The sequence below is a fragment of the Acomys minous genome (assembly GCF_964271855.1).
Source record: "Acomys minous genome assembly, chromosome: 13".
NCBI classification, from domain to species: Eukaryota; Metazoa; Chordata; class Mammalia; order Rodentia; family Muridae; genus Acomys; species Acomys minous.
In genome coordinates this window covers 48,016,287-48,160,465 of record NC_140495.1, presented here as the reverse complement: position 1 = coordinate 48,160,465, position 144,179 = coordinate 48,016,287, and the positions used below count along the sequence as shown (strand labels likewise).

Here is a 144,179-nt window from a genome sequence, read left to right as displayed (position 1 = left end):
AGAAATCCTGTGGCTCACACCCCGAGAATCGTTCCTCGGAACTGATATCCTTAAGGTTTTGTTATTGTGTCCATTAATCCTCATTTCCTATTGTTTTGGTTAGTCGGGTTGTAAGTGATGTATGCTCAGTCACTAAGTTGTTAATAAAATATATTGGTTAAGAAAACTGAGCCTACAATTGTCCTAGTGGGTCACTAGAAGTGATAGTGGGTAGAACAACTCCCTTTCCATCCTTGATTCCTAGACCCTTGAATCCTGGCTATGAGAGAAATTGTATCATATACTGACCACCAATGCAAAGTGTATATACTGCTTTCTGGTCAGCCCACTGCAGCCCTTCCAGGTTATGGCTACCTAATTAGCACTGTAACTGCTGTCAAAAGGCCATTCCATCGTTTTATCAGGCCCACTGCTTCAGGATTGAAGGGAACATGATAAGACCAATGGAGTGTCCTGGAAAGGTTAATATATAAAATTAAGCATTACAATTAGGTGTGTGTTTATGCAGCTAATTTTTTTCATACCGGTTTAGCTCTAATCAGAGAGAATGCTGTTCTCAGGCAAGCTTTGTACTTCACATCCTGAAGTTTTCTTTATGAAAAAAATATAAATGCTTACTGTATATTTAGGAAAACATAAAAAATAAATAAAACAAAAGTTACCTGTCCTTACCATTTTCAGTTACCTTTTCAGTTAAACTTAAAAAAAAAAAAGATTTATTTATTATTATGTATACAGTGCTCTATCTGCATGTATATCTGCAGACCAGAAGAGGGCATCAGATCACATTATAGATGGTTGTGAGCCACCATGTGGTTGCTGGGAATTGAACTCAGGACCCATGGAAGAGTGAGTAGTCAGTGCCCATGACCTCTGAGCCATCTCTCCAGCCCAGTTAAGCTTTCACCAGAAATGACTTCTATAAATGATAAAAACCATTCTGCCATAGTTTGATTATGAAATGTGCCCATATGCTCACCTGTTTGTATAGACTGTGGAACCCATGTGGGCAGAGCTTTTCTAGAGAAAGCAGGTCACTAGGAAGAAGCCGGAAGCTGCTTAGCCCAGTCCGACCTCCCACTCACTCACTATCTGGTTCCCAACATGTTACTGTTTGTACATACATGCTCGGAAGCTGCCTTGGTGATTGTCACCCCTTCACCCTTAAATTCAAGGTGCACATGTAAAGATTCAAGGATAAACTACCTTGACTTATTTCAAGGATTAAAAAAATAAAAACAATTGAGATATGATTTACATACCCCACATTCCCCCCATTTATGTTTCTTGGGGCAAATTCAGTTATGGGTCCATCACTTTAGAAAATCATCATCATCTCTGTGTCAGTTACTTTTCTCCTTGCTGACACAAAAAAGCTGTAAACGTAATTTACGGAAGGTTTACTTTCAGCTCACAGTTCATGGAACTGCCCCCGTGGTGGGGCACGTAAGGAGGCTGCTCATACTGTGTCTGTGGTCAGGAAGCAAAAAGGGAGGATGGCTGGGCTCAGCTCACTTTCTCCTTTGTGTTCAGTCCAGGCCTCCAGCCCAGTCCACGGCTGGGTCTTCCCTCTTTAGTTAAGCCTTTCTGGAAACACCCTCTTGGACGCATCCAAAAGAACATTTCCATAGTGACTCTAGATCTAGTCAGGCTGACTGTCTTCAAAAGAAATCCTGTATCCTGTATTTACAGTTAGCCCTCTTTTTTTTTTTTTTTTACACATATTTGTCTTTATTTTATGCGTATGGGTGTTTTGCTTGCATGCCTGTGTGCTACTTGTGTGTAGTGCCTGCAGAGGCCAGAAGAGGGAGTCGAACTTCAGGTGGTTGTTAGCCACCTTGTGGATGCTAGATACTGAGCCCAAGTTCTTCAGAGGAGCAGCCAGTGCTCTTAACCTCTGAGCAACTTCTTCAGCCTCAACTATCTTTTCTCCATCCTTCCAGCTCTCTGGAACTGATGCTTATTTTCGCCTTTCTGGGCTTGTCTGCTCTAGATATTTCATATAAATGGAATCATAAGACAGGTGGTTTTCTGTGATTGGATCCTTTCACAATAACATTTTTAAGGTTCATCCACATTGTAGCATGTATTAGTACTTTGTTTCCTTTTGTTGCCAAGTGATAGTCCACGATATGACTATACTTCAGTTTCTATTGTTCACCAGGTGATAGTCATTACATCCTTCTGGCTTTGGCTATGTAAATAATGCTGCTGGAAACACAGTGATGGTATAGACATCCTCCCTCCCTCCCTCCCTCCCTCCCTCTCTCTCTCTCTCTCTCTCTCTCTCTCTCTCTCTCTCTCTCTCTGTGTGTGTGTGTTTTGTTTTGAGACAGAGTTTCTCTGTGTACCCTTCGTAGTCCTAGAACTCACTCTGTTGACCACAACGCCCTCGAACTCAGAGATCCATGTTTTTGGAGAGAATGGTTTTACATGCTGTATTCAGATGCTGATTTCTGTGCCCAGAGATCGGGTTGCAGTCCAGATATGGGCATTGTCATAATTATTGAAGAATCTCCTGTTTCAATGTTGTATAAAAACTGTTCTCCATCATCTCTGATTGCTTAATAAAAACCTGAACAACGTATAGCTGGATAGGAGAGTTGAAGAAGCATTCAAAATCCAAGGAGATGGGTCCCAGGTGGAGGAGAGAGAGAAAAGAAGGCTGCCAAGAGAGAGGAGAGAAGGTCATCATGAGGACACAGATGGAGCAGGAGCAACCAGGGCAAGATTAGTTGTCAGGTAATGGGGAACATGGCTGGGAAGTAGGTCAGGCCAGTGTAAACTGGTTAGAATAGCTTAATATCTGCCCAGTTATAGTGCTTAAAGCTTATTAATAAATGTAATAGGTTCCATGTTATTATTTGGGAGCTAGAGCAGGCATAGGAAAGCCCTTAATATTTTTTTTATAGATTTGCCTGCCTCTGTATCCTGAGTGCTGGGTTTAAAGGCATGTGCCACCACCACCTGGTTATTTCATTTTTTTTTTTGCATATGTAGCCAGTTGTAGGGGTCCCTGAAAACTCTACTACTGTCAGGGATATGATCTATGTGAAGTAAGAAGGAAAACTCAGTTCAGCCTGACTTAGATGGTGTTGGGTCAAAATCTTCTGGAGTCTAACACTAGGTGGTTTATTGTAAGCATATTTAAACATGGTACAATTTTGGAATCAAGCTTCTTAATGTAATATAATTCCCAGTGCATAAGGAGGCATAATTACACTGAAACTCAACTCAAAGTACATATGACCATGAAGATGGGTTCTGTAGCTTAAGGGCCTAGGGTCTGCCATGATCTCTGACTGAAACAGTTTTGTTTTGGTTTTTGGTTTTTGGTTTTGTTTTGTTTTGTTTTGTTTTAATAGCCCAACATTCCATTTTACTAATAAAGACTCAGGAACCAGATGCTGTTGTGAAAACTCTTTGTAGCTCAGAGAGTTCAGAGAAAGTACCTAGCTGTTCTTCCTACTCAGCTGACATTCCAGAAGGAAAAAAGCCCCTTCTCCTTTACACTGTGCTAAATACCCTTCATCTCAATGTCCCTCCTTCCTGTGTTTTCCTATGCTCACTCCTTGTCAACTGGTTGCTTGGTCTGCCTCTTGACCAATGGCTCCTTTATTTAGATCTTGTTTAATGAAAGCTCTTTGGTTAGATGTGTGTGCTCGGGCTGAGCCACACTACAACTATTGTTTAAAATAGACAGAAAGTTCTTGTGTTAAATGTGTGTGCCTGGGCTGAGCCACACCTCAACAAGAAACAGGTTTTCCCAGTTCACAATGTGATCAAATATCCTGCAACAAGATAGTGCAGAAGTCAACAGGCTATAAAGTACATATGAAATCTCCCCCAAGGACAGACTCCATTGACTGAAAAACAAAGCTAAAGATAAAGGCCTAATCAAGAAAAATTTAGGATAAACATGGCAGATTTGGATGAGGTCTGGCTATACATATATCCAAAGTCACCAGGTCATTAACAAAATCCACTCTCAGATTTCTGGGTGGAAAACAAATATTTATATTCTACTTTGAGGAGACAAACCTGCATAATAAAAAATTCCTGGTTTCTCCAATGTTTATCCATGAGCACTTGTGTCTACTACAGTCAGTAGTGAAATTAATTAATTTTATGGCAATTCAATGTTTAAACTTTGAATAATACCAGATCATTTTCTTTGTCTGCTTTTTAAAAATTCATTTAGTATGTGTGCACACTGTGGTGAACATATGGAGATTAGAGGATAACCTGAAGAAAGTAATTCTTTCCTTCCAACATGTAGATTCCAAAAATTGAATTCAGACCTTAATGGCAAGTGCCTTTACCTGCTGGGCCATCTCACCTGCCCTTCTCTTACTTTTCTGAGTCAAGGCCTCTTATAGCTCAGGCTAGCGTTGAAGTCCCCCACTCCTCTAAGCACTGGAACTTCAGGCCTGTTCCATCCCACCTAACCTAAGAATTATATCTGTAGCCTTAATTCTAGTCCATTGATCTCTTTGTCTGTTCTCCAACCAGTACGCTGATCCTTTTAGTCAATGTCTATTTAGACGTATTTTAGTCTTAATTTCACAAGCTCATATTTTACCTCAATGCCATTTCGTCCGCATGTTTTCATTCTAAAACTGACAAAAATATACTCAGTTTCTCCATTTTTTTTTAATGAGGGAGGAGTGAATGAAAAAATCTTCTTACTACAAAAAGAAGGACCTGGATGGTTTCAGCCAGAGGAAAGGGAATATTTAAATTATGGCTGCTTTGTATGGACCCCAGATCTCCTGTGAGGGAGGGAACATGGGAAAGGTAGACAAAGAGAGTAGGGCAGAGGGAGGAGGTAACAGACGCAATATAACTGAAATATTGATAGACATATTACTTGGCAATATCAATGGAAGGTTTCAATGCTGTGGTGAGGATCCAGCCTACCCGTCTTCCTGCCTTTCCTACAGAACACTTCCTCCTAGAGATTGTAGTGCCCCGTCTCACCAACACTTCTCATATCTAAGCTCCTATAGTAGCCCCAACAAACAATGTATGGTGATGGAAAAAAATTGCTTTCTCTTTTGTCCAAAGAACATGATTAGTCCTACGCCCCTTTGAAATGGGAAAGCCAAAAATATCATCGGATGCAGCTTAGGACACCATCCTAAAGCAGTTTCACCCAAACAAAGTCAATCTCAAGGCAGCTCAACAGATAGATAGTCCTCTGCCATCTACATGGACCCAATCCTTCAGGGAGTGCCACTTCAGTCCTCTGACTCAGTCGTACACAGGAGATATTTCTTTTCCCTGCTACATTCTCAGTTTTCAAAACCATGTGTTATTTACAGAAAACAGAATTCATGTGTTTTTGATTCATTTACACTTAACTCATTAAAAAATTCCTGCTAAACCATTTGGTATTCAAGGATGTTTCAGTTTTCTAAATAAGTTTCCAAAAGGATTCTTAAAGATATGAAATGGTGTTAAATAAATATGTACATGAGTTTCCAAATCATGTTCGTAATTTTTCTTTAGAATTCTGTGCCTTTAATTAGTAAGATGCGTATTTTTCCTAGCCAGAAGAAGATTAACGTGTGAAAATTAGCATTTGTCATGCAAGAACAACCTAAATTTATATACAAGAAAATTTAAATATCAATAATTTTATTTATGTATTTGATACAAATTAAATGACTGATAAACATCACAATTTTTTAAAAGATAATGTTTTATTTTTATGTGCATGTGCAGCTGATAGTGTGTGAGCATGTGCATGAGCATGCTGGTGCCTGTGGAGGCCACAAGAGGGCATTAAGTGCCCCAGAACTGGAGTTACACCTGTTTGACAGCCACCGAACACGGCTCTGGAACCAAACCCATGTCTTCTAGAAGAGCAGAAAATGCTCTTAACTGCTGAACAGTTCCACCAGCCCCACCACACAAATTATTTTAGGAAGAAAGTACGTTCATTTACTGAGCGTATTTTGGGCATTATGTACTGGGCTTACCTCTCCATATATGTAGAATTCACTATTAGGGTATTTTTTTTTAACCACATTTTCATAGAAGAGAAATTGAGGCTCAGACAAGTTAAATGAGTTTTTAAAAGCCACACAGCTTACTTATAGACAGATCTTTATGGTTCTTAAATTCAAGTTATTTCTCCCTTCCACTGGATTTGAAGTGAAAATACGTACTTTAAAATTGTTTGTTACATAATACTTGTGACCACAGAGGTGAGCTTTTGATTCCTTAAGTATATGATAGAGACAGCAATGCCGCTGTATAAGGCTTCTGCCAGAGGGAATAAGGTGTGGACAAGCAGCGCATGATGGCGCACGCCTTTAATCCCAGCACTCCTAAGACAGAGGCAGGTGGATCACTGTGAGTTCGAGGCCAGCCTGGTCTACAAAGTGAATCCAGGACAGCCGAGGCTACACAGAGAAACCCTGTCTCAAAACAACAACAACAGAATGTGGACAAGGACTCCCAGGTTGAGCTGCGCTGCTCCCCAGCTTCCAGACTATTCCCACTTCAACAACTTTGAACAGGACTATTTAGTTCTTTGAAATTACATGCTTCATTTGTATTTCACTTTGCAAACTTTAAGTGATTCTCCAAGAATATAACATCTTTTTCATTTTGTTTTAAATTACACAGTCAGCACCTTCTCCTAATAAAGCTTTAGCTTTAGTCAGATTAATTTAATTCCACACCCACAAATAAACATGTACAATATCTCGCTTTCTATTAAAGTAAAATATAAATGTTGTACTTTAACTATTTTTGGCTTACAATTCAGTGACATTACCTAATAATATGCTCACATCTCTGTGTGACCATCATCCCACTTTTCCAAGCAGCATTTTGCAACAACACAGTGCTGAAATTTTCTTACAACTTCTGCTTATGACTCTTGGTATTGTTCTAGGTCTGACTCAAGCTTCCTATTCTGGGTTTATCTGACTAGTATTATGATTGGAAAGGCAGTTTCACAGCGGGCAAGTGTTGGAGTAAAGTTTCTGGGCATTGTGTATTTATTTATTTTTTTGTTGATTTATTCATATTACATCTCAATTATTATCCCATCACTTGTATCCTCCTGTTCCTCCCTTCCTCCCACTTTCCCCTTACTCCCATCTCCTATGTCTGTGACTGAGAGGGACTTTCTCCCCCTCTATATGCTCATAGGGTAGCAAGTCTCTTCTTGGTAGCCTGCTATCCTTCCTCTGAGTGCCACCAGGCCTCCCTATCAAGGGGACGTAGTCAAATATGGGGCACCAGAGTTCATGTGAAAGTCAGTCCCCACTCTCCACTCAACTGTGGAGAATGTCCTGTCCATTGGCTAGATCTGGGAAGCAGCTCAATGTTTACTGCATGTATTGTCCTTGGTTGGTGCCGTAGTCTGAGCAGAACCCCTGGGCCCAGATCTACCCGTCATAATGTTCTTGTAGGTTTCTAGGACCCTCTGGATCCTTCTGTTTCCCCATTCTCCCATGCTTCTCTCACCTAGAGTCCCAATTGGATATCCTCACATCTATCCCAATTTCCTGGTAAATGAAGACTTTCATGGGAAATGCCCCTTGGGCTAGTGTCCGATTATAAGTGAGTATATACCATTTGACTCTTTCTGCTTCTGAGTTAACTCATTCATTATGATCCTTTCTAGTTCCATCCATTTGTCCACAAATTTCTAGAATTCCTTGTTTTTAATAGCTTAGTAGTATTCCATAGTGTAAATGTACCACAGTTTCTTATCCATTCTTCTACTGAGGGACACTTAGGCTGTTTCCATGTTCTGGCTATTATGAATAAGGTCGCTATGAACATGGTTGAGCAAATGTCTTTGTTGTGTGCTGCAGCATCTTCTGGGTATATTCCAAGGAGTGAATAGTTGGGTCTTGAGGAAGCTGTATTCCAAGTTTTCTGAGAAGGCACCAGATAGATTTCCAAAGTTATTGTACTAGTTTGCATTCCCACCAGCAATGAAGGAGTGTTCCTTTCTCTCCACATCCTCACCAGCATGTGGTCACTTGAGTTTTAGATCTTAGCCATTCTGATGGGTGTAAGATGGAATCTCAGACTTGTTTTGATTTGCATTTCCCTGATGATTAAAGATGTTGAGCATTTCTTTAAGTGTTTCTCAGCCATTCAATATTCCTTTGTTGCAAATTCTCTGTTTAATTCTGAGTCCCATTTCTCAATTGGTTTATTTGGTTTGGTGGTGTTTAATTTCTTGAGTTCTTTATATATTTTGAATATTAGACCTTTGTCAGATGTAGGGATAGTGAAGATCTTTTCCTAGTCTGTAGGCTGTCACTTTGCTCTGTTGACAGTGTCTCCTGCCTTACAGAAGCTTCTCAGCCTCATGAGGTTCCATTTTTTAATTGTTGACCTTAAGGCCTGTGAGAATGTGTTCCAGGCTCTTCCTCACTTTTTCTTCTAACTGATTTAGTGTCTCTGGTTTTATGTTGAGGTCTTTAATCCACTTGGACTTGAATTTTGTGCATGGTGACAAATATGGGCCTAATTGAAATTTTTTTATATGTAGACATCCAGTTAGACCAGCACCATTTGTTGAAGATGCTATCCTTCTTCCATTGTATAGATTTGGCTTCTTTGTCAAAAATCAAGTGACCATATCTGTGTGGATTCATTTCTAGGTCTTTGATTTGATTCCATTGATCAACCAGCCTATTGCTGTGCCAGCACCATGCTGTTTTAATTACTGTTGCTCTATAGTACAGCTTGCGATCTGGTATGGAGATTCCTCTGGAGGATCTTTTATTGTACAGGATTGTTTTAACTATTCTGGGTTGTTTGTTTTTCCATATGAAGTTGAGAATTGAACTTTCTTTTTAAAATTGTGTAGATATTTTGATAGGGATTGCATTGAATCTGTAAATTGCTTTATGTAAGATGGCCATTTTTACTATGTTATTCTCCCGATCCACAAACAAGGGAGATTTTTCCATCTTCTGTTGTCATCTTCAATCTCTTTCTTCAGAGATTTGAAATTTTTTTCAAACAAGTCCTTCATCTGCTACAAGTTACTCATAGATATTTTCTATTACTTGAGGCTATCATGAAGGGTATAGTTTCCCTAATTTCTTCCTCTCCAGAGATGTCCTTTGTATATAGGAAGGCTACTTGACTTTTTTGAGTAATTTTGTATCCAGGCAATTTGCTGAAAGTGTTTATCAGCGGTAGGAGTTCTCTGGTGGAATTTTGAGGGTCACTTATGTACACTATCAAATCATCTGCAAATAGGGATAATTTGACTTCCTCCTTTCCCATTTGGATCCCCTTGATCTCCCTTTCTTTTTCGTATTGCTTTGGCTAGAACTTCCAGTACTATATAGAAGAGATAGAGAGACAGTGGGCAGCCTTACCTGGCCCCCAAATTTAGAAGAATTTCCTTGAGTATCTCTCCATATAATTTGATTTTGGCTATTGGCTTGCTGTATATAGCCTTTATTATGTTGAGGTATGTGTCTTGTATCCCTGATATCTCCAAAACTTTAAACATGAATGGGTGTTGGATTTTATCAAACATTTTCTCTACATCTAAGGAGTTGATCATGTGGTGTTTTTTTTTTACTTTCAATTTGTTTATATGGTGGATTACATTGATGGCTTTCCATATATTAAACCATCCTTGCATGCCTGGATGAAGCCTATCTGGTCATGGTGAATGATATCTTTGATGTGTTCTTGTATTTGTTTTGAGAGTATTTTATTGAGTATTTTTCCATCAATGTTCATAAGAGAAATTGGTCTGAAATTCTCTTTCTTTGTTGGGTCTTTCTGAGGTTTAGGTATCAATGTGACTATGGCCTCATAGAATGAATTTGGTAATGTTCCATTCATTTCTATCTTTTGGAGTAGCTTGAAGAGTACTGGTATTAGCTCATCCTTGAAGGTCTGGTAGAATTCTTCACTGAAACCATCTGGCCCTGGGCTTTTTGTTGTTGTTGTTGTTGTTGTTGTTGTTGTTGTGAGACTATCAATGATTGCTTCTATTTCTATAGGGGAAATGGGACTATTTAGCTTGTTTATCTGTTCTTGACTCAATTTTGGCAAGTGGAATTGATCAAGAAAATTGTCCATTTCCCTTAGATTTTCAAATTTTGTGGCATATATGCCTTTGGAATAGGATCTTATGATTCTTTGTATTTCTTCAGTGTCAGTTGTTATGTCTCCCTTTTCATTTCTGATTTTGTTGATTTGGATAGTGTCTCTCTGCTTTTTAGTTAGTTTGGCTAACAGTTTGTCTATCTTGTTGATTTTCTCAAAGAACCAGCTCTTGGTTTTGTTGATTCTTTGAATTGTTCTCTTTGTTTCTAATTTATTGATTTCAATCCTAAGTTTGATTATTTCCAGATGTCTACTCCTCTTGGGTGTTTCTGCTCCTTTTTTTTTTGTCTAGGGCTTCCAGCTGTGTCATTAAGTTGCTTATGTGAAATGTTTCCAATTTCTTTATAAAGGCACTTAGTGCTATGAGTTTTCCTCTTAGGACTGCTTTCAATATGTCCCATAAATTTGGGTATGTTGTTCCTTCATTTTCATTGAATTTCAAGAAGTCTTCAATTTCTTTTTTTTATTTCTTCCCTGACCTAGGTGTCAATAAGTAGAGAGCTGTTTAGTTTCTATGTGTGTGTGGGCTTTTTATTATTTCTGTTGTTGTTTAAGTGCAGCCTAAGACCATGGTAATCTGATATAATACAAGGTATTATTTCAATCTTCTTGTATCTGTTGAGGCTTGCTTTGTGACCTACTATGTGATCAATTTTGGAGAAGGTTCCATGGGGTGCTGAGAAGAAGGTATATTCCTTTTTGTTTGGGTAAAAAGGTCTGTAGATATTGTTGGATCCATTTGATTCATGACGTTGATTAATGATGTTATTTCTCTGCTTAGTTTCTGTTTCAATGACCTATCCTTCAGTGAAAGTGGGGTGTTGAAGTCTCCCACTATTATTGTGTGGGGATCTATGTGTGGTTTAACCTTCATTAATAGATCTTTTACAAATGTGGGTGCCCTTGTATTGTGAGCATAGATGTTTAGAATTGTGATGTCATCTTGGTTGACTTTACCTTTGATGAGTATGAAGTGTCCTTCCTTGTCCCTTTTGATTAATTTTGGTTGAAAGTCTATTTTATTATATATTAAAATGGCTACACCAGAATGCTTCTTGTGACCATTTGCTTGGAACATTTTTTTCAGCCTTTTACCCTGAAGTAATGTCTATCCTTATGGGTGAGTTGTGTTTCTTGAATGCAGAAGAATATTGGATCTTGTTTATGTATCCATTCAGTTAGTCTGTGTCTTCTTATTGAAGAATTGAGACCATTGATGTTGAGAGATATTAATGACCAGTAACTGTTAAGACCATTCATTTTGATGTTGGTTCCAGCAGAGAGTTTGTGTGGTTGTGTTTTTGCTATTGTGTAGTTATTGATTTCCTGTGTAGTTTTGGTTGTAGCTTGTCCCTTTGTGGTAGAGTTTTCCTTCTAGTTACTCCTGTAAAGCCATATTTGTGGATAGGTACTACTTGAATTTGTTTTTGTCATGGAATATATTGTTTTCTCCGTCAATGGTTATTGATAGTTTTGCTGGGTATAGTAGTCTGGCCTGGCATCTGTGGTCTCTTGGGGTTTGCAGGACCTCTGCCCAGGCCCTTCTGGCTTTTATGGTATCTGCTGAGAAGTCAGGTATAATTCTGACAGGTTTGCCATTAAATGTTACTTAGCCTTTTCCCTTGCAGCTTTCAATAGTTTGTTGTTGTTGTTGTTGTTGTTCTGTATATTTTGTGTTTTGATTATTATGTGACAGGAAGTTTTTCTTTTCTGGTCTATTCTATTTGGTGTTCTGTAGGCCTCTTGTATGTTTATAGGCATCTTCTTTAACTTGGGGAAGTCATCTTCTATGATTTTGTTGAAAATATTTTCTAGGCCTTGGAGTCTGGCGTCTTCTCTTTCCTCAAAGCCTATTATCTTCAGGTTTCTTCTTTTTAGGATGTCCTTGATTTCTTGGATGCTTTGTGTCAGGAATTTTCTAGATTTAGCATTTTCTTTAATGGTTGCTTCACAGTCTATGATTATATCTTCTAGCCCTGAGATTCGTTCCTCCATCTCTTGGATTCTGTTAGAAAAGCTCACTTCTGTGTTCCTCGCCTTCCTTTCTGAGCTCTCACATTCCCTTTTTTCTTTTGTCTGTGTCTTTATCATTGTATCCATTTTCATCTTCAATTCTTAAACTATTTTATTGATTTCCTTAGTCTGATTGTCTGTATTTTCCTGAAATTTTTCCAGTGCCTCTCTATAGGCCTCTTTTATGTCTTCCACCTGTTTGGCTGTGTCTTCCTGCATTTGATTGCGAATTGCATTTGTCTCCTCCGTTATCAACCTCATTACTAAGGTCTGAGGTCATTTTCATGTATTTCAGTTGTTCTTGAGTTCTCTGGATTGCTTTCTTTGGGATAGCTGGCATCTGGAGACACCATATTGTTTTGGTTTTTTGTGTGTGTATGATTTTTACTCTGGCCTTTAGTCATCTTGCTGTCTCTGTTTTGGTAGGTAGCTTCTGGAGTCGAGTGGAGGGAGTCTGAAGATAGATTCATCCATTTTCTCACTATTTCCCTCATTGGTCTGGGTGGTAGGAGGCCAGCCGCGAAGTGCCCTAGGCAAGAAGCTCTGATGCTTCACTGGTCTGGATGGCCAGCCCGAAGTGTGGGTCTCTCACAGCCAGTGATCCCCAGCTCCCCTGTACCGTGGTTCCAGATTCATCCTGGGTCTCTGAATGCGCACTGAGTCAGGCCAAACTGTCCACAGCCTTTTGGGCCCCCTCGTGGCACCTGGGCTCTCCAGGGACTGACGCAGATCGGGTGGAGGGGGTCTGACGGCTGCTCTACTCCCTGTCTCCCCAAGATTTCCCTAGTCCCAGAGCTCTAATGCTCCACTGGTCTGTGGTTCCTGGTAGCGTTTTGGGACCTAGACCATTCACAGAGTCCAGTTAGCGTCATGGGGCCCAACCTGAGGGTTTAGTCGAGTTCGTCTCTCTAGACCCAAACGGCTCTCGGGGCCCAATCCACACACTTAGTCCAGTTAGTGCTGAATCCAACCAAGGTCACAGGCCCAAACCTCACGCTGAGTTTAGTCCGGGTCTCAGAACCCAAACCATTTGCCAAGCTCAGCTAGTGTCTCAGGGTCCAAACCCCGTGCTGTGCTCAGTTTGAGTCTCATGGCCCAAATCTTACACCGAGTCTCCTCTCCTACAGAAATTCCCATTGGTCACCATGCCAATCGCCTCTGCTGATGGGTTCCCTGTCAGCTGTTCCTAGCTGCCAACCTCAGCTGCTGCCGCTACCGCGATGGTCCGCTCTCTAGAGGATTTGCACTCCTCCCGTGTTCCGAGGTGCACAAATGTTCTGTATTTTGTTCCTTTCTAACTGTGGAGTACTCCTGCTGTAGTGGGGTGAGGAGCTTGGTGTTCCTGGTTAACCATTCCGTGCAATTCCCTGACTCATTTACTGGAGCTTCTAAACAGTCTGCACCACTTGCAGCCATCTTGGAGTCCCCCTATAGGCATTGTGTATTTAAATGCTGACTTCTGGGCCATCAGAGATCTGGTTGTAGGCCGGACTCTGGTATTATGATCATTGTGAAGCACCTCCTGTCAGTATTCTGTAAACATTGTTCTCTATCTCCTTCTGATTGGTTAAATAAAGAGCTGAGCAGCCAATAAGCTGGGCAGGACAGGATAAGGCGGGACTTCTGAGCCTAGTGAGAGGATCTCAGGTGGGGATCAGTGGGAGGGATGAAGAAGCAGGTGCCAGGATGAGACTAGGAAGGACAGGTAATGGGCCACGTGGCTAGGACTCAGGCCAGGCCAGTATTGCTGGGCTAAAATAACGCAGAACCTGCTCAGATTAGTGCCATAAGTTAATAATTAGTATAGTAAGTCTCCATGTCATTATTCAGAGATAGGACAGGCATAGAAAAACTTTACTGTTACGTTTTATAGGTAAGTGTACAGAGTCTTGGGCAGGTGGTTTGAGTTTGCATTCTATCTAAATTATTTCCTGGTTATATCACCTTGGTCAAGTGACTCAAACTTAAAAAGACATAGGTATTTCTACAAGTGGTTTTAAAATATGTGTCCACACACAAACATGCACATGAATGGGTATAGCAATTTTCTTTACAACTACCCCAGACTATAATAAGCAAACAATATGTCTTCAATCAGTAAATAAGAAAAGTGGTACAATCATATAATAAAATACTACTCAGTGATTAAAACAAATGATCTTTATTTTTTAAAATTATGTATTTATTTATTTATTTATTATGCACACAGTGCTCTGCCTACGTATACACTGGCAGGACAGAAGAGGGCACCACATCACATTATAGATGCTTGTGAGCTACCATGTGGTTGCTGGGAATGGAACTGAGGACCTCTGGAAGAACAGTCAGTGCTCGTAACCGCTGAGCCATCTTTCCAGCCCAACAAATGATCTTTCAAGTTATGGAAAAACATGGAGGAAACTCAAATGCATATTGCTAAGAGTATTAGTTACTTTTCAGTTGTTGTGATAAAATATGGTTGACCAAAAACAACTTAAAAAACAAAGGGTTTATTTCAGCTTACCATTGCATAGGATGAGTCCGTGATGGCAGCAGGAGCAGGATGCTGGTCCAGCACATTTCCATTTGTACACAGGAAACAGAGAGCTGGAACAGAAAAATCAAATGAAGCTCCATGCTCTCAAAGCATACCTGCAGTGAGGCAGTCTATGAGCAAGGCTCTGCCTCCTAAAGCTTCCATGACCTCCTCAATCAGTGCACAGACTGGTGACCCAGGGATCAATGCACTATAGGGGCATTTCCCAACCAAACTACCCCGCTAAGAGCAGGGCATTAGCCTGAAAAGTCTATAGTGCACATGATCCTAATAGATAACACTCTAACAAGAAGATCAGTGGGTCCCAGAAGTTTCACTGGTAGGAGGGAGGGAGGGATGAGTAGGCAGAGTAGAGGGAGGTTTTAGTGTAAACCATGCTTTCTGACACTATAACGTTACATACAGATGGGACATCGTCAAACCGATAGACCCTAATGGAAACTATAGACAACTGTCACAAATGCACTATACCAAAGCAAAACATTAATGATAAAAGAATTAAGAGAAATGTGAGGGAGTTATCTGTATTTTCTGCTCAACTTTTTGGTGGATGAACAAACAGCCAATTAGAAGACACATTATAAAAATTATGCAGAGCATAACACAGACACACACACACACACCAAAAAACCTCCGCATTAAAAAAACAGAGTTGTTGGGCTGGAGAGATGGCTCAGTGGTTAAGAGCACTGCCTGCTCTTCCAAAGGACCCGGGTTCAAATCCCAGCACCCACATGGCAGCTCACAACTGTCTGTAACGCCAAGATCTGACACCCTCATAACAATGTACATAAGTTAAAAAAAAAAAAGCAGAGTTGTTTTTGTTTTGTTTTGTTTTTTGAGACAGGGTTTTCTGTGTAACCTGGAAGTCCTGGAACTTACTCTTTAGACCAGGCTGCCCTCTAACTTATAGAGATCCACCTGCTTCTGCCTCCCAAGAGCTGGGATTAAAAGTGTGCACCACCATGCCCAGCAAGTCCATGGAACCTTATACATATATAATCAAAATGGTAAAAGAAAAAGTAAAAGGGCAGAAGCAATATTATAAGGAAAATAGCTAAGAATATTCCAGAACTGAAGACCGGTTTGGCCATTCATGACCATGCTTAAATATTTACAACACAGGCATATAAATGTGTGTGTGTTTAAAGATTTTCTTTGTGTTTTAGTTACACGTTTGTGTCTGTGCTTGGGTGCCCTCAGAGGCTAGAGGAACTCTTGGGGTTCGAGCTATAGGTGGTTTGTGAACTCCAGGGTGTGGGTGCTGGGAATGGACTCCAGGTTCTCTGCAACTTTATACATGCTGCTAATTACTAAGCCATCTCTCAGGCCCAGGCTATTACATATTTAAAACACTACTACCATCATGCTCTGAAAATAAGCTTTATTTATGTGTCAGTATCTGCAATTAAAAAAAATGTCACTTTAGGTGCAGACATATAGTGCAGAAAGGTCACATGAGCTTAACTCTGAGCATAGGGCTTAACTCTCAGCTCAAAACGAGAGCGTGTGTGTGTGTGTGTGTGTGTGTGTGTGTGTGTGTGTGTGTGTGTGTGTCTGTCTGTCTGTCTGTCTGTCTGTCTATCTGTTGGGGGTGTGCTTTAATACTTGATAAATTGTATTCCTAGCTGTCATGGGTTTTAGGTGGGCCATTTCAAAATAGGAAACTAACATCTTATTGCTCCATGGACATTTTGGCATGCAGATTTTAAGGGAAGATGTGACGATGATATTTAGTATTTTCTAGACTAAATAATTGCTACTGTGGTTTATGGTGTTAAACTCCACAACATCAGCAGCCTATATGTAGTTTACAGTGGAATAGAAACTACTCTGGCATGACGCCAGACACCAGGTGGAGTGACTCTCCAGTTAGCTTTTTGCATGTTTTAGTGTTCAGTAGAAAATGTCAGCACTACCTCTAGATCTGTTGATTATTATAATATAGGGCACTGGACTCAATTAACAACAACCAATCTTTCTCTTTAAAATTAATTTTTTTTTAAAATTTTATGTGCACTGGTGCTTTGCCAGGTCCCCTCAAAGTGGAGTTACAGACAGGTGTGAGCTGCCGTGTGGGTGCTGGGAATTGAACCCAAGTCTTCTAGAGGAGCAGCCAGTGCTTTTAACTACTGAGCCATCTCTCCAACCCCAACAACAATGAATCTTTCTTTTGTAGATTTTTCTTGGTGTGTGTGTGTGTGTGTGTGTGTCTGTGTGTGTGGTTTTGAAAGTTTGAAAGTAACACAAAGGAGAAACCCTGCAGGACCGCAGTCATCCATTTCTGGGATACACTAAAAATACTCTATGTGAAGAATCTTACCCAGAAACACCCACATTCAAATAGCTTTTCTCTCCTAAGAAATAGACAATAGGTCTATATTTATGATCTAGGGCCTGTAACTGTTTCAGAGTGATCTCTTAGTCAGAGAAGCAAGATACAGGCATAGCTTTAATTCTGTTTTTAAAAGATTTGTTGGGGCTGGAGAGATGGCTCTGAGGTTAAGAGCACTGGCTGCTCTTTCAGAGGTCCTGAGTTCAATTCCCAGCAACCACATGGTGGCTCACAACCATCTGTAATGTGATCTAGCCGGCAGGTGTACATACAGGCAGAGCACTGTATACATAATAAAATGTTTGTTTATTTTTATTTTATGTTTGCATGTTTTGCCAGTGTGTCTGTGCACCACATGCATGCAGCATGTGTGGAGGCCAGAAGGCGGTGTTTAATCCCCTGGAGCTAGAGTTAAAGCTGGTTGTGAGATATCATGTGTGGTGTCCTCTGGCCCCCAGACATGGACACACACACACAAACACATACAAGTCCCCCAACCCTGCCAAAGAAATAAATACATTTTCAAAGAATATGGAATGCTTCACAAGTCTGGTTTTCGCCCTTATACAAGGGCTAGGCTAGGCTTCTATGTTTCATTTCAATTTTAATATATGTGCAGTTGTACAGAACACCGACATCTGCTATTATGTGTTTTTCCCTTGGAGTTGTACTTTATCAAGATGGGTGTCTGTCTTCTGATGTAATGTAAGTAAACGTTTAGCCACTGCTTAGTATCAGTCTTGATTGGCCAGCTTGCTACATCTGCTCTGTAATCATCAGACTGCTGTGCCATGTTTATGGTGTGTGTGTGTGTGTGTGTGTGTGTGTGTGTGTGTGTGTGTGTGTGTGTGTCTTAGAGTACCACTTTTATTATTTACCAGGAATGGTAATTGTAGCTTTTGTAACTAAAATTCTTTAATCTCAGCAAATAAGAGATTTTTGTTGTTGTTGTTCTACTCAGTCCAATAAGGTGTAATCATTCAGAGACCTAATGTCCTTGCACTTAGTGTTGCTGCAATCTCCCTAGCTTCCTAGGCTGTTTATTCTGTATTGGGTGATCCCTACATTTCACTACTCACAGAGGGGCAGGGACTGTGAGCTTCATGGATGGAAGGTGTTGGGTAGGCATCTCCAGCTGAATCTCTTAATAATATAACTGGACTCTCAATATTCAGGAGTTGTTTTGCATATAGAAACTACTGAATTTACTCCTGATAACTCAAAATTGACTTTGTTACTTATGGAATTACAATAGGTCATCAGAAATAGAAGCTATGCATTGTATATTACTCATATTTGGTCTCATACAGGTTTATCAGGTCCATTGACACAAAGAAATGAGGAAATTGACCAAGTACTAATAGTAAATGTGTTAGAAGCCTCAATATTTCATGAAAAGCATCCTGTTAACAATAAAGGTTTAAAGAAAAAATCTCTATCATTTGTTAACAAGCCAAAGAAATAATTAAAAGTGTCCTACATATTTTCTGTATAACCAAATCCCATTGCCTGCTGGCAGTAACCCTAGGGGTACCAAAAGGAATGAAATCTGGCAGATGGATGTGTTTTATTTTGCAGTATTTGGAAAACAAGGGTATGTACATCATACCATTGATATACTCAGGGTTTCAATGGGCAACTCCTTTAAGTTCTGAAAAGGCTGATTATGTAATTATACACTTATTGGAAATAATGGCAGTTATGGAGATATCTGCACAAATTAAGATTGACAATGCTCTGCATATGTATCCAATAAGATGAAATATTTTTTGCATATTATAATATAAAGCACATTACTGATATACCGCACAATCCTACAGGACAAGCAGTTGCGGAAAGAGCTAATCATACCTTAAAAGAACACGATTCCCCAATTCCTAATAGGTGGGTGTTTTTGGTGGGTTACCAATGTTTGTTATTATTTAGAGAGATTGGTTATAAGTTAATAAAGGTTAGATTTAGGGATTTCTTTCTTTCTCCCCTCTATCCTTCTTTCTGTCTTTTTTTTTAAATCCTATCTAGTGCTGTGGAAAAGGGAGTGATAAAAGGGGGGATATAGAATTATAGGATAAAAGGTATATTATTGGGACCGGGTGGTGGTGGCGCACGCCTTTAATCCCAGCATTCAGGAGGCAGAGGCAGGTGCATTGCTGTGAGTTCAAGGCCAGCCTGGTCTACAAAGTGACTCTAGGATAGCCAAGGCTACCTAGAGAAACCCTGTCTCGAAAAACATAAATAAATAAATAAATAAATAAATGGGGGCTGGAGAGATGGCTCAGTGGTTAAGAGCACTGACTGCTCTTCTAGGGGTCCTGAGTTCAATTCCCAGCAACCACATGGTGGCTCGCAACCATCTATAATGTGATATAATGTGCACTGTATACATAATAAAGAAATAAAATTTAAAATAAATAAATAAATAAATGGTATATTATTGAATCTACTAGCCTCAAATATTTTACATTGGTATGCATATTGATAGAAATTTTGTTTAACTTTTGCTTAATGTATTGTACATATTGTATAGATAAAAAGGTAAAATTATTTTGTTCAACTTTTGCTTAATATATTATACATATGCAACTCATTTGAAAATCTGATGTAGATCTGGAGAGATGATTCAAAGGTTAAGAGCACTGTTTGCTCCTCCAAGGGTCCTGAGTTCAACTCCCAGCAAGCACATGGTGGCTCACAACCACCTATAATGAGATCTGGTGCCCTCTTCTGGTGTGCAGGCATACATGCAGGCAAAACACTGTGTTTTTGTTTTGTTTTGGTTTTGGTTTTTTGTTTGTTTGTTTGTTTGTTTGTTTTGGTTTTTTGAGACAGGATTTCTCTGTATAGCCTTGAGCTGTCCTGGACTCGCTTTGTAGACCAGGCTGTCCTCGAACTCACAGCGATCCGCCTGCCTCTGCCTCCCGAGTGCTGGGATTAAAGGCCTGCGCCACCACGCCCGGCAAAACACTGTATACTTAGTAAATAAATAGATCTTAAAAAGAAAAGAAATTGTGATATAAAGTTCTAGTCATTAGAATTGTATGAAGAATTGTAAGAAGTCGTTACAATACTTGGAAGGATCCAATTAGTTCTTTTTATAAACTGTATACATTTGCTTTTCAGGTATTTGTTATTAATGTCTCCCAAATAATTACTACAAGCCTTTTGCCAATCTTCATTAATTACCCATATGTGGGGAGCCATGCTAAATTCAGCCATGTTAGAAATCCTGTGCTCAGGCTGCACGCTGTGACCTTCAAGTTGTTGACCTTGGCTGAAGGAGGTCTTGTGTTTGGGCTGTTTTTGGATTGTTTACCTTTGAAAAGAACTAAGGAAGTTCTTACAGGGAACTACCCAGAGGAATAAAGAAGCTCTTACAGGAACTACTCAGAGGATTGTATTCTTGCCTGGGGACTAGGCAAGTGACTAGGGGACCAGGGGAAGTGAGACTGTAATAGAGCCTGTGGCGTCCTTGATATATAAACTGTACTCGCTTTTTAATAAAGTGGGCCTTGATCAGAATCCGTCTTGGCCTCATACCCCACGTGTCTCTGTCTCTTCCAATTTGCACCCCCTCTTTCAGGTGAACCCTGGTTTGATATGTCCCACAGACCGGGACACCCATAATGACAAAATCTCAGAATTAGTAAGAGGCACTACAATCTCTGCTGGGTCTGTTCCTGACAGTTGACACAATCTTATTCTTCTCTTTGTAATGAATTCAGAAATTTTTTCTGTGTATGTCTTCAAATTTTTACTTTATTTGTTAAGAATATCCATTCCATGATCCTGTCTCCCCTTTGCATAAAGAGCCCAATAGAAGAATGCTTTGAAGGCATAATAACCAGAATGCAACCAAGTTATGGATCAGCTCTATCCACATATACGTTTTGCAGTTTTTTCTCTACAAAATTTAACTTTTTTTCTGCTTCAGCTGTTAGACACCTTGGACTGTTTTAATATGAATTCCCTTGCAATGTTTGAAATAAGTTACTTAACTCATAGGTAGCTAGTCCAATTGTAGGCCTTAACCAGTTAATGTCTCCCATTAATTTTTGAAAGTCATCTAGTATTTGCAATTCATCTCTATGGATCTATATCTTTTGTGGTCTTATTTTTGTTCAGTTATCTTATATCCTAAATAGGTAATTGAATTTCCTTTTTGTATTTTTTTCTACAGCAATCTGTAACCCCCAGCGTGGCAGAATTCTTTGTATTTCTTTAAACATTTTTCCTAAAGTCTCCAAATCAGAATCAGCCAACAGAATGTCACCCATGTAATGACAAATGATAGATTGAGGAAACTGCCTATGAATTATTTCTAATAGTCATTGCACAAAATTTTGTCATAAAGTGGGTCTATTCAACATCTCTGTGGGAGTATCTTTCAATGGCATCTTTTCATTGGACCACTACTGTTCAGCGTAGGTCCTGAAAAAGCAAACCTTTCCCTGTCCTTCTCAAGCAGAGGTATCATTTTAAAAAACCAACAATCTTTTAAGTGGATTACTATTATAGGCCAAGACTTAGGTAACAGGGAAGGTAAAGGAATTCCAGGCTGTAAATGACCCATTGGTTGGATTACCTTATTTACTGCTCTCAAATCTGTTATCATCCTCCAGCTGCCTGACTTTTTTTTTTTTTTAACCACAAACACAGGGGAATTCCAAGGGCTAGTAGACAATTCTATATGCTGAGCATCCAGTTGCTCTTGTACTAAATGATGAAGCACCTGCAATTTTCCTTTGTTAAGGGCCACTGCTCTTGCCACACAGGGCTGTTAGAAATCCATTATAGGGGCAAGGATGTTCGTACATCAGCAGTGGCCCACCTTATAAATTTGGAAACTCAATACCTGTCAGAATTTTGACAGTGGGCATAGCTTACGGTTGCTCCTGATTATTCATCTTAATATCTCCCTCAGAAGCATGTGCCCTTTCAGCCCTAGCTTCATCATTGTTTATCTCTGTAATAGCAGGAATCTTAATCTAAGCACCCCACTGTTGTAAGAGATCCCTTCCCCATAAATTTATGGGTGTGTCAGCCACATAGGGTCTCAGCTTCCCTGTCTGCCCTTCTAATTCCATATATTTAAACCACCATATTTTGTTGTATTTGTTGTATTTGAGATAATTTGCCAATTCCTATAATTTCCGTATTAATCTCTGAAGTGGCCAATTTGGTTTCCAATACTTGTTTGAAATTATCATGATGTCAGCTCTAGTATTGACCAGACCTTGTAATTCAACATCGTTCATTTGTATTATTAATTTCGGTCTCTGATCATTAACCATTGTTTGCCAGAACACACGTTTCCCTGTCCTTCTGAATGCACCTGTTCATTCTACCGGAGTGGCTTTGCCCTTAACGTAAGGAAACAGTAACAACTGAGCAATTCTATGTCCTGCATTAATTTGCATCTCCTTTTTTACACATGCTATGATTTTTATTTTCTCTTTACAATCCCCATCTATAATATTGGGATGCACAGTAAGACCTTGGGAAGTCAACCCACTTCTTTCCAGAATTATTCCCACTGTCCCTGAAGGCAAAGGCCTGTAACCACCAGTACTTAATTTGTAACATTCAACCTGTGGAGATAATGTAACAGATATATTCGAGGCCAGATCCAAGGCTGTGCTGCCTTCAGTGGCCTGCATTAGATCACTAATATCTAATTCCCATTTTCCTATGAGTCTGTTACTTCTGGATGGCCAGGGAAATCCGGTTGGTATTGTTGGTGGGGCCCCAAGCTGATGCGCCCTTCCTACCGTTTCCTGCCAGCAAGGCACATCACTTTTAGATCGACAATCTGTAGCCCATCGTTTTCCTTCCCCACATCAGCTACAGTACCCTAGAAGTCTTGGCACCTCATAGACATCATGGCCAGATGCTCCTTGTTCTGCCCTGCGAGTACCATTTACTCCAAATTGAGTGCACCTATTATTTTGAGGTCTGGAACTGTTAACGTTACAGTTTCTTTGTCCACGGCCAATTCTGCAGCAATTAAAGCATCGGGTGTTATGACATCTGGGACCTCTGGCTGTAGCTTGTCCTATAACATTGTTCTGGAAAGCTAATATTACTGTTTCTCTTACCCGTTCATCTAATGGGGCGCCTCTTTCCTTTTGGTTCTCTCTAGTAGCAGAAGAGTAAACCAAAATTACAATGCTTCCTGTATTCAAGTCTAATATTACACTCCCCAGAGGAAGGGGAAACTCTCTCTTCCCTGCATTCAGACAAGTGTCCCGAGCTTTATATTGATACATCTTTTTCGTCAGGTCCAAAGGAAACCCCAGTCCCCCAAACTGCACAAGGCAGTCCGTGGACTGTAGAAGGATTTATGGTGGTTACATAAACGCCAACATTCTTCAGGAACTTGTGAAACCAGTTCTCATCTACCAAAAGGAGACATTTCCCTTACCTCTGGCAGAAGGGACAAATGCTACCTGTGGTGCCTACTAACACGTCAAAGTTCATGCTAGCCTCGAGGGTCCTTCAGTATCACAGGTGTCTGTGATACACCTCAAAGCCCACTCCTCCCCCGCCCCCCTTCCCGCAGCCCCACAGCTAAGCATCCTCCCTGCCATTCTCTCCATGCTCTCTCCCTCTGCTCCTGCTTCTGTCACTGTGCTTTCTCTATCCCCTGTCATGTTTCCCTCTCTCTAAGACAGCCCTGGCCAGGGCCCATCTGTTGGTCCCGGTCCGTCCGCTTTTCTCTCGTTGCTCCAAATGCCTCTGGATATTCTGTCTCTTATGTCTACAGTAAAAATTCCTACCCCTAACCACACCACGGAGTGGGCATGTCGTCAGCTTACACACCCTGAAAGAAGAACTGTGATTGGCAAAGTGTTAGTAAATCTGGCTGAAACTGTTAGCATTCTGCTTCAGTCCACCTATTAGTGATGTCATCGCTTCCCTGGCACGGCGGCATGAGCCTGCCCAGGGCCAAATAAAAGGACAAACCCTCCACCTCTCTCTCTCTCTCTCTCTCTCTCTCTCTCTCTCTCTCTCTCTCTCTCTCTCTCTCTCTCCCGCTCTCTCTCCCTCACCTCCCTCTTACTTTCTTTCTCTTTCCTTTCTCTCTCTTTCCTCTCTCTCTCTCCCTCTTCCTCTCTCTCTTTGGGGTACCCCCTCCCCCCTTTTCCCTCTCCCACCATGCTCATTTAATAAACTGCTCTACAATATAATAGCTGCTGCCTGGTACCTTATTATGCCTTATCTTACTGCCTTTAATTTTTAAATATAAAATTGGTGCCACATGACTCGGATACAAAACCCAGAGGACCATTCTGTTTGCTCTCCCACTTCCTGTGCTTGCCTAAAGCCAGCTGTGACCAAGCCTTCCAGACAGCTTCTCAAGACTACCACCTTTACCGCAATTCTAAGCCGAGACAAATATCTGCTGCTTTGCTCTCTCCAAGGACCCGGAGGGTAGGTATCTCCCCGCCTCTGTCTGCATGGCTGCACCTCCCTCCCACTGGCACTGTTTGCCTGCCTCCTATATCTTTGGTAAGCTACCTGTAAATCTCAACCCCCACCCATCCGCTCCATTGGCTGTGTCTTCCTGGGTGGCAGAGCCACTGCACAGCCTGCTAGGGAACCCTGCCCGTGCACTGACAGCCTACTAACATTTTAAATCTGCCTGCCCTTACAGTTGCCAGTTGAGGAACAAGTCTACTCTGTGTGGCCCACCTGTTTAACCTATGTTTAATGAAGGCAGAGTGCATACCATATTTGATGATGGATTCCTTAAAATGTTTTAAATCCATCATGTCTACAGGACGCCATGCTATTTCATCATAACTCTCAGCACCAGTTTTCAGCGGGAACATGTCTTATAGTAACTGGAAAAGCTGAAGGTGTCTGGACGACTCTGGAGATGTCTTCCACTGGGACATTTTGGCTTTCCTGACAGAGAAAGACATCCACTCCTGGCTGCATCTCTGTGTACATCATTGGCGATGAGGGCATCAAGAGACAAGGGTGACAGAAGAGTCATTGGACTGAAGAACTGCTCTTACCTCTACTACTGACGACAAGCTGACTGTCCACTATGATCAACAGTGATGCTGAGAAGTTGACTGTCCAGCTTTGCAGAGACTAGGTGGATCAGACAGTCAGAATTCATGCTTCACAAAGCAATTTGTTGGATGTTTTGGGCTGATAAGGCTGAAGACTGATTGCCCCAACAATGGAGAGAATCTGGTGACTGTCCAAGGGATCAGCTCTCTCTGTCCTGTCCACACATGGAAGTTGCCTGCCAGCACTTCCTTTACATTAGATAGAATTTCCTTCTTGGATCTCTGATGAGATTGAAGACTAGATAGCCACAGTGTTAATATAAGCTTTAGTTTAAGAATTAAAAACACATTTATAGACTGATAATTGCAATTTCTTGTTTGTTTGTTTTTTTGTTTTGTTTTGTTTTGTTTTCCAGACAGGGTTTCTCTGTGTAGCCTTGGCTGTCCTGGACTCGCTTTGTAGACCAGGCTGGCCTCGAACTCACAGCGATCTGCCTGCCTCTGCCACCCGAGTGCTAGAATTAAAGGCGTGCACCACCACGCCTGGCAGATAATTGCAATTTCTAATGAAGAAAATTTAGAAAACCTTAGACAATAGGAAAGTACTCTCTTTGATACGATAGTGGAATACTTTCTCCAAGGTTAACAAATATAAAAGGACTGGGTTATGTATTTGATACCTGATGATTCTGTACATATGTATATTTGTGTATATAGTTCTAAATTATCTTTTTAAGAGAAAAGGGGGATGTGTGGAAGGACTGCAGGCTTTGTCCCAGGTAAAAGCAGTCTTGGCGGGCTTTACCCCTTGGAAACACCACGGATACCCCACTGAGATTGACATTGTGATATACTGAGTGGAGCCATCCTGGGTTGGGAATTCAGGAAACAGACCTGGGACTCAGGCTGGGCTATTGTGTTTCTAATAGAACATCAATGGGAGCAGGGATCCAGAGAGGAGATCAGCCATTGAGCCCTAGACACAGGCAGAGAGGAGAGGAGACAGACCACTGCGCCCTAGAGAGAGACAGGCCTGGAGGAGAAGGCTGCTGGTTTGGATAAACTCGCAGGTCAGAGACACCTGGGGATCCGTCTACCTGAAGGTTTACTCTTGTTTCCCTTTAACCTTTTTTCCCTCTTGAACAGGATAGTTGGGTTGTATAACAAAGTCTAATTGTTAAGAAACGGGGCCTTTAATCCCAGCACTCGGGAAGCAGAGGCAGATGGATTGCTGTGAGTTTGAGGCCAGCCTGGTCTACAAAGCAAGTCCAGGACAGCCAAGGCTAACAACATAGAGAAACCCTGTCTCAAAACAAAACAAAGCAAAACAAAAACAAAGAAACAGAGCCAACCCCTTGCCACAGTTCTTCCTCTATTTAAGAGTTTAAAGCTCATTTCGGTACTACAACAATAGACTTTGGGAGGGGTATCACTAGACATCTTTATCTATTCCTCTTTCCAATGTGGCCACTTATCTCTTTGGTTGGCACACTAGGGCGGGTGGCTCAGCCTACTTTGTTGGGGCTGCGGGAGCCCATGTTTTCATCCTAAAAACAGCAGGTCAGGACCAGTGTGGACCTGTTTTAGGAGAATAGCATCAATTCTGCCCCAAAACTGCATCGGTGAAGACAAAAGAATTGTGAGATGAAAACTGGAAAATTATGTGTGTGGGGGTGGGGGGTGGGGGTTGCTGTTGTTTTTGTTTGTTTGTTTTTCAAGACAGGGTTTCTCTGTGTGGCCTTGGCTGTACAGGACATGCTTTGTAGACCAAGATGGCCTCAAACCCACAGAAATCTACCTGCTTCTGCTTCCCCAAGTGCTGGGGCCACAGGTGTGCACCCCAGCAACCAGCTGAAAGCTGGAAAATTGGGTCCGTTGGAATCAGTAAGGGAAAGGTATCCAGCATGACACATGAGGAGAGTGAGTATTATGTGGATACTCAGAGGTGAACATACATGTTGGAAGAAGCCTGCTGTTTGAGGTTGCAGTCCTCCCGGTTCAGATAGCCACTCTGAGCTCAACAGCCATTCTAAGCTCAGTGTTAGGTGCAGTACTCAGTCTCCCCAGCAGGGCCTCTGGCTCTCTGCCTGACTCCACCTGGAGAGTGTCTTTAGACATAGATGCCCCTAACCACATTTGATATATGGCCCTTGACACAGCGCCCTGCTAGCTCGCCCCTCTCTTTGCCTATAGGATAATTAGATACTATGTTGCCCTTGATTCATATGATAGGAGCCTGCTGCCAAAGGAGAAATAAGCATTCTAAAAGTACCTGGTTTCAACCACTTATGAACAGCTATCCTGGAAGCCCGCCCACCTATTCCCCAAGGGCTACGTAGCCTTTGTTCTCCTTGATTAAAGTTGAACTATGGAGCTTCTGAAGTGGTTCCCGGAGTGTTTGGTCTCTGTTGTACTTACAGCCTTCCAGGCCCTGTTTCTCAGCTTCTGCTTTTCTTGCCTCAGTGGGCTGGTGGCCATCAGCCCTGCAGGGAAGAGGAGAACCACACATACAGCGTGTAAGAGAGGTGTGAAAATGTTAGTGGTGAGTGAAAGCCAAGCTCTGAGAAGAATAGGGTGGTATGGGAAGCGAGTCAAGAGAGCCAAGAAGGTGTATTCCAGGGAAGCAAGAGACTGGGCGTGGGAGGAAAAGTAACTCCAGAGTCTGGTGAAGTTCCTCGCCAACTGAGAATCAGGAATTCCACAAATCAACAAAATTTTCTGTGAAGGCTGTCAACATAAATACAACATTCCTCTTCTATGACCACATACTCAGGTTAGTGTAGAGGAATTTTAGTCTAGCAACATGGCTGCTCTGATCGCATTCAAAGAGCTTCTAGGTCTGTGTTATCTGGCTGGCATGCAGATACACCCTTAGTATACACCTTTAATTCCAAACAGTGACGGTAAAGTTAGTTTTGTAGAAGGAAGCATCCAAGTTTTCAAAATGCTCTCTAAACTGGGTGTGGTGACACACGCCTATAATACTAGCATTCCAGGAGGCAGAGGCAGGTGGATCACTGTGAGTTGGAGGCCAGCCTGGTCTACAAATCAAATCTAGGACAGCCAAGGCTACACAGAGAAACCCTGTCTCAAAAACAAAAACCAAAAAAAGGGAAGTGATGTCTAATTGAAAGGCAGACAAAGTGACAAATAAGAGAAAGATCTGACAGAATAGGATATGCTCAGATCTCATGAGAAGAGAGAAGAAAAAGGACTTGAGAGAGACCAGAACAGAGAGAGAAAAAGAGAGGAGCCAGTTTTTTGGGGAGAGTTTTAGAGAAAAGTTGAAGAGAGAGCAAAATGGACAAAGGTAAAGACAGAATGAGCCAGAGAATGAGAAGGAGCCAGAAGATTAGAACAAATTGTCAAAGTTAGTATAGGGCCAAGCAGAGCAAGTCAGTCAGAAGGTGAGAAAAGTCAGTTTGAATCAGTCAGCTTGGAGAGGAGTGTGAGCCAGAACAGCTGAATTGTACCAGCCAGTCAGAGTTCAGAAAGAGTTAGAAAGAGTGAGCTTATTCAGCAGTAAGTCTCAGAGGCTGAACACATTCTAGGCCTAGGTTAGATTGTATGGAGCCTGGAAGATTCCAGGACTAGTTCTAGGTTAGCAAAGAAAGGCAGTTAAGCTTTGAGACAATTAGATCAGTGGAACAAAAGTTACTTTTACAGATTAGGAATATTAAAGCAAGAATGAACCATACTCAAGACCTAAGTCTATGTGACCAGCAAATATTGGCTCACTTTGCTTTGCTGAGGATTTCCTGGCATCTCATAAACAAGCTTAATCCATTGTTTATGGTAAAACTATTTTAACTTCCCCTACTAAACTAGGTGAGGTAGGGTTTTACCTTATCAGCTGTGATCCCATCCGATGTGTATCAGAAACCACCCTATAATCTCATTTACCCAAAATGAAAAGGTTCCTTAGCAAGCTCTTGAGATGTAGCGTACCAAAAACAATACATATGACTTCTGTAAAGACACTCAACTATTACTTTCTTTAAAAGCCTAAGCTTTTGCTCGTATCTATGTGTCAGGAACAGAGGACTCCACAGGCTAGTTTGTGTTTAGACAACAGAGAGCTCAAAATAGATGTTCTGCACGGGACAAGATGGCAAATACTAAACTTTGGTAAGGAGCGTGAGGTGTGGGATGACTCACATCACATATATGGGGAACCCAAAAGTAAACAATGGTGCAATGATGTCACAACTATTGCTGGCAGATGCCATTTTTTTTTTTTTGGTGTGATTTTTGTATAAATATAGTTTTGATGTCCAAGCATTGACTTTTGTCTAAGCTAGCCTACCCATAGGCCGGTATATAGTAAGTCTCTCTATACGTGTGTGTGTGTGTGTGTGTGTGTGTGTGTGTGTGTGTCTGCCTGTGCTTGGCCCATGTTGCTTTTATATGCCAGAGTGCTTGATGCATCTGCATGTCGAGAGACCTGTGTGCTGGTAAATAATCCTGTTTACCTGCAACTCCTTTAACTCTTTCTCTTCAACCTCCCAGCATCCAGTAACCCCTTCCTTTCCTGGCACTGGAGGGTGGAGCTCATTATAAACACACACCACTGTAAGAAACACATTGTTGTACCCCATTTTCCGTAGCACCTTCCTTCTGTAGCGATGGCTGGCTGTGAACGAGCTCTGTCAGACAGGTCTATGACGGAACCAGGATTGGAGGAATGCAGCCTAAGCTTCAAAATGTTCACTGGATGAGGCTTAGTATCCTAGGCCAATGAGATGGGGAATTTGGGAGGACTGAAAGTTCAGACTTATAGGTGACTGGAGGATTTTAAAAGCCACTGTCTTGTGCCGAGTCAGTACTCCAGTGGTTTGTCTGTTTGTTTGCCTTTCTCTAAGTTAGCATCCCTTTCTGCATAATTGTATGTTAACAACTGCTTTTTTAATTATGCTAAATATTTAATTTAATTAATTAATTCAGATTACATCTCAATTGTTTTCCCCTCCTTGTATCCACCCGTTCCTCCCTCCCTTCCGCTTTCACCCTATTCCCCTCCCCTAGGTCTGAGGGGGACCTCCTCCCCCACTATATGGTGACAGACTATCAAGTCTCATCTTGGTAGACTGCTTATCCTTTCTCTGAGTGCCACCAGGGCTCCCCACCAAGGGGAAGTGGTTAAATATGGGGCACCAGAGTTCATATCAGAGTCAGTCCCCGCTCTCCACACAGCTGTGGACAATGTCCTGTCCATTGGCTAGATCTGAGTAGGGGTTCAATAACAACTGCTTTTTTTTTTTAAACTTGTCTCTTGAGCTTTTTATTATGTTATTTCACTACTCACCCTACCTTTCCCTGAGTCCTCCTCTCTCTTTTACCCTATGCTGAATGTGTGTGAACTTCTTCCTAATAAACTCCAATACAATACTGTTTTGTATTGGCTCATCTGAAAATTCTTTTCTGGGGCAAAGTGAAAAATCACATCTTTCCCTGACTGAGTCCCCAGTGCCCCACTGCTCCTGCTACTAGCAGCCAAAAAGAAGTTTTGAAGATGGCAGTAATCAAAATCACTCAAATGCTGTTTCTTGGGAAGATTAATCTGGAAAGAGAATCAGCACGTTGGCTACATTCCTGAGGAATATCTGCAAAACGTTTGGAACTGTAGAGAAGAAACTTAATCACAATAGGAAGACAGGTTTAGAAGAGCCGGTGTTTGACTGAGAGGTGTGGACATTATGTGAGAGGCAAGAATTTTGTCGTTCACACTTGAAAATTAGGGTACTGCTTCTTCTTCTTTTTTTTTAAAGTTATTTACTTTTACTCTATGTGCATTGGTGTTTGGCCAGCATGTATCAGATCTGAAGTTACAGGCAGTTGTGAGCTGTCATGTGGGTGCTGGGAATTGAACCCAGGTCCTTTGGAAGAGCAGACAGTGCTCTTGACCACTGAGCCATCTCTCCAGCCCCAAGGGTACTGCTTCTTACGCGCGGGGTCTCTGGGCCTCCCACCATGGCGCATCTCGGCCAGGGCCAGAAGGCGCAGAAGGTGATGGTGCAGCCCATCAACTCATCTTCAGATACTTCCAAAATAGAGCTCAGATTCAGGTGCGGCTGCATGAGCAAGTGAACATGCGGGTAGAGGCTTGTATTATTGGCTTTGATGAGCGTATGAACCTCGTATTAGATGATACAGAAGAGATTCGTTCAAAAACAAAGTCAAGAAAACAACTGGGTCAGATCATGCTAAAGGCAGATAACATTACTCTGCTCCAGAGTGTTCCCAACTAGAAATGGTCACGCACCGGAGAAGTGGAGAAGGCAGTTCAGTGGTTTTAAAGGTGCTTTTTGCTCTGAGAATAGCCTGAAATGCTTTTGTGTGTGTGTGTGTGTGTGTGTGTGTGTTGTTTAGTGCCCCTTATCCAGTGATAATAAATGCTGTGAGATTGTTTTTGTTAAAACAAACAAACAAGAAAAACAAAACAAAGCGAAACAAATTAAAAAAAAACAAAGAAAATTAGGGTATTATTGTCATTGATCTTTTGAGAGCTATCCGCGTAAGAAAATGTCTGCTCTGATCAGGCTGTGGCTTAACCTAACTGGCTCCATCTTGGGTACACACACAAAAGCAGAATGACACCATATTTTATCTGTACATGCAGACACTGTTATGAGGTGGACCAATATTTTAAATTTATTTTTATTATTTATTTATATATCATTTCAATGGTTTTGTTTTTTTATTGAATATAATTTTATTTGAAACCACAAATACCTAATTTATGTAAAAGTAACATAACAATATCCCAAATCTATATTCAAATGGTTGAGGGAAATAACATATTTCAGAGAGAAATGGTGAAGCAACCAAGACAGTATGCAAATGATTGTGGATTCTGAATCAGGGGCATGTGCAGTCCCAGTATGCTCACATCTATGTAAATCTGAAATAGAAATTTTGTTTTATTAATTTATTCTTGTTACATCTCAATGGTTATCCCATCCCTTGTATCCTCCCATTCTTCCCTCCCTCCCATTTTCCCCTTATTCCCCTCCCCTATGACTGTTCCTGAAGGGGATTACCTCCCCTTGTATATGCTCATAGGGTATCAAGTCTCTTCTTGGTTTGTTTAGTATTTTGAGAAAGGATTTCTCTGTGTAGCCCTGGCTGTCCGGGAACTCACTCTGTAGAACAAGATGGCCTCAGACTCAGAGAGATCCACCTGCCTCTGCCTCCCAAGCAAATTGAAGGTGTACACCACCACCCAATAAGACAAATGGATAAATAACTTATACATCCAAGTAAAAAGGCAGCTTCTATAAACCAGATTAGGAACATATAGACAGGTGAGCATATTAAAAGTCAATAAAAATTACCAGTCCTGAGAATTTGTAGAATACACCAGATCAATAAAGGAAGCAGCAATCCCTCCTGGATTGTAAAAGGAAGGGCGTGTGTTGGCTACTCTTGGTAGATTATATGTGGAATGAACTAAAACCCAAAATTAGAGAGCACACCTGTGAGGGACTTTTGCTTAATTGAAGAAGGTCCACCTCTGATCTGGATCTTTGAGATAGGAAGACGCACCTTTAATTCAGATCATTTGAGCTGGGAAAACCCACCTCTACCCTAGGCCACACTCTCTGCTGGCAGCTTATTTAAGTACGTGGGAGGAAGGAAGCTATTGCTCTTTGCCTGTTTGCCCTTACCTTGTTACCAATTCCATTCCAGGGTATATTGAAGACCATGTGAAACATCCAGCCATTGTTGGATTAGCTGGACTGACACCTAACACCTAACACTGAGATGGTGACAGCATTGCCTCCCTGCCGCCTGACCACTTGGTGTGTGTTCCAAGTGAGAGGCAGACAACTCCTGACCACTCACACTGTTTGACTTGCCAGTGTCATCCTTGTCTTTCTGACAGGTCGGAGTCTTGGTCCTTGCCTAACTTTAGGTCTCTATAGTCCCCATAGTCCCATTCTGCAGCCCAAGCTCTGAGGGCCTCTTGCTGGGTTCCCGAGATACCTTTCCTAAACACCTGCCGCGACTCGCTTTACGTATGTATCAGCTCTCTGTTTTCATCCTCTTTGAAATCTATGGCGTTCTCCTTAAACTTTTTGGCGCCATTCTCTCTGTGCAAAGTGTATTAGTAACTAAGACTATAATAAACGAAGTTGTGATTGCCAACAGTTCCCTACTTACGAAAATATAGGCTACGTGGTAGAAGGTAACGAAACCCTCATGGTGTTTAAATTTTTGTATGTGTATTTGTGTTGTGTCAGCATATAGTATGTCTGGGCGGCACTTTAGTGTCTAATACCGACTGAGGCCAGAAGAGGGCACCAGATCCCCTGGAGCTGGAGTAACAGACAGTTGTGAGCAGCCACGTGGGTGCTGGGAACTGAATCAGGGCCCCGTGGAAAAGCAACAAGGGCTCTTAAACACCTCTGCAGCGCCCATGAATTTATTGTTATTCAAAATAAAAGGTAACCTGACAATAGTGAAAGCACACGAACGTCCATCTACGTTTCGGGCACTGCATGGGGTGGGGGTGGGGGGACAGTTTACTAACCGACCCGATTTACAAAGTGTTCCTTTAAATACATCGGCCATTTTTTAAAAAAATCCATTTCCACTTACAGGCTGCTATTCACACAACAGGGATGAAAGAGATATCCAGACAAAAGCGTACGTGCAAAAGGGGAAATGTGGTAACACTATGGAACCCGAATTTTTCTCCCAGGTTCTCTCTTCCGTGCCTTCTAATCCTCGCACACGGGAGGCCGGAACTCACAGCCGGGCGCCCACGGGTTCCAGGCCGAGCGAGCGCCACGGCCCTGCTCAGCCTGGCCACGCTCGAGCTGTCGCCTCGAGGGCCCGCGACACGGCGCACATGTCCGCGCTCGCCTCCCGCGTTGGCGGGAAGACCGGGAGCGCGGACGCGCGAGGCCCGAGCCCGGAGCCTACCCATGAGGCAGCGCGGCGTGGCTCGCGACGCCCCCTCCCCCCACCGCGGCGGCCCGGCCCGGCAGCCGTCTCCGCGATGGGCGCCGCAGCGGTGGCGGCGTACAGCCCGCGCTCCTCCCTCGCCTCCTCCTCTTTCTCCTCCTCCTCAGGGCTCCAGTCAGGCCGAGCCGCTCCGCTCACGGTAAGCGCCCCCCGCCCCGCGCGGCCACCCGCCCGCCCGCGAAGGCCCTCCCGCGCGGCCGCGCCGCCGCACTCCGGGGGCGCGGGGTGGGGGGTCTCGGGCCGCGGCGCGTCGGCGGGAGCGCCCGGGCCGGGCAGGGGCCGGCTGCGCGTGGGGGCTGTCCCGCCATCTTGCCGGGCCTGGCGCGGGAGGGATGCCGGCGCGACCGAGGCCCGTCGGTGCAGGCCGCGGGGCCTGCGCGGCGCCATCTCCTCGGCCGGGCTCGCCCGCCCTTTGTGGCCTGTCTGGCTGCGGTTGTGTGGCGGAGCCCCGGGCTCCACGCACACACACACACGCGCACACGCACACACACACAGCACGACCCGGTCGCTCGACTCTCCCGGCAGGAGCTGAACCCCAATGGCGTTTGCGGGAGCCGCCGCCGCCACAGAGGCCGTGCCTTTTGTCAAAGGGATGTCCCCACTCTGCCATAGCGTCCCGTTATTGTCTACAGGAGAAGGGCTTGGAGGAGAAGCGAGTCGGACAGATTTTGTTTTTTTCCCCCTCTTCCAGTCGAGCTTTTCAGGGTTCACTTAAAAAACAAAAACCTACAAAGGAGCGATGCTGTCTCCACTACCCACCTGCAGTTGTATGTAACGCGTTAGGAAAGAAATATGCTAGAGAAAAATGGACGTTAACCTGGCTGCGAGTGTGGAGACCTTTGGCTTTGCGAAGATCCCTTGTTCTTACGTAAACATCTGGCTTTATTGTTTCCAAGTTTGGACGGAATCATCTAAATAATTGGACGTCTTTTTAGTGCCCTTAAGCATAAAAATCACACGAGGGAAGAAGTGGAGTTTGAAAGTACAAAAGCCTTTGGGCATTTGTAAGGTGTTTTGCTTTGGGAGATGGCTGTACCAACTCATGCAGTTTGGATGTAAATAATAGGCCGGTGAAGGGACCAGTTTGAGGACCTGGTGCTTTTGATGGGCCAACATCTGCACTAACACCATTGCAATTGTTTCTTGCATCTGCATCTGTCATTGATGTCACTTAATGTTATTCCTCTGTCCCCTTTCTGAGAGATTTTTGTTGACGGATATGTTTTGAAGGTCACCCTCAGATGACAATGAAACCACTTGGCTACCAGGGCCAATTACAGAACCTTGAGTTTTAGGACACCTTATTTAGTGCTCACCTCACTATTGAATGCCCCATTTTCATTGCAACGAAGTGCGTGAGAATAGGTAAGGAGGCATAGGCCTCCATATTTGAGAATTCTCTTCAATTTGCCATTCTTTGACATTTTAATTTCTGAGATCATTTGTTATCTTTGGATGTTGTTAGTGACTTTTTTTTTTTCAAGCGTATTGGGAGTTGAATATAGCACTTTCAGATGCCTACCACGTAGTGTGACTATTGTAAGCATTTTGTCACATTTGCTTTGTCTCAGTCGGTTGAACATGCCTACTTGTTGAAGATGTGACAGTTCACCCCTAAGTACTGGATATGTATATCAGTAAATAAAAGATAAAGACCATTTTTTCTCTATACTATAACACAATACTATGGTCACATTCAAGAAAAATAAGAATATTTGCTAAAATTTGATAAATGCATGTAGTACATAAACTTGAAATTAAGGCTAAAAGTCTTGGATACATTCAAACTTTATATATATATATTTATAGTGTTTCATAAATCATGTGGAATCCTTCATATTATAAAACATGCAGAGACCGTGTACTGTTAGTAGTCTAGCTTTCATCTCTTAATTAAAATGTTGACTATTGAAACTTTTCCTTTTGCAATCAGCATGTAATCTGTGGCATGATTTTAGTGCTTAGTATGAATTTACCTTCATCTCTGATAAAATAGAGGGGAGAAGACCTCTAGGAGTGAGTCCCATTAGGAAGAGCTGTTTTAGAGAGTAGACTATCCTCAGTTTAATCAGTCTAGTGTTGGCCAGGTGTGGTGGGGCATGCTTGTAATCCCAGCACTCTGGGCAGCAGAGGCAAGCGGATCTTCCTACATTGGCTAGGCAAGCAGGGTGGTGTTGTGAGACCTTGTCTTAAACAAACAACAGCAACAAAAACCTTTGGAATTGTTTCTCCCCTGTAAGAAGTAAGGAGAAACTTTGAAACTTGGAAAACATTTCGCCTTTGACATTTTGGACTTATGTAGCGGTAGTGAGCCATAATGTGGGTGAACTGTAAACCTCAGAATCTCAGTTCTCATTAGTTTAAGCCTAGTATGCCACTCCTTCAGTCCAGTGTTTTTCTTCTCAGCATTACCTTTTCTCGTAGAAAAGAATAAAAAAATAATTAACTTGCCTGTTTTATTTATTCAATAGACAATTTATAACTGTACAAGTAATTTTTTAAATCTACATTGTAGTAATAGCTTTTTTACATTAAAATAGTTTTAGGTGACAGGACAATGATTAGCAACATTGTGATTTACTTCAAAAGTAAATTTTGAAAGATGAGAAATTTATAAAATACTCAAAATTGTTTAAGTGGGGAACTAAAGTACTAAAACTGTATGATTAAGTAGGTTTTGGTTTGTTTTGTCTTTGAGACAGGGTCTGCTTTGGTAGCCCAGGCTGGCCTCTAACTAGAGGAAGATCCTGCTGTTTAGCTACCTGAGTACTAGGATTACAGGTTTACACCACTACTCCTGCCTAGCTTTTCAGTTTTCATTTGAGAGAAACTAAAACCACATTTTGTATGTGTGTCAGACTATTACAGATTATAACCTGTATCAAACAGTTTAGATTTTAGTTTAATTCTTCAGCATGGTTTTGTCTGAAGGAGTCTATCACTTCCGATCACACTAGGAGAAGTAGTTGTTACCATCTTGAGTGGAGTGAGAATGCTCTATTCTCTTTTCCTTAAAAGAAAGAAGAAAGAAAAGAAAGAAAGAATGTCAGGAGTGGTGGCGCACGCCTTTAATCCCAGCACTCGGGAAGCAAGGCAGGTGGATCTCTGTGAGTTCGAGGCCAGCCTGGTCTACAAAGCGAGTCTAGGACAGCCAAGTCTACACAGAGAGACCTGTCTTGAAAAACCAAAACCAAACAAACAAAAAAACCACCTCAAAATGAAATATTATTTATACATTGATTGAGAAAGTTTGTCTACTCAAACACCTCATCTGAAGCTTCTGAGGTCCCTTTATAAGGTACACTCTGTAAGCATAAGGTTATTGTATAGCTTAAATTCTCATTTCCTGTCTAAATGTGTAAACTTTGCTCCCCAACTGTCCCCCTGTTATGTCAGTAAAGCAGCTTACAGCCAATCAATGAGCAGGGGAGAGAATAGGGCTGGACTTCCTGCTAACCAGGGGAGGAGGAGTGAGGAGAAGTAGGGGATTCAGCCACTGGTAGAGGTCAAAGGAGGATAAGGAGCTGGAGCTGAGGAAAGCTACATAGTACATGTATCTCTGGAATGTTCACTGGGAGTGAGACAAAATAGCATAGAGGGTTAAGAACAGACTTAAACTGCTCAGATTGTGTTGTGAAGCCTTGTATTATAATAGAATCTCAGTTATTTTTGTGATAGCTGGATTAAGAAATAAACTAAACTGGGCGTGGTGGTGCACGCCTAATCCTAGCACTCAGGAGGCAGAGGCAGGCTGATCTCTGAGTTCGAGGCCAGCCTGGTCTACAAGTGAGTCTAGGACAGCCAACCCTGTCTCAAAAAATCAAAAAAAAAAAAAAAAAAAAAAAAAGCTAAGAGAAACAAAGACAGTTATTAGAAGAACTTTAACAACACTCACATGTCATCGTCAGATTCTTACATGCTGCTACCTTTTCATTCATCTGCTTTGTCTGATTGTGAATTGTCAATTTTTTCCATTATTGATAAGTAGTAAAAAAAAAAAAATTAAATTTTAACCACATTCAGTAAAAACTGAAAGCAGATGAAGATCAGGATATACCATTACAAAAATATGTCACTTTGATGTCAAATGAAAAAAAAATAAAAAAGAGGAAAAGACATGACTGCTTCTAGGTATGATGAAGGAGAAAGTTTATAATAGGTATGTGTGGGAGCACAGCCAGAGGCAGACAGATAAATCTGGGAGTCCAGACTGGTGGTGACCTTGAGCCATGTGGGGAGAGGGGGAGGGGAGTATTATGTACTCAGTGTTACCTCCTTTCCCAGCAGCTATCAATTGTAGCTTGGATAGTACTTGGTTTTCAGTTACACATTTTCATGCTGGAATTTTGTTGGGCTTGAGTTTGTGCAGATCTTGTGTAAACTGTTGTGTCTAAAAAATGCAGTTTCCTGAAATAGTCTCCTGCTTTTTGACTTTAACAACATTTCTGCCTGGTTTCCTTTTCTGCATAGATAGATCCCTGATCCTTGAGGGGAGAGGCATGATAAAGATATCCTATTTAGGGCTGAGTGAGTGTTTCAAAGTCTCCATGCACAGTCTCTGTTAATTACCATCTACTACAAGAAGCTTCTTTGATGAGGGTTGAGCAATGCGTTGATCTATGGGTATAGGTATTATGGCCTTAGGAGTTATTTTATTACTTAGCATGTTCTCAAAGTTTGATGTAGCATATACCAGTACTTTTTGAAAAAAATTGCTGAGTAATATTAGATTGTATGGAATGTCACATTTTTGAAAAATCAACATTAAAAAGAAATCAGCACACCCATAGAACATTAGAGTTGTTACCACTTACTTGATTATTGTGAATAATACTAGTAGTCCTCAGACTTAAGTTTTGAGGGAAGGATATATGTTCAGTTTAGAAGTACTGAATTCAGGTGAACTTAAATAAACACATGGCAAGCCGGGCTTTGGTGGTGCATACCTTTAATCCCAGCACTCTGGAGGCAAAGGCAGGTGGATCTCTCTGAGTTCAAGGCCAGCCTGGTCTACACATATAAAGCCTGACTCTGTAAAACAAACAAGAAAAAAATCCAGATGGCAGTTTTCAGGAGCGACTAAACCATGGGTGAGATGGCAGGATCAACGCTTAGTTTCATAATTTTATAGCTGAAGCTGTGGTATTTATTCATTGTTTTTTGGGAATCAGTCAAGAGGTAAGGTCTTCAATGTTAGAGAAAACTCATTTCTATATGACTCAAGGGAGAAAAGATCCGGAGACTCTGTAAAGAGCTTAAAAGGAGCAGCTGAAAGAGAACTGTGCGTACTGTTTTCATGAAATAGAATTTAAAAGGCTATAGATAAGCAAGACAAATGGACATTAAAAGGTGTTTTGGCTGTTGGGGTTTTGGGGATACTTTTAGCAGAGTAGTCTACAGTAGAAAACGTTGTATCAGGGCTTAGTTTTGGCTGATAAGAGAGTAGCAGTAAAAAGCAAATGGCTTATAGCCTAGATCACGTTTGCAAGATTTTTGTTGTTGTTGTTGAGGTGATCCAAAGGGATTTCCTGTATTTTGTTGTGAACTTTTTCCTTTGTAAAGAAATTTGTTTGATTGTCATTCAGTGTCTGGCAGATGGCCTATGTTCCACTTCCTGTGGCAGGTCCATGTGATGCATGCTTTCAGATCAGATGACCTTGAGGTCAAAGGTCCCATTTCTCCTGGCTTGGAGTGCTCATGGTGAGGCTTCTGGTCTCACTGGGGGAGGTGGTATTACAGTTGGCTGTTTTAGAATGAGATTGCTGGTGCCAGATGGCAATGGAAACTTGGGCATTCCAAAGGCTTGTGGCAATACCAAAGTTTTACAACTCCTTGGTGAAGCTGCTGTCCTAAGCATGAACACACGAAACCAGCTGGAAGGCAGGCCTAATGAGATGCAGGCCCAGAAGGCAGGTCTGGTGAGACAGGGCCCGGCAGGTGCTTCACTAGTGCTCAGCACTGCGCAAGTAAGCTCTGCCATTGCTGCCTGACTGGCAGTCAAGCCCCAGGGGTCCAGTAGCAATTCTTCAGGGAGGAGGGCGCCCTCACTTCCCCAGAATAAATGGAGTCTCAGATGGTCATGGTGGAGGAATGGCTTGAACACGAGAGAGTAAACCAGCCAGCCTTCATTTGTGAACCAGGGCAGTGCGGAGAGGACTGAGGGTGAATGTCTCTGATTCTACAGGGCTAAAGGTGCCAGGATACGTGATTTACATGCAGTGGTATAGCACCTCATTTACATGCAGTAACAAGGGGTCCCAGCACAAGGAGAATGCAGTACCTAATGTCCTGTGGGGGAAGAACTTCCAAGTACTATTAAAGGTCATTTGCCGAAAGCTATAATTTCCTTAGCATAGGGTGGAGTATTTCCAGGAATCCCCAGGTGCTTGCTGAGCCAGTTCTATCAGGAAAAGGTTGGGCCTGTAATCTTTCCAGAGGGCTATATGACAGTGAGTCTCCAGATCAGGCTAAGAGAGAACCCTGCTGAGAAAGGGAGTCTGTCGAAATAGACCAAGCTCAGTTGGCTATCTGGAAATTCCAGAACTTAAAGAGTAGGGTTCCACATTTGGTTGATTGGGTTTTTTGAGACAAGAATTCCCGTGTAGCCCTGCTAACCTGGGACTTGATCTGTAGACTAGGCTGGCTTCAGAGATCCACCTGCCTCTGCCTCTCAAGTGCTGGGATTAAAGGCGTGCACCACTATGCTTAGCGTTGAAAAGAAGTTTTTAATAGCTGTGCTGATTTAGTTGATTTACTGGTTTCCAATCAGTGGAAGTGTATCTTGCTGACTAATATATTTGGAAATGTTACATTAATAAAAGTAAAATTCTAAAACTGATTCATTGTGATGAGAGGATAGACATCTGAGATGGAAATGTGTGATCTGAATAATTTTCATAAATGACTGGCTGTGTGCGGTAGGTCATTTTTCTCAGTTTTGATAGAGATCACAAAGAGGTATGGGTACCTTCTTGAGTATGGGCAGCTCTGAGCTCATCAGTGCCAAAGGCTTACAGTAGGTTTTCTTTGCCAATGAAATAAACCAATTCAAATAGAATTAAAAAGTTTAAATTAAAAAAGAAAAAGAACAGCTCCCGGGTGGGTTTACCAGCCTCAAGAGATGAGACCAGGAGCCATGCAAACAGGAAAGGGGCCAGAGAAAGGGGGTGGGGGTGAGGAGAGATTGTGCACATACAGGGAGAGAGAAATGCAGAGAGTGATAGATCTGGGTATGCTGGCGGGATTTTTTTTTTTTTATCTGCAGCACATACCTGGCACACCTGGTGGCATTAGGTAATGCATAACCAATTGCTAGGTCCCTAAGAGCCCTCTGATAGAATTGCCTTTATTTTAACTAACAGGGTCCAGGTTTGAAGCCCAACATCCCAACCTTTTTGTTAAACAAATAAGGGATGATGTAATCAGCTATGACTCTTTCCTGCTGAAACTGGGTCATTGCTATGGTGGCCCAAAAAGCTGGAACATTGGCCAAGTCCGGTAAGAACAGGCTGTGTCATTCACTGTACAGGCTCTGCAGGACCGTCTGGGACTATCCGATTTGGAGCTGTCCTGGATGCAGATTTTTGAGGAAACACCTAGACTTGGCAGGATATTGGAACATTTATCTATCTATCTATCTATCTATCTATCTATTATCCTTCCACCCATCCATATATATACACATATATATAAATTTTTTAATATTATTACACATATATACAATAGATTACCTATAGCAAGAAGAACCATCACACAATCAGGAGTTATATAAATGTTACATTCTTAGTGTTTTGGCTGTTTGTATTTGATAGTCTTGAAGAAGACATCTTTCCTTTCTTGACGTGTCTAGATTTCTGAATGTAAATAAATCTCCATCCATGCCGGGCATGGTGACGCACGCCTTTAATCCCAGCACTCGGGAGGCAGAGGCAGGTGGATCGCTGTGAGTTCGAGGCCAGCCTGGTCTACAAAACGAGTCCAGGACAGCCAAGGCTAACACAGAGAGACCCTGTCTCGAAAAACCAAAAAAAATCTCCATCACATCTTGTCATTATCAACTTAGAATATCTATCTAGACCTAAAAACATCTTAACCTCTAAACAATTAAGCTTTATTGTAAAACTAAGCTACCTGGCCTTCAACTCCATCAGAGACTTGAGAAGGGATAAACTTGATTATCTGAGTGTGCCAGGAGTGCAGGTTAGTAGCTTTCCAAATGAAAAGATGGCAGAGACAGTTTTCTACCTGAATAGTTGTCCCGTCCAGCAGGACCAGTAATTACGGGGTCTCGATGGGAGCCATACCTGAGAGATGGGACGAGAAAGAGAGGCGAGACCAAGTAGCGTTCCTATCAAGATCTGTTTATTGAATCAAAAGCAAAAGCTTATATGGGGTGGAGGCAGGAGCTAAGCAGTGTGTGGGGGGGGGGGGTGAGAATGCCTCAAGATGATGCCATCAGGGGAACATCCAGTGGTTCATCTCGGAGCAATTTCTATCTTATCTTAGCTAACTATCTCTCAGAAAAGTCCCGAGCTAACCTGCTAAATAACATCTGCAGAGGCTGAAAGGAGGAAGTTAGCTTTGGAACGGGGCATCAGTATCTTTCCATAGCCAGTAGATTCTTTTAGCCTTGAATGACCCCGGGCTGGCTCCGAACAAATAGTCACCCAAAACTCTTTATAACGTTCGAGCGTATTCTTCAGCCTTCTGGCCCAATATATCTTACAGACATATTTGTGAGGCAGGAACTATTGAGGACTTGCTTACCTTGTCTTGGCAGAGTTTCACTGTTGACTCTGTCTGCATCCAATTTATATTTTTGTCAGGGGCAGAAGATGTTAAGAACTTTAGGAAATTTTTTTTCCTTAGGTGTACATTTGAAACCTTTTAGATCCATGGTCTTGGTAGTTGGCAAGGGAGTCCCAAAACCAGAAAAGGGGAGGGGGTCCCACCTTCTGGAATAGGCAAAATGTGGGGAACCTTAGTCTATGGTTGACAAAGGGGTACTTATCTGGATCCATTTGATTTATGAGAGGTGGATTCAAGTTGATTTCCTGAAGCTAACAAGAATCTTTAAGTTTACAAAAAGAGATAAGTTTTAGATATGTTAGCATTACCGTACTGAAGCCCACATTGTAGAAAGGGTAATAGACTCATAACTTTGTGTCATAGTAGAATCTTGGAAAACAGTTTTGGGTTAAAAGCATGACTACTCTTTAAGGTGAGCTCAGGGGACAAAAACCTTCCATGGACCAGAAGGGGGAAAGCCCGCTTGACCGTGATTTTCAGTATGACTACAAACAGTGAGAGAGGGGCTTCTTCCCTTAGTCCACAAGACTGGATGTACAGAAATTTAGCACAGTGAGAAGGACTTTTAAGTCTATACTTAGAAGACAACCAAAGGAAATTTAAAATCTTAAGCTTTTGACTATGTTAATAGTGGATTGTATAGTGGGAGACTTTACCAGAAGTAGATTAATAATTTATCAGAATTCTATTGATTAATGTTAAAACCCTAAACTTTGAAGCCTTAAAACAATAGTAGCATAGCAAGGAAAAGGAATCTGAAGCATTTTTCATTTATTTTATAGTTTTTGTTGTTTTAGGTTTTTCAAGGTGGGGTTTCTCTGTGTAACAGCCCTGGCTGGCTTTGTAGACCAGGCTGGTCTTGAAGTCATGGAGATCCACTTGCCTTTGCCTCCTGAGTGCTAGGATTGAAGGTATGTGCCCTGCTTCATTCGTGTGTGTGTGTGTGTGTGTGTGTGTGTGTGTGTGTGTGTGTTCTCTTAAGTAACTTTCTTATAATTTAAACTTTAACATCCTCCAAACTTCATAACTTGCATTTACCAACCTTAATATACCTTCTTATATCCTAAAACACTTTTTTAGATCCTCATAACTTAAGCTTTTGTACCCCAGATCTTATATAAACTTTACAGGTAGTTGATTATTGGGAGCAGTCACTGTGAAGTGAGTTCCTTTAGGTAAAGGATTAGTAAAAAGTTACATTGAAATCTCTTTTCTGAGTCTGATGGCAAGGTAAACTATGTCTAGACCCAGTAGCTCTAGGAGAGTGAGGCCTGTGGCCTGATTTTTTGCACACATGAAGATGACTGACAAGATAGCTGAAACTTTGGTTGCTGCTGTTAAACTAATAAATACTTTACTAGTCTAGTCTTCAAACACATCATAAACCTGAGAAGAATAAATTTTACCTGAATAAACAGGAAGGGCAGAGCAAGCAGCTTCTGAATCTATTAAAAATGACACAGACTTAATGGCCACCTGGACAGTCACCGAAGGTTCCTCTGTGGTTGGTGGTTTATGCATCTTCAGCCACCAGGCCCAGCAGATCTGACGGACATTTCTGTAAAGTGAGAACTTGGGCGGACTGTGGGCAAAGTGGGCCAGCTGACTTCCTGATGTCCTGCTTGTCCACAGCTTGGACAATGTGCTGTCAGCAGTTAAGGCAAAAGGCAGTCTGTGGGGCCATGGTGAGCTTTGCCACATCTAAAGCTAGCTTCTGCTGGATGTTCCTCTGTGCCCATTGTCTTTGGAAGAGATTAGAGGTGCTATCAAGAGCTGGCATGTCTATCATGAAAAGCTTTTATTAAACATTTTAAATGCCATATTCTGCAGATCTCTGAAGGGTTTGAGGATCATCTATTTAAAGTATAGTTACCTGCTCTTGAAAATACATACAGGAGGCTAAATAAGGCTTATTCCTGTAATTAATTACATTAGTATTTAGCATGACTACAAATATAGTTCTGAACACAAAGTTTATGACAATTTATAAGGTAACCGACTGATTACCAACTTACATTTCTTCTTATCATTAACAGTTAGTAGCTTATAAGCTTCTATAACATTAGGATTTTGCAGCTTTATCTCTGTTTAGTTTGAGCCTTAAAAATAACAGTCTTTGAGTTGAAGCTTTTGTAGTATCAAAATAAAACTTTTAATCATAGATAAGGTCCATAGGGAGAATGTCAAGTTCACGGTCCTACTACATTTTACCATTATAGGCCAGTGTAGTTTTCTGTATGCCTTAGTTTATCCAAACAGCTAAACCTTAAAAGACAAAGAAGCTAGACAGGTATTACTGTGAGCCTCATTAGACCCTAGGAGTTTATAGATAGATCTTGAGTATTATTAAACATTTTTGTCATCTTGGTGCTAAGCAGTTAGGAAAGACATAAGTAGTTATACATCTTTAATTAGTTTTTGTTAATTTGAATAGGCCTTTATAACCTTAACTTTTCACCATTTTATACAGTATATTGTAAACCAGAGTTGAGCTGACTATACTGTATGTTATAGCAAATACAACCTTTAATTTCTATCATCGTCATCACATAAAAATCCATATCAATCGAAAATATTTGAGACTTGTTGCTTTCATAGTCTAAAAGGAGATTCAAATAATAAACACAGTGTATTACAACTAAGAAGTTTTATGATTGTTGCTTTGTGCCATGTGGTCATCGTAAGATGGTGAAGTTACATGGCAGGTTGCAAACCCAGTGGCCAACATGGTTGCTATTTAAATACATTTTTTCCCTAATATATATATTAATGAATTGCACCCAAGTTACATGCACATATACACATGGAATTGAATTTGTGTTATATACACACACACCATATAGATGCCCTAAATAAGATTTGAATCACATATACAGATAGTCATGTATACATTATGGTGTTGTTTGTTTTTCAAGACAGGGCTTCTTTGTGTAGCCTTGGCTGTGTCAGATTTGCTTTGTAGACCAGTCTGGCCTCTAACTCTCAGAGATCTGTCTGTCTGTGCCTCTCTGAGTGCTAGGATTAAAAAGTCAGAGAGAGAAAAGCAGTCCCCACGTGTCTGGGAAGGGCCTGGACCACTGGGCTGGAGACTCAGTTTTTCCTGTGCTTCAGCACCAAAATAATAGGTTTTTCTTCACTGATGAAATAAGCTAATTAAGCTGAATTTAAAATAAAAAAGGGCAGGTTTATTTGGGAATGGCTCCCAGATGAGTTCACCAGCCTCAGGGGATGAGACTAGGAAAAGTTGCCATGAAGACGGGGACAACAGGGGAAGGGGCAGAGAGCACGAGCACACAGGGAGACAGAGCCAGAGCATAGAGACAGAGACAGACCCAGCTGGTCAGCCCTTTTATTCCCAGCACACCCAGTGCACCTGGCAGTTGCGAGGTCCCTGAGAGCAGGCTAATGGAACCACCTGTATAGTAACAGGGTTAGGGCTTAGGTGGCGTGGGTTTGAAGCCCACCAGCTTGTGGCTCTGGATTTCAAATCACTCATCCTGAGAACTGGAGAGCTATGACTACAGACTCAGATGTAGAGACTTTACAGTGTTAGGCAGTCAAAGCGAACTCCTGGGGCATCAAAGCCATTGTCCCATCATACCTGTTGATGTTGCAGCTTGTGAACTTCGGGGTTTGGAACCTTCAGTTCTTTTGTTTGTTTGGTTTTCGTTTTTTGAGACAGGATTTCTATATATAGTGTTAGATGTTCTAGAACTCACTCTGTAGACCAGGCTGGCTTTGAACTCAGAAATCCGCCTGTCTCTGCCTCCCAAGTGCTGGGATAAAAGGCGTGTGCCACCACACCTGGCTGAACCTTCAGCTCTTACCCTTGGCAACTATGTACAACTCTTGCAGCTACTGAAGTTCTCCGCCTTGATTTCTAACAGCTGATTCTTGCCTGCTATTGTCTTAGCCCATCACTTCCCTCTCAGTGCTCCTTCAGTCCCTTGTATCCCTCAGTCACTTGGCAAGGATCTGGGGCCTCTAAAGTCTTAGGTGTAATCCTCCCATTGTCTTCTAGATGCTGCTTTCAATGTCCCACTGCCTGACACTAGAAGCCTGGAGTTCTTTCTGTTCTTAGCGTTACCACCTCAGCCTAATCTACTCTTGATAAAGCAGATTATTGAAACAAAACAAAACACATTAGGTCTAATGTTACTATATTGGAGTAGGTTAGGCAAAGAACAGAGAAGACATCTCCCAGGCCTGCATGTCATACTAAAGCATAGCCGCTTCTATAGTTACACAGAGGCATAGCATACTTTTGCTGAGATTGTAATGTTGTGTGTGCATGGATGCCAGTTCTGTGAGGCGCAAGCCCCTTGCTGCACCAGCAAGGCGTGTGGCACCACGTCCAGCAAGGTTTCTCTTTTCTGCATGGAGACTTTTAAATCTAGTGCGGGTTACCTGGGCTAGTCATGATATGAAGCTGGTGTGGCTTCAGCAGCATTGAAACCTTGGTTATTGCTGCTAGAGTAGGTTTTCTTTTTTTCTTTTTAAATTTTATTTATTTTACATCCTGACTGCAGTTTCCCTCCCTCCTCTCCTTCCAGCCCCCACCCTCAAACAGTTTCTTTAGAGTAATTGAGGTTCATAAAAGCTCAGCCCTTAGAACAGTGTTAGCAGTTAACAGAAAAGGGGGCTGCTTGCCTGGTAGTAGAGAATGAAGGAACTTATAGCTGACATTCTGAGGGTCTAACAGCTAACTGTTTTACTCATCACCCTACCCCAACTCCCAAATGTTACTTGCAAAAAGACCTAGAAAGCAACATTCTGAACAGTGTTTAATAAGCATTAACCCTAGCCACATGCCCTATGCAGGAATCTTCTGATCTCCCTCTGTATCTTTGAGAGTTCTGTTTTAACCCAGCATGCAGCTTTGCTAAAATTTGTTGCTTCCTTAAGATTATTACTCTTTCTTCCCCAGCCAGGAATTTACTTGTTTTGAATAGACTTGGGTATGGTGTTGGACTTCAACCCCACCTCATCATTTGTTATATTGTACCTACAAGCTTCTTTAAAAATTTGAATGTAATAGCTTGATAACCAAAATGTCTAAGTCCTAAGTATGGCATTAAAGAAAGTAAGCAAATGAAAGATCTTCACTCATCTGCTAGTTTAGGCATATGTATATCCTGAACTAGATTAGGATTGGCATGGTCCTTGAGTGGGAATTTCAGTTCCATATTGTATAATGGTTGAAATTTTTCCAATTTTTTTTCATTTGGTGATGTGTGTTCTTAAGAATTTTGGCTGTCCTGGAACTGCTCTGTAGACCAGGCTGAGCTCAAATTCACAGAGATCCACTTGCCTCTACCTCCCAAGTGCTATCTGGGATCAAAGGTGTGTGCCACCATTGCCTGGCTTAGAATTAATTTTAAAAAAAAATCTTAACTGTTACATTGGGGTGAAATTTGCCTCCTCCCTGTATTTTCGTTTTTTTTTTTCCAATTGAATATTGAAATAGTGCTGACTTTTGAAGTGAATGTGCTTGACTTTGTAAAAGATTTATTTATTATGTTCTGCCCACATGTGTGCCTGCAGGCCAGAAGAGGGCACCAGATCTCGTTGTAGATGGTTGTGAGCCACCATGTGGTTGCTGGGAATTGAACTCAAGACCTTTGGAGTAACAGATGGTGCTCTTAACCTCTGAGCCATCTCTTCAGCCTGAGTTTTACTTACTTCTTTTTCTTTTCTTTTTTTCTTGTATATGTATGTGTGAGGGCCTTTGTGTATTCAGCATGTGTGTAGACCTGAGGTTGATGTTGGAAATCTTCTAGGTTGCTCATCCACCTTATTTTCTGAGGCAGAATCTTACAAGCTAATCAAGAGCTCACTGAGTATTCCACAGTCAACTTACTCAGGAATTACTGGTTTGAGCTCTGGGGATTGAAACTCAAGTCTATCTGATTGCAAGATAGTCACCTTAACCACTGAACAATCTCCCCAGCCCCGAATTTTTCCTCCATCGCTTGTCTGACTTTAGGGAAGGTGCTTACCTGCCTCCATAACTCACATTTAATAATGGTATGGTTTGAATGTTAGGTGAAATAATGTGTTTTGGTTTTTTGAGACAGGATTTCTCTGTGCTATAGCCCTGGCTGTCCTGGACTCACTCTATAGACCAGGCTGGCTTCAGATGCCCAGCTGAAATAGTATTCTAATTAGGGCAACTCTAATGGTATAATAATTATAATTATTTCATAACTACAAATTATAGTAATTTGTAGTAAAATGTAATGAATGGAAGTAGTGGTGAAACTTGACATTAAGAATTAAATTGCCTGGTGTGGTTCCAGATTTGAGAAATGTGACCTATTAAAACTGGAATTCAGCCAGGCATGTAGGCAAATGCCTGCAACTCCAGCACTTGGGAGGCAGAGGCAGGTGGATCTCTGTGAGTTTGAGGTCAACCTGGTCTACAAAGCAAGTCCAGGACAGCCAGAACTACAAGAGAAACCCTGTCTTAAAGAACAAAAACAAACAAACAAAAAACAAAAACAAACAACAAAAAAAATTAAATTGTATAGTTAAAGATGATAGTTTGCCTTTGAGACAGGGCCTTGTGTAGCTCAGGTGTGGCACTGAGTTTAAAATCCCTCTGCCTCAACCTTTCAAGCAATGGGATGGTAGGCGTGCACTGCCATTCTTGATTTAGGAAGGCTAAATTACCTTCTCCTTTCTCATAACAAAATTGAAACTACAATGACCGTGGGGGAGGGGGCGTCATTCTGAGAAATATTTGTCTGGGCGGTTTTCATCCCTGTTGGATCAGTCATTTGGTGTGACTTCTCCATATAGTCAAGCAGTTTGTTCAGCACAAGGTATATATGGCTGCTGCCAGGCTAACATGGGATGCTGTTTCATTCATACCAAGCTAAAATAGTGATGCTGGGCGTGGTGGCGCACGCCTGTAATCCCAGCACTAGGGAGGCAGAGGCAGGCAGATCTCTGTGAGTTTGAGATCAACCTGGTCTACAGAGAAAGTCCAAGGACAGTCAAGGCTACTCAGAGAAGAAAAACCCTGTCTCTCAAAACCGAACCAAACCAAAATAAAAAAGATTAAAAAACCCATCTAGTAAGTATACAAATCAGTAACATAGTTGTCTATTGTCATTGACAACTATTGTGTATAGTCAATAAATATATTCTGTCAAGACTGAATCCTAACCTTTTCTCTCTTCTGTTTGCTTGTCACTGCTAAGATCCCTAAATGTATACTCTTTAAAATGACATTTGGTGGGTTTGGTTTATTTAAAAAATTAAAACGGTGAGATTCTTTTTTATTTTATTTGTTATTAGTGTGTTTATGTATATGATGTGTACAATCAGAGGACAACTTTGTAGAGTCAGTTCTCTCTACCTTGAGTCTAGGGTTTAACTCAGGTTGCCAGGATTACATAGGAAGTTCTCTACGCACTGAGGCATCTTGGTGGTCTAAGCCTATATTGACGTGTTCTGACTTCAAAGTTTACCTTACTATTCAGAGCTGAGAGGAAAGGAGGTGCAGGCGAGACAAGGTTGTGAATGTGCTGAGCATGCAGTCTACCCTGCAGCTTCACTCTCAAATACATACATACAAGTTTTCCTAACTTTTTTTTTCCAGTATTGGGGATTGAATCCAGGGCAGCATTCTACACCTAAGCTATCTCTCTAGTCCAGAATTTCATAAATTGCCAAACATTAATAAGAGATCACCTGTATTTAAATTTTCCATTGATTTCTAACATTTAAAAAAGCCTTTTAAGGCCAGCTTAATAATATTTATGTAAAGGCTAAACATTTAATAAAATTATGATTATTTTAATCTACAAAAAGTTAGATTATATTTTGAAGTCAGCATTTGTTTTACATTTATTTATTCTCCCCTCCCCCTGACCCCACCCGTCTCGGTGTGCTTGTCTGCCTGTGTACACGTGTGCTGGTGGGAAGACAGCGTGTGTGCGTCAGTTCTTTTCTTTGCTCATGTGGGTTCCAGGGATCAAGTTCAAGTCTTCAAGCTTTTTTCCAAACCTCTTTATGCATCAAATCATTGTCCACCTTGATGGCCTCTGAAGTATCTTCACTAGATCAGTTACTTGGAATTTATTATTCCAGAGGAAACGGGGTAGTCAACATGAACATGAAGTCTGTGCCTGATCCAGTAGCTGAAGTAGAGCTCTCTTTTTTTTCTGGCTATTTTAGAAGCAGCTTGAAGAGGCAAGATAACTTTTGGAGCTGTGAATTCCAAGTTGATGCCTTTGCTGGATACTCTGTTCTCTTCAGGTGATGTAGTTATTCACTGAAATACATGCATTAACACTAAAACTGTGAAGCATTTCTCACAGAATTCATATGGCTACTTAATAGAAGCATGTGTGTCTGATAGTATAATTGTGATTCTTAAAACTGGTATTGGTAGGTTTCTAATGTTGAACAAGAACTATCATTAGCATTACACTGATTGTAAATTAGGGGCAAACTGCAAGTATTTAAATAATTTAGTCAGAGCTAGGGTGGTAATGTATACCTTTAATCCCAGCACTCAGTAGGTAGAGGTAGGTGGCCAGCTTGGTCTACAGAGTCCAGGACAACCAGGGCTCGGTGCAATAGAGAAACCTTGTCTCAAAAAAAAAAAAAAATTTTTTTTTAAAGTTTTTTTGCTTGGTTTTGGTTTTATGAAACACCCAGATCTTGAAATGTTTGAAGTCCAAGCTTGTTGGAATTGATGATGGTCTTGAACTTGAACTTGATTTTCTTTTTACCTCAGCCTCCTAAATGCCAGGATTTTAAGCATGTGCATCATGCCTAGGCCAATTATGAATTTCTAGTAATGTTTATTGTAACTTTTTCTTGAAGACCAATAAGTTATAAGTATGGTTAATTGTAAACTTCGTACGCATCTTTATTTTCATCTAAAACTTAATATTTACCTTCCACTTAGCTGGCCATGAGTATCTATATTTTGAATGAATTAAGCTGATGATCTTTCTTTTTAGTTATTTGAAAAAAATCAGAGAAATAATGAACTAAAATATATGTGAATAGGTAACAGATTAGTGTCAGCATTTAGGAAATGACATTTACTAAAACTGTATTATGAGGAAATTGTTCATCTTTATGAAAGGCTACTTACTATATAGCCTCCCAAGTACCTGGATTACAGATATGTTTTACATGCTTATCATAAATAATTTTTTAATTTACTGATGTATCACATTTATTGAAATAGGAAGTACTTGATATAATCACTATTTTATTTCTGAAATTTAGAATTATTCAGAAATGAAACAATTATTTTAAATAAGTTATATGTAAGTCAAGCATATTCAACTTAAACAGAGATTTTTCTTTTTAAATATAAAGAGTAAATTAAATGTACATACATTAGCTGGGTGTGGTGGTGCACACCACTAATCCCAGCACTCAGGGAGTCAGAGGCAGGTGGATTGCTGTGAGTCTACAGAGCAAGTCCAGGACAGCCAAGGCTACACAGAGAAACCCTGGTTTGAACTAGCCGTCACCCTCCCCCCAAAACAGTGTCCATCAATTAATGTAATTTGTCCTAATGGTAGATATCTTTATTTTCTAGAAAGGCAAACTGAGATATATCTTGCTGCTTTTTGTGGTCACATGGTAAGTTTAAATATTTAAATCTGATCCAAGAATTTCTTTTATGTGTTTGTTTTGGTGTGTGAGTGCAGGTGCATGCATCTGCAGAGGTTAGAGAGACAGTAGGTTCCCTGTTCTTTCACTCTGCCTTATCTTCTTCATACACACTGTCTCATTGAGCCTGAAGCTCCTGTTTTGGCTCGAGTGCCTGGCTAGCAAGCGACTGGGGTATGCCTGTCATTGCCCCACCGCCACCCCCAACACTGACCTTACAGGCACACACTTCCAAGCCTGCCTTTTTATGGTGGTGGTGGGATTCAAACTGAGGTCTTCTTTTTTGCTCAACAAATCTTATCCATTGTACTATCTCTGTGATTCCCCCATGAAGAATATCTTAATTCTAAGTTATATATCAATATTTGCAATTAAAATGACTCATAAAATTGACTGATACCATATGTCAATACTTAGGTGACAACTTATAGAAAGTCTGATCTGCAACTTGATGGGTGACAGTTCCTTTGAACCAAAAGGTAAGTGTTGTTTTCAATAACTGTTATTATTCATGTGCAGCTGATGTATAATTGCACTTTATAATAAAGGGTGAAAGGTAGGGAACACCCTAAAACCTTGGAACCTGTGCTTCCCAAGTGCTGAGATTAAAGGAGTATGCCACCACGCCTGGCCTGTGAGGTGATCTTAAAGTTAACTTTCTAATCTCTTGTTTTGTTTCCTAGAGAAGTCTCTTAAGTGCTGCTATCCTGCATCCATCTCATTTAGCTATTTTTTAGACTACTGACTTACTCTCTAATAGACTTTGTATTGAGTGCACTCTTTGTTCCTTATGCCGTGTGTGTGTGTGTGTGTGTGTGTGTACGTGTACACAAATGCACATATGTTCCAAGTGTATGGGGAGGAGGTCAGAGGACAGTTTGTGGGAGTTGGTTCTTTTCCATCATGTGGGGCCTGAGGATTGATTTTTTTTTTTTCGAGACAGGGTTTCTCTGTGTAGCCTTGACTGGCTAGACTTTCTTTGTAGACCAGGCTGGGCCTTGAACTCACAGCAATCTGCCTGCCTCTGCTTCCCGAGTGCTGGGATTAAAGGCATGTACCACCATGCCCAGCCTGGCTTTGTAGCAAGTGCCTTTAACCACTGAGCCATCTAAGTTTTATCCTGTTTAAACATTGTTTGTTTGATGCCTCTAAGTATACCAGTGTGTTTGTTTGTTCGTTTCCTTTTGGTTTCTTTATGTAACCTTGGCTGTCCTAGAATTTGATGTGTAGACCAGCCTGGCCTTGAACTCACAGAGGTCTGCTTGACTCTGTCTCCTGAGTACTGGGATTAAAGGCGTCCGACACCACACCCAGCTTGTATACCAGTTTCTTTGCTTTACTGTTCTTGCTTTGTGCTGTCTCTTTCCTAGAATCCTGTTAATATGCTTTACTATCTTTTGATCTTTTAGATGAGTAAGTTTTCCTTCCTAAAATTCCTGGTGCTTATTGATTATTTCGCCCACATTTAAGAGAAGGTGCTACCTGGTCAAAATTTCTAAGTAATTTTTACTGTATGTATTGCATTGATCAAAATTTTTTTAAAGGGAGAAATGTGTAGTTTTCTCTATTTGAGTAAGCCTCACTTCTTTTCTGTGTTTTCCTCCAGTATCACATCCCTTTTTGTGCTCTGTGTTTTCCATTTCTAGATCTGGTTTTCAATTTGTTTTCAATCTGTGGCTTCTTATTCTTATTCTTATCTCCCTACTCCCTTTAAGCCAATGGGTAGGTTATAATCCTCTTTGCAAAGATAATTATTCTAAATATATGACTGAAAGTCATTTTGACTGGATTTTCTGCCTCCTGTAAATAGCCATTATGTGTCTGAATTTGACTAGTTAAAGCTTAGAGAGTAACATCTCAGTTTCTTATTGTCGCTATCACGTACTCATCACAAACAATTCAGAAATTGTTTTTAGGATTATTAAAGTAGAGTTTTGATACACTACATATAGCAAATACTTTAATTAAAGAAAATTGCTTCTTTTAAAAATTAGAAAATTTAAAAATGGCAGAACTCTTTATGGAATGTGAAGAAGAGGAGCTAGAACCATGGCAGAAGAAAGTGAAAGAAGTTGAAGAGGATGATGATGATGAACCCATCTTTGTTGCAGAGATAGCAAGTTCAAAGCCAACTATTTCAAGTAAGCGTTTACTTTGAATGAAGGTAGTTTGAATAAGGTTATTTTTTTAGAGTTGTTGTGAAAATGTACTTTTTCCACTATAAGAAGTTAGGAATCAGATACTGACTGGAGAGTCAGGGTTGACTCTGACTGGAGCTTTAGAAGCCAGATACCAGCAGAGGCATCAGGGAAATGCATATAATTTGCTGGTGGCACTGGAGGTCTTCTGAGAATAGGAATTATAATTTTAGTGGTGCTGAAAAACAGGGTTATCTGATTCTTTTTACTTTTTTCCCCCTTAAACCTAGAATAGCTCAAAGGAAAATTTTAGAATATTTAATTTTTAAAATTGAGATATTAAACTGTCATCCAGGCCCCATTGCAGTGTGTTTGACATAGGGCTACAAAATGCATAGAATGAGTGTATGATATTAAGTCAGCTTCTGACCACAGCTGTCTTTCAGCAGCTGGTACATTTGTGATACAGAGGCGTGTTTCCTCTAGCCATTCTGTTTTTACTGTGTCACAGTTAATGCACTCACATCTCAGGCTCTTTAGTATACTAGCCTGTGGGTTGTTAGCTTTCAGTTAGAGTGCTTTAACTTAGCATTGTCATGTTGTTAAGGTAAAAAAACTGACACACGTTAAGCTGTCTACTCAAAAATGTCTAAATTGAGCCAGATGTGGTAGCACACACTATTATTTACAGTGCTTAGGAGACACTGGGGAGGCAGAAGCAATTACATTTTTGTGAGGCTCAGCCCAGCCTGGGCTATATGGTGAGACTGTTCCAAATTGGGGGGGGAGGGAGTACAAAGCATTGAATTTTCAAAGATAAAAAGATTCTTTCTCATTTTAATCACAAGTTTGTTTTAATCTAGAAGAATTTATCAAAGAATGTTAATGTATCCAGCATATTAGTATTTATTTGCTTTGGTCAACTGTGAAAGAGTACCATGAAATTTCCTGAAAGCCTTCATGCTTTTCTTCCCTTTCATTTTTCAAGGCAGAGTTTCTCTGTGTAGCCCTGGCTGGCCATAAACTCTATAGACCAGGCTGGCCATAAACTCATAGAGATCCCCCTGCCTCCACCTCCCAAGTGCTGGGGTTAAAGGCGTGCACCACCACCACTCACCTCTTTTTGCTTTTCTCACCCTTAGAATTGGAATGACACTTACACAGTTTATTATAGAGAGAATAATTTAACCAGTATCATTTCCTGTGGTAGACAGGTAATTTCCTATGAAATGCTAAGTGGGATACTATTTGGATTGTAAAATGAGTTTAATATGATAGTGTATATGGTGTTAATTATTAGAATGGTCTGTTTTCTTATTGTTTCCTACCTATTGATTATGTTACACTTGAACGTTATTATATTGTAAAATTATTCAAAATCTCTGATTAAAAATATGACAAGATTCACATTGAATTTATATTAGTTACAGGTGGCTGTTAATTGTACTCTTAAAACTAATTAAGTATAGGAAAAGATTGGACCTACGTTCTCCCTCCCAAATTATGAAGATGAAAAACTGAAATAATTGTGTTCATTTTATGTGGAGACTATAATGATTTCCAAAATAGGAAATATGAATTAACTTGTCTTTTATAGCTCATAACCACTAAAATAGTATAGTAATAGTTATTTGATAGTTTGAGTATTAATTTTTGTTTTCTGAGTGAAAATAGTGTCAGCTTGTTCGAGTTGCTTCTTTTTTTTATAAAATTAATGTAATTGATTTGTAAGCACTGTACTAACACTACTGCAAAAATTTTAACTATTTTTAAAAGATGTTTTTAGTTTTAATTTAGATTTATGTATCCAGTGAGTGCCTGATGCCCACAGAGGCCAGAGAGAGGGCATTGTATCCCCTCAGACTGACAGTACAAGTAGTTGTGAGACAGCACACGGCGCTGTGAATTGAACTGTACCCTCTGCAAGAACAGTAAATGCCCTTAACTACTGAGGCATCTCTCTGGCGCTGAAGAATAACTATTATTTGTGCCTTTATGCAATTATTTAGTGGAGTCTAGTTCTTTTCTACTATGAAGAAAAAATAATTTTTGTATATAAATTTCAGTACATGTTTTAACTTCTTCCAAACAAACTTAAGCAAATCTTCATTCTTTAGTTTGATTTCTCAGTAAGCTAGGTGTTAACAACCTTATACATTCGTATGAAGTAAGAACTTCAAACCTATCCCTCAGATAATGCCAGTCTTCATTTTTAATGTAATAGATCTAGATCCTCTTCAAGTATAAGATAGTCAGGAAAACCTTAGGTTCAATCTAGTCTATAACTTGTAGTAGCTTCCCTTCCACACAGGTGGTGGCAAGGAGTCCATACAGAGTCTCCTTTAAACAGCCTTAGGGCGTTTACAGCTATGAACAGAATGTGGATGTTGGGTCAGGGTTTAATTTTAAGCCATAGGAACCCAAATATATACACAATTCTGTCACCATACCAAGGAAGTTATGTACTTCAACTTCATGCAACTGTAGATAAATGTATTTTTAGAAGATTTTTATGGGAACAAAATTTATTGCCTTGCAGAATGTTTTGCTTATTATGCGTTTGGGTTTATCAATATACTTCTGGGTTTCTTAGTTATAATGAGAAAGATGTGCTTATTCCATGAAACAGTTTCAAATTAATGATAACATCCTAATATCTAAAATTTAGTTAATAATTTTTAATATCTTAGTGCATATTTTATTCAAACAAATTTAAAGTATTTATATGTATTTTTTAGATATTTTGAACAGAGTTAACCCTAGCTCTCATTCACGGGGAACAAAGAATGGTGTACTTAATCGAGGTACAGTATTAATATATTTCTTTAATTGTAAACTAAAATATTTTGAAAAGTTTGATTATAGAAATGCATTCAATGTGTTGTGTAATTTTAAAATACAGGTTTTACTGCGTCATTCAAGCCTACAAGTCAACGCTACCTGAATTCAACATCAAATCCTGCAGCTGCCTTGCCAGTAAATTTTCATCCTGAATCTAGATCTTCAGATAGCTCTGTTATTGTTCAACCATTTTCTAAACCCGTAAGTTTTTGAAACTACATAGTCAGCTCAGGGAATATTAACAATACCCAATTAAAATTCTAGATTATTGACTAATAGTTAGCATAGTGGTTATCAGAAAAGGTCACCATCTTTATGACAGTGTAGTTAGTCCCCCACTCTTCAGTAAGATGAGAATCATGCTTAAAACTAAGACTGTCAAACCGTGAATAGGAAGATTATAATAAATATCACATGAAAACAAAATATTTATGCTTGCAATCTGGAACAGGTATTTTTCATTTGGAATGTATTAAGCATTGATAATGTTTTATTCTGAGAAATGTTCCTTCATACTTTAGTTAAAAATCCTTAGTAATAAGTAATAGATAATGGTAATGATTATAATTTAGTAAGCTAGTAATAGACATAAATATTTGTACTAGGTGTTATACATAAATTAATCTCATTTAATTCTTAAATATACTTAGGATGCAGGCATTTTATAGTTGAATAAATGCTGAGGTTTACAGTGATTAAATAACTCACTCAGGAACCATAGCTAGGTGGATCCCATATCTCAGTCTAGGCTAATCCATAGTTTATATATATATATATCCACATATACATGTGTATATATTTTATATGAGTGTATAATTTGAAAAATGGAAATACTGCCTCAGCTCAGCAGTCTTCAGAATGCTGTGCAATTCTGGACAGTTGCTAAAGACACTTGAAAGCATTAGGACTTTAACACCATTGTGAAGATAAATTGAAGATGGTTGCTTTTTCACTTTTTTATTGATGACATAAAAACAAGGCTGCTAATGGCTTTGTGTGAGTCGAAACAAGCACTCATCTCTGCCAGAGTTTGCAGGGTACCTGTTCCCAGCACACTCCCAAGTGAATACTTCTCAGTGGCATTTTTTTCAGTCTATTAAACATAAACTTCCATTAATGCTATTTTGTTAGCTATACCCTTGAATATGTATCTTTTTAAATGTTCTGTATGGTGAACAGATAGTGTACATAAAACACATCTATGTCTGAAATATCTTGATGATATCTTTAGGAAAAGCATTATTAGCATGATTAGCAAACTAAAAACCTGCTGCATTTTCATTAAACAATTACTTAAGCTCAACAGTTTATGGCCCACACGCTGTAGTATATTTTTCTTATTACTGCCATAAACTGTATTACTTTAAACAATATACATTAAGTATCTTAAAGTCTTAGAGTTTCTGTTGGTAGGAGGCAGATCATAACGTAGCTGGATCCTCTGCTTTAGGGTCTGATAGGACTACCATTCAAGATGTAGTCCTCAAAGCAGTCTCATCTGCAAACACTACCGGAAAAGCATCTTCCAAGTCCTGATGGTTGTAGATCACATTTAGTTCGCTAAGGAGTCAGACTGAGGCTCAGTATCCTTCTGGCTGTGCCTCATTTCTTGCCAGGTGGGTCTTCCCAAAATGGCTGCTTGCCTCCTGAAATTAAGGGAGAGGGTTCCCCCCCATTCCCCAACAGGGTTTCTCTGTGTCGCCTTGGCTGTTCTAGACTTGGTTTGTAGACTAGGCTGGCCTCGAACTCACAGCGATCCGCCTGCCTCTGCCTCCCAAGTTCTGAGATTACAGGCCTGTGCCACCACACCCAGCCTTATTTTTGTTTTTTGCTTTGTTTTGGTTGTTTCCCTTCAAGACAGTTTCTTTGGGTAGCCCTGGCTGTCATGGAACTTGCCCTCTATGTCTCGCCTCAAAGTCAGATCTACCTACCTCTGCCTCTGCCTCGCAAGTACTGGGATTAAAGATGTGTGCCACCATACCTTTGTTAAGGGAGAGTTCTCTTTTGTTGTTTGTTTGTTTGTTTTTGCTTTTTGTTTTGTTTGTTTGTTTTGGTTTTTCAAGGCAGGGTTTCTCAGTGTAGCCTTGACTATTCTGAAATCACTCTGTAGACCTCTGTAGACCAGGCTGGCCTCAGACTCGCAGAGATCCGCCTGCCTCTGTCTCCCGAGTGCTGAGATTAAAAGTGTGCACCACCACTGCCTGGTTTAAGGGAAAGTTCTTAACTAGAGCTTATTAATCTGTCTTTTGGCAGGGGGCAGGGGGGTTAATTGGGTAGGTTACAAGACAAGATTTCTCTGTATAATAGCCCTGACTGCCCTGTAACTCGATTTGTAGACTAGGCTAGCCTTGACCTCAGAGATCTACCTGACTTTGCCTCGCAAGTGCTAAGTATATGTGCCACCAAGCTGGGATTGATTTCCCCCAACCCCCACCCCGGGGTTTTTTAAGACTGGGTTTCTCTATGTAGCCCTGGCTATCCTGAACTGGCTTTGTAGACCAGGGTGGTCTCAAAAATCACGGAGGTCCATCTGCCTCTGCCTCCCCAAGTGCTAGGATTACAGCTGTGTGCTACCGTGCCCGGCTGCTGGGGTTGATTTTATTAGTCTTAAGAAGCAATCATGTTCATAAAATGATGTTATATACCTTGCCACTTTTACCAGGTTATGTTGTTAAGAATCAAGTCAGCTGTCCTAGCCACATTAAAAGGAAAGGGGTCCCACAGGTATGAATATGAAGAGATGGTATCATGGAGCCCACTTTAGTACGCAGTTATTCAGTCCTTAAGTTTGGAACAAATTTTCTCAAAATTCAACAAAGTATATTTACTGCTCCTTCACTTTATGGAAAACAGCTGATAATAATGTTCTTTCTTACCAATGATAAAATTTGAGTTATCAAGCAAATTCAAAATATTGGAAAGCTTTAATCTGCTATTTTAATCTTGGCAGCTTCCTAATATTTTAAGTCTTCTTTGATAGGTGGTAAAAGTTAATGGATATTTTGATGATGTAATGTGAACCTTTTCAATATTTGAGATGGTTCAATGGAACCAATAGTTTGCAAATAACCAAAACATATATGTTACTGAAATGTCCGTGAGTAAAAGATCTATTTAAATTGTACTGTGAGCTAACAGTTTTAATGGGACAAGGTACCAGAAGTTCTCAGATGAGAAGTTTCAGATTTATAATCATAGAACTTACAGACAGTACTGGCTGGTGTGAGTTTTGGTAGGACCCAAGTAGTATATCCACAGTGGTTATTCCTACCACTACAGTGCTCCTTCCTGCAGCTACATATTGCCTTGAGTCCACTCCTCTACTGATAATTTATGGTTAGTTATTAGGGAAGAGAGCTTGCCTAGTACACACAGCGTCCTGGTGTAAGCAGCTGCCCCTAACCTTGGAGAGGTAGTAGCAGGAGGGTTACGTATTCAGGGCCACCCTGGGCCACATAGGTGAGCTTAAGGCTAACTAGGAATGCCTAAGACCTTGGCTCCCAAAATGAAAATAAAAATTGCAGAGGTATAAAATAATACTACTTTCATGCTGACCTATAATGGATTTAATATAATTATAAAAATAAGGTAGCATTTAATATTGTTGTTTTAATTTGTAGTTTGGTAAATATTCACCGATGTAAAAAGTGGTTTGAGGTTTACTTAGTTCTAAATGTGTAAAATCATCTTGATGCTGAAAAGTTAGCTTAGTCCTGGCTTAGTACATTAAAAAAAAAGTTCTTCTTTAGACAAAAACAGTTACGAGAAACTACCAACTTTTTATCTTGGATTCTATAAGATTCCAAAGGCTATCACTTATGTTCTTTTTTTTTGAGACAGGGTCTCTCCGTGTAGCCTTGGCTGTCCTGGACTCACTTTGTAGACCAGGCTGGCCTCGAACTCGCAGTGTTCTACCTGCCTCTGCCTCCCGAGTGCTGGGACTAAAGGCGTGCGCCACCACGCCCAGCTATCACTTATGTTCTTAAAAAAACAGTAACTATTACAATGAACTTATCTATTCTCTTACACTTGTCATTAGTTGTTTGGCATTGAGGGGAAAAACTGGAGAAGGAGAAATTGACTAATACAGTTTGATAGACAAATCTCACAATCTCAGCCAGAAAGTAGCTAAGGAATGATATTTTAGCTTTTATAAAAGTTAGAAACTAGAGTCTTTTCAACTAAGAATATTTTCTTTCTGTGGACATAAAACATATCAGTAGATGGTTTGTAATCCTGGAATCTTCTTGGGAAAGAAAGCACATTTGCCAGTTGGTTTGTATGGGATCTTAGAAATCATACATTTGGGGCTGCAGAGGTGGCTCAGAGGTTAAGAGCGCTGGCTGCTCTTCCAGAGGTCCTGAGTTCAATTCCCAACAACCACATGCCATCTAGACTGAGCTCTGCTATCTTCTTCTGGCATGCAGGTACACATGCGAGCAGAATACTGTACAAATAAAATAAATTTAAAAAAGAAAAAAAAAAGAAATCATACATTTAAATCTTGGTTATCTGTGTGGTCAAAGTTGAAATCACAGACTTTTATTCTGGAATGAATTGTCTTATTGAAGAGGCTTTCCCTCTGAATATTGGAAGCTACTGGTTTTGATAAATTACTATTTTTATTGATTATAATAAATTATAATTGATAATTAATATTTTATTTCATGTTTTGTTTGTGTATTTAATTTTTTATGGACTATTTTTGTATCTCAACACTTTTTTTCAGGCAGGGATGTTAACATCATTGATAAAGTTAATATGAATGAGTAATGAGCATGAATTTTATATTATCATTTAAACTTAGATTATAGTTTCAACACCATCAGTAATAAATGATGCTGTATTGAGAGCCTTCCTTAACCACACCTAACCTTATCCTGTAGCGCCCATATAATGGGAAAGAATATTAGGTCTTTATTAATACCACTGTGATAACTAATTGATACACGTTTATTTCTGAGAGCAAGTACATTTAATATATACAATGTGGCTGTTGTAGTTTGAAAGGTGAATGACTTGAAGCTCAGCAGTGAATGCCCAAGGTTTTTTTTTATTATGTCATCCTAATTCTATTATGGGGTCTGCTTTACTCTTATTATTGCATTTAACAAACTTTTTAGGTTGTTCATTATTTAGTTATTCTTAACTTTCAAAAGACATTAAAAGTTCTCTATTTGAAAATTCTTTTTAGCTCATTATTTGTTGACTACTGGGTTGCCTTTGTAATACTATGGGTACTTAATAAGTTGGTTTTTGAGGATGTGTTTAACAAGATTAGCTTTATTATAATTTTCTTTTTTTATAAATGGAAACACTTTATTTTTTTTTAAGATATATTTATTTACTTGTATGTGTATGAGTGCTTTATCTGTCTGTACACCCGCATGACAGAAGAGGGCATCAGATCGTAGTATAGATGCTTGTGAGCCACCATGTGGATGCTGGGAATTGAACTCAGGACCTCTGGAAGAGCAGTCAGTGCTCCTAACTGCTAGGCTCTCTCTCCACCCTATTATAATTTTCTTAAAGAGAATTTTGATATTTTTGTTTTTGACCATGCAAGTGAATGTTTTAAAATAGAAATATTTGAAGAAAGTGTTCACTTCAGTGAAGATTATGCTTGGTTATTTAGGTTTTTTCTTTAATTCTAAGTGTGGTGTGGTGCTGTTTAGGATTATAAGTTTTTCCTATAACTTTATAACAATCCAATGTCAGTTAAGTTAGTAACAAAATGAAATTCTTCTATACTTTGATTTATTAGCACAAAACAAAACCTTCATATTTGTATGATACACGTGTCTGAGGGGAGGTTAGAAAAGAAGAGTTCATTGATAAAATCAGTGTGCATGCCATAAGGGACTTAACCTGCACAGGTCAGCACTTTACTTTTTAGAAAACAGTCTCTGGGGACCATGTCCTCCTTCTCAAAAGCTTGGTACTGATAGTTATATGACAGCTCAGTGTGTTTAGCTTTCTCCGTTGTTGAAAATACAGGTTTTAATTCTTGGCTGTTATAAATAATTTTCCATTAAGCTTTCTTTATCATAAATTCTCGAATGTAGAATAAAGGACCCTTTAGAGGCTTGATAGCTACGGGTAAAGTTTTTATGCAAAGTCATACCAAAATATCACCTAGAGTTTGCCAAGAGGAAATATTATCCTTTAACTTTATTAAAACTAATGTTAGTCATATAGAAAAGGCAGTGGAGTTCCCATATTTTTTCACATCTAGCTTTCCTTGTGTTAACATCTTAGGTATTATAACAATTAAGTTAACCAAACTTTTGATCCATCTTTAGAATTGAGCAGTTTTTCTATTGATAGTTCTTAGATCATTTTATGATTCTACTTCACAGTTACCCTTAACTTCTTCATAGTTTTTGCAGTTATACTTTTTTGTTGTTCATGACTTACCAGTCATTAAACATTATGAGTAAATTATTTTGTAGTAGGCATCATTTTTAAACAATGCCAGTTTAATTGTTAAATATTTTTATTTGCATCTTTCTGTCCAGTAAATTGAAAAAAGGGGTATATCAGATATTTGTCGTTAGCATTTTATTTTTGAGTGTGTGTGTGTGTGTGTGTGTGTGTGTGTGTGTGTGTGTGTGTGTTTAAGTTGCTGAGCTTGCTATGTAGCCAGGGAAAGTTTTGAATTCTACATCTTCCTGTTTCTACTTCCTGAGTGCTGGAATCACAGGTGTGCACCACTGTGCCTGGCTGTTTTTTTTTGTGGGAGGAGGGGCAGATATCATCTTGATTTTTTTTAACCACTGTTTAACTTTAAAAACTGTGGATTGTGCACAGGCACAAGTTCCAAAAATCACTCAGAGCTTACTAAAATTACAGTATTAATCAAGTAATAAATAGCAGAACTCAATTTAAAAAAAAACTGCACAAATGAAAGTTTATTGACATGAATGTAAATCCTACTCCCAAGTATCATTGTTGAGGGTGAATTTTTTATATAAAATTGATTTTCAAACCATCTTTTTTTTGGAGAACTTTATATGGTCAAAAAAAATAATAATAATGGACTCCCTACTTTTCTAATTGTCCCACAGAAACCTATGTTAAGTCAAGGCATGTCAGATGTCAGAAGGCAAAAAGCAAAAGCATCTTGGGCTATACTTGGGTGAAGTAACAGTGCCAATCAGAAAGGGATTAGAACATAAGCTGTTGATAAAATACCTAGCTAAGCTAGCAGGAAGATCTCAAGACCATGGTAAAAATGTATGAGATGGACTGTAATGCCAAGAGTAGAGCAATATAAGCTGTGTATCTGTACACATATTCAGTATAATTATGAAGTGGTCAATACAAGTGGAGATATAGGCTATAATAGTATATTACTATACTATACATAAGTATACTAATGTATGTACACAAGTACAAATATATTGGCATTACAGATACAAAATAAGTTTGCATTTCTTTTACTTTTAAAACATTGGATTAAGATTTGCTGTCCACATTAAATGATCAGTTTTATCTGGGCAGACAGGAACAAACAAGTTTTTAACTTGTTAATCAAATCAGAAAAGGTTTGCCTATACCTTAATGGTATAGGCATGCTGTTAAATTACTTTTATACATGTGTATAAAATAATAGTTATAACTATGTTCAGTAAATGTAATACTCTTTCTTGGAATTTAACAGGGTTATATAACAAACTCACCACGAGTTCTGTCTAATAACTCTTCAGAGTTACTGTTCGACCTGACCGAGGATGATAACGGATTATCACATTGCCAAGGGGGGCCAGCACTTTCTATTGCAGGTTGGTTTCATTACTTTTTTCCTTAAAATAGTTAAAAGGAACTTGATGGATAATCTTATGGAATTAACTCTGTTTTGAAATCCATACCTTTGCATATTGTAATATAGACTGCTGTAAATGCTTTTTGAGTGTGTTTTTGAGGCAGTTTTATGTAAAATTTTCACTAAACCACATTGTACTCTTTTAACTCCCTATGGATCCAACTTTTAAAATATTTTAAAAAACATCAGTGAATTAGAGAAGGCTTCAGATACACTTTGTTAAGAAACATAAGTTTCTGCTGGGCGATGGTGGCACACACCTTTAATCCCAGCACTCAGGAGGCAGAGGCAGGTAGATCTTTGTGAGTTCCAGGCCAGCCTGGTCTACAGAGGAGGTCCGGGACAACCAAGGCTACACAGAGAAACCCTGTCTCAAAAAAACAAAAAGAAAAAAGAAAGTTTCTATGGGTACTAATATAAAAAAGTATGTGCTTAAAGTTGAATTTTTAATTAGGTTGTGTCCTTCTAGTTAAATAAGTGATTTCGGTATATAGTTAACTGTGATTTTATGGTCCTATAAAATGACCACAATAAAGAAATAGTTGTTCAGCTAGTGGCATGACTCATCATGCAAAGGTACTTGCTTCCAAGTGTGAGTTTCATCCTTGAGACCCACAGAGTGTACAAGAAATCCGATTCCTTACAGGTTGTCTTCTGACCTGGGCAAATGTGTATCCACCAAATCCTCCCTTTCCCTTCCTTCCTCCAATAAATAAAAGAGAATTTAAAGAATTAGTTCTTGAATGTGGTGGTGTATGTCTGTAATCTCAGCCTTTGAGAGGCTGTGGCAGGAGGATTAGTGTCAGTTTGAGGTCAGCCCAGAGTATGTAATAATTTCTAGCCCATCCTAGGCTATATAGTAGGACTGTGTCTCAAAAACAGACAAACAAATACTAGTGATCTAGACATAGTGAAAATGGTCTTTAAAGCTAAGGAAATTTACCTGTGGAAGATTTAAAGTTCCTTTAGTTCATATGATAAGTAGTCTTCATTAATTTAAAATACATTAGTGTACCATGGAGGATTTTTGTGTTAGTGAAACTCCTTGTAATCAAGGCAAGTTCATTCTTGAACACTAGCAATTTGTATATATTCAAGTATTTTAACTAAGATGTACAAGATATTTTGGAATGTTTACATTGTTTACTAAATAGATTAATGAGATATTTACCAGAGTCTCCTATGTTGTTTTTCATAACAGGGCTTAAAGTGCTTTTCCATTTTAAAAATACCTTATTTGATAAACACATCTCTGAATGTCACTTACATACATAGTTTACTAAAAATGTTTATTTACTAATATCTTGTTAATAAAATAGGTACAAGCGAAAAGAAATGGAGAAAAAATATTTGTATTAAATCTGGCATTAGGAAGCTCATAGACTTTACTCATAGGAAAAGTCTGCAGTCTTGAAACTTCTGGGAAGAAAGAACCAGTAAAGACTCCTATTCTCCCTCTCAGCTTTCTGCTACAGTGAGTGAAACTTCATTAAGTGGGATAACCAGGAAGCTGTAGGCTTGCGCTCTGCTCTTAAGAATGTCTAGTCTTTATCATATCAACTGACCTCTTCATACTTTGGATTTTTTATATTATTAAGATATGGGGCGATTCATCTTTATGTTCAGCTCTCCACACCTGGAGTAAGGCACCTGAGGATATCATTTTGGCTCTTGCTCTAGTTCACACAAGACTCTTTTTTAATGTCCAAATAAGATAAGTGAAATGTGAAAAAACATTCGTAAGGTTCAAAGGACGTGATACCAACTATCAGTGTCATTCAGTAACATGATTGACGGGCTACTGTCTATGGAGATTATGCGGTGTTGAGTTTGACCTTGAAAGAAATTAGGATTTACTGGCAGAGTGAGGGATATGAGAATAGGGATGGAGAATGGCATAAGTCTAACGAAGCAGACACAGGGACAGAATTTAAAGCACATGCAGGGCTAATTGGGATGGCTCATTCAGTAAAAGCATGGGCTTCCAAGTCTGACAACCTGAGTTTGATCCCTGGAGCCTACATGGTGGGAGGCTAGAACAGGCTCTCGTAAGTTGTTCTGTGAGTTCCATTTAAATACTGTGGTTTGTGCATGCCCTTACTCATGTGCACACAAATAATAAATAAATGTGCAGAATATTGGAATGAATGCCAAGTGGTTTTATTTAATGTTTAGATTTCTCTTGTTAAATTCTTACATCAAGGGTTGCAGAGATGGCTCAGTGGTTAAGAGCACTGACTGCTCTTCCAAAGGACCTGGGTTCAATTCCCAGCACCCACATGGGAACTCACAACTGTTACTCCAAGATCTGACACCCTGACACAGACATACATGTGGGCAAAACACCAATGCACATAAAATAAAAATAAATGATTAAAAAAAATTTTACATCAAAAAAGTCTATTTTTACCTCCTGGTCTATTTTATAATTGGTTGCTTAATACAAAATGCTATCACCTTTTATTTTCCAAGTATCATGAATATCAGTTAAATACAGTTACACTACCAGAGATCTTTTTCATGTACCTATAGTGTATCTGTCTCTGATCAAGTATTTTGAATATGAGGACAATCATTATTACTTTGTCCTAGAAGATGAAATGGTGAAGTGAATTAGTAAAATCTTACTTTCTTGGCAAAAATAATGATAAGCTAATCTATTGGAATTTTTACCCTTTAAAGCAAGTTAAGGTATGAAATGTTTTGTAAGTAATGATAATTGTTATTATTATTGGTTTTGGTGTACCAAATATTTTAATGTGTTTTGAATACATTGTTTGATCTTAATGTAACTCTGTAAAATAAGGTACAAAAACAGAGACTGGAGTTCAGAGAAATTAAGTAAGACTTCATAGAGATTAAGAGAGTGTGGATTTGAACTTAGGTTATCTTACCTAAATGCCTGGAATATCTCTAACAATATTTCTGCATTTAGTGTACAGATGTGACTATTTAATGTGTAGTTTAGGACTCCTTTGTGCAAAACACGTTATGTTGTTTTCAAAAAAGATTTTGTTTGCCTTAGTTATAGTCTACCTGTCCCTATTTTTCTTGTTGATATGCCAAGGTTTAATCCTTTAGCTTTATGGTGATTTTTCAAATGGAAAATTATTTTTAAGAATGAAATCTCAGAGCCGAGTGTGGTGACGCACACCTTTAATTCCAGCACTCAGGAGGCAGAGGTAGGCGAATCTCTGTGAGTTTAAGGCCAGCCGTGAGTCCAGGACAGCCAAGGCTACACAGAGAAACCCTGTCTCAAAAAACAAAACAAAAGAATGAACTCTCAGGCTTGGTATGATAGTGCATGCCTTTAAAATCCCAGCACTAAGGAGGCAGAGGCATGTGAGTCTCTGTGTTCAAGGCCAGGGTAGTATACAGAGTGAATTCCAGGACAGCCAAGACTGTTTCACAGAGCAACCCTGTCTTATAAGAAAGAAACAAACAAAGAGAGAAGCAAAGAAACCTATCTCTGTGTAAATAAAGAAAAAAGACTAACATCACATTAGTCATTTTTACTAGCTAAGACATTTTAGCTGGGTGTGGTGGCTTACACCTTTAGTCCTAGCAGTCGGGATGTACAGGCAGGTAGATCTTGAGTTTATGGCCAGCCTGGTTTACAGAGTGAGTTCCATGGGCATTCAGGGCTTCACAGAGAAGCTGTCTTGAAAGGGGGGGAAAAAGAATGAAATTTTAAGGATTTATAAATATTTGAAACAAATTATTGTGCGTGTATGCATGTGTTGTACAACTTGAATGTATTTAAGAATCTGAAGGTTTTTAGAAACTTCATCCTCAGTTCAATTTTTTTCCAAGTCATGTTGAGAATGTTATTGTATAGAAAGGCAATTTTACAAATTGATTGAATAAATGCAGTCCTTAAAAGTTTTAATGCTGTTTCCTCACACTCTCTAAGTTTGTAACATTTTGTTTGCTATTTTTGAGATAGGGTCTTATTGTTAGCTCTGCCTGGCTGGCTTGGAACTGGTTAGGCAGACTAGGCTGTTCTCAAATTGACAGAGCTCTGCCTGCCTCTGCCTCCCAATTACTGGAATTAAAGGTGTGTGTCACCAAGCCTAGCAATATTATTTAATTTTTATCACTGGTATAGTATAGTTCAATTGTATCATATATTTTAGCTTCCACATACTCAGACTTAACTAGTTATGAGTAGTATTTTATAATATTATAAAATATTTTCCCTACTGTTTAAATCATTTTAGGTTTGAATGAAAGTTCATTTTCATCAAAACGCCCTTCTGGTTCTGACATAAACAGTGTTAACCCCAAAAAGCCTAAACCCACTGAACATATTTCTGGAACAGATGCCTCTCCTGTGGTCTCTTCAGGGAAGTCTTCATCAGTGATGTCTTTGCAAGTGGTGCCATCGCAAGGTAAAAAAGAAATAAGTAATTTCTTTTTCTGGTAGGCAAAGAGTAAATTACTGTAGTATTTAAAGATAAGTTTTGCAAGTTGTTGCAAATTAAGAAGCCAACAGTGTTTATTTAAGTTAAAAAATATTGGATTTGGGGGCTAGGCAGTGGCTTATTGGTTAAGAGTGCTTAAAACTTTTGCAGAAATGTGGGAGGCAGAGGCAGGTGGATCTCTGAGTTTGATGCCACCCTAGTCTCACAAAGTGAGCCCAGGACAGCCAAGGCTACACAGAGAAACCCTGACAAACAAACAAACAAAAAGACACTTTTGCAGAGAACCTGGGTTTGATTCTCAGCACTCAACATCAAGTGGTGTACAACTACCAGCTAAGCCCAGCTCCAGGGCACCTGGCATTCTTGTCTGGTACCCATGGGTACCAACACAAGTGTGACATTCATATACATGTGTGTATGCACCAAGTAATTATTACAATTTTTTTGTTTTGTAAATAAATTAAAAATGCTGAAAAGTGATGTTTTATAATTGATCTGAATTTATTTTAGGTACAAATTGCTCATCAAATCAGTCTAAAAATGGAACGACTTTTCCAAGAGCATGTCCTAAGTGTAATATTCACTTCAATCTTTTGGATCCGCTGAAAAATCATATGACGGTAAATCTTTTCGAAATCTAATTTGAATAGTTTAAAAATCCCTAAAATACTAATGACCAGTTTAGAGTGAAGGATGGTTGTCCTAATATACTAGGAATGAAATATTCTCTTATTGGATACATACATAAAGCTTAGGTGAACATTTATATTCAAAATGACCCTTACGATAGTGAAATTTATTATTTCATACATTTACAATATATGTTTGTTATATTCTGATTTTAAACACAATATATTTCTTACATCATATTCAGATTTGTAAAACATGTTAGTGTAAATTTAATCTTTTTTATCTTAAAAATTTTAGTTTATGTACATGTTGATATATGCATTCCACATTAGATAACAAAATAAATTATGCATATTGTTATTATTCAGACATAAACTTTAAATGCTCATGTTTTTCATATAAAATAATTTATTTGGTACAGTCCAGAGTATAGTTTACATAATCATTATAAATTAGTATAAGGTATTATTGGAGCAGGAAGATTTTGGCTTAGATTTTATTTTCAAAGTATTTATAAAGTATGAAGGTTAACACTGTTCTTCAAATATCAGCTTTTCAAAGGCACAAATTTGCTGTGCCTTTGTAGAGTGTTCTATAATCTCCTTGTTCCTACTGTCAATGGCAGGAAGGCAGAAGAAGATAAGAAAAATAGAGTACAAAAAGAAAGGAATGAAAGAAAAGAACTAAGTAGCAATGATGTAATGTAGGAAGCATTCCTGCTACTTCAGAAACTGGCCATGTTTAGTTCATTATTTTCAAAAACAAACAGAAGCAGGAGGAACTCACTGGCAGTTGATGGAGAAAGGAGAGACATTCTTGTAGGTGATGTAGCTACTGGTTAAGTTGCCTATACTCCTGAAAATAACCCCTCATTCATAAAACTCATCAAACTATAAAACTATAAACTTATAAAACTAATCAAAGTTACTGAGCGTAAAAAGGGAAAAAAAGGACAAAGAAATGCTTTATGTGTTTGTTATTAGAGACAGAGGGGAGAAAGGAGCACATCAGTTATTCTTACTCATTTAACTACGTGTTACAATCATGTGACTCACAAAGGCCCACACAGGGACGCAGTGAGGAATCTGGCCCCAACTCATACTTGCCTGGTTTATAAGTTGACTCTCAAAGTGAATAACTTCATTTTAGTTTGCTTTATATATTCTTTCTTTGTGTGTGTGTGTGTGTGTGTGTGTTTACAGATAAATGTCAATTTTTCCCTCTATTATGTGTACAAATTGTATCATACCATCTGATCTTCTTGGCCTAACTGACTTTCTATTGCTGTGATAAAAACATCGTGACTGAAGGTAGCTTAAAAAGGAGAAATATGACCTTTTAAAACTGAAATTCAGCCAGGTATGGTAGTACATGCCTTTAATCCCAGCACTCAGGAGGCAGATCTTTGTGAGTTCAAGTTTGTGAGGACAAAGTAAGTCCAGGACAGCCAGGACTACACAGAGAAACCTTGTCTTGAACCTCCCCCCCAAAGAGGTAATGAATGTAATAATTACTGTTATTTGATCATTACCCAATGTAGACATGAGTCAGTGTATCATGTTAAACTTAACAAAAATGCCAGTCCTGTCCACTACCCCGCAAAAAGGTTTATGGGCCAGAGAGAGAGATGTGTAGTTAAAGCACTTGGCTTCTCTTACAGAGGACCTTTATTTGGTTCTCAGCACTTATAGGACTCCAGTTCCAGGGGGAGCCAGACACTCTAATCTGACCTCTAGGGGAACTATACACATGTGGTACTGGTGTACTCCCTCATTCCTTGGGCTGTTGGCCACCTGGTCCTCAGAAATAGGGGAGCAGAAGAGACGAACTGGGGCTTCCTTTACCTTTGAGCCCAGAAGTAACTTTCTGGGATCAGCTGCTGGGAGGCAGATCAGTTTTATTTGTGATGAAAGAGGGTTATATAGAACCCTGAGGGGGTATTTCCAGGGTGGGTGGCCAGGGGCTTACAGTACTGCCATGCCTCAGTAGCATGGGAGGCATTCCAGGGATCCAGGGCACTAACTGGTCAGGGTCTATGGGGTAAGGGAGTTGGGCTAAGGACTAGGTGACAGTTCCTCAGGTAGAGAAGGTGATAATGATCAGAAGACTCAACATTGGACAGAAGAGGAGGTGGATGTTGTAATCAAAGCAGGGGATAATTTATGTTCCATTTCATATGCTCACTTAGCACATTTAAGCATTTATGTTATAAAAGAATTACTTATGTTTCTTGTTAAAAAAACAAACAAAAAACTTCTTAGGCCTCCTGTAGACATTGCAGTTTAGGTGGTCTGAAGCAGTCCCCAGAATTGCCATTTTAATGAGCTCTTATAGATTTTCTTATATAAGATTGCCCTTAAAAAAAAAAAAACCTCATTTAAAAATTATGTACAATAAATAAATTACTTATATCTTGATTTTAAAAAGCTTTTTTAAAAAAAGGAATTTATTCAGATTACATCTCAATTGTTATCCCCTCACTTGTATCTTCCCGTTCCCCTCCTTCCCTCTTTCATCCTATTTTCCTCCACTAGATCTGTGACAGAAGGAGACCTCCTCCCCCACCATATGATCACAGCCTATCAGATCTCATCTTGGTAGCCTGCTTATTCTTTCTCTGAGTGCCACCAGGTCTCCTCAAGGGAAAGTAGTCAAATAGGGGACACCAGAGTTCATGTCAGAGTCAGTCCCTCCTCTCCACACAGCTGTGGAGAATGTGCTGTCCATTGGCTAGATCTGGATAGGGGTTCTAGGTTTACTGCATGTGTTGTCCTTGGTTGGTCCAGTAGTTTGAGCAGACACCCCCCGCCCCCAAGTCCAGATCCGCCATCCTTAATGGTCTTCTTGTAGGTTTCTAGGATCCTCTGGATCCTTCTGTTTCCCCATTCTCCCTTACCTCTCTCACCTGGAGTCCCAATAGGAAGTCCCAGTATCCCAATCTCCTGCTAAGTGAAGACTTTCAGGGAACATGTCTGTTGTTGGGCTAGTGTCCAATTATAAACCAAAAGATGCTCCACCACACAGCAAGGACATATGCTCAACCATGTTCATAGCAGCCTTATTCATAATAGCCAGAACATGGAAACAACCTAAATGTCCCTCAGTAGAAGAATGGATAAAGAAACTGTGGTACATTTACACTATGGACTACTGCTCAGCTATTAAAAACAAGGAAATCCTGAAATTTGCAGGCAAATGGATGGAGCTAGAAATGATCATCCTGAGTGAGTTAACTCAGACCCAGAAAGATACACATGGTATATACTCATTTATGATTTTCAAAAGCTTATATGGAAAATTTTATAGTACAAGCAGCTTATGTGACAACTTGTATTGCGAAGTAAATTTCTTCTTCAGATATTTTAACATTCTGGATTCTAAGATGTACCAGATGCATTTGTCTTTGTGTCCCAAACATTTTCTAGTACTGTGAATCTAGGGAGTGGCAGTTTGGCTGTATAAAAGCCTACTTTTAATTAACTTAGATGTTTTCATAAACCCTGATTCATCAAAGCATGTAGCACTCACTGTCCTCCTTGTGTTGTTGATATAGTTATGAAATGAATGATTTTTGCTTAAGACACAAATGACTATTAAACATGTATCTAAGCAGGCATATTGAATGGGAAACATTTAAATAGTCAAGTCCTCATCTTAAGGCTTTTTTCTTCTCCTTTTAAATTTCTATTTTATTAAGATAATGTTTATGGGCTGGCGAGATGGCTCAGCTGTTAAAGGTGTTTGCTGCCAAGCATGATGACTTGAGTTCAGTCCCTGCACACACATGGTGGAAGGAAAGCGTCAGCGTGCGCAGGTTGTCCTCTGCCCTCCACAGGTGCTCCCTGCACACACATGCCCATGCGTAATGCATATAAACAATAAACATCTACTTTGAGACGATGTTTACTTTTCTAATCTTTTTAGAGTATTCACTGTAGACTTTCAGTATCTTACCAGACATAGTTTGACATGGTTTGGCCTTTGTTGAAAACATAATTTTTTGTTGTTATTTTGTAATAAATAAGGCATCTTTTTTTTTCTCTTTTAGTATTGTTGTCCAGACATGATAAATAACTTTTTGGGATTAACTAAAACAGACATTTCAAATACAGCAAATGAAGCTAAAACTCTTGATTCAGAGAAAGGAAAATTGATCATGTTAGTTAATGATTTTTATTATGGAAAACATGAAGGAGATGTCCAGGAAGAACAGAAGACTCACACAACCTTTAAATGCTTCAGTTGCTTGAAAGTTCTTAAAAATAATATTAGGTATGTAAATGTGTGCTTATTTCACTGACAGTTGAAATACTAGAGATGTAACCAGTGTGTCTTTATCATATGCTCTCTGGCCATTCTAGATAAGCAACTCCAATACCTTCTCGTTTGTTGTATTGTCAAATTCTCCCCTTAAATCTGCTGCTTTGTCTTTCTTTCATATGGCTTAAGAAAGGATAGCGATTATTTTAATTTGGAACAAAATGAACGTATTTTGTCTTTTAATAGTGATCTAAGAATTTAATTGTGTATTTTAATTTTCTTATATCTTTGAATATTATAATTCTTTCACAATACAAGAAGCACTTCTCTAGAAGTTCCCAGATTGACTTCCTCCTTATCACTACTATTTGATGCCCAAATCTTCCACTTTATATTTATCATCTTTATAATATGTATCTTATGGGAAATGTAATCTTTTTTAGAGATGTACTAATTTCAGGAGACAAGTCTGTTTTAATTTAAAAAAAAATTTTTTTTTCTTGTTTTTGGTTTTTTGAGACAGGGCTTCTTCTGTAGTTCTGGCTGTCCTGAACTCACTGTGTAGACCAGGCTGTCCTCGAACTCACAGAAATCCGCTTGTCTCTGTCTCCCCAGTGCTGGGATTAAAGGTGTGTGCCACCACGCCTGGCCTTAATTTTTAAATTTAGATAAAAACTAGATATTTCATTCTCAGTGGAATTTTAAAAATTGTATATACAAGTATTTTAAATTTTAGAAATTTATACTTTGTAATCTTTGAGTGCCATATGTTACCAAAATACCACCTGTAAGAACAAGAAGTCATTGACTGATGATTTTCATTTATTATAGCATCTGAAATGCATATTTTGTTAGATATGATGTTTTCCTACCTTTTTTATTAAAAAATTTCAAATATTCATAAAATTTTAACATTAGATTCTTGCCACCTTGCATCTGCCCATAATTCTTTACTATATATATTTTATTGTCTTTTTTTTTTTTCTTTTTTTTTTTTTTTCTGGTTTTTCAAGACAGGGTTTCTCTTTGTCACTCTGGCTGTCCTGGACTGGCTTTGTAGACCAGGCTGGACTTGAACTCACAGAGATCTGCCTGCCTCTGCCTCCCAAGTGCTGGGATTAAAGGTGTGCGCCACTGCCGCCTGGCTTTGTTTTATTATCTTGGTTGATTGATTGATTGATTTTTGATTTTTTTTTTTTTAATTTATTCACTTTACCTGCCGATTGCAGCCCCCTCCCTCACCACCTCCAGGCCCTGCCCTCACTCCCTTATATCCCCTAACAGCTGACCTCAGCCTGTCAAGTCTCATCTAGATTCATCCTTATCCTCTGTGGCCTGGCAAGGCTGCCCCACCGGGGGGGGGGGGGGGGTGGGGGGGGGACACGACGACCAGAGTACGTGACAGAAGTAGCCTCTACTCCCCATATTATGGGACCCACAAGGAGACTGCTGTGTATCGGCTACGTCTGAGCAGAGGGTCTAGGTCCTCACTGTGCGTGGTCCTTTGTTGGTGCTTGTTTTTATTTTTTAAACAATCTAATTTTTAGAAATTAGTTAAGCTTTTGATTAAAAACTTATTTTTATGTACATTTCAAAGTAAGTTACAGACATGAGTGTACTTCTTTTAGATAGGTTGCACTTCAAGAATAGATGTGGGGCAAGTTTGAGTGAGAACAAATTAAAACATAAAGAAAACTCAACTCTCAAAAGTGGATTAAAAGACGATGCTATATACAAATACACTTAGCATGCATATCTTCTACATTTACTAACAGTCCGTGGAGGAGCATGTCACACACCAGCAGTTACCTCTTGGGCCCAGGAGCTCATCCGTTTTTCTGTCGTGAGTGCTTGCTGCTGCAGTGACGCTCATGGGTCTCTTTGTGTCTTCCAAAGCCCTTACACTGCTTCACCTCCTTCCTGGGCTGATGGTGCAACAGTTGTGCTTTGGATGGAACACTGGAGTAGCATTGGAGTCAGGAGATAGGGTGCAGGGTGTAAGTGGGTTCCCTTCTTCACTCCTCACATACTGCAATTTATTTTAGTATAAGTGTTTTTGCCTTTTACTTTTAAGATTAGCCCATTTAATATTCTACATGAAAAGTAACTTTTTCTAGGAATTATTTGAGGACATTTGTTCTATATATTTATATTATTAGAATATTTAGAAAGTTTAAGCCTGTTGCCTTTAGTAACATACAGAAACTGAACATGGAAAACTATTTCTTGGGAAATGTATCCTTAGTGGGGTAAATACCTCATGATCAAAGGAATTATAGTATTTTGCCCTAATTTTTGTCAGTAAAATTTGAGAAGGCAAATTGGTTTTTGTTATTTTGCTTTTGTTTTTTGAGATAAACAACAACTCAGAGAAATCTGCCTTCCTTTGGCTCTCAAGTGCTAGGACAAGTGAATGCCACTGTGCCTGACCTTGCAGTTGTTTATAATTTATATAATGGTATGAAGCCTAGCAATAATTCTGTTGTCTTCCCATACATGTTTTTCATTACTGTTTTCTGCCCTACTGGTTAGTGTCACTAAAAACAGGTCACTGTGAGAAATTTGCGTTCTTCCCCCGACCCCCTTCCTATATATTGGTTTGCGAACTATGCATTCCAATTAAGTCTTGTAAACATTGAGAGAAATCAACTGGCTAGTTAATGTGTTACTTATGTAAGTAATATACTTCAGTGCTTCAAGGTGTAAGCTGAAAATTTAATGACTCACGCTATTTTGCCTATATGTAAATATTTAACTAAGACTAGAGTTTTCTGTAGGAGTTTGTAGGGTAGTTTTAAAACCAAAGGAAGAAAAGCTATTTCAAAGTGTATTACAACTTGCTCTGAGGAGATGCTGTTCTTTAGAGATAGGAAAAGGAGAATGATGTCATAGCCTTCATGATGCCTCTTCTCTGGACTGATAACATTTTCATTGAGTTCTGTGGATAAATGCTTTGAAGCCTCCAACTGAATAATTTTGTTAATAGTTGACCCAGTCTAAAAATTATTTTGATCAAGTAATATTACTTAACTAATTTGGCCAAAAGCTTCAGTGAGCTCTTTTAAATAGGTATTCCCATTTATACCACACTCTGCACTCAGGGTCACAGGAAGTCTTGTAGGGATGCTGCAATAGCAAAGTGCAGAAGTGGAGAATGGAGATTGCTTTGCAAAGGGCACAGTCTGTAAGTTAAAATGAACAGTTTATGCTAACAGTAAACAGTGTCACTAAGTGAAACGTTCTGGTAATTGTAGGCGTTAAAACTGCTATTATTTGCATTTAAAAACAAAGATACAGCCAGGCGGTGGTGGTGCATGCCTTTAATCCCAGCACTTGGGAGGTAGAGGCAGGCGGATTGCTATGAGTTCAAAGCCAACTTGGTCTACAAAGCAAGTCCAGGACAGTCAAGACTACTCAGAAAAACCCTGTCTTGAAAAAACAAAAATAGAAAGAAAGAAAGAAAGAAAGAAAGAAAGAAAGAAAGAAAGAAAGAAATACAAAGATACAAGTAAAAATACTAGTAGCTAGAATTTATCTTATATCTTCAGAGCATAAAGGGTTTCTCCGTGATGAGCTGCTTTTGCTGATAGGATTCTCTTTCTTTAAGTATTACATTTACAGTGTATGTAAATGTTATGTTATCGTATGCCTGTTACGTTATCTAAAAACAGCCATCTGAAACTAGTGACATCTAAAAACAAAGATGAAAAAGTGTCTACTTAGCCACTTCAAGTCATTATTTAGAACTTGCATTTTCCTGGAGAAATTGAAGACTCTTAGATTTTGAGTAATATCTATCTGTTTAAAAAGTGGGTCAAAAATATTGGTGAGATTTTCTTTGAGTTTTTTTTAACTTGAATCTTTGCACCTGTTGACAATCTTTTACAGGTTTATGAACCATATGAAACATCATTTGGAACTTGAGAAGCAGAGCAGTGAGAGCTGGGAAAAGCACACCACTTGCCAGCACTGCTACCGCCAGTTCCCCACTCCCTTCCAGCTGCAGTGCCATATTGAGAGCACACACACACCTCATGAGTTCTCCAGTGAGTTACAGTGTATTTCAGTGTCAAATAGTCCTCAGTTTTGATTATTGAACCTTCACAATCTAGAAAAGGCTATTACAGAAATAAGAACAAGGAATAGACTTTGAATTTTGGGGGGAAAATTGAAAATGCAGTTGTTTATAATTTATATAATGGTATGAAGCCTAGCAATAATTCTGTTGTCTTCCCATACTCCAATAGCTTCAGTTTAAATCCCAGATGTGTGTCTTTGTATAGCTGCATGAATCCAGGAAGGCTATTTATTACTGAGACAATAGGGTAGCAGGCATATCTTCATGGTAGTGCTAAAAGAGGGATTGCACGGAGTTACATATATATATATGACTATACTACCTCTACTACTGCCACTGATAAACTTGTTGGTACTATTACCCAAAATGAGGCTTTATATTTAGGCATTAAAATGTTGTAATAACTTTTTTCCTCCCATTTATAGCCATTTGTAAAATCTGCGAGCTATCGTTTGAAACTGAACAGATTCTTTTACAACATATGAAAGATAATCATAAACCTGGTGAAATGCCATACATCTGCCAGGTACATCCATGTTTTCCAGTTACTGTTTGTTTGTTGTTTTGTGTTAAGATTTTTAGGTGTTGGATAAATTGTTAGCAATATTTTCTTTTAGTTAAAGGATCAAAAGTCAGTTCTCCCATTGTGACTAGTCAGCAATGACAGTAAGAGTGTGAATGGATGTCTGTGTTCTATTAAACTTTAGGAACTTAAGTTTGAATTTCATATCATTTTCATGTGTAGTGAACTATATTGATGGGGTTTTTTGCCATGGAGATAAAAATGGTAACTAAAATTAAAGTCCATTCTACTTAATTTACTAGTATAAAGTCTCTTGGCATAACTCCATGTTATATGAGGGGAAGACAGTGAACTAGATGTGGCCCAGAGGCAACTGTTTGCTTTCAATCACTAGAAAGCCAAAGAGCCGTAACCAGAATACAGATGTGGATTTGCCTTACCCAGACAGAGTAGTGTGGCCCTATGACCAACGTACAGAGGCTTAGTTGTGCAGTGCTCTGTCAAGTGCTTTGGAACAAGAATTTCCTCAGAATTTGAAGGAATGGGAAAGAAAGAGAAAGATGAATTGCCACTATCATAGTTTGGAGGTGATATTTATAATCTGACTGCAAGTTTTATGTAGAAATAAAGTATTTTATAGGACAGAAGGTCCCAGAGCTTTAAAATTCAAGACAGGATGGGGTGATAGAGAAATGATCCATTAAAAATGAGTGTACCTGTTACTATATTTTGGAAGCAGTCTTTAGCTCTGAAGGGTCACCTTTTTCTGCGTTCTGGTGCCTACATCAGTGAGCTTCTTTAAGCATAGGCATTAGAGCTGGATTGGTAGTGTACAATCTAATAAATGATCCATCGTTGTTATTCTGTAGTTGCAAATCAGTTACAAACTTTCCGTTTAAATATAACCTTTTTATTTCTAGGTTTGCAGTTATAGATCATCAATATTTTCTGACGTAGAATCTCATTTTAGAACATCGCATGAAAACACTAAGAATTTGCTATGTCCATTCTGCCTCAAAGTTATTAAAATTGCCACGCCCTATATGCATCATTACATGAAGCATCAGGTGAGGTTAATGATTCCTACCTAATTATCACTCACAATATTATTTGTTCTTCAAAGGAAGTGAAGTTGTTCCACATACAAATGACTTAAAGTGTGTACTGAATCACTTGTAAAACTTCTTCCATTTTTGTCCTTACTTCTTTTCTAGTGGAACTTGGTCTATAAGTAGTGACAAGTCTTACAGATGGCAAGAAATAGGAAGCTTGGGTTTGAGACAAAAACAGAAGGCAAATGGAGCATGGGAAAGATTGGCTACTTCAGGGTCTCAGTAGATATAGGGAGAATTTTGAAGTACCCTCTTAAGGGGAGGTGGAAAAATGAGTTTGAACTGAGAAAGATAGAGAATTCTTAATCTTTTTTTTTTTTGGTTTTGGTTTTGGTTTTTCGAGACAGGGTTTCTCTGTGTAGCCTTGGCTGTCCTGGACTCGCTTTGTAGACCAGGCTGGCCTCGAACTCACAGAGATCCACCTGCCTCTGTCTCCCAAGTGCTGGGATTAAAGGCGTGTGCCACCACACCCGGCGAGAATTCTTAATCTTGTTTTCCTCTTTGTCGTGGGTTTTTCCCCATGTCCAGACCTCTGGTATTATGATAAGTCATGTTGTCATTATTGACCTACAGTAACGTTTCATAGTTAAATGACAAAAGAAACAAGTGTTCAGTCGATATTTGAGCTCTGCCAGAGCATAGCTTGTTTCCTGAATGACCTTTGCTAGCTTAGCTATGTCATTTCTGGAACTCGCTATTAGTTGTTGAGTCCTTTCTTGCAATTTTGAGGTGATGCTTTTCCTGGAGCAATTAAAACATCCTTTAAACTGAAAATGTTGCTGCAATACTGAAAGCTATGTTTAGCAACAATCCTTTTTTGGAATCAGAAACCTATGTTTGCACTGGATCTGGTGGGTGTTGTCAGGTTTGCCAGCTCACTGTATTTGTACTTCATTATGTCTGCACACCAGGTATTTCCCATTGTTACGTACTTGTCTATCGAGTTCCGTTATTTCAGTTCATGAGATTAACTTCTGGATTTTTTACTTTGGTTTGCTTTTTGTTTTTTCTGTGTAGCTGTGGCTATGTTGGAGCTTTCTCTGTAGATTCAGCTGGCCTCAAATTCACAGAGACCCACCTGCTTCTGCCTCCCAAGTGCTAGGATTAAAGATGTGCACCTGGCTAACGTGTATGTTTAATTGGTAGAGAACGTAAAAGCAGAATTTTCCAATAAATTTGTGTCAGCTGTATTGTGACTGTGATTTTACAAATCTTTGCAAAGTTCTAGCAAGAGCTTCTATTCTAGAATCTTCTTAAGCATTGTTCTATTGACTTCTTTTCATGGATTTTCCTCAAATTTTGATACTGGTAAGTTTAGTAAATGCCAGGTTTGCAAAACTAAAGAGTTTTGTCTTCAAAAATAGGATTTCTCAGAGCTTAAAAATATAGAATGTATCGTTTTGTAATTTACCTGGTCACCAGACCCTTTATTTGAGGGATAGCCATTATTGAATCTTTATAAACAGGTTTAGGAGAGTTTCGTCCTGCACATACCTATAGTGGGTGCAATCAGGATGTAATCAGAGTGTCATCTTTGGGTTTTTAAAAAAGAGAGTAGATATAAGGAAATCGCTTATTCACTATGAGGCTTTTAATCTTGCTTGCTCAAATAGTTCTAGAGTGAGATACAGATATAGGAATGAGTGATAATCAGGATGTATGGACCCTGTATAATAAGCCATAGTTTGTTTGGGTTTTTCAAGACAGGGCTTCCCTGTGTGGCCTTGGCTGTCCTGGACTCAACTTGTAGACTAGGCTGGCCTTGAACTCAGAGATCCTCCTGCCTCTTCTTCCCAGAGCACTAGGATTACAGGCATGTGCCACCATGCCCAATTAAGCTATGTAACTTATTAAGTCTTCACAACTAGAGTTGTCTTAACTTGCCACAGGTTGTTGCTGTTGTTGTTGTTTGCTTGTTTGGAGTACATGTGGGATAGACAGCAGTAAATAGGGGACAGGCTGTTAATCAGAAGAATCAATAATCCTTCAATGTATTTACAATGTATATTTATGGGAGACTGGAACGCATAACTTACGAAAGATAAAGTTGAAACTGAGTGTACATTACTGATGTACTGTTAGATTCTAAGAATAGTTGGTTCTCTGCTTTTAGTGTTTTGAGGACCTTATATATTTTTTTTCTTGAAAAGATTGCATTATATCAAGCAATAGTAATGTTTATATATGTGTATGGGTGGTGTGCATGCTCAGAGGCTGGAAGAGGGCATTGTGAGTTCTTCCTCTGTTGCTGTGCTTCTGCCTTTAACCGAGGCTTTCTAGGCTACACTAGAAGCCAGCGAGCCCAGGGGGGATTCTATCTTTGCCCCACTCAGAGCTGGGACTATAGGTTATGTGTGCAGGATGTATTATAGTTGTTGGTCCTCACCCACCATGCCATTTCTCTAACCTCTATTACAGCTGATTTTAGCACTAACAACTCAGTTTATATCACTGTTGTTTTAGTTTTGGTTTTCTTGTTTTATGAGAGAAGATCTCGTGTAGCCTAGATTGGCCTTCAACTCTTCATCTTGTGAGAAGAATAGGGAACAAAAGACACAAGAGGAAGAAAAGAGGTTTTTATCATAGTGAAATCAATGTCTTAGGGCAGTGTGGTTGTGCTGGTTGGACGTAAAACAAGAGGAAAGTGTGCTTGACAGGTTTTATTATATATTGTATATGGGGTGTGAGGGAGTAACCATTTTTGTCCTAAGCAGTTACATGAATGAATTTTCATAGTCTAAACTACAGGAAAGATTAAAGAAAGATCTAAATTTAGAGGGTGGAGGTAGAGTAATAGTAATAGTAATAGTAATAGAGCTAGTACATGAGTAGATTGTATTTAAAATTGTATCCTGAATTATTAATGATTATAGAGAAAAACATGTCAGGGAAATCAGCTCATTTGAACTGCCTTTCTTGCTGTTTAGTTTCTGATTCTTGGCCTTATTTTCTGTTTTAAATCTTCCTCTTTAAGTACACAATAAATAAATTGGTGTTGCAGGCATCTGTGGAAAAAAAAATTTAATGTACCATACTTCTAAAGTAATCTTAAGATGCAGCTAGAGCTATAAGATCTTACTATTACATATTGCTTTGAGCACTGTAACAGTTGTCTGGTTTTTAAAAATACTTTTTAAAATAATTAAAACCCTTTTAAAAATGTTTATGGGTGTTTTACCTCTATCTAAGTTTGTATGATATGTGTGTACCTGGTGCCTATGGAGGCCAGAAAAGGGCTGCTGTTGGGTTCCCTGGAACTAGAGTCACTATCAGAGTTTATTGAGTAATACTGCTTTTATTTACCTATTTTTACTGTCCAGTTAAATTTATTTGGTCCTAGAGGGGTCATTTTATCTACCTATAGACCAATGGGAAATAGCAAAATTTTAAAAATAACATTTAAAAATTATGTATGTGTGTGGTCATGCATACACGGTGGAAATTGAACTTGGGTCCTCTGGAAGAGCAGTATGAGCACTTAACTCCCAAGCCATCTCCCAGCCCCCAAATAACATTTTTTTCCTACATAAAAACATAGTATAACTAATGTTTACTGTATCAGGTCTTTAAATGCTTGCCATATAGCTAAAAGAGTTCATATCATAATTGTTAGGACTCACTATGTAGATAGGTCTTGCTCCCCTGGAACTCGCTCTGTAGACCAGAAGGACCTCAAACTCACAAAGGCCCACCTGCCTCTGTCTCCTTTGTGCTGGGATTAAAGGCACAGGGCACCACGTCTGACAGGATTCTTACTAAAACCTGTTTTTTTTTATTTTATTTGTTTGTTTTTGTTGGCTTTTTCAAGACAGGGTTTCTCTGTGCAGCCTTGGCTGTCCTGGATTCACTCTGTAGACCAGGCTGGCCATGACTTAAAACCTGTTTATGCAACTTTTATAATCTTGTCTGTTCTAAAGATTTATTTCTTTTTATCTTACATGTGTGGTTGTTTTGCATTCATGAGTGCTGCCTGCAGAGGCCAGAAGAGGTTGTTGGGTACCCTGGAACTGGAGCTACAGACAGTTGTTAGCCACCATTTGAGTGCTGGCAATCCAACCCAGGTCCTCTGGATAGAAAGCTAATGCTCTCAACCACTGACCATCTCTTCACTCCTCAGGACTTGCAAGTTTGATTACTACATAGCAGATAGTTTTGAGATCCAGTACTAATACAAGTTTTTTAAAATAAGACGATTCTTTAATATTGTTTATGTAGTAAAGTATCATTAAAATTAAACTTAGAACAGGATTTATGACTATAGAAATTATTTTTCTTCTTTTCTAATAGAAAAAGGGAATACATCGGTGCACCAAATGCAGATTGCAGTTTTTGACATGCAAAGAGAAAATGGATCATAAGACTCAACATCACCGAACATTTGTAAAGCCCAAGCAGCTAGAAGGACTGCCCCCTGGAACAAAAGTGCGTCCAAATGCATGGTGTTCTGTCATTTGTCTACAAGAACTAACTCCTGCCTAGTTTAATCTATGGAACAAGATATGTTAGAAAATGGCTTCTGATTTTTATTGTCTAGTTTTAGATTTTTGTTTTAATGCTTAGAAAGAAAACCATCTAAGCTTTGTTTGGAGTTCAGTGTTGGGTGTATCCCATCATTAAAGGTGCAATTAAATAAACGCCCTTGGCCAGTGGGTTATTTCATTATTGTATGGCTACTTGAGCTTTTCTAGTTAGTAGTATATGTATTAGTTTTAATAGCTGCACACTAAGGTGTTTTATGTCAGGAATCGTATCTTTCATTTATGTTGTATCTCCAGCATCTTTTAGAGTGCCTAAATGCCACAGGTTTTCAGATGCTTATTGAAGCTGTTATTTCTGAGTCTACTCAATGAAGTAAATTCTGCTGCTGGACAGCATTGTGAGCAAACATTTGTCTGACTGTAAATTGATGATTGTAATTTACTGTTCCCTTTTTGCCTTATATACATCTGTTTTCTCTGACTTCTTTATATACAGTCAGCTCTTGAATATTTGCTCCAGTGGAGGGAAAACAGAGGCATCGATAATCCAAAGTGAAACAGTCCCCAAAACATTTATATTTGCCTTTGGGTACTTACCTTTGAATGTGGGTATGTTTTTTATTTAAATTGATTAATAATATAAAGCCATGCTCTGGAGATTAGGGCAAGAGGAGCTAGCCAGCACCCTTCCCTGCCCCCATTCATTCCATGCTGGACTACGCACGCAGAATGCCAACAGAAACAGTGCAGTCCTCCCTCGCCTTTTCCCATATTAATAGTAATAACATTAATGATACTAAATGTTTTCTAGCAACTTAGAATGACCTGATTCTAAATGTACTTTTTATATATTCTGTTATTTAATTCATAAGCAGTAAATGAGATATATATATATATATAAAGCTAGTATTACCCTATGTGGTAGGTAGAAAAAAACTTAAGATTCAGTTATTTTTGCAAGATGATATAACTAGGAAGGCAGATTTAACTCCAGCTTTTTTGACTCTTGGTCTAGTGTTTTTGTATATTCCACAAGCACTTGTGTTAATAGGACTTCATGATTGGCTGTTCCTCAGATGTGAGGAGAGTGTAGTCAAATGATTAATGAACATGTTGGTAGGTGATTGCGTTTTCATTGTCAAACAACAGATGTAACATGTTTCTGAACAATAAATAATAAACCTTACTACTTCTTATAAAGACTTTTAAATGTTATATTCTCCTTATAGTATAATGAATTGGTATAACCACTTGTGTAAATGCTAGGCACTGTGCTCCAGAAAGAACCAGTCACTCCTGCTGTAGAGATTTGTTTGATACTAATAACTTCAAAGGGTAATAGGCCTTTTTAGAGTTTATTTTTTCCAGTCTTTATTACTTAAAATTTGGGCTCTGTGTTTGGGAATAACTTTTAGTTATATCAGAGTGTAAATATAAGTATGAAATGTGGCCTTAAATTCATATAATTTGTATTAATCTTATTTATTAATAATGTTAACATACAACTGATTATGATATGAGTAGATAATTTAAGAGTCAAATTCATTTTATTGGTTGAATATTTAAAACAGATAGATGTCTACACCCAGTTAATCTGTGCTTTGAATAATACTTAATATTCAGCTTATTTTATGTAGTGATTAATTTTTAAAGTATGTATTTGTCATGGTTTTTGTAGGTTACTATTCGAGCTTCGGTTGGACCTCTTCAGTCAGGATCTGCAGTTACACCTTCCATCAGTGCAAGCACTTCTGTCCTCCAGCTCTCACCTCCAAGGACTGACAATATAACTGTTAAAAATCCCACAAAATTGAATATAAGTCCACCGAGTACAACTGTACCCAATCCCAGTAAACCTAATGAAAGCAAGTCTAATGGAAGTAAATCTAAAAACAGGTCAAAAGTTTCTAATATGCAGAAGAAACAAAGCACTTTGTCTAATAGTAATAAAAAAAGTAAAGTGAACACAGCATTGAGGAACTTAAGGTAATGCTTTACTTCTGGTGCACAGGCCCAGGCAAAACTTACGTATAGCAGCATTCTATTTAGTAATATCCCTCTCTCTGGTGATTTTTGTGTTTAAATATTTTCTTGTGTGTGTGTTTCCACAAGGTTACGTCGAGGAGTTCATGAGTGTATTGAGTGTTCTTCTGAAGTAAAGGATTTTGCAAACCATTTTCCTACATATGTCCACTGTAGCTTTTGCAGATACAACACTAGCTGTAGCAAAGCCTATGTAAATCATATGATGAGGTAAGATGAATTCAGTCAGTATTTTGCCTATTATAATTACCATTGGAGAAGCTTTTGTTTTGAAAACAAATTGTCTGTATTAGGAGCCGTATAGTGGTTTCTATTACAACAAAGTAAATCAAGAAATTACTATATGAAATGGTTAATTAAACCAATGAAATTAAGATAGATTTGTTAGAGGAGTAATTATTCTGTTGGATTTGTTTTACTCTCTAAAATGTTTAAAAGTAGTTATTTTCAAACATAAATTTAAATGTTTTAAAAATTAACTGACAAATCCGTGCACTTTCATGACTGTCATTCTCTTCAAATCAAAGAGACTTGAGAACTTTCAATGTTGCTGGGAACTTTATTGGGTTTGTTTCCTTTATCCCCCATCTTTCTCTGTAATCCATCTATTTGTCCATCTCTGAAGCTGTGTACTTACAACTGTTCATGATGCCACTGTTGGAATTCTTTCCAATAATGCATTCATTCTGTACTGGGTACCAGTCATTTGTTCTATGATAAATTAATTCTCATGCGCCTCATCTGGATATTATTTTTACTGTTATTTTTGTTGTTATTGGTCTCATTAACACGTTATTCTTCCGGGGTAGATTTTTTAAAAATATATTTCAAGATTTTGTTTCTGTTTATGTGTAGGTGTGTGTCTGTGTCACATTTATATGGGTGCCTGTGGGTGATGGGAACTGATCCTGGTCCTCTGAAGAGAAACAAGCACAGTGTATTGTTATTTTTAAAGAATAGTCATAATAGCCGGGCAGTGGTAATGCACCTTTTTAAACCCAGCACTCAGGAGGCAGAGGCAGGCGGATCTCTTGAGTTCAAGGCCAGCCTGGTCTACAAACCGAGTCCAGGACAGCCAAGGCTGTTACATAGAGAACTCTTGTCTTGAAAAACAAACAAAAGCCATACTTGTTTCCATTTAAATAACCTGATATGTGGCCTCACCAGATGATGCTGTTCAGTTTGTTTTTAATAGAATTCATGTGTAACTGAGTTTCTTTTAGGTCATAGCCTGACTTTCATGTTGTTTTTTGATTATTGCCAGATACTGCCTTCAAAAGTCATCCCACCTTTCTAGGTAGCTTCAATACTTTTCCCAATTTTCTGTTTTTGGTGATCCACGTGGCTTCCTGGTACCCTGCCATATGCGGCCCCAGCACCTACATCAATGTTTAAGTCCCATTTCTTACCCTATAGGACCATTTGAATACCTGCCTATGCTTCGTTCCTTTGAATTCCCGTTAGGCTATGATGTTCACCATCTGTTAGGCTCTACTGTCGCTGTATTTCAGGGTCATTGTTTTCAATCCTATTTTGTTTTCTCACTTACTGTTTAGTTATGCTTACTTGGGCAGAAAAGCCAACATAAGATTTGAACCCTTTCTCCTTTCCCCTCTTTTTTATATTATGTTCATTTCTAAAATGTATGTGAGACTCATAACAGTCTCACCTTATTATATAAACTTTTAATTAGTGCATGTGTACATGCGTGCATGCATGTACATGTGTACCAGGGAGATTTACTATGAGAAAGGGCATAGTGATTCAGTCAGTCTTTCCATTTTTGTTCAGGATTATTTGTCTGTCTGAGATTATTTGTGCTTCAAAACATATCTTAACATTTTTTTTCTGTTTCTCTGAATAATGGTATTGGAATTTTTCTTGGAATTGCATTGAATCTGTATATTGCCATTGGTAAAATAGCCATTTCACAGCATTAATTTTTTTCAATTTATTTAGCATGGAAAGCCTTTCCATCTTGAGGTTTCCTCTTCAGTTTCTTCTGTTTTGAAGTTTTCATCAGAGAGGTCTTTCAGTCCTTTTGTTAATGGTTATTCCAGAGATAGTTTTATTTGTTTCTTTAAGGCTACTAGGAAAATTATTTCCATGCCCAGTTTCTTTCTTTCTCAGTGTATTTCCATTCTTTTTACATTTGAGGCCCGTGTTTCACTGTGTAGCCCAGATGGGCTTTGAACTTAAAATTCTCTCGTCTCAGCCTTTCAAGCACTAGAATTACAGGTGTGCGTCACCACGTCTGGTGTTCCCCCCTTGTTGTTAATGTATACAATTGTGAGGTTTATGTTTTAAATCTAGATAATAGAAAGAGAGGCAGTTAAATTATATCTATAGCTAGAGGTCAGATAACTTGAAAAGTTGTTATCAATAGTTTTATGGTGCAAGTAGTAGACATATTTGAAAGCCATCAGAAAGACCTTGAAGTAATTTTATTTTATTTTTAAGATTTATTTATTTAATGTACATGAGTGCTTTACTTGAATTTATACCTGCAGGCCAGAAGAGGGCATCAGATCTCATTATAGATGATTGTGAGCCACCATGTGGGTGCTGGGAATTGAACTCAGGACCTCTGGAAGAGCAGGCAGTGCTGTTAACCACTGAGCCATCTCTCTAGTCCCAGACTTTGAAGTAATTTCAGTCTCACTTTTCTAATAGGTAACAAAGCAAAAATAATATTCTTATCTGGTGAAAAATAATTTAAAATTTTTTATTTTTAAGGTAGTATTTGATTCATGAATTTTATGAGTCAAAGTCTTAGACTCGTTCTACAAAGGAAACAATTATGTATGCAAATTTTACAAATATTTTTGAGTCTTCTTGATTAAAAAACTATTTTCGTGATACCGTCATACACATACATCTAAATTCTTTACGAATAATTCCACTCAAGCCGGGCGGTGGTGGCACACGCCTTCAATACCATCACTCAGGAGGCAGAGACAGGTGGATCGGTGTGAGTTCGAGACCAGCCTGGTCTACAAAGCAAGTCTAGGACAGCCAAGGTTGAGAGATTGCTCAGCGGTTAAGAGCGCTGGATGCTCTTCCTAATGATCCGGGTTTAAATCCCATCACCCACATGGCAGTTCACAACTGTCTATAATTTCAGTCCAGGGCCCTAACACCCTCACCCAGACATACATGGAGGTAAAATACTGATGTAAATAAAATAAAATATTTTTTTAAAAAAAAGGAATGAGAGCAGTATTCTCATCATGGTATTTTGTTAAATTTTGGAAACTTGAGTACAGACTTTAAGTGTTTATAAAATCAGTGTGACTACTATCCAGTAAAAGTATTATACTGATTTTTATCTTTCCAGCTTTCATAGTAACCATCCAACTAAACGGTTTTGTATATTTAAGAAGCATTCAGAAAATCTCAGGTAAGTGATTTTTGCAAAATCTTTCTCTTGAACAATGACTTTAATTAATTTATTTTTTCTTATGTGATAACTGTGTTAGGTTCAACTACACATACTGTGTGTTACTTTTCTTGTTGATGTGACTGACATACACCTTAAGGAAGGAAGAGTGTAATGTGGCTCAGTTCAAGGGTATAGTGAGTGTGTTGTGGTTGGGCAGCCGGGTGGCAGGAGGCTGGTGCCTGGTCACACGGTGTCTGCAGGCAGGAGGCAGCCTGATGAACGCCGCCATCCCTCGCTTTCTCGTTCTGTCCAGCCCCGACCTATGGAATGTGTACCTACCTTTACATTAGCTCTTTCTCACTCCGCTAACATAGAAACTCTCTCACAAGCATGCACTTGCAAGAGGTTTGTTTCTTAAATCCCATCAGATTAATAAGCAAGAGTATCTATTACACATGTCACATTCTTCTCATGTTTAACATGTAAATTTTAGTATGTTCAGTTGTGCATTAGTCATGATAGTATGTATACATTTACATGACTTTAAAAATCCCATTTATTAGTAATCATTCCCATTTCCTTTCAACTCTGCCCATCTCCAAGAACTATTAATGTACAACTGTACTTTGCATTAGCATAGCCTAGCTAATTTTGGGTGTTTTTTTGAATAAATGGGATGATATTCTGTGTGGTCCTTAGTGACTGCCTATCAAAGTCCATCCATGGTGAATAATACATCAACTTATTTAAATTGATGAGTAGTATTTTATTTTACTTTATGGACATATGGTAGTTTATCCATTTCATTAATTTTCATGATGCTGCTATGAACACTAGTATAAGTTTTTGTTTTCATTATTTTTTACACCCATTTCTCTTTTGTGTGTAATTAGGAGTAGGTTAATTGGGTTGATTTCTAACTACCTGTTAAACCTTTTGAGAAACTATTTTTCATCATAGTTCCACTATTTTATATACTCACTAGTACTATGTAAGAGTTATGGATTTCTGCATCGTTTCTAGCACTTGGTACTTGTAGGGGCAGTGTTCTAGACAGGGTTTCTCTATGTAGCCTTGCTTGTCCTGCAGATCGGCTGGCATTGAACTCACAGAGATCTGCCTCAATCTGCCTAAGTGCTGAGATTAATGATGTGCACCACCACTGCCTGGCCACTTATTTTTTTTTATAGGCATTCTACACTTGATCTTAACCAAAAAGCCAAGAAGTGATATCATAGACATTCTAATAGATACAAAATGTTTTGTCATTGTGGTTTGCTGTGACTTTAATTAACCCAAATGCCAATGTCAATGACTATATGTTAAAGAGTTGTGTTAATATCATTATATCAGAATTATGTTATAGTACTCATAGTAAGTTCATTGTAGTAGGGGCAGATGGGGCCCAGATGAAATACATTTGCATTATAAAATAGGAACAAGGGACTGGAGAGATGGCTCAGAGGTTAAGAGCACTGGCTGCTCTTCCAGAGGTTCTGAATTCAATTCCTAGTAACCATATGGTGGCTCATAACCATCTATAATGAGATCTGGTGCCCTCTTCTGGCCTGCAGGGGTACAGGTAGGCAGAACAGTGTATGTGTAATATGTAATAAATAAATCTTTTTTAAAATGAGAACAAAAATAGAGCTTTCCAATATTTAAGTATTGCAGCATCATCTAAGATAATGTAGGAAAGCAAATAATGCTGTAAAGTTTTTTATTTTATTTTATCTATTATTGTGTGTGTTTTTGCATGTGCACACACATGAACCCATGGTACAGCATGTATGTTGAGGTCAGAGAACAACATTGAACAGTTGGTTCTTTACTTCTGTCCTGGGTTCCAGGAGTTGAACATAGACCAGGAGCTTTGCACAGCAAATGCTTTACTTGCCGAAACTGTCTCATCAACCGGCTTCAGTTTTGAAGCAAGTTTAAGCCACTGGAATGCTTTACATTAATATATGGTCTTCTTACTTTCCTTACTCAAACCCTGAAGGGGAGGTTGAGTTTAGCTGTGTATGAGGTGAGTTGTAGATGAATTAGCCATGTAGACTGGGGCTGTCAGGTAGTTAGGACTGATCTTGTAAGGATATGAACTAATGCACTGAATATGGGCTTTATTTCAAACCAAATTCTAACCTTTATAAGCTTTGCCTTTGGTAGACTATTAAGCAAATTCTAGCTAAAGCAATGGTAATTATAGCATCTACTTTAAGTTGTAAGGTTTAAATGATATGGTATGTTTGAAACCAGCTATATACAGAGTTAGTACTCTACAACTGATATCACTGAAGTGCTTAACACTAAATATTTTAAGAAAGCAGATAGTCAGAGACTGGTTGGAGCCTCAGTGTCAGGTGAAATGACACTTTAAAAAAAACAGCGAGGAGGAACTAATTGGGGAAATTTTGATTGTTTTACTGGTGCAGCCTCCAGGTGGAAACCCATGGTATGTTAGATGTTAAAGGCAGATGGTTTGAGATAAACTATTTTCACATTTAAAAAATTAGTATTTTATTCTGTATATGGATGTTTTGCCCTCTGTATGTCTATGCACCATGTTCATGCCTGATGCTTGCAAAGGCCAGAAGATGCTGTCTGCTCCTCTGAAACTGGTTTTACAGATGTTCCTAAGCCTCCATATAGGTGTTGGGAGTTGAATCCAGGTCCTCCAAGGGTAGCCAATGCTCTAACTGAACTATCTTTCCTCTCCTAGTTTCACTTTTTTTTTTAACTTTAAATTAATTTCTTTCTTTCCTCCTCCTCCTCCTCCTCCTCTTCTTCTTCTTTCCTTCCTTTTTCCCCCCTTCCATGATAGGGTTTCTCTGTGTGGCCGTGGCTATCCTATAACTTACTCTGTAGACCAGGCTGTCCTCAAATTCACATCGGCCTGCCTCTGTCTCCTGAGTGCTTGGCTCAGTGGAGTGTACCACTATGCCTGGCTAATTTCACATAGTTATTATAAAACAGCATGCTGTGATGCACTTCAAGCATGCATGGTTTGTTGTTAAACTGACAGATTCTAGAAGTCTTACAGTCCCCTCAAAGCATACTTTCATCCAGAACTAATAAGAGAAACAAAGAACCAACTTCACTCTTGTCTACTTTGACCTATGGAGTTTTGCCTTGCTTTCTGTTGGCCTGGCTTTTACTTTTTCTTCAGCATACTAACTTTCTTTATTAAAGACCTGAATGTAACACTTCAAACCTCCACACTTTCATAATCAAGAAATTTGATTATAAATTTAAAAATTTGTAATTATATATTTCATTTAAGAACTGCAGCACTCAAGCTTTGTCAACAGCAAACAGTCAGGTGGGCTAGTTAATGGTGCTGCCTATGACGATGAGATAGTCAGGTTGTGCGCTCCAGTGTCTTATTACTGCTTTATGTAATTCAGCAGTAAGTGAAGACAGCACCAGTTGTGGTGAGAGCCTTAACACATGGCATGCACTTGATGGTGACTGTCATATGAGTCATCTTTAGAGCCTTTATGTTGTTCTCCGAGCTTTATCTTTGGTTAAATGAAATCCTAAACTTTAAATTGCATTGAAACATGGACTACAATTGTTTTTTGTTCACCATTATATTCATAACACCTAGTGGTATGGGATATAAAGAGAGCTTTATTCAATATATATTAAGTGAATGAATGCTTTATACTCACTTTTGATGGCAGAGGAACAGTGTGGCTTATTTATATTAGTGCAAGCTCATAGCAGAGCCAAGACTACCTGTCAGTATTGGACTCCTAGTTTCTCAGCGGGTACAAAAGGTGAATATTCTTAAAACGTAATTACTTTGGGGGGAGTAGGTTGTACTGGGAATGAGCTCAAGACTTCCAGCACTCTAGGCCTGTGCTCTACCACTATGCATTTTCCCTATCCTTGAAGCATGAATACTTAATATATGTAAGCAACATCATAATTTGGACATGGCTATACCATTTTAAACGTTATATCAAATTTATGTAACAAAGTGGTAAGTTATGACACACAAAAAAACTAGAAAAGTAGTAATGAACCTGTGTATAGTTTAATAAAAAATAAAAACCTTTTATTTTATTGCTATTTCTTTTTTAATAGGGGCATTTCTCTAGTGTGCCTTAATTGTGATTTCCTAACTGATGTTTCTGGCTTAGATAATATGGCTACACACTTAAATCAACATGAAACTCATACTTGCCGTGTTCTAATAGAGAAAGGTATGTATACATAACTACTATCTCAGATATTTTATATTTATCATTATTTTTGGTCAGCCAAAATATGGGCTCTTTACTGAGTCATTTCATGTCACTCATCCTTGTTCATATGCTTTTGTAAATGTGATACTTTTCTTCTGATTTCAGTTTCTGTATGTATCCCAACTTCTGAACGTCTTTCTCAGTAAGTGTAATTTTTATTAAGTATGTTTTTCTTTGGTGGATATTAACATGATTGCATTCTTAAGTGTGCCTTTAATAGGAGTGAAAAAAATACTGAAGTCTTCTGTTTTTATTTTTAAGCTGCTTGTTGAAATAGGTTCCTGCTCTATGGAGCTCATGACCTGGTGCGAGAGAAGTTGGAATTTCCTAAGTTCAAAGTTCTGAGATGTTTGTTACACAAAGACAGTTACACAAGTCCATACCGCCAGCTCATTACTCAGCTCTTTTCAGCTTTCGCATGTGTCTAGACTCTTGTTCTGCCTTACCTTTGTGTCAGATTCACATATCATAACATACGTTCCCCCTCCCCCACCAGTTGGCTCTCTAAAAATAACTTTTATTATTGTGGTCTTTTCTTTGCTTAAAATAGTTCTGTGTGTTCTCTGTTCTACTTGCCTCCAGAGTAATGCATTCCAAATAATATAGCTGTTTATCTTTTTGTTTGTTTTTGTCTGCTTTTTTCATACCTTATGCCTTGTGTTTTTAGGCCAGATGGTTGTCTTTTTCCTCATTCATTGTCTGTCATTGTGCTATTTTTCTTATTTTTCAGATGCAGAAGCAGCCCAGAGATTTCAAAACATATCCAGGGTGTACCTGGACAGTGTCCCCTTCGATGGACACAAGTGCTGCCTGCTCTCTCTTTCCCAGGAATGAGAGTGAACTGACTGTGGGACCTGCTCTAGGTTCTGCCCTCCCACCAGGCTGAGGCTGATTTGGCCAGAGACAGCCTCAAGGCCCACCAAATTAATTATGGCTCCCATTGGTGGCTTTGGCTCTTAATCTTAAGTTTATGGGCCAATTGTGAGCAAGAAAAGCCCATCAAATCAATGCTTTGATACCCAAATTAAAATTAAGTCATTTTGGCTGCTACTCTTATATGTTCCTCTAGCACAAAGGCAGTCTGGGACATGCAGACACCCTGGTTGCTGGGAGATAATGGCTTTGTCTAGTCTTCAGACAAGAGTTCTTATTAACATGTTCTAAAATTGCTGTTATTTTTACTGTCATTGAATATATATTGTCCCATATCAACTATAATTTTAATAAGATTCTCAGATTTTACTTTCAATTTTTAAGTTAATTCTGTTAGCTTGATCTTCTGTTCTCTGAATTTATTGATGTTTTCCTATTCTCTAAAACTTTAATGTTCTTTTCACTTTGTCAAGAATTTCAAAAGTTCATGTAGGCTGCCTGTTTGTAGCTTTTAAATTTTGGTTTTGCATAGACAACTATGTCCTCTGTCTCTATTTGAGGGTTATTAAGCCAAGGAATTGTGAGCTTTAAGGTATAACAAATTGGTCAGACTTCTTGAAGATTGAAAAAAACAAGTTTTAAAGTAACATTTAATTGGCATGTAATCTCTACTGAGTCACTAATATCATTCCTTTGGGTAAAAGTAATATTTAATATACAGTGTAGCCAATAATACACAAGCTTCTTCTTACTTGCACATTAAACTTGTCACTTTTTACGTTAGCTACATTGAGTATCAATTTATTTTGATCTATTATTTTAAAAATTCATGTATTTGTCTCAAAATTATTTTCTAATGGATAATCTCATATAAAATTAATTTTTATTCTGCAGATAGGAGCATTGCTTAGCTGCTGTTTGAAGTGTGGTTGATGGACATGCCTACTGAGAGTACATCCGCTTAGTACATCTGTGGTCCCCTCAGTTTGGAGACAAACAAGTGCTTTTTATGATTTTAACAGTCAGGATCAGCAGGTTCTGAAATTATAGTTTAAAGCCTTTTTTTTTTTTTTTGTATCTTAAAACTATATATTTACCCACCCTAATATCAACTTCATTTGTGCTTTTTGGAGGAGAGATTAAAACCACTTTCTGATGACTACTGCTCGTCTATTTGTGTTCCTTGCAATTAGCAATGAAAGAGGTTGAATTTATTAGTTTTAAGCTTCTGAACAATTTTATACTGTACACGAAAGCATTTCTAAAAGCCCTAGTTTATTGTTTAGTAGTGGAGTTGATACACTAGTCTTTATTACTTTATAATTTCTTTTAAAAGCTGACCAGAAAAAAATTACTTATTTCCATTTTTAACATTAATTCTCTATTCATTTACAAATTAGAGTATTTATTTTGTCTTGGTCATGGTTGAGAATGTGTATACTGCCTCCTTTCACAGAAGTGGCTTTATAATGTGCATCAAATCTACTTCATCTGCTATTTTTCCTTCCTTCCTTTCTTCCTTCCTTCCTTCCTTCCTTCCTTCTTTCCATTTTAAATGAGACAGTCTTGTTATATAGCGTATTGGAACTCATGGTTCTTCTGCCTATCCTCCCAAGTATTGGGAGCACAGGAATGGCTACCACACCCTGCAACATTTCCTGCCAAAATTCTGACACCTGTAACTTTAAAACTACACTAAACTTTATTATAGGCAGTTAGTTGAGTTTGCTTAGTATTAGTCAGTTGTTTCTTAAGTCTAACCTGTCTTTACCATTAAGTTTAAAATTATGTCCTGGTCACATATGCTTTTGGGTTACTGCTGAATAAAAGTTACAGTTTTTATACTTTGAATCCATTGACACTTTTAAATCTGTATAGCTTTGAATTCTTAACCTTGTTTTTGGAACAGCATCATATCTTTTGGACCTCATTTGTTCATTTATAATATATTTATTGAACATGTACTTTGTGCCTGGCTCTGTTCTGTGTGCTAGAAGCATAGACTGGAATTGTTGTCCTAATGGAGTTTACACTTTAGAAGTAAAACAGACAATTAAAAAGTAAAATAAGCTGAGTGCAGTGGTGCAACCCTGTAATCCTTGCTCTCAGGGAAGCAGAGGCCAGCAGATCTCTGAGTTCTAGGCCAGCCAAGGCTACATAGAGAAACTCTGAAAAGGGGGTGGGGGAGTTAAAATGAACAGCATGCTAGAGTATGGTCAATAATAGGAAGAGAAATGAAGTAGGGAAAGGGGATAAAGGAAATATGAAGTGGGATTGTGGGGGGTGGGTGCAATTTTAGCTTTGAATATCAAAAAAGACCCTACTGAGAGATGACATTTGAGTAAAGTCCCAAGGAAGGTGAGGAAGTAATCTCTGGGCACTAACTTGGTTATGCCTTAGTGTCTTATTTTTCTTCTTAAGAGGAGTTGAATTCAGAAAGTGACATATCCCTCTTCCCATAAACAGTGACAGGGATACTTGATGTTGGGAAATTAAATAACCATTTTATTTGGACTATTTCAAAACTATATGTAGTCTAATAATGGGTATATTATATGCCTGTAAAAGATGACTGGCTCCATAGCTGTACTGTATAACTAATATCCATATTTATACATGGTCTGGGGGAAATCTTTCTAAGAGTTAAATAAATCAAGGAAATATAGGCTAAAATTATCTTGGTGTAGTGGCACATCTTAACAGTCCTAGCACTTGGGAGACAGAGACGAGTCGATCTCTCTGAGTTCCAGGCCAACTATATAATGAGTTCTAGGCCAGCCAGGGCTACATAATAAGACCTCGTCTTGAGAGAGAGAGAGAGAGAGAGAGAGAGAGAGAGAGAGAGAGAGAGAGAGAGAGAGAGAGAGAGAGAGAAGGGGTGGAGGAACTCACTAATGTGTTTTTAATTCTATGTGTGAATGTCTTAGAGAATATTGACCCACTTTTCCTTCAATATTTATTTGACATTATTTGCTTGTTTTATTTATTACTAAAATCTAATAAATCATGTAAAATACTAATATAGATTTATCATTTTTCTTAATTGAATCTAAAAAATAATTTGTATAAATAGTTGGCTTAAGATTACTAGAAAATTATCCTGAATCATATATAAGGCATATTGTATAATTAAATGTTAGTAAGTACATGTGTGCTCTTCCACGTATCAGAAAAAGATGATATCCTCATATTTATAAAATCAAAGTAGTACATAACAGAGTCAGACCAATTATTAGCTTATTCTGCCTCTGATTGTAGGCACAAAGGATGATTTTATTACCTTAGTAATAACCTTTTGAGCTTATTATTTCTAGACCTTACATTGTCTGTTAAGAACTTTCTCTATTTTTTTTTTTTACTTTATAAAGTTCTACTTCTTCCCAAAATGGCTTCCAGATTTGATACCCAGCTCCATATTAAACTTTCTTAGATCATTAAACAGATTTATGAAGTAGTAGTATGTAGGCTTTGTAGTATACTGCAGAGTTTGCAGTTGCCTTGTTTACTAGAGATGAATGACTCTGGTTAGGTTACCTGACCTCTCTGCCTCAATTCCTCATTCATAATATGTAAATCACAGAAGAACCGATTTACAAAGGTAGAGGAAATTAAAGGAATTGGTATGTGCTTATGATTTCTGAAAAGTACACAGCACACAGGCGAGAGGATGAGAGTAACTGTGTGGTTGTTACTGCTGCTAAGTCAGCATCCATGGTTTTACGTCTGTCTACTTTTACTGAAAAAGAATCATCCTGACTTCCAACCCATATCATTTCACAAACCATTGCTGCTCGTCTCTTTTTTAACCTGTGTGTGGTTAGTGTTACAGACTGTGTTAGTCAGACCATTACACTTCGATTTTTTAAAAAAAGTTTATGAATATCAAAATAGTTATCATTTTAGATAAAACTGTCTTTTTAAATTTTATCACAATTTTCCACTAAATTATACTGCCTTGTACTTGACTACTTTATGGGCCCATCTGATACTTTCAATGAACTTGGGAATTTGCAATCCTTCTGCAGCCTTCCTCTTACCTGCTTGGTATTTGATCACCGAGAGCGACTTACTGCTCCTTTTTGTGTCTTTGACTGAAGTAGGAGACCCCAGTGATCTTAAACTTCCACACTGAAAACTCTGTTTATCCACACCACTGAGATGGATGCTGCTGTGAAAGGAATGCATGCCTGAAATAAAGTAGATAGGTCGAGGCATACATCCTAGTTAAATAGTCTGTAGCTTCAGGAAGATTTAACCCTTGCTTAGCCTTAAGTTACCGACTACTAAAAGAAACCTAGTAATTGTTTGTAGGGCAGCTATAACAAGTAGATACAATGTATGGAAATCAGTGGGCCATGTTACTAATTCAGATAATTTACTTAAAGTATTTGGCACAGGCTGGAGAAACTAAGCGCTGAATAGGTACATTGTTGCCACTGTTAACCTCCGCTGCTGCTGCTGCTGCTGCTGCTGCTGCTGCTGCTGCTGCTGCTGCTCCTCGCCCAGCTGCTATTGCTGCTTTGCTGTTGTTTGTTGATGACAGGAGATCCTGGGGGCTGGATATCTGTGAAATCTCATGGTTGAGAATTTTAGTGATAGTCCATCTGTACTGTAGTTATTTATAGTTTTGACTTACAGTTCAGCCTTATAATATATTCTTCTCAACTACTGGGGAAATCACATCACAGTGCTTTAATTAAATATTGTGCAATTTTCTAACACCAGGATTGAGTGTGATTCTACCTGCTTTGTCTGAAGACTGGAATAACACTGTCTTATTGAAAACTAGTACAGAACCTTCTCTTGCTCAGAAGGACAGCAGCCCTTTTAAAGTGTTGTTTCCTTCCTTAAAGACAACCTTTTTAAATTAAATGACATCAAGTAGGCATTTCTAAAATTCTCTAGCTACTTATCCAACCCAATTTTATAAAAATACATAGTCGTACTGGTTAGCAGTGTTCTCGTTGTCCTTCCTTTTGTAGAATGCTGAAGTAAGTTTGAAAAGTAGTAATGTTTCTCCACTGCTGGGTCTTACAGAACTCAGCCATGAAATAGCTGCTGTTTCCCTTTCCTCTGTCTCCTCCTTTATGCTCTAGTGTGCTTATACACATTCACTGTGTAAAACAGAGCTAATGCCAACTGTTGTTCTGTCTTCTGAGATGCTCGTCTTTGCTGAAAAATAGAATACAAGGATGGTTCTCACCCAGTGTGGTGGTGCACGCCTTCAATCCCAGTACTCAGGAGGCAGGCAGACTCTGGGAGTCTGAGGCCAGCTTGGTCTATAGAGTGAGTTCCAGCAAACCGGGACTGCATAGTGAGATTCTTTCTCAAAGAAAGAAAAAGAAAGGGGGAAAAAGGAGGGAAGTCTCTTAGCTTCCTTTGTGGCAGAAGAATCCATGGTAAAATGCATTATTGATACCTTAAGCTTGTAAAGAGAATCTAGTTCATTGAATGAAATATCCCATAAAGTACCTTGTAAAATAGTTTTTGGTGCTTACCTAGTTCTAACTGTGATTACTAAGTCTGTGCTAAGCAGACACCCCACTGTTTCACTGCAGTGGTAAGGCTACCTTAGTTTCTTCAAATTTGAAAGTTGTCTTTGTTTTGAAGATTTGAATGACATATATTTATAGGTACAAATATGTTTATTCTACTTGGTTAACCCTTGAATTTAAAGACTACTAGAAAGAAATGAAAATCGAAAACTGGCTTTTCTTGTATTCCTTCCTCTAATTTCAGAGTCACGAAGTACTTATTTTATGCGTAGCTTCAGTGGTACTCAGTAGCTCTTCCATGGTCTGATACAGTTAGCTTGCTGTATGTTCACGACACTGATGCTATCCATACCTTCTGTACACAAGACTGCCAGAAACTGGAATTGGAAACATAACTGAAGGGTGTGCTCTGGGTCCCTAAGGTAATATAGGAAAGGGAGCCAGACAGTAGTCAGGGAGTCTACGCTGAATCCATGTCCTCACATGGACACATAAGTCAGCTGATTTCATAGGATTTTTGTGCAATATGACATCGGAAGGAATCCAGAGTCAAATGCCATTTTATTACAACACTGTCAACTAAATCAGTAATCATCATTTGTCACTATTTGTGCTCAAATAGTGAGTAAACTTTTATTGGTGGAGGCAACATTTTATTTGAAAATGCTGTTTTGGTTTTTAAAGCACTCTTACTGAATCTGTGGCTGTTGAATAGTATGTAAGTAGTTAGTCCATTATTTCTTGTTAATTTCTGACCTCAGTTGGAGGTCAGAGATTTCTGGCATTGGTCATAATCCAAGTTGTAGAGTAAATGTCATGTTCACTTCAAATACTTAAATCAGTGTGGGATACAAAGCAAACCAGTCTTTTTGATGTGTGAGTTCATTTGGGGCTCTTCCTTCGGTGAACCTCTGTATGGTGACAGTGACTGGAGACACTGAAGATCTTCCTCTCAGACCATAGCTTCAGGAACTCAGGCAGGGCTTCCCTATCAAAGTAGATACATTGCATATGGGTTTTGCATGAAATTCATTGTCATAGGTATAAAATGTACACAAACATACAATGGTTTCTGTCACTTACACTTCTGCCATGACACCCGGTAATAAGCAAGGAAGAGCGAGAGACCAAGTGAGATGGAAAGATACGTGAACTTCCTTGTCCCTCCATTTTAGATAATCTGTTCCTATCTCTATTATTGACTCTGAGGTCAGTACCTCTCTTTCAGCCTTCTGATACAGGACTTGTTATAGGTAATAAATGGGATAACCAGAGTGGGATCCCACGGGGGGGGGGGGGGGCAGGGACCTGTGGGGGGGTAATGTGGAGTTGTGTATTCTGGCATTAACTGTGCCTATATTGGTGATTTTTTTTCCATTTTGGTGCACATTTGTTTTGTTTGTTCCTTATCTGTCACTTTAAAGAAATCTATCTAGAATGATATTTCTGCTTCTTAACATTTATTTGTTTCTGTGCTAGAGGTCAAATGTAGTGTTTGGAACATACTGGCTACTTTTCCAGCTATTTCCCTGGCCAAGTACCAGAGCCGTGTCACTACCACTGAGCAGTCACCTAGCCCGGCACTTGCTAGAGAAAGTGTCCCACCACTGACCATGTCCCCATCCTACTGAGGAGGTGGTCTAGCTTTAGATGATAATACCAAACCCTCATGTTGAGAATGGGTAGATCATTTCATACTAGAGAAAATCAGGCTAGTCCCCAGGCAATCAAAATTAATACCTATATGTTGAATGGTGGAAGAATCAAGCTGTGGAGACACTTAGGTACTAAAGCAGCCGGTGTTGTACACTCTCAAGGTCTGCGCCAGAAAACTGATTTCATATTTTTTCCATAGCAAAATAATAGGTACAAATTATTGATCATATTGAGTGTGCCAGCCAGTCTTTTAAATATTGTGCATGTATTTCTTGGTTTTTGGAAATTTTTAAGTGTTCTTATTATCCTGAGCTTATGGCAAACTAGGGTATAGTAAGCCAAATAATTTGCCATCGGTCATATAACTGTTAAGTGGATAATCTCAATTTGTTTTGACTTTCTGCCTCAGAAATAAAACTACTAAGTCCTGTTGTTTCTTTGGTTGTGCCTATGATTCTAGGTGCATTTCTGCTTGCTATGGTTGCTTAGCCAAGGAGCTGGATAAGACCCAGCTTCTCCTTCAACAGAAGAGCAGGTGACAAGTGGCACATTCATAGCACTAGGACAGTGACCTACAGCCCCCATTGTAGGACATCATTTCTAATGCATGGCAACAAAACATTACAGCAAAGAATCACATGGAATCAGACTGTCACATGACAGTCACACTTGTGTGTTAGGGTCAAAACACTTTGAGGCAGAAATTTTTCTTTGTTTATTTCCTTGTTTCCTTGTTTGTTTCATTCATTCATTCATTTGTTTGTTTGTCCATTCATTCCTTTTTCCTGGCATGGCCATAAGGAAGCCTAATTAACAGAAGGAAGTGCTAAGAAACAGTGTAGTAGGAGCTTGATGTGCAGCCCATGTGTGTTTAAGCTGCTTCTGTGACTTTGCAGCTTTGTCACGTTATCATTGTAGGCCTCAGATTCTGTCGTCCTGTAAGATAAAGGCAATTGTAGAATGAAATCTTAGGACTCCAGGGTAATGTGCTATATTTCTGAATTGAATTATTAGCTGGTTGGAAATGGTTCGTGCCCTCTGAGTTTCTTATCTTAGTTACTGTCTCTATCATTGTTCTGACAAGTCAAGGCAAACGTTTGTGGTGGGTTGTAGTTTTTTCTCCTCATACCTTTGGTAGACTTAAAATCTGTTGCTTCCAGTTACTGTGTCCTAAACTCCTAGGTTTAGGCTGGACACGTAACCATCATGGTCTTGGTCTTCTCTTCAGTTTTGTCGTTTGGCTACTGTTTTATTGATGCTCTGCCCTGTTTTACTGTGAGATGTCTTACTGTTTCAGTCAAGCCACTACTATTATGTTTCGTGGTATCTTTAATTAGTTAATTAATATTGATTTATTTATTTATTTTGCTCTTCTCTTGGGTTAGCCTTCTGCTTTGCTATAACTCTTACTCCTCTTAAAAAGCCAAGTTTTATTGTGCTCTTTTCTGTCCCTTTCCTGTCTCCTGAGTAAAGTGACTCAGTCATTGAAGAAGCCATTGTATCATAGAGATGTTTCTTTTCTAAAACTTCACATTTTTGAAATATTTATTTCAATAGGCTTCCTTGGCAGTGACCTCCTCAAGAGGAGAGACTGTTTGATTCTTGGGACCAGAATACTTTGCACACAGGTTCATGCACAATATGGTAAATGTCTAGCTAAGGCATCTAGGCCTGGCACACATCTCAGAGGAAATGGTCAGAAAGATATGCTTGTGCTTTCATAGTCTAATGCTATCTGAAGTGGCTCACTTTACTATTGGCATACATTTCTCTTTGCTTTTAAACTGTGCTGGGAATCTGAGTTCCATTCCCCTGTGCTTGGGCAAAAGCACCTCACCTGCTGAACCATCTCCTCAGCCTCTTTAACAAAAACCTTACATTGACATTTACATTTTGTAAAATTACAGTGTGGCCCACCTAAAATGAACCTTTTTGTCCTTGTGTGTCCTTCCCTCGGCTCATAGCATATTTATAGTATGAGTGAAATCTTAGAAGAGCATAGTACTATAATTGAGCCACATATTCACATTACATGTAACCTTGTGTTGAGCACATAATGTGCAAAAAAAAATCTTCCATTTAATTTTAAACTTTAGAGAAAGGGAGTTAACCTGTAGAAACGTAATCAGATCAACAGCTTTCCATAGTGAATAAAAATTACTTTCAAATCGTGTTGAAATCAGCACTTCTGTTCTTTGTCGTGAAGCTTAGTGTTTGTTTAGAATACTACACTACATGCTGCAGAAACACAGTGCGCATTCACAGTTGGGCTTGTAAGGGGCTAGTAGCAGGTCACTGGCTCAGAGCTTTGAGCTTAGGAAAGTGTCTACATCTAAAATTACAACTATTTCAGCAAGTATCTTTAATATATTTAATTCAGGTAACAATTTTCTTTTCCACAAGTGTGAAAGATGTTTATGTGTATTAAGTTTATAAATCTTTGTTGTTGTAAAATCATAGTGTACTTTTCATTGATAAGTTTATGATTAAATTTACAGTGTACATTTGTAATTTACTTTAGAGTTGTTTTTCTAAATCCTAATGATTATTACATTTTTTCCTATAAACAGACTACTAGTGTGGTACAGGCACAAGCAGGATTGAGATAATAGGCTTCGTAGACGTAGAATGTTGATAACTTCTTTTTCTGACGTCTTAGTCTCTTAGCTGGTAAAATGAAGAATAGTGAAAGCCTTTCACCAGTTTCGTGTTGCAGAGGTGTTGTAAGGACTCTCTTTAACCAGGTGGCGTGCTGTCGACAGCCAAGGCAGTTAGGAGTGGTGTTTGAAATGGAAAAATCTTAGTATTCTTAATAACTTCTGACCAGTTTGTTGGAGTTTTTATAATGAATTTAAGATGCTTAGAAATGTTTAGAAATGGACGTCAGTTACAATAGACTTAGTTTTAAAACTTTATAAATACAAGTTTTTGCTTTTTCAGGCAACTGCTTATTTATTTATACATAATATTCTTAATACTTTTTAAATCTTCCTAAAATGCACAAAGTTCCTTTAATGTACTTCATTAAAGCAACAAAGTTGTACCATATAGTTTACATATCTCATATTTAAATATTTAAAACAAAAGCCTCAAAGGGAGTAGAAGTTTAAGGGGTTTTTTTGTACAAATACTATTTTTCAATGTTAAACTAATTGTAAATTATTATAGTATACTTTTACATGGTGACTCAACAAAAAGTTTTTTTCAAAATTTTTTCAAAATCAGCATTTTGTTATAATTTTACCTAGTAAGTACAATATAGATAAAATAATTTCTATACTTCATTACTAATATCTAGAAAAATATTAATAATTACAGCCTTCTCTCTCTTTTCTGGTGGTAGCACTATGGATTAAGTTCAGAAATTTCTGTATTTGAAACAGATTCTTTGGCACTTAGCTGTTCCTATCTGCATATACCCTGAGTTTTAAATTATATCCTTACAAAGGAGGGTGTGTGTTAATTCCATGTTTCATTGACTAACCATGGAAAAGGCCCTTAGAGTAGTTGATAGTTCTGTTAGGTATCTTCATTTTTGTACATGAAATTTGTTGTAATAGCTTTATGTTAAATATGTTATTCTTTATATGTAGCTATTTAGTTTTTATAAAATTACAAATCATTTCATTCTTCACAGTATATTTCAGGTCAGTTTACCTACTTACACATTTTTAAATAAAATGTAATTATTTAGTCCTCGAGTCTCTAAAACAAAGGTCTTTTAGATAAATTTGCTTTAAGTTCATTTTTTAAAAGATGATAGTGATGTCTTATGTCCTTTTTAATATTACAGTATTATAATTAACATTTTTTTAGCATTCAAGAATTTTTTAAATGTGAATTGAACGATTTTTATGAGAATTTACCCTCAAAATTATTTTTCCCTTTGATTTTTCTTTTACTGCATTGGAATAAGCTGTATATATATTGCAGTAAGTTTGTCACATTGAATTTTGTAATAGATCAAGTCATCTCTCACTTTTTGTGCCCTAAGATCAGTAAACATTAGTGTAAATTGTACATACAGGTCTTTTGCTTGCTTTCCATTCTTAGAGAGTTTCTTGAAAATTGTTTTAATAATATGTTCTTTCTTTTTGTAACTGCACTCAGCAAAGAGACAGTTTCTTCTGTTTTTCTTAGAAAGGAAAGAAATGCTCCCCCCCCCCCTTTCTGCGCATTACAGCAGAGCCCTCACATGGCTTGGCTGGCACGCTATCCAGGAGCCAGGGTCCTATCCTGACGTACATGTCATTCATTTTTTTTAGGACACCCATTCAGCCTGTTGTTTGTTCTCAGTCCTTTACTTTTACATTAAGTATTTACAGTGTCATTCAGATCTACTATAGACTGTTCATTGCTTTAGATTTATATTTTAATTAAGCATGCCAAAAACCTATTTCATATTTTCTAATTGTAAGTATAATATAAAATAATCAATACTTATTTTGTTTTTAAGATTAAAAACTGAAGCTCCCACTAAGGGACAAGAATCTGTGTCTAAGGTAAAGTTTGTTTTATTTCATAACTTATCATTTTTTCATTTGAAAGAATTGTTGCCACAATTTTTCAAAATTTTCAATTGCAAATGAATATTAGTAACAATTATTGTTCTTTGTAGATTGAAAATAATTGAGACTAAAAGAAGTCTCATTTAAAATAAAATTGTAAGGTGTTTTTGTTTTGACAAAAAGATCACATATTTTGGTTTCTAATGCTTAGTTCAACTATTGAGTGATAGTGATAAACTTGTAAAAACCTCAGGTATTTAACACCATGAGAAATTAGTGTTTCCAGATGTCCTGATATTTGGGGACATTTAAGTTACCAAAAGCACATTAACAAACTTAGAATAAAAGTGTTTTGTGTGTACTATGACTTTAGTATGAACAGAAGCCTTGAGCCCCCGAGTCCTCATGTAGCCGTCACTTGCTGGACAGTCTGTAGGTCTTCCTCATCATCCAGAAGCAGCTTTGAGTTAACCTCTGCTGTCTTAGTGGTGGTTTGGTTTTAATTCTTTAATGTTTTCTCCGCTTTGTGAGTAGAGTGAAGAGAATCAGATTGAACATTTGTTTGGACAGCATTTTTTTTTTTAACCACAGAAAGTGTTCTTTGGTTTAAAAGATTTTTAGCTACCAATATGTTTCTTTATTGAATATGAGATTTTTAAAAATTGGTCTCTTCTTCAGCCCATTTTTAAAGAAGCTGAACCATGTTGGATCCAGTGTTGCTTGCAGTGTTTCTGTTTGTCCTTTCTAGTATCTGTGGGTGTGCAGTGTATCTGCAGGTGTGCCGTGTATCTGCGGGTATGCAGTGTATCTGCGGGTGTGCCGTGTATCTGCGGGTGTGCCGTGTATCTGCGGGTGTGCCGTGTATCTGCGGGTGTGCCGTGTATCTGCCGGTGTGCCGTGTATCTGCCGGTGTGCCGTGTATCTGCGGTGTGCCGTGTATCCGCGGTGTGCCGTGTATCTGCCGGTGTGCCGTGTATCTGCCGGTGTGCCGTGTATCCGCCGGTGTGCCGTGTATCTGCGGGTATGCAGTGTATCTGCGGGTGTGCCGTGTATCTGCGGGTATGCCGTGTATCTGGCGGTGTCCCGTGTATCTGCCGGTGTGCCGTGTATCTGCCGGTGTGCCGTGTATCTGCGGTGTGCCGTGTATCTGCGGTGTGCCGTGTATCTGCGGTGTGCCGTGTATCTGCGGGTGTGCCGTGTATCCGTCGGTGTGCCGTGTATCCGCCGGTGTGCCGTGTATCCGCCGGTGTGCCGTGTATCTGCGGGTATGCAGTGTATCTGCGGGTGTGCCGTGTATCTGCCGGTGTGCCGTGTATCTGCGGGTGTGCCGTGTATCTGCCGGTGTCCCGTGTATCTGCCGGTGCCCCGTGTATCTGCCGGTGTGCCGTGTATCCGGCGGTGTGCCGTGTATCCGCCGGTGTGCCGTGTATCCGCGGGTGTGCACTGTATCTGCGGTGTGCAGTGTATCTGCGGGTGTGCAGTGCAGTGATGTCTCTTGTTCTCTTTAAGGATGAAAATGTCGCCCCCATTGTCATGTTTTGTATTTTTATACTCTATAAAAACAAAGGGTGCAATTATTTTGCCTTATGTGGCAGATATTTTGAGTTCTTGAAAAACTTTAAAACTGATTTATGTTCATTTTAATTTTACCATTTCTAATGCTTTTCATTACTTTGTAATGAAATTACAAATGAATTTTTCTTGTTTCTCTTTTTGTTGTTTCACTCTTTGACGTAAAGAATCTTTCTTCCACATATCTCATACAGCTTTTTGTTATTGCTTTTGTTTAAAAATGTTTTCATTTTGGAAAATATTTTTGTTGGGTATAGATTTCTAGATGGAGAGCTTTGTCATTTTCTTCAGTTTAAAGATTTTGTTACCTCTTTGTTCTTGACAAGATGTCTGATCATCATTTCTGTATACGTAATTTGACATTTTTCTTTGGTTTTTCTCAAGATTTTATTTTCATTTGTCATCTCTTAAAACGTGATGTACCTAAGTATGTGATGCATTTGCTTAGTTATGTGCTGATTTATTTATGTCTTAAGTTATTTTTTATATTTATGCAAATTGATATTTTCTTCAACTGTCTTGTATCTGCTAGTTTTCCATTTTATATCTATTAAAGTCACTTGATGTTAGCCCCTGGTTTTAAAAGCCTTGGACTGATCTTCACTACCCAACTCATTCTTTTTTTTTTCCCCCATTATCTTTGTTTTTCAGTTTGGATATTTTCTATGTCCAGACAAATGTGCAAATAGATTTTCTGTTGTGCCAGTATACTGACAAGCCCGTCAATACATTTAACTCCAAAAACTTTCAGTGTTTGAATTGAGTGTTTTCTGATTTATCATTTATGATTCTCTTCTGAAATTTACATTCTGTTCATGCATGCTATACCCTTTTACAGCTAAAGCATGTAACCCATTAATTGTAATACCTTAAACTTTTCTGGGCTGGAGAGATGGCTCAGCTTTGAGCATTTGCTGCTCTTGGAGAGGACCCAGGTTCAATTCCCAGCAGCCACATGGTGTGTTATAACCACCTGTAACTCCAGTTCTGGCCTCCCTGGACACCAGGTGTGCACATAGTAGACAAACATACAATCTGGCAAAATACCCAAACACACAAATATTTTAAGAGTTTTAGGGGTTTGGGTGGGTGGAGAGATGGCTCAGCACTGAAAGGCACGTTGTTGCTCTTGCAGAGCGCCTGGGTTTGGTTCCCAACGCCCACCTGGCAGCTCACAACCATCTGTAACTCTAGTCCAAGGGTATCCAACCCCTTTTCTGACCTTTGTAGACACCACACACACATGGTGCACATACATACATGCAGGCAGAATATTCGTGCACATAAAAAAAAATCTCGAATGAATATAATTTAATGTCTAAAGTACTGGGAAGATAGCTTAGCTGGTAGTGTTTCTCAGGCATACATGAGAATTAGAGTTCATTCCCAGCAGCCATGGTGGCACTTTCTTCTAATCTCAGCACAATGGAGACAAAAAATAGTAGATCCCTGACACTTGCTTTGAGCCTCATCTGTAAGCTCCAGGTCCCAAAGAAAGACACTGCTTTAAAAAAAAAAAAAAAAAAAGTAGAGAACATTTGAGGAAAACACTTGTTGTTGACTCTGGCCTCTACACACATGCTCACACATATATGCCTTCATCCATGAACGTGCACCTGCATAAAGTAAAAATTGTCCCTCTGATAATTCCTGTATCTGGATTATGCTGAGTCTAGTTCTTTGTCATCTGACAGTGTACACCCCACCCCCACCTGTGCTTTTCAGTTATATATTTGGCTGAAGAAAACTATGTATATTAAATGTCTTTTTCTGTCTTAGGCCATTAAGCCATGGCATTGAGGGTAAGAGTTGCGTTGCTGTGAGGCGTAGCCTCTTGGGGTGTCTGTGTATATTCTATTGCTTGTGTATTGCAGTACCTACCACTTTTGCTAGCCTAGTGATGGGCGGCAGGGATTGGCATGAGTTCTTTAATTAACTCTTGGTCTTGAGATACTGAGGGTGCGGATTTCTTTTCTTTTTCCCATAGCAAAAAATGAGCCCTGTACTTTCAAGGGCACCAGGCTTTGTTCTTCTCCTTTCCAAGCATGTAAGGTCCACACATGAAGAAACCTTATCAATGCATCACTCATTTGTTCTTTCCTGTTAACATTGATATTTAACTTGAATAAATCATCAAATTCTTATATTTATTTTATTTCCCTGCTTTTGGTGTCAGGGAAGCCACTTTTTAAATACATAGATCAAATTTCTTAAGTATGCATAAATAATATATGTAAATTGAACCTTTTGCTAATTTTTATCTTATTTGTGTGTGTGTTTATGTCTGTGTGTACCTGTGTGTACGGCTACCCACAGAGGTCAGGAGGCAGCATTAGATACCCTGGAGCTAGTTATCAGCATTTAAGGAGCCACCTGTGGGTGCTGAGCTCAGTACTACAGGCCCCTGTAAGAGCAGCAAGCACTCCTGACTGTTGAGCAGTCTCTTCAGCTGCCATTGCCACTCACTTTTCATATATTGCATGTTCTGATAGTTATATTTAACACTAGCTGACTGTTAAGGTAAATAAAATTTTACTTATCTAGACCACCTTCTCTGTCTTCTCTTCTTCCATACCCAGCATTCCAACCAGGGATAAAATTAGAGTAGGCCAAATGAGATCCTCACATCTCGACCACAAAATTTAAGAGGTGGAGTCTCAAATTTTGAATAGTTAAATTAAATACTACTTTAATTCACTATTTCAAACTATCACAGTAAATGCAGAATAATCCATGATGAGTATAATCTAAATTTTTAAAAGAAGGAGTCTTGTTTTGTTCTAATATTTCCTACCTTTGTGGGGCAGATAGTAAGGAGACATTTGACATTTTCCCCTGATGCTCCTTGTTCAGTCATGAAAGAAGCTGACAAGTTGTTCTCATTAATTATAGCCCCAATCTGTATTACTATGCAAACAGAATCACAAATCTTTGTTGATTTTTAATATATTTAGAGCACTTAGTAAGTGTAGGTAGCATTTATGTAATAAAAGCAGTTTTTCTTGTTTTGCTTGCATGTATGCCTGCACACTAGAAGAGGGTACTGGATCTCTTTACAGATGGTTGTGAGCCACCTTACGGTTGTTGGGAATTGAACTCAGGACCTTGGAAGAACAGGCAGAAACTCTTAACCCCTGAGCCATCTCTCCAGCCCGCAACTTTTCTTTACTAACATAATTGACCTGTTTCAAATGAATCTTGAAAAAATCTTAAATGATTTTACTTACTAGGAAAATTGACAGCTTCTCTGCTTAAGACAACGATTGTAGCCACACATCAGATAGGTCAAGACAGGGTTAGGGTTAGTCTTTGCTGCTAAGCCTGACTACCTGAATTTGATCTCCAGAATGCAATAAAAAAAGACAAGTATTTTTAAGGGTAAAGAATTTTAGAGTTGTCTTTTTGAGTCTTCTAACACTGATAGAGGCTGGTAGCTGGTGGTTTGAACCTGGAGTCTCTTGTCTTTTCCACTGTTCTGTCCTAGGCTCAGTGTCTCCCAGTGCTGCATTCATTTTGTGAATGTCCTTTCTTTGTTACTAGGAACCACTGCTGGCCACATCTTAGCTCTGTTGTCTAAAAGCCAGACAGGCTCTTACTTGCTCCTAAGACCTTTCATCTTGCGTGCCCTTGAATGATGAGCATCCCAATTGGAGATGCCTCTCAAAGGCATCAAAGAGTAGCAGAAACAACCAAACTAATCTATGCCAAAGAGATGAGGGAACCCAACAGTTTCAGAGCCTGGCTAGCAGTGCATCACCCTGGCATGGGTGGAGAGGGCTTAAAGTTTTTCAAAGATTTTCATTCTTGCTAGGATTAGACCTCACATAGCAAGAAAGCATCTCTAATGCCTGGGCAATCTGCCAACTACAGGCTGAGGACAATCATCCCCAGTAACCGCAAGCTCCTAAATTGGCAGATGCGGGGTGAGAGTCACTGACCATTGGCCCTTCCTGACATGAGTTCCCTGCTGCCCATACTGCTTAGCATGTCCGTCTTCCATTTTCATCTCTGTAGTAATGTCTCCAGGCACCCTGACTTGTGATTGTCCCTTGCTTTTAGGTCTCCGGAATAGCCCAGGCCCAAACAGTTGGTTTTCCCTCTCAAGATGGCTATATTGTGATACAGTACGGGTGTAGTAAAATAGATTTCTTCTCCAGTGCTACTCCTGCCACACAGAAGTTGTTATCCTACTAAAGTCCCTTGCCAGATGTAAGACTTGGGAGGACTGTAGGCTTATCCTGTGGCTAGGACTACTATCCTGTCTTCAGCAAGATGCCTGCCTGGCTGTCTTTGGGGACTGGGCTCCTGTTTCCTTCCCTGGAGGGGTGTGCTGGAGCTGGGCTCTCTTTGTTCCTGTTGCCCGTGTCGCCTTCCTGTGTCTCCAGCACTACAGCTGTCCATCTTCCTTGATTCCTAATGTTTTGCCTCTTCCCCTCTTCAGAATAAAATCTACTCATCATTTCTGGAGTCATATATAGGTTGCTTCTAAGAACTCTGCCATTTTTTTTGGAAGAAGGGTTTCTCTGTGTAGCCCTGGCTGTCCTCGCACTTTTTTTGTAGACCAGGCTCAAACTCATAGAGATGTACCTGCCTCTGCCTCCCAAGCATTGGAATTAAAGGTGTGCACCACCATGCCCAGCCAGAAGTCTGCCATTTTTAATCCATTATATTTTGAATAGATCTTTTATCTATGGGTAAATCATGTACTGCTGATTGGAAAGATTTTGGTTCCCTGAATCAGATGGATGTATAGAATGTTGATGTGCTACATTGTATAGTGTCGGTCTCACTCACTAATGCTGCCCCTAAGTTTATGTGTGATGCATAGCAGTTTCCTAGAAGTAGAAGTTTTTTTCTTGATTTTCTTGCTAGCAGTAAATACATAAATTTTTCTCCTTGGTATGTCAAGCTCACTTTATTATGAAATATCTACTGAATACCAAAAGCAGAATATGTATAGTTTGGCTTTCATTTAAAACAAAAGTGATGTTCTGGGGGAGGGGAATCTGTTCAGCCCACAGCTCAGTGATAGACCTTGGTGCTTTAAATGCGTACACAAAGCATAAACAAGACAAGATTGAAAGCTAAGGTTGTGTGTGGGATCTCACTCAGTAGAGCTCAACCCTCTGCCCTACTGTGTGCGTAGCTCTGGGTTGGTCCTCAGCAATGTAGTAGTAGTAGTAATAATAATAAGTATTATTATTATTATGCTTGTTTTTGGTAATAGAGAATATAAGAACTGCTGGTACAACTTGGGTGCTTTTGTTTTAGTTTGTGTGGTGCCAGCACGTTTTATTCCTCACTAGTCTTGTATTATGCTAAGCGTTGTGACATCACTTATTTCCTAAAAAGTGTCATTGCTTCCCCTGGTGTCTGTGAGTCACATTTTGAGACCCACTGGTGTAAATTTTAATATGAATTTGCTTCCTGAGTTTGTTGTGCAGACAACTTCCACACTATGCATTGATATTGTTTAGAGTTTGTTGTAGTGAAATCACATGTGTTATGCTGAGCTGAGGGATTTTGTGAATAGATTTTCCCCCACAGTCTTTATGGGAAGTGTTTCTTTAGGACAATTATTTTCTTTGAAGAGAAATAGAAATCTTTCTGCTTCTTTCTTACTGGCCTTTGCTCTTCCTGGTACTCACAAAGTCATGACTGGGTAGTTCAGCGAGCTGACTGTTGACCTCTATAGTTGTGAGTTGGAGAAAGAGCAATTAGATTCCCAGCAGTTCCTGTGCTTCAGTTCTGCGTTTTATGTGTCAGCATTAGGCAAGGCTTCTCTGAAAACCTTGCATCTTAGACCCTCTGCCCACAGTGACTCATTGCATTGTGCTGTGGACATGTCGTCGCCACCTCCACCATCCCGCTAAGTCCTTTCTACTGCGTCAGTTACTTTCCATCTGCTAAAACTTTGTTGACATGTCTTTAGTAATAAGCATGGCTGGTGTTTTCTTGTTTTTTATGAATAATAATCTTTTTATTTCTTGGCTGCAGTTTTAGCAGAATTGGGGAAGAATAAAAACATAAATGTGTGTGACTAGTTAGGCCATAATTACTCAAGTCACAGGCTTGGGTCAGCGCACTGGGGGGAGGGGCGCAGGGGAATCAAGACTTAGACTTGCTTCTGCCACCACTGTGTCCCTTGGGCTGTGTGCTTTCCCCAGCTGGTTCTCACTTGCCGTGGCTCACCTGTGGGGTACAGGGAGCTAAGTGTGGTTCTTAGCACATCCCACACAGTGTATGCGCTTGATGGTGGCAGTCAAGGAGTGCTAGGTAGCTCCCAGTGTATGGAGGTTTTCCAGTACTCCTTCCTCGGTTTAACATTTGAAATAAGCAAAATGTTTCATCAGTCTATTGTTTTATACTTGTGGCCTGGCAGTGGATGGATTATCATAATTCTTAAATATTAAATAAGAATTTCAAGTGTCAAAAAAAAAAAGAATTTCAAGTGTCTTTTTTAAGTATCTGCTTTTTATGGAAGATTCGGGGGGTGGTATCTTGTTACTCATATTCAGGTTTCAGCTAGTTCTCTGCTTGAGTAACTATAGCCTACATTTGAAAAATTTGGTAAGAAAAATAGGCAACATCTCACTATCTGGTCTTTAGGGACCTGGAACTCAGTATGCAGACCAGCCTGGCCTTGAACTCACAGATGTGCTTGCCTCTGCCTCCCAAGTGTTGGGATTAAAGATATGAGCCACTACATTCAGCTGGGAAATAGCTCTTAGTAAAGTTGGGTACTGCTTCTTGACTTTGATTCAAAACTTTTTGGTACACTGAAATTGTTATGGATTTGAAAAAATGCCTCTTACTCTACAGTTAAAATTGGAAAGTTCACTTTCTGTTCCTTTGATATATTAGCTTGTAACTTAAGTCTCTCCTATCCAGGACATTTAGTGGAATAAGAATAATAATACTTGAGTTTACGCACGAATGTAAAAGTGCTCTTGTTTCAGGAAACAGCAAGACACCATACAACTGAAGGAGAGCCAGGAACACCACATTCTGAAAGGTACGAATAAAGGGAAATGAGTCTCTTGGTTGGGTGTATTGAAGTAAGTTAATTCTTGGCCTAAATTATATTTCACTGATAACTGGTAAAGAGTAATTTGAATTTTGGGTTATAGCATTGTTTTAGTAATGACTTTTAATGAAATTTCAAACTTTTAACAAAATAAGATTCATGATTTTAAATTTTCAAAAATATCTAGTGATATTTTATAAATTTTTAAGTTTCTTAAAGTGTTATACGTAAAATGTCAACATTTTAAATACTATGTTAAATATTTTAAAATATTTACCCAGTTAAATGAAAACCAGTGTAAGATACTACAGATTATGAGATTGAACAGTTAAATTTATAATTTTCTAATGTCTATCTTTATATTTTATAGTAGGTTACTTGCTAACTTGTAGATAATAACAACCCCCCACCCCAAGTAAAATATTAAGGCTTTATCAAAATGTTTTTAGTAAAATAATCTAGCCTCCTTTATCCTAGAGTTCTGAGCAAAGAAGTTGAACAAAATGTCACCTAAGCAGTTAGGAAAATAAATACGTCATCTGCACATTACCCCCACATTTTCTATAAATTATAGTCTGTCCAATGTGATCAGAAAAAAAAAAATTAACTTTACAATTTGAAAGACGGAAAAATGTGGGTTTTTCTTATGACTAGTGAACATAAGAAAATGAGCTCAGAGTAGGTAGCTGATAAGTTTTAATTGGGATGGTTGGATGTCAAAGTCAGAATTTTTCTGAGACTAATAACATGTAATCATAATCACATAAGATATGGACAAAAATATCTTTCACAGTAGCAACACAAATGAAATATGCAAGGAGACAAGCAAACCTTTACTACTAAGCTAGCCTTCATGATAGAGCATTTTTCAAGTGAATTTTTTCATTTAATCAACATTTAGTTGAAAATCTCAGTGGAGTGTGGTTTGGAGACTAACAGTGTTGCTCCCAGATCAGTCCAAACGCAGATCAAAAGAACTGCACAGAAGCCGCTTTGTATGCCCAATGCTCTCATAGGAGGTGGCACCTGAAGGCCTCACTGCCGTAGCCACTCAGCACATTGAGAAAGAGTCCAAAGTCTGGGCACATTAATTTACTATAAATAGGAATACATGGTGGTTTATTTTTGGTAAAGTGGTCATCCTCAGATCTAGATAAGTGACTGGAAATCTCAAAAAGCTGTATCTACCATTCTGTGATTCATTTACTTATTTCAGTTTACACACCGAGGTCATAGAAATATGTATACATATACCTAAATATGCGTGTAGATAAACATGAACCCGTACATGTATGCATTCTTTGCATATGTTTTCAAGTATGTGAGGTTATCAAAAATCAGGGAAATATTTGTGAATGCTGGTTTTGATTTTATATAGGAAAGACATCTAAGCATAGAGTATATAAAACATAAAAGAAATTAGGCTTCTCCATAGATTGATTGTGTTAGGTACTTTAGTTTACTATTAGGGACACTTAAATTTGATCCAGATGCTTTGAGCAGAACAAAGGCAGCTGGTAGGCACCACGTTTCAGGTTCCTTTTGATTTGTAGCACCAGCATTTTTGACAGCTTTGCCTAAGCCCTCTTCCCAAGTTTTAAGAGGCTCATGGACTTGTATCTGCGTGAGTAGACAAGTCTCGCTAACCTGTTTTACCTCTTAGGGTTTGTCTGTGTTTGTTTGTGCCTGTACATTGTTTTATGAATGTATAGTTAACGGCTTTGTTTTTCCAGTCAGCAGGATAAAGCTCCTTCAGCAGCAGCAGCAGACGCTGGGCGTGATGCAAGTGTATGTGAAGCTGCAGCAGCAGCAGCAGCAGCAGACTGCGAAGGAAACGTAACCAGTTCAGATACAGAAAGTGAAAGCAACTCAAAGAGCATCTCAAATCATGATTCAGATGCTGGAGCAGGTAATACGGCAAAGGAAGAACAAGCGCAGCACGTCAGTCAGGAAGTGGAGCTGAAGGTGGAGCAGAGTTCAGAAGGCACAGATTCACGTCATCAGAGCGAGGCGTGCAGCCCCCAGGACGCTGAGTTGTCTTCAGAGACTAGTCAGGATTTGCAGTTAGCATCGGGCGGGGCCGGCACTGATGAGTCTCTGAGGCAAAGAGATGAGCCTGAATCTGTGAGTTCTGCTGCTAGTGAGCAAGGCAGCGTTCACTTGGAACCTTTGACACCGTCAGAGGTGCTTGAGTCCGAAGCCACAGAGATCCTTCATAAAGGCGATGACCCTTCATCTAACACCAGTGACACAGTGTCTGATCAAACAGGTGGCAGTCCTGGAGCAAGTAGCCCTAGCAGAGCAGAAGCAGCCGCAGAGCTGGCAGACGGGAAGGAGAGCAGCTGAGGTGATGTGTAGTTCCACGTGTGATTCCTGCAGAGAGCACGTAGAGCAGTGCTGCCCTGAGGCCCAGCAGTGCCGAGGCAGGGCTCTGAGGACGTCCTGCCTACCTTCCCCTGTGTGCTCCATCTTAATGATAGCATGGGTAGTCTCAATTTCCAAGGTTTTACAAACCTGAGCAGAACTTTAGTGAAAACTAAGTTTGCCATCCAAAGGTCTCTTAGCACTTTTTGACAAAATCTTGTTCACCAATATGAAATTATTATAAGAATATCAGCTATGTTAATCAGACTTTTCAAACTTTGGTTAGTCCTAAACGTAAAGTCCTTATCACCTGTATAGTCCTCTTAGTAAACTTAAAGGGAGAGATTTGAAACCGTGCATTTAAAAAACAAAACAAACAAACAAAAAATCAAACACTCCTTTAAACTGCCAATCAATTGTTACTGTCAATGAAGGCTTTATTTTTAATATGATCCTGGTAATGAAGCATGCTTAGAGTGCTAAACTGACCTGTTGAGAATTTGGATGAATATAAACTTAACTTTGGATTTAATACAACATTCCAGTCTGTCAGAAGCATGCAAACAGAATTTTAGAATCTGTGCACCTCCATACAAGTGTTAGCCTGCCAGGCTGTCAGCTTACCTTTATTAAACTTTCAGTGAAAGTGGTATTATGAAAATATAAGTTTATATTTGTGCTTTTAGTCAGTGTATAAGCTGTGCAAACACCCTCCCCATGAACTAGTTGTATAAAGTAGAAATCTGTTATTGAAACACTTATAGCTATTATACTTTTAATATTATTTCAGTGATCTTTAGCAATAGACCCACAAAAATGGTCTGGAAGCTAAACCAAAGTGTGGTAGAATGTAGGTGAAAATCATTGAACTGAAAACATGCCTCAGCATGTACTCAACCATGTTTAAGGAACTTTCCTTAATTGTAAAAGTAGAAACTTAAAATGGGTCCCTAAAGCAGAGGTTTAAAAAAAAAAAAAAGGTTGTGGAATTAGGCCTAATTTATCCATAAGTCAGCTACTAAATTAATTTTTCAGATATAGAAATGATTATAACAATTTGCTTTGAAAGTACTAATAAAATTTTATTTTAAATGCTACATTTTTAATTCTTAAAATGTGATTTGAATTCTTAAACTGTTTCACTGAATGTTAAATGTTTTCAATGCCAGTTAAAATTCTGTTGTATATAGTAGTTTTTGAGTAAATATTTGCAATAAAAAGCTGTTTTTGAATAATTTTATTTTCATGTCCCTTCTTGGTCAGCCTGTCTTTGGTGCTGTGCTCTGCTTCATATGCACTGCTTCTTTGTACAGCAGGCGCCATTCTGTGTGCTTTACTGACACAAGATTGAGAACTGAAAACACAAGGACACACTGCAGGTACTTACAGAGAGTAATTCTTTCACATCAAGAAAAACAATATTACTGTCCTTCCTCCCCCCCAATCAACCTAAAGAGATTAAATAGGAAAAATATGTAATAGCATTGTTTTCTTGAATATTTAAAGAGAGCTGCTTTTTTCTTTTCTTTTTTGGGGGGGAGGGGGTATTGAACTCATGGCCTCTTGAAGAGTTAAGTGCTCTTAACCTCTGAGCCATCTCTGCAGCCCAAGAGCTGTTTTTTTTCATCTTTGCTACTTCTAAGGCAAACTGTAGCCTGAATCTACCACAGGGAACTATTTGGGGATACTATGAACCTTTAGAAGAACTAGGGCACAGAAAAGTGAGGACCACTTTCTGAGTGCCATTCAGGTTCTTACCCAGCCTATTTCCCTATGCCATAAAACTCAAGTGTACAAAAGCCTTAGAATCAAAATGCGTCTCCAGATTATCCAATTCCTTGAGTGTTGGTGAGTTTGCACCTCTGTCCCACACCCCCTTAGAGTAGTGGTAGTTGCTGGTGAGTGAGCTGTGTGTGCGTGCCCTCTAGGAGAAGGAAGTGCAGCTGGGCTCTCAGTTGCTTCTCTGAGAAAGTAAAGCAGTGGGGAAGGGGGACAAGGAAAAAAAATCTGTACACCGTAATATAAGTGCTATACAGTCTTACACAAACTCCATACCTCTTCCTCAGTCTGGAGCTAACAATTTGGAGACACAAAAGCAGCCTTTGAATAGCAGTGAGCAGTTAAGACGCAATCCATAGTAAATACTGAGGCTCCTATGGTTTATGGCATGAAAATAGCAATGCAGAATTTGTAAACACTGACCCTGATTGTGATCCAGGCAAATGTGTGTAGCTGTATTTACAAAGCAAGATGCTGCGTTCATGAGGGTGGATAAAAGGCTAGTGTGTACTCAAGTGACCTTACCTCGGAAGATCCAAGTTGCCTTGTAGGTACAACACTTTAATGACATGAAGAAGCATCACATTGTTTTGTGCAGTGAATACCTTTTTTCTTCTATTATTTCTTCCTCTTTGCATCCTTTCAATGTTTTAAGGAAGACCTTGTAAGATTTTTCACCTTATGATTTTTTTTTAATTTATCTGTTGTGATCATGTTATAGGATTTGGGGGTGGGGTGTATGTGAAGGTGGGTGTGTGGAAGCCAGAGGGAAACTCTAGAGTAAATTCCCTCTACCTTCATGTGGGTTCTGGGGTTTATTTAGGACACCAGGCTTATGCGGCAAGGCCCCACTACTCGCTGAACCATCCCTCCAATTCTCATCCCGTGAATATATAAAGAATTAATCTAAACATTTGTTAAAATAAACTGACTGTAAGTTAAGTTGGCTATAAATACATAAAAGTGAAGAAGCCAATACCGCAGGTCACTTAGCTGCATAGGGTTACGATGCCAGTCCTTGGCCTATTTCACCTGATTCTAAAGCTGCTGTTTGCACCGCACCAACAGTTCTAGCACTAAATGTTCTCTTGTTGAAAAGCTTTTATTTTTATATAACTCTTATTGGTGACTAATTACAGTTCCGTTTATTATCCTACACTAGTAGTAATACATAGGAATCAAATATTTCTTAGCCAGCCACGCATGGTAGCATATGCCTTATAATCCTAACTCCTAGGATGCTGAGACAGGAGGGTGAAGTTCCAGGCCAGCCTAACTCCAAGTGAGAGTCTGACTCACGAAACAATAGCAGTGAGTCTTAAAATGAAGGACTTGGTATTTCCTCCTATTGATGGCAATACAGGGCTTTACCTCAAGGGGCGAGGTTAGCATATAATTTTATATTTAGAAAAGAAAGTGTGTAATTTAAAGATACATTTTCTATAACACTGAAATTTTAAAGCATTGCACTTTTATAGCCATCTCTTAAATAGTTATTTTGTGGCTACTATGATTGTTTATGTTCCCTGGGGCTGCATATGTAAAGCATCTGCTGCTCATGGATGAGGACCAGAGGACAGGTTTGCAGCACCTGCATCAGTGCAGGGCAGGCACGGCAGCAGCCTGTGGTGACAGGTGGGGTCCCCAGCCAAATCAGCAAGTGCTGGGCCCACTTGATCTCTCACCTCCCACACATTTATACACTCATACAAACATGCAGGCTTGCACTCACATCACACACACACACACACCTGTCACTTGTATTAACTATAAAACAGGATTATGTGTGTTACAGGCTTTAAAGAGGGATTACAAACATCTGTCTTTACTAGATTATTACAATGCCATGTATGTGCCTTTTCAGCTAAAAACTGAAATGCCCATTTCTAAAGTTCAGGGGAAAAAAAGTGTGTGTGTGTGTGTGTGTGTGTGTGTGTTTGTCAGTGCCCTCAGATGCCAGAAGAGGGTCATCAAATCCATGCATTTGGAATTTACAGGTGGCGAGCTGCATGATTTGGGTGATAGGAATCAGGCTGCATCCACGGAAATAGCTGGACATGTAGCATATGTTTACTGTTTTGGAGGGAAAGACTTCTGTTTAGGATTTTTTGTTCGTTTTTGACCTATGAGTCATGTAAGGGCTATCTTTATATATATGGATGGGGGTGGGGTGGGGGAGGATTCAGAGTACTTGCCTCACCAGCTCCCTTGAATTGATGTGTGGGTATCTGGGTTTGACAGTTAATCAGGTATTCTCCTTCATCACTCTGAGATAATGAACCAGACACAATGAAGCAGTAATCTTTTGACAGTGATACATTATTCTTTTGGCATTGCGATGCCTATGCACACTCCGCAAGCTCAGCTCCACCTCATAACAATGTGAGTGGCATTCAAAATCTGTAAAGATGGAGGCTGAAGAAATGGCTTGCTTTGTAGACAAGCATGAATACTTGCCCTTGCAGGGGACCTGACTTGTGTTTCTGTCACCCTTGTGGGGTGGTTTACCTGAAACTCCCCCTCCAGAGGACCCCATGCCGCTGACCTCCAAGAGCACTTAAACTCACATGTACACACCCACATATACACACAGAATTTTTAATTTTTAAACATTTTCCAAACTTTTACGATAAAACCGTAGAACAGGAAATTAAGCGTTTTAAGGTGAACAAATGGGAATGGCAGTTAGTATGTTTCCAGTGTTGTGCACACCTCCCTCTAGTTCCCAAACCTTCCTAGTCAAAGTAAAACCATCTCGCCAGCTACGTAGTTTCTCCCTGTTGCCCACTTCCCTCCCCTTGGAAACCAGCAGTATTCATGCTATTCTGGGTATTTGTATATTAGAACTGGCATTTAGGGTCTGTTGGCTCTGTTTCTTAACAATTAAACTTTATTATACAACCCAACTATTTTACACAAGAGGGAAAAAAAGGTTAAAGGGAAACAAGAGCGAACCTTCCGGTATCCGTTCCATGGGATGGGTCACTAGGTGTCTCTGGCCTGCATGCTGGTCTGGCCTGTTTGCTGATCCTTTTCCCAAGCTCGAGCTTGGTCCGAACCTGCTGCCCCTCTCTTCTCTGCCTGTTTCTCACTTGCAAGGGCCTGTCTCCTCCACCCATTGAGGGTCGATTAGAAACACAATAGTCCAGGTGGAGTCCCCCAATCCAATTCCTGAATTCCAGGCCCAGGGTGGCTCCACCCAGTCTATCTCAAGGTTAATCTCAGGGAGCATCCTTGGTGTGTCCAAGGGCAAAGCCCACCAAGAGTGCTTTCACCTGTGACAAAGCTTACACTCCTTCCCACAGGGTCATTAGGCTACATCTGCCACCCTCAAATAACGGGAAAGACATCCAACAATGCCAATTGTTAAGAGTTAACGCTGTTAAAACCTTCATAATCTGGAAAAAAAATTAATAAAACCCCTAGCCAAATTCCAGTGACACTAAAAAACAAACAACATTTAGAAATCTATAGAAACCACAAACATTTCTGAATAGTCAAGGCAGTTTTGGGCAAGAACAAAGTTAGAAGAAGTATACTCCCTAATTTTAGAAAATATTAAGAACTACAGTGATCAAAATAATATACTAGTGTAAAAGTAAACCTGTAGGCCAAAGGAATAGAGAACTCAAAAATAAACATGCACATACACAGTCAACTGATCTTCCCCAGAGGATACCAAGAATACACAACAGGGAAAAAATTGTCTCTCCAGTAAACTGTGCTTGGAAAATTGGATATCCATGTGCAAAGGAGTGACACTGGACCCGACCTCACTAAGCACACACCCCCATACCTAACTGATGAACTACAGGCAGTTGATGGCTTCTGTGAGAGCATCAGTTTTCTTTAAGGATATAGATCACCCACACTCCAGTGGGTGGCCCCACAACCAGAAGTGTGGACAGCATAAATTGGGGTTAATGAGTTTTAAATGACACAATTTTTTTTTGTGGGGTAGGGGATGTGTTAGGGGAGTGGGTGGCTCAGGGAGATGTTGGAGGTGGCTATTACTAAAATGGATTGTAAGAAATTCTCAGAGAATAAAATATCAAAGATGAATGCAAGGTCTGAAACCAAAGTAGACTATGTAAGGCAAAAAATGTCTTTACATTGTTTTTGACAGATTTCAGCAGGGAGGAGGGGCAATGGTATGATACCAAAAGCATAGACAACAAAATAAAAAGCAACCAAGTGAAATTACAGTGAAATGAAAAGGTGACTGACAAAAAAAAAAAAAAAAAAAAAAAAAAAGCCAAAAAGTTGGTGCAACTCAATAGTGAAACACTAATGCTATGACTGAAAGTCACAATTATTTTTATTTTATATGTATGGATATTTTGACAGCATGAATATCTGTTTCACACGCATGCTGGGCCCACTGGTGTCAGAAGAGAGCATTGGATCCCCTGCAACTGGTATTAGAGACAGTTGTGAGCTGCCATTGGGTGTCGGGAATCAAACATGGGTCCTCTAGAAGAACAGCAAGAGCTCTTAACTGCTGAACCAACTCTACAGCCCCCCCGGACCAAAAATTACACAAAGGAACTGTGTAGGCATAAGATTATTGTATAATTCAAATGCTGATTTCTGTACCCCTTATATCTGGTTGCAGTCTTTGTTCTGAGAATCTCCTGTCTCAATGTATAAACACTGCTCCCCAATTGTCCCCTGATATCGCTGAGCAGGGGAGAGAATGGGGCTGTACTTCCTGCCAGCCAGTGGAGGAGAAAGTAGCGGATTCAGCCAGGAGCAGAGATCGAAGAGACATCAGGAGAAGGAGCAGGAGCAGGAAAGCTACAAAGTGCCAAGTATCTCTGGGATGCAAACTGTAGATTACTTTAGTCACAGTGCTTTATCAGTCAGCAGGAATGCAAATCAAAGCCTCATGAGTTATCTCCTTATACCTGTTGGGGGAGGGGTAAGTACTGACAAAGTTATAGAGAAAAGAAAAAGGGTTCCTTGTACACAGTCTTTATGGAAAACAGTATGGAGCTTCTTCAAAACATCAAAAATACAACCACCTCATGACCCAATGCTCACTTCTGAGCATATATATAAAGCAATCAAGGCCAAGGTTAGCGCTAACTGCACTCCAGTGTTGTAACACTATTCACAGTAGCAGAGATATGGAAGCAACAGAAATGCCAGATGAATTGGCGGGGGCGGGGGACTGCAGGAAATGTGGGAATAAATACAATGGTATATTATTGAGCCTTTAAAAGAACTTTTGCATTAGGGAGGTGTAAAGGCACTTGCTTTGAAAGCCTGATGGTCCAAATTCCATGTCTAGAACCCATATGATGGTGGGAACTGGCCACCATATCCTCACATGCACACACGTGCACACACATACACCATGTTGGTGCACTCCTTTAATCCCAGCACTCAGAAGGCAAAGGCAGGTAGATCTCTGAGTTCGAGTGCAGCCTGGTCTACAGAACAAGCTCCTTATCTCAACCAAAAACAAAAAAATCTCCAGCTGGAGAATTCACTTGGTGGTAGAGCACTGCACAGAGTGTGAAAGGCCTTGAATTTGGTTCATTACACCTCAAGAGAAAGGAGAAGAGAGTTTGTTATTTGTGAAAACATTGATGACACGTTGAGTGAAATGAACCAGTCACAGAGAACAAATACAACAAAGTCCCAATTATACAGATGGAGCTCCACTCATCTGAAAGTCTGAAGTCCCAAATGACCTAAAATCAGGTGTTTGAGGTGATAGACCACCTCCAAGGGACAGTCTCACACCTCACCTCGTGACAAAATACAAGTGCACAACATGGTTTTCTAAGCATCTCCAAAGGATAAAAGGCCTTCTGGCTCCATTAGCTGCAATATACAATGTTTGTTAAACATATAACTGAGTAATATAGTAGATAAATTTACCTCCAGCCAGGGCATGTGTGGTATATATAAAAGAGGTGAATTTCATATGTAGACTTTGGTCTCATCTTCCATATAGCTCATGTTTATGTAAATACTTTGAAAATACTTTCTGCGTCCTATTTCAGATAAGGGACACTAAACTGCAGCAGTGATCTAAAATAAGGGAATTCATAGAAACACAGAGAAGAAAAGAGGTTGCACAGGGGGGTAGAAAGATGCCACAATGTGCTGATACTGCCAAAAGTGGATAAAGTTCCAGAAAGGGTAGAATTTATATGAACAAGAGAGTAAACATCTGTTCATATAATAGAGTATAGAATAGCACCTATAGTTAGCAACTCCAAGTTGCAAACTTAGTTTTTTTGGTTTTTGGTTTTTGGTTTTTGGGTTTTTTTTAGGACATATGCTTATCACATATAAACTAACTATCACAATAAAGGGGGCAACATTGTTCGCAGTGGTGGTTTCATAAGCAAATACCTTCAACCTCACTAGATTATAAACACTGTTATATCTTGGTATGTATTAATTTTACCTCAACAAAGTGATGGGGGGAGTTGGTTTTTTGTTTTGCTTTGTCTCGGTTTTTGACTGTTTCTCTGTATAGCCTTGGCTGTCGTGAACTTACTTTGTAGACCAGGCTGGCCTCAGAGAACTCACAGAGATCCACCTGCCTCTGCCTCTGCCTCCCTAGTGCTGGGATTAAAGGTGGACACCACCACATCTGGCTAACAAAATGATTTTTAAGATCTGTTTTATTTTTAATTATGTGTGTGTACACACATATGTATGCATATGCACGTGTGCCCATGAGTGCAGTGCCTGCAGAGGGCAGAAGAGAGCGTTGGATGCCCTGGAGCTAAAGTTACAGGCAGTCAGGGCATGAACACTGGAGCCAAACTCTAGACCTCTACAAGGATGAAAATTCAATTTAAGAAGGAAATTTTGACACATGCTGCAAGATAAATGAGTTGAAGATGCTATGCTCAGTGAAGTAAGTCAGTGTAGTGGATTGAATGAAAATGGCTCCCATTTGGCTGGGCCTAGTGGTGTTTGTCTTTAATCCCGACACTCAGGAGGCAGAGACCGGCAGAATCTGTGAATCTGAGGCCAGCCAAGGCTGTTATATTGAGAAACCCTGTCTCAAAAAAACCACAGAAAATCCAGGTGTGGTAGTACACTCCTTTAATCCCAGGACCTGGGGGGCGGGGAGCGGGGAGAGGCAGGTGGATTGCTATGAGTTTAAGGCGAGCCAGGTCTACAAAGTGAGTCCAGGACAGCCAAGGATACACAGAGAAACCCTACCTCAGAAAACAAAGGAAAAAAAAAACCACCCTCCCCAAAAAAAAGATGAGAAAGAGAGACACAGGATAGAATAGAATAGAAAAGAAAGGAATATGGATGGCTCTTATAGGCTCATATATTTGAATGTTTGGTTCCCAGTCAGTGGAACTGTTTAGAAAGGATTAGGGGGTGTGTCACTGGGGAGCAGGCTTTGAGGTTTCAAAAGCTCACACCAGGCTCACAGCCTTGTCTCCTCTCGCTCTCTCTCTCTCAGGTACTGCTCCAGTGTCATGCCATGCATGCATGCATGACACCATAACGATCACGGACTATCTCTGAAACTGTAAGCAAGCCTGCAATTAAATGCTTTCCTTTTTTTTTTTTTAAAGTAGCCATGGCCATTGTGTCTCCTCACAGCAGAAGGGTAGTAATTAAGACAGTCAGTCACAGAGATACAAATACTCTATGCGTCTGTTTATAGGAAGCATACAGTATTAAAATTCATAGAGGGAATATAATGTAGTGGTGTCGACATTAGGAGAAAGAACAGTAAGGAACATTCACTTTGTGTGACTAATGCATGTATGCATGTGTTGTGACTGCATTTACCCGTGAAGGCACGTGGGGAAGCTGAAGATTTACATCACAGTGGTTTTCTTTGATTACCTGTCTATCACCTTTTTTTTTTTTAAACAGTGTCACTTACAGAAACTACAGACTGCCATTCAGCTAGACTGACTGAGCAGTGAGCCTTTAACTTCCACCTGTCCCCGCAGCACCCGGGGCTGAGGTTACAGGCAGCCAGCACTGTGCCTGGCTTCTTATGTCCTGGGGATCTGAGCTCAGTTTCTCACACTTACGCAGAAAAAACTCTTGCTCGACACACTGAGCCATTTCCCAGCCGCTGGAATCATTATTTAAAGGGTCTCTGATTTCGAGGTCAACCTGGCATACAGAGCGAGGTCCAGGACAGCCAGGGCTACACAGAGAAAACGCTTCTCTGAAAACAAACAAACAAAAGGTGTAAAGTTTCAGTTTTACAAGATGAAAGGAATTTTATAGATAAATCTTGTGAAAGTTTAACAGCAACAAATGTGTAGTTCACACCTCAAAACGGTTAATATGGTCAACTTATGTTATATATTTAACCACAATTTGAAAATTGAAATTTATCAAAGGCTTACTGTATGTTTACCCCTATATTGGTATCAAATTTAATTTTTTTTTCAGTGCTTGGGACAGAGCCCAGAGTCTGGCGTGGTGCATGGTAGACAAGCGGCCCACTATCAACACATACCTGCTGTCCCTGTTTGATTTTCTATTAGCAATGGTACCATGAATATACTGTGCTTGCTGTCACCTATCTCCTCTTCTCTCTTGTTTTTTTCTCTGTCTTCCCACAACCTACCCACCCACACATACATACACACTCTGAGAAATTAGACATAATTGGCAGAGAAGTCTAAGATCTGTAATCCAAGAGTCCGGTACACCCCAGCGGTAAGATGACATGTCCATCTGAAGGATGACAACCAGAGGACTAAGGGCATCCTTTCCAATCTGCTCTGAGATGAGGGGACAGGAGCATCTTCTTACTCAGTTTCTTCCGCCCGTGTCTTCACTGGATCGAAAGAGGCCTGCCTGCCCACCTTAGGGAGAACTACCTGCTCTCCTCATTCTAATCCAAATTTGGATCATATCCAGACATACTCTAATAGATGCACTCAGAAATAACGTGTAGCCAAGGTTCTCGTGCAGACCTTCGTGGGCAGTAAAGCTGACATCTAAAATCAACTCTCGTTACTAGTTTTTGCCATCAGCCATGCTGAGAACCATTAGGGCTCTGACAAGGATGTGGTTAAAACTCTGAACTTTCTTCGAGGGGACAAAGGTTATCTAAATGGCCAGGTACATGTTTTTAAAGTATTTTTATTATTTTAAAAATGTGCACATGTAGCCGGGCGGTGGTGGGACACACCTTTAATCCCAGCACTTGGCAGGTGGATCGTTGTGAGTTCAAGGCCAGCCTGGTCTACAAAGCGAGTCCAGGACAGCCAAGGCTACACAGGGATACCCTGTCTCGAAAAGCAGAAACAAAAACAACAGAAAGTGAGCTGAGGGGAGATGGGCATTGAGCACAGGTGCCCATCAGAGTCTAGAAAAGGGGTGCCGATTCTCCTGAGCTGGAGTTACAGGAGTGCTGTAAGCTAGCTGCCTGCTGTGAGGGCTGGGGATGGAACTCCCGGGCCCTGATCGGTGGTTTGTTTGTTTGTTTTTACAAGGGGAATTAAAGAATGGCTGAGCAGATCATTTGGGATAAGACAGTCAGAGGAAAGTGCAACTCTGGAGAAGTTTCACTTTACTTGAATCTAGAGGGATATCCTCATGAAAGGAAAGATTCCAAAAAACATAAACAAAAAAAAAAAAAAACCACTTCAAAATTCTAACGCAGGTTTGCTACAAGAAACAAGAAAGATGACTTTAATTATCCAGTACAATTTGAAAACTTGCCATTCAATTACTAAATATTTAAAAACTTCTCAGTATGTTCACACTTGCATGCTTATAAACCTTTTATGAGGTAGGGGGAAACTCGGTGTAGCATTCATGAATAAGTAAGCACCGAGTCTGGATTGATGCAAACTCAATGACCACGATCATCATGTTTGTCATTTGGCAGCAAGAACTCCACTCAACACAAACACAATTATTGAATTTGTGGTGTTTTGTTCTACAACTAAATTTCAAAATACAGAATGTATACCGTTTCTCCTCTCTGTTAAAAGCCAAAACCAAGCTGTTGGGTGACTATTGGTTCCTGCTGGTCAAGGGTTGACCTGCTCCACCATAGTAACTGAGAAGGTATACATGACAAAACGGAAAGTGCTGGCAGCTCATTCTCATCTCAGCCGAAGGCTGGGGTCACGCGTGTGCCATCTCCTCAAACCTGAACACTCTAGGCAGGATGGAAGGCGCCAGAGCACACAGACCAGGTGTGTTTTGAAGTGTCTTCTCACTCTCTGCGACTTGGCTAGCTCTGAGGCTTATTAAGGCTTCCCAGGTGTCTTAGTTAGGGTCTCTATTGCTGGGAAGAGACACCATGCCCATGGCAACTCTTACAAAGGGAAGCAGTTCATTGGGGCTGGTTTACAGTTGCAGAGGTTTAGTACATTATCGTCATGGCGGGAAACATGGCAGCGTGCAGGCAGACATGGTGCTGGAGAAGGAGCTGAGAGCTCTACATCTGGATCCACAGGCAGCTGAAGAAGAGGGTGTGCCACACTGGGTGGAGCTTGAGTATAGGAGACCTCAAAGTCTGCTCCCACAGTGACACACTTCCTCTGACAAGTCCATACCTCCTAATAACGCCATACCCTATGGGCCAAGCATTCAAACGCATGAGTCTAAGGGGGCCATTCCTAGTCAAACACCAAGGAAACGATTATATATAGATAGATAGATAATCTTATTTATACATATATGTCATATATTATATACACTTAAATATATTATAGGGTAATCACAAATATTATATGGCAGAACCTATGTATTCCAAAGTAGGTTTGTGCAGCTGTCTTGAACTTCTGACCTTCCACCTCCACCTCCCAAATGCTGGGGTCATGGGTGTGATCCAGCGAACCCACTTTCTGTGGTGCTGGGGCTGGAGCCCAGGGCTTCCCACACGTTAGACTCTACCAGCAGAGACAAGCGCACAGCCCTCTTTAGAGACTGGCTCCTTCCATGTGTCCGGTAATTTTGTACAATTTCCCTCTTTATCTCAGTTTTATTTGCTATCTTCTAGACCTATAGAGCTGCATGGATGCTAACCTGAACCTGAGACTGAACTAATTTGGTAGGTGAAAAATAATACAAGCCAAATTCCAGTACTGAAAGGAAGTGAAGCCGAGGGACTCGGGCACCTGTAAGTCAGAAGGACCTCAGAGTTCTGCTGGTGCAGTTTTAAAAACTGGATTGTTGGTGCAGTTCAGTCTTGTAGGGAATGAGAATTGCCTGCTTCCTTAGCCTGGCCAGAGTGGACCCAGAAAGATAAGTCCCCATGGGGAGCTGTCTTAGCCTCGTTTCATGCCGAACTTCTCCACCCTCCTTGTTGTTCGAAGTGCCCAGCGGTAAGCAATCCTGAGAAGTTAAGACCCAACCCAATAGGCCCCCGTGCTGCATGGTCTTCTGTCAACTTGACACACAAACTAGAGTCATCTGAATAGAGAGAACCTCACCTAAGAAAAGGCTCTTCTGTCTGAATCTTTGGCAGCTGCTTGGGACACTGGCTGCTGTTTCAGATGACCATATTCAGTTCCCAGCACACACATGGCAGCTCACGAGCATCCACAGCTCCAGCTCCAGGGGATCGGATTTCCTCTTTTGACCTCCAAGTTCACCAGGCACACAAGTAGTGCACATACATAAATGCAGGCAAAACACGCATACACATTTAAAAAAAAAAAAAAGCTAAAGCAAGCTAAAATAATTTTAAAAGAGGAAATAGTGACTGACTTTAATATTTCAGTCATGTAGCTGATTTGAAATCAGTTCTCCAGTGTTCCCATTTTAATATCTTCACTTTCTCCAACAGCGGCATTATTAATTGGTGTGTAAAGGAACAATTCTGGACAAAGTTGCTCAGGTTCACTCACGTGAATGCACACTTCCAGGGTGACCCAAAGCTTGTGAGATTATCTCGCCCAATGATCGGGAGTGCCAGAGCAGTCACGGGAGCACCCTTAGCTGCAGTAAACATAATCACCACTCATTCCGTGGAGGGGACCATAAAAAACAACAAAAAGGTTCTAGTATGTTAGAGGTCTTAAGCAAATAATCTAAACGAACCACTTCGTTTGCTGATGCCAGATAACAAAGAGCTTTCTCACTATGTGCTTTTACGTTTTTTTTGTTGTTAAGAGTTTTTATTTTCATTTACTATAAACAGGACTGTAACTAGGTATGAAGTAGTACAACTGAAAGGCTTTGCTTGCTTTGAGTTTATTAAAATGTTGAAGTAGGCCAGAAGTACCAGCACATACCTGTAAGTCTAGCCACTGCAGAGGCAGGCAGATCGCTATGAGGTTGAGTCCAGCCTTGTTTGCATAGCGAGCTCCGGGCCATCCAGGGCAACAGAGCGAGACCATGTTTCCAAAAATTAAAAAATAAATAAATAAATAAAAGTTAAGCTGAGAAATTCCTCATTGTCTCATAAGAGCAGAGGATGACTAAAGGCACTGTCATTTATTAACACTTAGAAGTAATATCCAAATAGATATTGGGGTAAATGGGGTAGAAGGCAGTCCATCAATAAGGTCTCCAAATTTGAGGGGGGGGTTAGTATAGGACAAGTGTGGATTAATAGGGAAAAGACAGAGTCCACAACAAGTCATATTCAGACAACCTATGCCCAAGCCACGCAGTAAGCTTCACGATGCTAAAACTCCCTGAGTCCAGGAAGAAGCAGGCCATCCTATGTCATCTTGGTGTAAAGATGGTCTTAATGCACTATAAAACCAGAATTTTACACAGGGAGGATTAACTCAAGTGTATGCAACTCTATGAAAACTTTCCAGTTATGCTCTGGTTTCTCTTCAGATCATATAAATCTTTCCCCCTCTTGCTGAAGGTTTCTGTGGAAAACAACTCTGAGTCTTATTTCAGTCTTTGCAATAGCAGGGCTGGTAACACCGGAGAGATGGTTCCGTGCCAGGCTGCTCATGGCTGTCTGTCACTCCAGGCCTAGAGGTAACTAACACTGCTGGCTTCCAAGGGCCAGACAAACACACGAACATAATTGAAAGGAAAGGAAAGGAAAGGAAAGGAAAGGAAAGGAAAGGAAAGGAAAGGAAATCTCCAGGCTAAGGAGATGCTCAGAGTGAGGAGCACTGGCTGCTCTTTCAGAGGACCCATGTTCAACGCCCAGTACCCATGTGGTGGCCTTTTGGCTCTTTTGGCCAGTGTAACACCTGCATGCACAGGGTGCACAGACATATACATAAAATAAAATAAATATTAAAGAAAGAAAAATGAGAAATAACAGTATTTTAAATGTAAAACTGGTATGAATAAAATAAATGTTTATCCAACACATAGTTTATAAAGTATACATTTTTCTTTTGATTATCAGAGAATCAGATAGGATCAATCAGGATGTTGTCAATCCTGACTAACCAGCAGTGCATGCAAGCTCCACCCACCTAGAAGAGGGACAGGCAAGGATTACCCATCTGGCAATAAAGTATGGATTTCTTTGTTGCTGTTCTGTTGTCTTCTTGTTTTTCAAGACAGGGTTTCTCTGTGTAGACCTGACTGTCTTAGACTCAGTTTTAGACTAGGCTGGCCTCGAACTCACAAAGATCTGCCTGCCTTTGCCTCCCAAGTGCTGGGATTAAAGGTGTTCACCACCGCCACTTTTTTTTTTTTTTAAACCTGTAAGCTTAACAAAGATGTAAAGGGCTCACTCAGTATCATGCAGTGTTGGTGGGACATAGACACGGGTGCTAATGTGTGACTCAACAAAGGTGCAGGATATCAATCAATTAGCTACTTTGATGCTTCAAAAATGGACACGTAATCACCACACTTTTAAAAATAAAGTTTTATTTACTACCAAAGAAAAAGTACGTAGGTGGAATTCCAGTGAAGTATGTGGAGCACTCAGGAGCTGGAAATGAAGTGCTGATGAACAAACCACCAGGCTGCTGCTACCCTGACGTGAAGAGGTGAGCCAGCTTAGCCCATCCTCTGTGGCAGAGGCAGGCGGGTCACTGTGAGTTCGAGGCCAGCCTGGTCTACAAAGAGAGTCCAGGATAGCGAAGGCTACACAGAGAGACCCTCTGCAGCGTGTAGGAAGGGGAAAGAGTTCTTAGGTTTGTCATCCAAGGTGTAATCTATGACAGGAAAATTAGCCTGACTTCATTAAAATGGAAAAGCTTTGTTAGGAATTTCTTAAGAGGAAGAAATGACACCAAGGAGAGCCATTTTCAGACCATGTGTCCCTCCGTGACCGGGTGCCTGGAACATATAAGGAACACTCAAGTTTCAGCAAAGAGTCTATTGAGAAATGGCCAGAACACAAGCCGGGCGTGGTGGCACACACCATGGATCCCAGCACTCAGGAGGCAGAGGCAGGCGGATGGAGTCCAGCCTGGTCTACAAAGTGAGTCCAGAACAGCCAGTGCTACACAGAAACGCTTAGAGATAGTTTTGGTTTTGACTTCTCATTAATTTATTTTTCAGTATTTTAGTGCGTGTCTACAATGCATTCTGCTCACATTCCTCCCTCCACCCTCTGCGTCCTCCTCCCACTCGAGCAGCCCCATCTCCCGAGTCTTCTTGTCTTCGTTTTGGTTTCTCGCTCCGAGACCCTCTGGGTCTAACCGGAGCCGCCCACACTGGCGTGGGTGTGGCGCTTCTCACCAGAGCAGGAATAACAGTGGCCACGTCACTGAAGACAATGGCTTCCTCTCCTCCACAGCCCACCTCAGCTCCCAAGCCGCTTTGCCAACCGCATGCAAACGCAGCTGCTGTGCGTTCATGAAGAGCCGCTTTGCTCGAGGCATGTATGCGGATGACAAAAAAACGCATGGCAGCGTGCTCAGCACCGTTCGTTGTTAGTAAACTGCCAGTTCCAGCCACAGTAAAGCATCACAGTGCACGTGATCAGAACAGCTAAAAATGCCAGTGACAACCAGAACCCGGGGCCCCTCCACTGCTGGCGGGACATAGTGTGGTGGAGGGAACGCGCTGGAGCCCCTTTGGAAAACAGCGGGGCGGTGTCGCAACAAACTAAACGTGCAAGAAGATACAACTCACTGATTTTAGTCCTGGCCTTTTATCCCAAAGAAATGAATCGTGTCCCTTCTGTCCCCATAGCACAACTCCACGGCCTCCTATGAGTAAGCAGCCATGGCGGAGGCTATGAATAAGCACGAGGACGTGGTAGAAACTCTAAGGCTTGCTGGCCTTGGCATCTATAAAGTCCAAAGGGCTGGGACATTAAGAAGAATATCCCCCTAGCCAGCTGGAAATAACGCTTGGGTTACACAGCTGCTTGGCCTGACCTGTGTGGTGTCTGTCCATGGGACCTTTCATAAGAGTATAATTATGAACCCCTTTCCCAACATAATTCCAATATGATAAGAAAAATGACTAAGTCCTCTTCTGTAAATCTGCATAAGGCTGAATAGCTGTCTTTGCTGTGGATTAATATTCAGAATGAGAACGAAATGTTTCCCTGGGCTCCAGACAGACGGGGCTTGTCTGGTTCACTTCCTCCACTTGCCTAGCTATGTCTTGCTTTGTTTTCCTTTGATAGTGTTTATTTTAAACCACATACCAAACTCATTCAGGGCTCCTAAGTCCAGTTTGTCTCGTCACCCGCAAAATAAAAGGACAAGCAGGTTAGGGGTGCACTCACTCTTTTAATCCCAGCACTCAGAAGGGGCAGGAGGTGGATCCCTGTGAGTTTGACGCCAGCCTGGTCTACATGGAGAGTTCGAGGCCCGCCAAGACTACACAGGGAGATGATCCCTCAGAAACAAAGAAACAAATGGTAAAATCGTTGACTGTGCTGGGCGTGGTGGCGCACGCCTGTAATCCCAGCACTCTGGAAGACAGAGGCAGGCGGATCTCTGTGAGTTGGAGGCCAGTCTGGTCTACAAAGTGAGTCCAGGACAGCCATGATACACAGAGAAACCCTGTCTCAAAAACAAACAAACAAACAAACAAACAAACAAATAGGGCTGGAGAGATGGCTCAGCAGTTAAGAGCACTGGCTGCTCTTCCAAAGGTCCTGAGTTCAATTCCCAGAAACCACATGGTGGCTCTCAGCCATCTATAACTAGATCTGGTACCCTCTTCTGGCGTGCAGGTGTACATGTGGGCAGAACACTGTATCCGTACGTAATAAATAAATCTTTAAAATAAATAAATAAATAAATAAAACAAAGATTATCTGAATTCAAACTATTCTTAAAGCAGAGTCTCAATATATAAAAAGCATTAACCTCAGGGCTGATGGTGCGGCTCAGTTGGTAGTGTAGCTGGTAGGTTCAATCCATGTAAACCACAAGGGCAGGTACACAGCTGCCGCCGTTCCATCAGGAGGATCAAGACTCAAGCTAATCCTCCTCCTAGGCCAGCCCGGCTACATGAGACTCAAGGTTTGTTTGTTTTGTTGTTGTTGTTTGAGGTTTTCTTTTTTAAGCTGTTGTGTTCGACGTTGTGATGGAGAAGGGCTTTTCTCCCAGAAGAACCCAAATTCTCTTTCCTCTCTGAATCCTACGGACTCTATTAAAAACAAAACAAAAATACGAGCAAGAAGCAAGGTTAGGTGGCGCATACCTTTAATCTTAGCATTCAGGAGGCAAAGGCTGGACGATCTCTGAGTTTGAGGTCAGCCTGGGCTACAGAGCAAGATTTAGGCCAGCCAGGACTACACAGAGAAACGCTGTCTCAAAAAACCAAAACCAAACCAAGCAAAAACAAACAACAACAAAACACAAAAATTCCCCAAAAGTCTGCTCACAAACTGGGCAAAGTATTTTTAAATAATACATGTAACATGAACAAAATTTTACAAGTCCATGGCAGAATGTAACATGGACATATTTGTAAAAACCATTAAACAAAAAAGACATGCAAAAAGATTCTAAGTGCATGAAAAAATATTCAAGATGCTATGTTTTGGTAAGATATGAAATATCTTAGACATCATCAGCCCATTCATTCAAGGAAAAAAATCTAGACAAACTGAAAACCAACAGCTCTTTTAAATATCGTTTGTTGGTTTATTTGTGTGTGTGTGTGTGTGTGTGTGTGTGTGTGTGTGTGTGTGTGTGTGTGTGTAACCAGTGTCTCATGCAGCCAGAGTTGGCCTCAAACTCATTATATAGTTGAAGCTAACCTTGAACTTCTGATCTTCCTGCCTCACCCTCCTAGGTGCAGGGATTACAAGCATGAGCCAGCAGCTTTAACTTAAAGGACGCATAAAATTGATATAATTTCTGGGGTTCCCATACATGGTGTACTAACATTTGCATACGTTGTATAATGTTCCACTCAGGGTAAACATCTGTCTCTCTAAGCATTCCTTATTCTCTTGCAATGAAAACACTCAAATGTTTATGCTTATTAATTATATATAATAATTAAAACCATATATATATGGTTTTTCGAGACAGGATTTCTCTGTGCTAGCCTTGGCTGTCCTGGAGTCACTTTTATAGACCAGGCTGGCCTCCAACTCACAGAGATCCTCCTGCCTCTGCCTCCCGGGTGCTGGGATTACAGACATGCACTACCGTACCCTGCTCATATTTTTTATTTTTATGCAAAGGGGTGTTTTGCCTGCATACATGCATGTATACCACATGTGTGCCTAGTGTCCACCGAAGACAGAACATGACAGGTGATGCCTTGGAACTGGAGTTAGAGGTGGTTGTAAGCCTCCATGTGAATGCTGGGACTTGAGCCTGGTCCTCTGTGAGAGCAGCCAGTTCCCTGACCCACCAAGCATCTCTCTAGCCCCGTCTCTTAGGGTGTTTGTTTTTCTTTTGTTTTATTTTAAATATATAACCCATTGTCATCACTTACGGTCTCTCTGTGCAACAGAACTCCAGAGTGCATTTCCCCTGTCTATACTAACACCCACTGACCAGCCCTGCAAGCCTGTAATGACTGCAGGTCTTAAAAAGGTTTTCATGTACCCCCTGGTGGTTTGAATATCTTCTTTTGAGAGCCATCTCTTTAGTTCTACATTATTTTTATTCCAATTCTTATTGTTTTTATTTTTACTATTGAGTACAGTTCGTGCTTGTATTAGTCCTCTATCTAGTGTATCCTCTGAAGGAATTTTCTCTTACTCTGCCATTCGGAAATGTTTTAGCGTGATAAAAAAATTTCATTTGTATAGTTTTGCCTTTGTCACCTGTGACTCTGAGCTCTTGTGCAAAAGATTCTCTTTTTGTTTGTTTGCTTGTTTTTGTTTTTTTCAAGACAGGGTTTCTCTGTGTAGCCTTGGCTGTCCTGGACTCATTTTGGAGACCAGGCTGGCCTCGAACTCACAGACATCCACCTGCCTCTGCCTCTCCCGGGGCTGGGATTAAAGGCATACACCTCTTTGCCCTGCTTCCAAAAGAATCTTAGTTATTCCAATGTCCTGAGACAGTTATTTCTTGATTTTTTCTGGTAGTTCCATAGACTTGTATCTTAACTTTAGGTCTTTAAAACTTTTTAAAGGTGATGTTTATATATGGTGACAGATAGGTACCTGATTTCATTCTTCTCCATTCAGATACCTGATTTTTCCAGCATATTTAGAACAGATTAACTTTGTTAAAGAGTGCATCCTTTACACCCTCGTTGAAGATCTGTAGGCGGCAGCTATGTGGGTTTACTTCTGCGCCATCTGGTCTGCTCCGTTGGCCCGTGCTTGTTTGGATGCTGGTACCACATTGTCTCGATTTCTGTGTCTTAGTAAGTATATGGTGAAATCACTAGTGTAGTAGCCTATTTGTTTCAGCTCCAGATTGTCTTAATTATTTGGGGCACTGTAAGATGTCATCCACTTTTCCTCATTTGCTTCTAACTCTGAGAAGAATGGATCTGGTATTTTGATAGAAAGCTCGTTGATGTGGTAGATCATGTTGAGTGGTATATAGCTGTTTTAACAATATTGATTCTGCCAGCCCATGAACACAAGATGTCCTTCCACGTATATATTCTTATGATCTTCAATGTTTTTGTAGTTTTTGTTGTAGATATCTTTTACCTCACTGGTTAAGTTTAAAGCTGGATGTATTTTGTAGCTATTGAAAGTGGGATTGCTTTTTCTTGTCTCTTTTCCAACTAGTTTGCTAGTAGCCACGTTGCTGGATGTGTTAGCTCTATAAGTCAGTGGTGGACTTCTCAGAACTCTTGTCAACTGCAGCAGTGACGACCTGAGGACTTATTTTCCAACTTGGATGCCTTTGTTTCTGTGTTTTGCCTGATTGCTCTGGCTTGCACTTCCAGTTCGGGTTTTGCTTAAGTAGAGAGAGCGGGCATCTCCATGGGTCCAGGCTTTATTGAGAAAGCGCTCAGCTTTTCACCACCTTCAATAGGATGTTGATTTACAGGATATGGCCTTTTAAAAAAAAGATGGTGAGCTGTGTTTATGTTTTGCTTCATTTTTATGATACAGAGCTATTTAGATTTTAGCAACTGCATTCTCTGCACACATTGAGATGATCACGTCTTTGTCCTTAATCCTTTTGATAAGATTAGTCAGGTCAAGAGCAGTTGTTCCAGGGCAAAGGGAAAAACTGAAACAGCCAAAGACAGGGAATCTGCCATGGCATTCCGCTGGGAGGAATGAGGAGTTAACCGTTTCAGCAAACCACTCTGAGGACATTTCCACTCACTCATCCATCCATCCATCCATCCATCCATCCATCCATCCATTCCTCCTTCCAATCTCTGCACTGGTCAGTATAAGAGGGAGAAAAAAGCTTCTTCCCCTCACACAATTTACCATCCAGGATGGAGAGGCATACATAAGCTGCCTGGTGACGTGTGATGTAGGTCACAGGGAAGAATGAACAAAGAGAAAGGGAGACATCTGCTGCATTGTGGTCTGTGTGCCCCTATGCCTGGGACGATGGCCAGCATCACAGCTGCCAGGCTGTGGTTAGACCATTGCAGCAACAGCCGGGGAGCAAGACGCGGCCAAGACAGAAACGGTACCATTGCGGTTAACGGGCGCTGAAGCAAGCACGGAGATCTAAGATGAAGCTGCAGCCAGGTGTGAGAGGTAAACATGCCCTCAAGTGCGAGGAGAAGAGACGTCAGCAAGCAGTGTTGCTGCTTAGTTAAAATTAAGTTCACCTTCAAATGTCAGGCTCTCGAGCCCTCTCCCATGGTTTTGCCAGGTCGTGGCACTTGCCAGGGTTAGAGCTCTGGTGAGGAAATGGAGGGAGTGTTGAGAATCCCGTCTGGAGGTAGAAATTGAGCCGCTGTAAGAAGGGAGCTGGCGCTGTGGTTAAGCACGCAGGCAACACTGCCTTGCTTGTTAATACTTCATGCTCTTTGTCTCTTTAAAAAGTGCACTGCGTGGGCCCGGGGTGATGACTCAGTGCAGCGCTTGCTATGCTGTCATGTCACAAGGACCAGAGTGGAGATCCCCAGCACTCCCACAGAAGGCTGGCGTGAACACCTGTAATTGCAGCACTTGGGCCCAGATAGGCAAGTCTCTGGGGCTAGCTGGCCAGCCAGACTATCCAAACCAGCAAGGTCCAGGTGCAGTGAGACCTCTGTCCCCCTCTGCTTTCCATCCGCCCCTCTCTCCATCCCTCCCAAGTGTACCCCTCTGTCTCTAGTCTACTTTCTGGTCCTTTTTTTCTGTGGTCCGAGTCAGCTAGCTGCAGGCAGCCCCTTTCCACGGCTTTCATTGCTTTAGCAGAAATGAACCTGGCAACATATTATGAAACACAGTGGCTTCACTACGCTATGCTGTCCTGGACTCACTTTGTAGACCAGGATGGCCTCAAACCCACATCAATCTGCCTGCCTCTGCCTCCCGAGTGCTGGGATTCAAGGCCTGCGCCACCACGCCTGGCTTCCGTCTTAGCAGAAGTTTTCAGTGCTTTGCATAGAACTTTGGATCTAGTAGTTAGGTGCAGACGTGTTTGTGTATGTGGCTATGCAGATATTTGGGGCACAGGAAAGCAGACACTTCTTGGTCTGAATCCATCACCTGGAGTTGCATGTCACACTGAAGAATTAGCCCTTACCTCTACAATCATAATGTCTAATGTAGCCCTGTGGACTGCCTGGCAGTAAATAAGTAAATAGCTATGCTTAGATGGGGTTTTGAGGTACAAGGTTCTTTTTGTCTGAAATGCATGTGACAGGCTCTATTAAAAGACTGACGTTCTGGAGAGATGGCTTCATGGGTAAATGGACTTGCTGTGCAGGCATGAGGAACTGAGGATGGGTCCCCAGGGGCCATGAATAAGCTGGGTGCAGTGGCGTGGACTTCTAAGCCCAGGGTTGAGGTGCAGAGACAGAAGCTGACTAGAGGCTGCTGAGCAGCCAGCCTAGCCAAAAAGGCAAGTTCTGAGTTCAGTAAGGAAATTGTGACCTCTAAAATAAGGGGGATAGCAACTGAAGAGGATGTATACACACAGCACACAGATGCATATAGCTGTATACACACATATCTACACAAGGATGTAGTAAAGCCTGGAGACGTGGCTTAGTTGTTAGAGTGCTTGCCTCGCCTTCGTGAAGCCCAGGGGTTGACCCCCAGCTCTACATAAATAAAGCATGCTGGTGCGTGCCTGTGACACCAGCGTTTGAAAGGCAGAGGTGGGAAAACCAGAAGTTCAAGGTCACCCTCAACTACATACTCCAACAACAAAACCTTTCATTCATAAAATCAATCTATGTCTTATGGAGCTCATAGCTTATTGTCTTGAGGATAATTAGTATTTGATGAGGTATTTTGAATGAATTGAGGAGTTAAATAAAAATAGAGTAAACTCCCAGGGATCTATGAGGGTGACCCTAGCTAAGACTCCTACCAATGGGGGATGTGGAGCCTGAACTGGTCATCTCCTGTAACCAGAAAAGCCTTTCAATGGAGAGATTAAAATGGAGCAGAAATTGAGGGAGTGGCCAACCAAGGCTGGTCCAGCTTGAGACACATGCCACGAGAGGGATCCCATCCCTGACACTATTAGATTCTGTTATACTTGCAGACAGGAGCCTAGCATAACCATCCTCTGAGAGGCTTCACCCTCCCTGCAGCTAATGAAAACAAATGGAGAGACCCCCAGCGCGGAACATTAAGCGGGGCTTGGGGAATCCTGCAGAAGACAGGGAGGAAGGATTGTAGGAGTCAGAGGGGTCAAGTACATCACTAGAAAAAAAAAATCACAGAATCAACTAATCTGGGTCCACAGGGCTTTACAGGCTGAACCGCCAAGCAGGGAGCCCGCATGAGACTGGCCCAGGCCCTCCGCACATGCAACACAGCTGTATAGCTTGGTGTTCACCTGGGTCTCCTGACAGCAGGAGGAGGAGGGGCTTTCTCTGACTCTGTTGCCTGCCTCTGAGACCCTTTCCTCCTACTGGGCTGCCTTGTCTAGCCATAACAGAAGAAGACAAGCCTAGTCTTACCACAACTTGATATGCCGGAGCTGATTGATACCCATGGGAGGCCTCCCCTTTTCTGAAGAGAAATGAGGAGTTGTGGATGGGGGGGTGAAGGACTGAGGTGGGAGGAAAGAAGGGAAGGGAAACTGCAGTTGGGATGTAAAATAAATAAATTAATTAACTAATTAATTAAAATATAGAGTTTAAAGTATATGATGATCTTGTTGCGAGATTTGATGCATGGTTTTCAGGCAGAAGGATTTTGGTCAGACTCTAGACATCCCGCCATCTTTGATTAGTCCTAAGTAATAGTTCCCACGGGGCCATTCCAGGAGATGTAGGTTCCCAGCGCACTCTGTGAGCTCTGAGTGAACTTTCAGAAGGCATCTAGAAGGCATTCTGGGTGTGTGCTATTGTTAGCATGCCTAGGGGAATACAGGCCTCTCGGTACAAACAAAAAACCCTGCATTGTGACAAGGAACATTCAGCCCGTGGAATCTGATCCCGGCGTGGTCTCTGGTTGGCAGAGTTGGGAGGCCCAAGTAAGAAATGATGCTAATTATCTCTGATCCTGCAGAAGGGGGAACTCCGGCCCAAGAACTGCAGATAACAGCTTTTCCAGCTGGGCCCTGGGACTGAGGCGGAAGTTAAAACATAAATGCCTCTTCTCCTCTTTCTGCACCACGCCTCCTACGAAGAAATGAAAGTCTAAAATTCTCACTCTCTAACGCTCCCGAGGGCCTTTGCTTAATGAGCAAAGGGCTAGAGAAGCCATCTTTAAAATTAACACCTTAAACAGGTCTCCTGGAGAAACTGCGTACAGTAGCGTGTCGTGGGAGGAGGGGTTTCTGAAAGGCCTTGATGACTCGAACCATGGCTCAAGCTTTGGCGCTGAGGGAATATTTACAACTGCTAGCTGCCGCCGAAGGGGCTGAGCCACCTCCGTGCAGTCATGGGAACTAAATTCTGGAAGCCAGCCGAGCGCCTTGAGAATTCTAAGCATGTGTCTCCTCTCCTGAGCGGCTCTCTCCCTTTATCTGACAGTTGCTATGTACCAAGTAAGTTAACCCAGCGCCTTGGGTGAATGAAAAGCCAAACGGGATGCGCGGAAGCATTATCCATCTGCGACTTGGGCACGGCGCTTGCATATTAGTGCAGATCCCAACAAGCGGCAAGAGGGCTGTTTGCGCTTGGATTATGTTTGCTGTGTTCCAAAGCTAAGGTACAATCTGGCCTGGGATCCCTGCGGTCTAACTAATGCAGTAATGAACTGCGGCAGCGTGATGGGCCTTGTTTCTACCCAATTCCCAGGCAGTTCCGTTCTGGGAAGATATTTGCAAAGCGAAAATGGGGTCCTTTGTAATGAGTCCCACTCAGAAATGACAAATTTCATTGTAAAGTCACCTGTAAATGAATTGAGCTAACGATGCCTTAAACTACTCCTCTGCTCCTGAAGTTATATTTGAGGGTCTTATTGTCAAGAAAACATGACGGGTTTATTAAATACCCCATAGGCTGCTGTTCTAGAAACGCCTGCTCTATCTTATGCAGTTTTCTATTTAATCTGAGTTGTATATACGCTGCTGTAGCTTCAAAACATCTGGGTATGGAGGGTTGTTTTTTTTTTCCTATCCTGCACCTGCGAGGGTAAGTACACACATAAACAAAGAAAGAAATTAAATCTTCCGCAGATCTGGGGGTGGGGAGAGAGCCCAGCCAGCCATGAAGCTCTGGGGAACCGAATGACAGGCATTGAGCTGTAAACAACCTTGAGAGGGATTTCATTCTGATGACAAGTGCCCGTGGTGGCATCTCACACGGACTCAGCATATGCACACACTTCAGAGAAGAGCCACACAGGATTTCATGCAAATGGCAGTGGGAAGGAAAGGAGCTCTCCGGAGGAGCAGAGTCTCCCAGCTATAAATAGCCATGCAAATCAGGCCGAGCTCTCTGTTGTAATTATCTTGATTTTTCAGAATTTTTGCCACTCAGAAGAGATTTTTAGAGTTCCTGCTTCTTATAATTCCAGCTGCCGGTTCAGCCACTGCCAGAGGGTTGGTGGCTGTGACCCTACTATTTACCAGGAGGCTGACTCTGCATCTGCAGCCTAGAAGATGGCCAGGCTGCGTTGGTGGGTTGAGCTTTGTCATTTCAGAATCAAAT

At 39.9% G+C, this 144,179-nt stretch overlaps 1 protein-coding gene and 1 pseudogene across 7 annotated transcripts; both read left to right on the top strand.

Moving 5' to 3' along the window:
* The first annotated feature begins 30,988 nt into the window (after positions 1-30,988).
* LOC311580643 (small nuclear ribonucleoprotein E-like) lies at positions 30,989-31,266 on the top strand (annotated as a pseudogene). Its single transcript has one exon. The product of its transcript is annotated as a small nuclear ribonucleoprotein E-like (transcript).
* A 19,717-nt stretch (positions 31,267-50,983) lies between these two features.
* Positions 50,984-119,158, top strand: ZNF280D (zinc finger protein 280D). Of its 6 annotated transcripts, XM_084752915.1 has the most exons (22): positions 50,984-51,061; positions 52,368-52,411; positions 52,859-52,920; positions 54,436-54,582; positions 57,318-57,383; positions 57,482-57,621; positions 65,084-65,204; positions 69,466-69,636; positions 70,180-70,289; positions 74,348-74,571; positions 78,448-78,605; positions 79,063-79,163; positions 80,081-80,227; positions 84,560-84,694; positions 86,429-86,736; positions 86,863-87,003; positions 90,131-90,193; positions 94,268-94,386; positions 94,534-94,570; positions 106,909-106,954; positions 115,492-115,547; positions 117,293-119,158. In XM_084752915.1, the coding sequence occupies exons 3-22, from the start codon at positions 52,893-52,895 to the stop codon at positions 117,903-117,905; spliced, it is 2,931 nt and encodes a 976-aa protein (XP_084609041.1). In that variant the 5' UTR covers positions 50,984-51,061; positions 52,368-52,411; positions 52,859-52,892; the 3' UTR covers positions 117,906-119,158. The 6 variants fall into 6 exon arrangements, with proteins under 6 accessions (XP_084609041.1, XP_084609042.1, XP_084609045.1 ...); XM_084752916.1 differs by lacking the exon at positions 106,909-106,954 and having other exon boundaries at positions 117,293-117,535; XM_084752919.1 differs by lacking the exons at positions 106,909-106,954; positions 115,492-115,547; positions 117,293-119,158 and adding an exon at positions 96,196-96,463.
* The last annotated feature ends 25,021 nt before the right edge of the window (positions 119,159-144,179 follow it).

Excerpts from the sequence above, each read along its gene's own strand:
- ZNF280D (XM_084752915.1), top strand. The coding sequence starts at position 52,893 with ATGGGTGACAGTTCCTTTGAACCAAAAG. Across the intron at positions 54,583-57,317 it reads TTCAAAGCCAACTATTTCAA|ATATTTTGAACAGAGTTAAC; the intron begins GTAAGCGTTTAC and ends TGTATTTTTTAG. Across the intron at positions 69,637-70,179 it reads GCAAGTGGTGCCATCGCAAG|GTACAAATTGCTCATCAAAT; the intron begins GTAAAAAAGAAA and ends AATTTATTTTAG.